This window comes from Bos indicus, chromosome 4, assembly GCF_029378745.1.
Source record: "Bos indicus isolate NIAB-ARS_2022 breed Sahiwal x Tharparkar chromosome 4, NIAB-ARS_B.indTharparkar_mat_pri_1.0, whole genome shotgun sequence".
Lineage (NCBI taxonomy): Eukaryota > Metazoa > Chordata > Mammalia > Artiodactyla > Bovidae > Bos > Bos indicus.
Window position 1 is genome coordinate 14,781,812 of NC_091763.1, and position 144,179 is coordinate 14,925,990.

At 39.4% G+C, this 144,179-nt stretch overlaps 2 protein-coding genes across 2 annotated transcripts; one reads left to right on the plus strand and one right to left on the minus strand.

The window, feature by feature from the left end:
- Positions 1-20,387: 20,387 nt before the first annotated feature.
- On the minus strand, positions 20,388-22,233 carry LOC109558233 (protein transport protein Sec24A-like). Its single transcript, XM_019959722.2, is given in 3 exon segments — positions 20,388-20,486; positions 20,819-21,221; positions 21,224-22,233. Coding segments are annotated over 3 exon segments (1,416 nt in total). The 5' UTR covers positions 22,232-22,233; the 3' UTR covers positions 20,388-20,481.
- A 9,842-nt stretch (positions 22,234-32,075) lies between these two features.
- On the plus strand, positions 32,076-118,329 carry SDHAF3 (succinate dehydrogenase complex assembly factor 3). Its single transcript, XM_019959723.2, has 2 exons — positions 32,076-32,325; positions 118,089-118,329. The coding sequence occupies exons 1-2, from the start codon at positions 32,152-32,154 to the stop codon at positions 118,290-118,292; spliced, it is 378 nt and encodes a 125-aa protein (XP_019815282.1). The 5' UTR covers positions 32,076-32,151; the 3' UTR covers positions 118,293-118,329.
- Positions 118,330-144,179: the final 25,850 nt, after the last annotated feature.

The window sequence follows — 144,179 nt, forward strand, 5'->3', positions numbered from 1 at the left end:
AATATGTGAAAAATGGATTGACTACAGAGTGTTTAGAGTAGGGATTTGGGTTCAGCTCTGGGTGCTCACAAGTTCGTATTTAGCGACCCGATTTAGCTGTAAAATGCTGGTGGCATTTACAGCTTGCCTAATTTCTTGCCATCGGAACGCACACCCAGAAAGATCCAGTTGCTGAGGTCGTGATGCTTGTTGGAAGGATTTAGTGGATTAGACTAGAGGAAACAGGATTTTGGTTTCTGGCTCTGTTAGTGATTGTCTGTGTTACTTCAGACAAGTTACTTAGCTGCTTTGTGTACCCCTTTCCCACGTTTCCCCCCAGCAATGAAACGGGCAGTGAAAAATCAAGGGGAAGAACACAATACTAACTTACATTTCAGGGCCAACAAAAGTAAATCTGAACTGATGCTTGGTGGTACCTTGTCTCTTTGTGATCAAAACAGAAAAAAGTGTGATTATTCAGACAAAATAAGAAGTCATCTTATGTAGGGTTTCCCAGGTGATGCAGTGGTAAAGAATCCACCTGCCAGTGTGGGAGATGCAGGAGACCCTGGGTTCGGTCCCTGGGTTGGGAAGATCCCCTGGAGGAGGGCATGGCAATCTGCTTCAGTATTCGTGCCTAGAGAATTACATAGACAGAGGAGCGAGGAGCCTGGCGGGCTACAGTCTATGGGGTCGCAAAGAGTGGGACACGACTGAGCACACATGCATCTTATGTAACACGGTCCTTTTGTTTACACTTTGAGAGAATTCTTTTATTATATGCTTCCCTGCATTGTTGAACAAATTCACGTCAGTCAGCTTCTCATGGTTTATATATATCTGAACCCCATAAGCTGGAAAGTGTATCTGTTTTCAAGAGATAAGTTTTCCATTATTATTTTTTACAAAGGTTTTTATTGTTCAATTTCATGCAAGACAAATTTCGCTCAGAGGAAAAGATAATAATGACTGGTGTGTCAAAGGAAGTTTGTCTGGGCATGCATTAAGGATACAACTTGATGTTTTCATAAAATACTGTGCACAATAGATCTAGTCCTGTGCCTGCTTTTAGCAGTTGCCTACTTCTAAAAGAGAGCATTAGTTTTTGTCTGTGGGCAGGAAAGCACTTGGTAATTGATCACCTGCAAGTATATTCTGCCTGTTATAAATGACCACTTTGTGATGATTTGCTCCTCAACCCCGTTTAGCCTAGGAGCATTTACCCAGTTGAAGGCATGGAAATACACGTATGCTATGTGCCATGAGGTCTAAAGTTAGGGACTGTGTGATTTTCCTTAGTCCAGCTCAGGGCTATGATGTTTGCTGCTCCCTGCTCAACTGGGTTGACTCCATCCCTTGGCATTAAGATTGGCACATGGTCCAGGCCTCACAGATGAAGGTGCCACTCTGTTCCTTACCCATGGTGACTGGCTCTGTCTGTCACCCTATCCAGGCCAGTGATGGTCAGTTTGGGAAAGAAAGGCTCTTCGAGCTGGCACTGCTCTGCTAGTAGGAGGTAAGCCTAAAGCTAATATTGCCCATCTTTGCCGTCATACTCTATTCATTTTTGTAAAGGGACATAAGTTTTTAAGGTAGAAATTTCAGTAATTTTTTTCATACCCAGGACTCATTTATTTTGTAACTGTAAATCTGTACCTCTTAATCTCCCTAATCTATTTTGTTCCCCTCCCCAGCTTCCTCCCCTCTGACCCACCTGTTTGTTCTCTTTATCTACGACTCTTATTCCTGTTTAGTTATGTAGATTTTACAGATAAGTGAAATCACACAGTATGTCTTTCTAAGACCTTACTTCACTGAACATAATACTCTCTCGGTCCATCCATGTAGTCACAAATGGCAGAATTTCATTCTTTTTTATGATTGCATAATATTCCATTGTGTGTGTATATATATATATATAACATCTTCTTTATCTATTCGTCTTTTGACGGACAATTATGTTGCTTCCACATTTTGACCATTGTAAATAATGCTGCAACAAACATAGGATGCGTATATATTTTTGAATTAGTGTTGTTACTTTCTTTGGATAAATACCTAGGAGTGAAATTGCTGAATCATATACTGTTTTCCATAATGCCTGTTGTAATGTTTTTTTGAAAACAATTGAAAATACTTATTAATATTCTTTGTCAGTATCATGTTCTTTGGGAACAGACAACTGGGAACCTATTCTAAAAAAATATTTCTAGATATTGAAGAATTTTGGGCACAAAACCACAAACAACTATTGTCCAAAAAGAAGAAAATATTAAGTAAATTAAAGTCGATACATTTGACATTTTAAGGTCAAGTGAAGAAAGCAGAATAAAAAAATGTACTCTCATAGTCCCTAAGTATCATTTATATTATAGTTATAATTGATTTGCTATAATATGATTTGAGATAGTATGATAATATGAGATGGTTAGAGAGCATCGCTGACTCAACGGACATGAATTTGAGTCAACTCCAGGAGGTAGTGGAGGACAGAGGAGGCTGGCATGCTACAGTCCATGGGACTGCAGAGTTGTACACAACTTAGCAACTGAACAAATAATATAATTTGTCTCTGATATTTTGCCTTAAAATATACATATTAAACAACAACTGCTGTACACTTTGAATATCTTTCCACACGTATTCCAAGCTCTAGTACGCTGTCTCAGCCAGTGGTACAGTGGAGTCTTAGGCCAAAGGCCTCCAGCCTCAGCTCGCCCACATTCAGCATATTGTGCGGGAGATGCTGTTTGTCCTTCCAGGGTCTCTCTTCTGCCATTCAGTGTGTACTTAGGGAAGAGTTTTGCCTTCAAATGGTTGACAAAAGTGTGTACTAGCAGTGGTGGAGCAACTGTTCCCAAGCGTCATATCTTAAAACTAAAGTTTTCTGGAAGCTCAAGGAGTCTTCATGGAGATGGGCAGAGGCAGTAATAAATAAAAATAAAGAGGATCAGGAGATTGGCGGTTGGTGGAAATCCTCCAACCTCTTGAAAGCATATACACGTCACTGCAAGTCAGCAAAATTTTTTAGGACAGCATTCCTCTCTCTCTGGGAAAACAGCTCTTTGTGGTTGTGTAACCTGTAATACATAATAAAAAAACAAAAACCTTCTACGTAATACATACGTAACACCCTACAGAATAAAAACTCTTTCAGACTGCATACTTTGCAAGATAAAAATGTGGAGCCCTTGTTTGGAAAGCAGGTGGAAAAGTGCTCTTCCAGGTATACAAGAAGTATTTTCCTTTTTACCATCATCTCTCTTGACCTTGCCATGGTGTTTTATTTATTTTTTTTAATGTCATTCTAAGTAGAGAAAAAATAGATATTAAATTAGATATTAAATGAGTATTCCCACTTGTCTTTATATTCAGTGAGTAAACTGGTCAGTCACGTCCCAGTCTTTGTGATCCCACGGACTGTAGCCTGCCAGGCTGCTCTGTCCATGGAATTCTCCAGGCACCTGTACCAGAGCAGGTTGCCATTTCCTTCTTCAGGGGATCTTCCTGACCCAGGGATGGAACCTGCGTCTCCCTCATTGCTGGCAGATTCTTTACCATCTGAGCCACTGGGGAATCCGTCTCTTTATATTGTGCCATGCCACTTTGAGATACAAATATCAGAGCACCATATAAAAATGAAGGGGAAATATTTCCTGGTTCTTAGCAGAGAAGGCAGTGGCACCCCACTCCAGTACTTTTGCCTAGAAAATCCCATGGACGGAGGAGCCTGGTGTGCTGCAGTCCATGGGGTCGCTAAGAGTCGGACACGACTGAGCGACTTCACTTTCACTTTTCACTTTCATGCATTGGAGAAGGAAATGGCAACCCACTCCAGTGTTCTTGCCTGGAGAATCCCAGGGACAGGAAACCTGGTGGGCTGCCGTCTACAGGGTCGCACAGAGTCGGACACGACTGAAGTGACTTAGCAGCAGCAGCAGCAGGGGCCAGAAGAGACAAATACCAGCGATACTCAGGCAGAGTGGAAGGAGGAAGAGAGGACCCCCAAACAGGAGCTGGGGGTACTTGTGGGATGAGTGCAGCCCCTCACAGCCTCCCAAGGCCCGACAGTTATCACCTTCTGCTCCTGACAGCTCAGGAGGCAGGCCAGCAGCTTCAGTGGGAGGCGGGGTCTTGGGCTTCCCTGGCGGCTCAGCTGGTAAAGAATCCACCTGCAATGTGGGAGACCTGGGTTCAATCCCTGGGTTGGGAAGATCCCGGGAAGAAGAGAACGGCTACCCACTCCAATATTCTGGCCTGGAGAGTCCATGGGTCGCAAAGAGTTGGACTGAGCAACTTTCACTTTCACGACGGTAGCTGGGGCTTCCCAGGTTGCGCTAGTAGTAAAGAACCTACATGCCAATGCGGAAGAGGTAAGAGACACAGGTTTGATCCCTGAGTCTGGAAGATCCCCTGGAGAAGGAAATGGCGACCCACCTCAGTATTCTTGTCTGGAGAATCCCATGGACAGAGGAGCCCAGCGGGGTACAGTCCATGGGGTTGCAAAGAGTCGAATATGACTGGAACAACTTAGCACGCTAGGGAAGTTGAGGCCAGAGCAGAAAGATGACCACCTGAGATCTTTAAAGCACAGGGCCGGCATGTGCCTCGGATCTGCATTGGAGTAGCAAAGAGGCTCGCCCGCGCCCAGACACGGCCTCTGGCGTGCTTGCTGCCCAGCAGATGCAATGCCCACCGTCATCACTTTAGTTCCCCTGCTGAGCCCAGGCTCCTGCCAGTGGCGAGGGTGGCAGCCGTCCTGGGGCACGAAGGGGGAGGTGGGACTGCCTAGTGTGGGGAGTGTGGCGGGGGGCAGCAGACCCCTGAGAACCCGTTCTGGGGAGATGCAGGGAGGCGGGGTCACACTGGAGCTGAGGCGCTAAGATCCTGGTGCATGCTCCGTTGCCCCACCGGACTTGACTCACAAAATCCACATCCAAAGATAACATTATTAAGACTTTCAAGACGGCAACCACAGAGTGTTAAACCCCAACTATGGGGCCCTTCCAGCACCTGGGCCTGTGTGACTGCGCTGGCTTTACAGCCCTGACTTTTTGCGGGAGGCACCTGGGCGAGGTAATCTTGCCGCAGCCTTCCAGTTTCAGGATATGTGGTCCCAGCCTGGGTCACGTTTCTGTCTCTGTACGCATATGGCATTCAAGATTCTATAACCTAATTCAGTACTTATTAAAAAAAATACAGCCCCAGTGAAACCACCTGGACACCAATCAGACCCTTAGGTGTTCAAGACAGTGTGGATATTACCTGTCATTTTCTTATACTGAGGGTTCTGTCTCCCCTGCTGGCTTGTTAACGCCTCGGAGGACAGAGACCTTGGTTTTTACTTCTGTAATCCCCTTGCCTGTCATCATCACCTCCTCATTGCCTAACATGTGACCTGAGTCTTCTATGTATAGTGGTGGCAAGATGGTGTGTTTGAAGTTTTCTCTCTCCAAAGGAGGTAGTTCCCTTCTTTAGAACAGCAAACTCAAACCTAGTCTTAGAGAAATATTTATGATTCCTTAAGAAAGAATATTGAGTCTTAGGATTTTAAAGTTGGAAGGAAGATGGGGGATCCCAGTGGATTTGCACTGCTGGTATAGAGTCACACAGCTTATTATTGACAGGTTAGGATGAGAAAACATCTCAAAATTCCAGCTCAGAACCTTTTTATAATATATGATACCTCTTCTGCTGCAAGTTAAATTAGGAACCTACTTTGAATCTTCATAAGCTCAGAGCTTGTTGTACTGTACACAGTGGGGAGATGACTTATGGGTATCTGAGAAAGAAGAACAGATTATGAGAGTTATTTGTTTTAGAATGTGATTTATGAACAATTATTGAGAAGGATAATGAGAAAAAGGAATGGCTTGTTCACATAATATAAGTAATACTGCTGTCTGTATTTTTTCTGTTAAATCTCTGTGGCCTCCATGAAGTATATTCTTTGTGGTATAGAAATGGAAAATGTAAATTCCAGATCAGCTTCCTCCATCATTCTCCCATCTGGCTAGCAGCCTTCCTTCACCATTTATAATGCTAATGTTAACATTAATTTGCTGCTCCTCGAAGATATCTCAGTTTATATCCCCCAATTATCCTGTGAATGAAACTGAACATATTTTTGCTGAAAAACTGTACTGTGTTAGATACGTGGCAGGATATAAAAATAATTAAACAAACAAATCAAAACAACCCCAGGGACTTCCCTGGTGGTCCAGTGGTTAAGAGTCCGCCTTCCAAAGCAGAGGACATGGGTTCGATCCCTGGTCAGGGAACTAAGATTCCACGTCCGTGGGGCAACTAACCTGGCACACCACAACTAGAGAAGCACCCCCCATGCAGTAACCAGAGAAAGCATGAACCACAGTAAAGACCCCGTGTAGCCAAAAAAAAGTTTGAAGAAGCCCAGGAACAAGGAAAAGGAACACCGAGTTGATTTGCTGTTTTGTTTAATCCAGGTCACCTCTTACTAGGACTAATCAAAAGTTGAGATGTAATGGAAAAAACAAACAGCAGATGGGGAAGCTGGAGACATGGAATCTAGTTCTTACTCAACTTCTAATTAGCTATGTGACCTTGGGCAGGTCACTTAATCACAATGGACCTCAGTATTTTTTTCATCTCTAAAATGACAGGTTTAGATAGGAAATAATTTCAAAGCTCCCTTCAAAGTCCAAAGTCTCAATTTATGATTACAATATATTTATGTGAACCAAGCAATCATCTAATTTATTCCAGATTATGTCAAAATTAACTTATAATTAACCGATGTTACCCTCACTTTAATTCAAGGGCTCTGAATAAAACTGAAATTACAAATTGAAATCAAAATGAAACAAAGCTTTTAGTGTTAGTGATGTTGGCAAGAAAGTTGATACTTAAGGTTCAATATTCTTTTTGTTTAGCTTTTGCCCAATCCATAGTTGCTGAGTGGGAAAGCCTTACTGTCTGATGTCTTTTTATTCTTCTTTAAGGTATGAAGCACATGCACACGCGCGCACACACACACACACACAGATACAAGCCCTATTTAAGGAAGAGAAAGGTGAAAGAAGGCATTTGGACCCAGGGCTCACAATTCACCTATTCTTTGCACCAAGTGAGGGTTCCTCTCAGCTGTGGTTGATCATGCTTTCTGTGTGGAGCCTTGGGCAGGCTGGTACAGATGCATATACAACTTTGCCACAGATCGTGCCCTCACAGCTAAAAGCTGTGCATTGGTGGTCTTGACCCTTAGGAGCCCTTTTTGACAGGGTACAGTATAGGAGAACTCACATTCTTGCTGGTGTGCTCAAAAAAAAAAATTTTTTTTTTAACATTTCAGCATATCTTTGCTTTCCTTTGATTCTTCTGAGGTTTAAGGGTGGTCATTGGCAGAATTACACAAATAGAGTGTTCACAGCTCAGCAGTCCTTGGAGCCACATTTGGAGTTCTACGTGGGTGGCACAAGAATAAATGCCAATAAGAAGCCAGGACAGATCTGTTAACAGAAATTAAGTGACTCAGGCTACAGCTCTGAAAGCTTCCATTAAAAAGCCCGAAACACTTAAGAATTATCATCGTAGGAAAAAGGCTGATTAAAAATTGCTTTGAATCCATTAATCTTTTCAAAAACATGAATCTTTTCATATGTCCAACAATTAGTATTTTTAATACTTTGAAAAATGAGAGGCAAAGTAGCCTTTAGCATCGAGTTTTGCTTCACATTAGATTTTTAAAAATTGAAGCCAGAAACAAAATTTCTTTGTGTTCCTACTCTGGCAAAAAAAAAATGGGTTTGTGGAAAGTGATTTTAAAAATGAGGAAAATGTTACTCAAAATATAGCCTATGAAATACAGCATGTTTTTCTACCTTTATATCTTTCTATGGGATGTTATCAGTTATATTCATGCAATCAAAATCATTTTCTCTGATTCAACATAAGTTTTTAATTAACTTCCCAGAATCCTAATTAGTGCAGTATCAATGATCTGTGCTCATCTTTCCTTTTTCAAAAATATTGAGCTTGGCTGGCCTTACTGTTAATAAATAGCTTGTTCAAAAATTTTACTCAAAAATTATAAGGATTGAATGATGCATTTTGCATATGTGTAGAAGTATAGACATATATCTTTCAGAAAGTAGTCTCAATTTTAGCAGTTAGGGTAGCAGCTATTTCTGGTTCTGCTTCTGTCTGGGTATGGGCAGGATAAATGTTGAAATATACAGTGAAAATAATTAATTTTCAATATTTTCCTTTAACCATTGAACATTAGAAGCAACCTACGTTGAGAACTGTCCCCGCAGTTGCTGCCCACCTGGTTGGCTGGCCACCCATGCTGGGAAGCCACAGACCCTGATTTCTATATCAAAGCACTATTTTCCTTCAGTAGTCCCCATACCACGCTGCTGCTGCTGCTAAGTCGCTTCAGTCGTGTTCGATTCTGTGCGACCCCATAGACGGAAGCCCACCAGGCCCCACCGTCCCTGGGATTCTCCAGGCAAGAACAGTGGAGTGGGTTGCCATTTCCTCCTCCAATGCATGAAAGTGAAAAGTGAAAAGTGAAAGAACGATGGCCTCAGACAAGGCTTTCCTGGGACACTGTAATGTGTCCTTCCCTTCCTCCTTGGCAGGGTGATTGTTCTCAGTGGAAAAGAACTATTTCCAGAGGGATTATCAGAGACTTGCTGGCTGCCCAAAGAGGAATTTTGAAAAGAAGTGTGATGCTGGAAGAAATGATCCTAACCGTGTGTGTTCCCTGATAATCTCACAGAGAGCAAAGCCGAGAAAAAGAGGTCCTTTAGAGAGAAGACTTATTCTCCTGTTTCACCCATTGAAAACCCCCGGGGCCTGCTGCTGTAGAGTCTGTTGTTGTTTAGTGACTTCAGTTGTGTCTGACTCTTTGCAACTCCATGGACTGTAGCCCGCCAGACTCCTCTGTCCATGGGATTCTCCAGGCAAGAATACTGGAATGGGTTTCCATTTCCTTCTCCAAGGGGTCTTCCCAACCCAGGGATTGAACCCATATCTCCTGCATTGGCAGGATTCTTCACCACAGAGCCACCGGGGAAGCCCCACTTTGGAGTTGCAGAATAGAGATTTAGGATGGGAAGCAGCCTTTAGGATGTGAAGAGCTTGTGCCGTCCATCTGTAATCAGAAGGTAAATGACATTGAGTTGAACTGGGGTCCATTGACTCTATTTGAGTCTCTGGAGATGCGCTACAGGAAGTTGGCTCATCAAACTGTTGTTTGACGAGGTAAGTGGACATGAGGATATGAAGCCACAGTGGCATTTACTGAACACTTGCCTTGGGAGTATTGTTCCTCCTCTGTCCTGTTGATCGTCACAACCTTCCTAAAAGCTCCTTAGGCTCTTTGTAGATGTGGAATCAAAAAACTCAGGTGAATTGCTTAAATCCATCCTCTTTAGGCAAGTTGGAGCAAAAAAAGGTAAAGACTAAGCATCTTACCTCCAAACCCTGTGGTCTGTATGTGAAAATTCTCAGGCAGCAAGGCTTCTGGCCAGAAAATCTCTTTCCCTCAGGGCCCCAGCAGAATTAGGTAGTGAGCTCTGTGCTTTTGATGACTGTTCTAGTTATCTGTGCTGTGTAACAAACTACCCCAAAAGTTGGTGGCTTAAAATAACAACATATCTTATAATATTTTGTGGGTTTTGTGGGATAGCAATTCAAGAAGGGCTCAGCTAGGTAGTTTCTGGCTCAGAATTTCTCATCTGATTATAGTTAGACAGTGGTTGGAGCTGGAATAGTAGAAGATTAGAACGTCTGGAAGCTAACCAGTCATCTGTCCCTTGCTATAGTCCTGGAGGCCTTTCCCTGTGGACTCACTGTGTAGGTTTAGTTTGGGCTTCTTTACAGCATGGCAGCCCCAAGGTAGAACCTCTTCACATGGCATCCCAGGGCTTCAGCGCAAATGTTTGAGCAATCTGGGTGGGCACTGTCTCTGAAATTGTATCCTAGCTGGAATCTAGGCATGGGCCTCTCCCTAAGTGTAAGGAGAACTGGACACTATGATGTCAGCTTGGCAACTCGGTGTTCAGTTAAAATGTGAGATTTCTAAAAGGGAGAAGGGAGGATAGAATTAGGGGCAATAAATAGTCTCTGCCACAAAATTATCATGGAGTTGCAGAGTCCACGTAGAAATGCTGGTAGCAGGTATGCTTACAATGAAGACACTGTGCCTTCTTCATTCTCACCTGACCCGCTGCAACCATGTATAATTTGAGTGTATTGAGACTGTAAAAGGGGTCTGGCTGGCTGAGGGTCCGAAAGGAGTGAAGCTGGATAGCTGATCAGCTCCAGATTTACAAGGGATTTTTTTTTTACTTTATGGTATTTCTTTTTTAAAAAACTGTATTGAAGTATAATTGATTTACAATGTTGTGTTTAATTTCTGCTGTGCAGCAAAGTGATTCAGTTAAACACACACACACACATATTCTTTTCTATTATGGCTTATCATAGGATATCGAATATAGTTCCCTGTACTGCACAGTAGAACCTTGTTGTTTATTCATTCTGTGTATAATACTTTGCATCTGCTAATCCCCAACTCCCCATCCTTCCCTCCCCGACCCTAACCGTCTTGGCAACTGGAAGCCTGTTTTCCATATATATGAGTCTGTTTTGTTTTATATATATGTTCATTTGTGTCATATTTTAGGTTCAGCATATAAGGGATACATGGTATTTGTCTTTCTCTTTCTGACTTACTTAGATTAGTATGATAAATCTCTAGGTCTATCCATTTTGCTGCAACTGGCATGATTTCATTATTTTTAATGGCTGAGTAATATTCTAGTATACACCCCCCCACACACACACATATATATACACCACATCTTCTTTATCTATTCATCTGTTGATAGACATTTAGATTGTTTCTATGCCTTGTCTATTGTAAATAATGCTGGTGTGAGCATAAAAGTGCATACATCTTTTAGAATTATAGTTTTGTCTGGATATACGCCCCACTGGTTTCCATAGTAGCTCCACCAGTTGACATTCCTACCAGTAGTGTGAGATGGCTCCCTTTTCTTCACACACTCTTCAGCATTTATTAGACTTTTTGATGATGGCCATTCTGACAGGTGTGAGGTGATACCTCATTGTAGTTTTGATTTGCATTTCTCTAATGATTAGCAGTGATGAGCACCTTTTCCTACTGGCCATCTGTGTGTCTTCTTTGGAGAAATGTCTGTTTAGGTCTTCTGCTCACTTTTTGATTGTTTTTTTTTTTTTCCTGGTTATTGAATTGTTTGCGCTGTTTGTGTATTTTGGACATTAAGCCCTTGTTGATCACACTGTTTGCAAATATTTCCTCCCATTCTGTAGGTTGTCTTTTCATTTTGTTTTTGATCTCCTTTGCTATGCAAAAGCTTATAAGTTTGATTATGTCACATTTGTTTATTTTTGTTTTTATTTCTATTGCTTTGGGAGACTGACCTAAGAAAACATTGGTACGATTTATGTCACAGAATGTTTTGCCTTTTGTCTCTTCTTGGAGTTTTATGGAATCGTGTCTTATATGTAAATCTTTAAGCCATTTTGCATTTACTTTTCTGTATGATGTGAGGAAGTGTTCTATCCTCATTGATTCACATGTGGCACTCCAGCTTTCCCAACATCACTTGCTAAAGACACTGTCTTTTCTTCATTAAATATTCTTGCCTCCTTTGTCAAGATTGATTGTTCACAGGTGTGTGAGTTTATTTTTGGTCTCTATATTCTGATCCATTGATCCATGTGTCTGTTTTTGTGCCAATACCACACTGTTTTCACTGCTGTAACTTTGTAGTATTGTCTGAAGTTTGGGAGAGTTATGCCTCCTGCTTTGTTCTTTTTCCTCAGAATGGCTTTGGCAATTCTGAGTCTTTCATCAATTCAGTCATTCAGTCGTATCTGTCTCTTTGCAACCTCATGGACTGCAGCATGCCAGGCCTCCCTGTCCATCACCAACTCCCGGAGCCTGCTCAAACTCATGTCCATCAAGTTGATGAGGCCATTCAACCAGCTCATCCTCTGTCGTCCCCATATCCTCCTGCCTTCAACTTTTCCCAGCATCAGGGTCTTTTCCAATGAGTCAGTCTTTGCATCAGGTGGCCAAAGTATTGGAACTTCAATTTCAGCGTCAGTCCTTCCAATGAATATTCAGGACTGATTTCCTTTAGGATGGACTGGTTGGATCTCCCTGCAGTCCAAGGGACTCTCAAGAGTCTTCTCCAACACCACAGTTCAAAAGCATCAATTCTTCAGTGCTCAGATTTCTTTATAGTCCAACTCTCACATCCATACATAACTACTGGAAAAACCATAGCTTTGGCTAGATGGACTTTTGTTGGCAAGGTAATGTCTCTGCTTTTTAATATGCTGTCTAGGTTGTTCATAGCTTTTCTTTCAAGGAGGCTGCTGCTGCTAAGTCACTTCAGTTGTGTCTGACTCTGTGCGACCCCATAGACGGCAGCCCACCAGGCCCTGCCGTCCCTGGGATTGTCCAGGCAAGAACACTGGAGTGGGTTGCCATTTCCTCCTCCAATGCATGAAAGTGAAAAGTGAAAGTGAAGTCGCTCAGTCGTGTCCGACTCTTTGAGACCCCATGGACTGCAGCCTACCAGGCTCCTCTGTCCATGGGACTTTCCAGGCAAGAGTACTGGAGTGGGGTGCCATTGCCTTCTGGCTTCAGTCACCATCTGCAGTGATTTTGGAGCCCCCAAAAATAAAGTCTGTCACAGTTTTCATTGTTTCCCCATCTATTTGCCATGAAGTGATGGGACCAAATGCCATGATCTTAGTTTTCCGAATGTTGAGTTTTAAGCCAACTTTTTCACTCTCCTCTTTCACTTTCATCAAGAGGTTCTTTAGTTCTTCTTCACTTTCTGCCATAAGGGCAGTGTCATCTGCATATCTGAGGTTATTGGTATTTCTCCCAGAAGTCTTGATTCCAGCTTGTGCTTCATCCAGCCTGGCATTTCACATAATGTACTCTCCATATAAGTTAAATAACCAGGGTGAAAATAACAGCCTTGACATATTCCTTTCCTAATTTGGAACCAGTCTGTTGTTCCATGCCCAGTTCTAACTGTTGCTTCCTAACCTGCATACAGATTTCTCAGGAGGCAGGTCAGGTGGTCTGGTATTCCCATCTCTTTCAGAGTTTTCCACAGTTTGTTGCAATCCACACAGTCAAAGGCTTTGGCATGGTCAATAAAGCAGAAGTAGATTTTTTCTGGAACTTTCTTGCTTTTTTGATGATTCAGTAGATGTTGGCAATTTGATCTCTGGTTCCTCTACCTTTTCTAAATCCAGCTTGAATATCTGGAAGTTCACGGTTCATGTACTGTTGAAGCCTGGCTTGGAGAATTTTGACCATTACTTTGCTAGCATGTGAGATGAGTGCAATTGTGCAGTAGTTTGAACATTCTTTGGCATTGCCTTTCTTTGGGATTGGAATGAAAACTGACCTTTTCCAGTCCCATGGCCACTGCTGAGTTTTCCAAATTTGCTGGCATATTGAGTGCAATCCTTTCACAGCATCATCTTTTAGGATTTGAAATAGCTCAACTGGAACTCCATCACCTCCACTAGCTTTGTTCGTAGTGATGCTTCCTAAGGCCCCCTTGACTTTGCATTCCAGGATGTCTGGTTCTAGGTGAGTGATCACACCATCATCGTTATCTGGGTCATTAAGATGTTTTTTGTATAGTTCTATGTATTCTTGCCACCTCTTCTTAATATCTTCTGCTTCTGTTAGGTCCATACCATTTCTGTCCTTTATTGAGCCTATCTTTGCATGAAATGTTCCCTTGGTATCTCTAATTTTCTTGAAGAGATCTCTAGTCTGTCCCATCCTATTGTTTCATCATTCCATATAAACGTAGTCTTTCATGGTTCCATATAAACTTTAGGATTAGTTGCTCTAGTTCTGTGAAAGCTGTCATGAGTATTTCTATGGAACAACTTTTTCACTGATAGTATTGAATAAAAACATCAAGAAGCACTAATCTGTTGAGCACCGAAAATATGCAGAGTGTTGCCTTGGGAACCTGAGAGATAAAAGGAGTATGAGATGATAGTTGTCTCCAAAGAACACGAAGTCTACTTGGATGGGTAGACTCAGTGTTGAAAAGTTAAAGAGGCATGAGTTTATAAAATGATTACTGAACATTTCTTTGGTTACTCGTCACATGCTCTGTAACACAAAAGGACCCTACATCCCATTGAAGATCCATCTAAGCTCTCTATTAGATGGGCTGTCTTATGCAGGCTAAAGATAAGCAAAACCAAAACAGCAGTACTGAGTGGTAAGGAGCTGGAGAGAGAAGATGCTCTGAGAGTGTGTGGACTGGGGACTGACCTGACCGTCTCACCCAATCCCAGCCATTTACCCCTTAGTCCCACTCATGGCCTCATGAGCTCTATAGAGAGAAGCATAGTGGAGTCCAAGGATAGGGGGCAATCTGGAGGTTCAAGTCCTCTTAGGGAGTTTCTCATTAAGAAATAAATGTCCCCTGAAGAATGGATAGAATGGAGAAAAGAAATCTTTTGAGATTAAGAGACAAGGGGAACATATTTTAATTAAATATGTTTAAATTAAAAACATATTTTAATTAAAAAAAAAGAGAGACAAGGGGAAGAGAGAGGCATATTCTAGGCCTTGCTAGTTATGCCGATTGACTGGAGTGAAAGGTCTTGCAGACACAGAGTGTGAGGAACAAGAGTTGTCATCAGTATATGAAGGACCATGAATGCCCGTTCAAGAAATTTTTTCATATGCTGTCTGTTGTGGAAAGCAGCAGGGTGGGCTTGGCAGCAGATGTTTTTAAATAACACGCTACACCTAGACAGTGAAGGCACACCACTTAGCTACATTAGACTTTAAATGTTAGCTGGAAGTTGTTAATCACAGTGGTTTCTTCTGGAACCTGGGGCATACACAAAAGTTCCATTTTGAAGATCTGTATTTAACTAGCTAAGCATCTTTTCCAGACTTTGGTCTTTGAGCGTTTAATCAGTTTTTGTTTATCCTGTTTGATGAGCCTGGTCTCACAGAGCCTTCGTTGGGGGCTTCCTAAATATGAGTGTCTTCAGAAGGGAGAGGAGCAGGGGGTCCACAGGCCGTCTCTTCAAGCGTGTCCCTACCTAAAGGGGTGTGGGGACTGCTGTACCATTACTGCTCCTTGGCACAGAGCCACAGAAAGATGGACACGAGGCCTGTACATTTGTGTTTTCCCATGGCTAAAGGCAGTTACGTTGGCAGGATCAAGGGACATTACTTTCACTAAAGATCAGAACAAAGTGATAAAGTTTCCTTAGAGTGAGTCTGCTCTCAGTGACATTAAGAAAAGGTGGAGAGGGAGGCTTTAGAGCAAGGGGATATATATATACAGACACACACATACATATGGCTGATTTGCATTGTTGTACAGGAGAAACCAACATAATGATTGTAAAGAATTATCCTCCAATTAAAAATTTAAAAAATAAAGAATGGTGGAGAACAAGGAGAAATTTATTAGAGGATCAGATGTAAGTTGGAGCCTACATTTCTAACACCTTTCCGTAGGTTAGTGAAGAGCATTTGGCTAATACTTGTTTGATAAAAACATGTATGTATAATAGTGCATTCTCATGCCAAGCACAGCGCCTGGGACATAGGAGAGTCCTAATAAATTGTGTTGAATGACTGAATTAAGTAATCTATATAAAATAGTTGTGGAACAAGTATCAATAAGAGAAATCATTAATCATGCTTCTGCTTGTGGAATAGTCTTTTATGTTTGCTTGCTTTGGTTTTAAATGGCTCTGCATACAGATTTCAGAAATTTAGGGGGAGAGGAGAAGAGACACATAATGAAAAGAATCACCTTTAATTTTACCTTTCAAAGGTAATCACCTTTATCATGTAAGTATATTTCTTCCATGGGCTTCCCTGGTGGCTCAGATGGTAAAGTATCTGCCTGCAATTCAGGAGACCCGGGTTTGATCCCTGGATTGGGAAGATCCCCTGGAAAAGGAAATGGCTACCCACTCCGGTATTCTTGCCTGGAGAATTCCATGGACAGAGGAGCCTGGTGGGCTACACAGTCCATGGGATCGCAAAGAGTTGGACATGACTGAGTGACTAACACTTTCATATTTCTTGTCATCTTCTTTTCTATATACATCTATGTTCATGTATAAATTCTAATTTGTTTAAACCAAGTGCATAACCTGAAGAACAGAAGCATAAATTAAAGAATACTGTATAGATTTATGGGCTTCCCAAGAGGCACTAATGGTAAAGAACTCACTTGCCAATGCAGGAGATGTAAGAGACATGGGTTCAATCCCTTGGTTGGGAAGATCTTCTGGAGGAGGGCATGGCAGTCCACTCCAGTATTCTTGCCTGGAGAATTCCGTGGACAGAGGAGCCTAGCGGGCTACGGTCTGTGGGGTCACAGAGAGTTTGACACTACTGGAGTGATTTAGCATGCACACATGCATATAGATTTATTAAGTCTTCTTCTCTGCTGTAGCCTTAAGACACAAACATGGTATGTAAACATATACCTATATTTTATATGAGTCACCATTCACTTAATCACACATTTGGAGCCTGCTATATCAACACACAACTCATATTATACACATGTTCATTTTTGCTCTCTGTTTTAGCAGTGTGCAGGTCTAATGTGAAAACTCAAAACCAAATCCACAACAAAAATGCAAAAACTCAGGACGTTTTGAGGCCATTCAGCCTTCTGGTAATAATCCGACAGCTGTTCAGCGCGTGACCATTTGTCAGACCTTGCCTTCCTGGCTGAGACTTGAATAAAAGAAGTCAGAGTCCTGTGCATTTGCTGAGATGTGATTACCACCTCTGAAATTGGCCTGCAGAGGAGCCTCCAGGCCAGGGATCTATGGTGAAGATAGCACGGGGCCCAGTGAAATATTCTAGTACATTGGCACTAGAAAATTGGACACTGTCCTTGTTTTCTATAAGCCTTAGAAGGCTGGCCATGTACTCAATGTTAAGGGTTTTGAGTGTCTCCCATTCTGTCAATAGGGTTGGAAAATAATGGGCTTTTCTTAGGTGAAATAAGGGGGGTTCCGTGAAGGGCATGTATTGCACAGCTGGGAGGTTTTGCCCTCTTTTTTCTCTTGCTTTCTCATTGAGCTCTACAGGAGGAAGGGCCATACGAGGAGGCTGGTATGTGCTCTCCTAACCCTTCACCACAAACCCGGCTGCCTAAGCTGAAGCAGCCACACAGAGAGCTAAGGAAACTTTAAAAACTTAATTAAGGGAAAAAAGCAAACAAAATAATGCTGTAGTGGATTTACTTAGGGCTGTAGCCTTGCCAGGAAAACCACAGAGTCTGCATGTATATGTTTCTTATATAAGACATATCTAATTAAAACGGGAGACGGGACAGCAAGCTTTCTTCTAAGTTCATTTAAATACATGTTTATGTTGTATTTAAATTCCCTGTGGGGTAATGTAATGCTGATCCAAAGACATAAGAGCAATTTGATTAGGCAACTGCAGGCCTCTGTGAATACTTTGAGCCTGAAGTACTTAAGACTTAATCTCCCCCGTACCCTATACCCCATACCAAGGTTACCCACGGAGGCTGGGCCAGCCCCACCCCTGACGGCAGTACCTCTGAGGCTGGACTGATTCATCTTCCCTTTGTAACGCCTTTTACTCTCCTGCCGTGGTTCTTTAACTCAAGGTTATCCTACTCAAGCCTTCTTTTTGCTTTTCTCTGCTCTCGATGATTTATGTTATCCTTTCAGATGACATTTTAACTTAAAAAAAATTTAAAGAAAAGAGTAATTCTTCTTTCTCTTTGCTTCTCATGCCACTTCTTTTTGAGGGCAATGAAAATATTCTAAATAGAACTTCAGTTTGCAGAAATGTAAAATGTTTCCAAGTCCGCCAAAATCTCCACTTGTATATGTCTAAACAAGAAGATGACGTTTGGGGAAGTAAAATGTCATTGTCTGTTTGCTTGTGATGTGGATTACGGTTTAGGACTTCGCTTCTTAAAGCGGGCATCGTCAGCATCATTCCCTGCAAGCTTGCGGGAGACGCAGAATCTCAGGGCCACCCCCAGGCTGACTGAATCAGAGTCTGCACTTTAATAAGAGACCCAGGTGATTAGTGAGCACGTTATTAATTAGGTACCAATTTAGGCACCGCTTTAAACACCGATTTAGGATAAATTTGCCTGCTGGACACATCATTTTTTCCTCAGGCCCATCTTCTTGAAATTTTATATAGGTTCTCCAACAGGAAGACTACGGAAAATGTTCTGTGCGCTCAGATTAGATTCTGCCTTGGGCGTCTTGAATAGCCTTTTTATGGACTTATTAGAAATGTGCTACATGGAATAAAAGTGAAGAATCACTGCCCAAGGTTTGAGGTCCCCCCCTTTAATTACGTCTGAATTTAATTTATAATAGTTCTGGACTGAAATTAGTATATTAAAAATTGATTTACTATGCATTTATGAATATATTTAAATAGAGTACTTGTGAGCAAAATATTTTATTTAGGATAATATACCTGTATATACCAAAGTAGATTCTCTGTAGAATATTTATTCTGCATAGTTCTTGAAAAAGACTATAATTCCATCATATATCCATAAAGGAAGGCTAGTGTTATGTTCTTTTTTTTAATCCTTTCCCTCTTCATATTTTCCCCTTTATTTCATTTTTTTGTTTGTTTTTCTACTTTTTTATTGAAGTATAATTGCTTTACAATGTTATTTAGTTTTTGCTGTACAACAAAGTAAATCAGCTATATATGTATACATTTTTCCTATCTTTTTTATTTTAAATTCATTTTTAATTGGAGGAGAATTGCTTTACCATATTGTGTTAGTTTCTGACCTGCAACAACTTGAATCAACTTTAAGGACATACAACCCCCTCTCTTCTGAGCCTCCCTCCTACCCCCACACCCAATCCCACCTGTCCAGGTCATCACAGAGCAGCGAGCTGAGCTCCCTGTGCTACACAGCCTCCGCCCACTAGCTCTCTATTTTACACATGCTGGTGCATCTATGTCCATGCTAGTCTCTTCATTCGTCCCGCTCTCTCCCGCCACCTTCCCATGTCCACAAGGCCATTTTCTGTGTCTACGTTTTTATTCCTGCCCTGAAAATAGGTTCTCACATTTTAAAGTTGGATCTTTCCTGCCTCTGTTAATCTGATTATGTCCCACCAACCGTGAGTTTTGGAAGCTCCGATTCCAGGCCCAGTTATTTTAAGCCACTTTCTTATTAGGTCCAAGGACTGAGATCCGTTTTCCACAACACTTACTGTCGTACTTTCTTTCATCTCGAGTTGACTTGGGGGGTGTGTCCTCTCATTTCTCCTTACCAGTCCCCTCTTCCTTCATAGCGTCTCTTAAACTTGCCTCCTTGAGCTTTCCACACCCTCAGGTTTTCAGCAGCAGTAGGACCTCAGTTGGAATACGGTGTTGATACCTGCTGTGGTTGTTATTGGTTTTTAAAATTTATTTATTTTTAATTGAAGGATAATTGCTTTACAATATCATGCTTTTGGCCGTACATCAGCATGAATCAGCCATAGGTACACACATGTCCCCTCCCTATGTTCTTTTTCTTCTTAAAACTTGTGTTAATATAGACCCTATCAGACCTAACTGAAATGGATATGTCATTACTGACTGCATGTGGTATCACCTTCTTGAAAGAGGCTATAATTCCAGCATATGTCCATTTTAAAATAATCTCATCTGCTTAAAAACATTATTATACTATCTGAAAGGCCATTTGGGGTTCAGTTAAACAAGTGACTAAAATAAATTTATGATTTCTTCTAAAGCTTGAGTTGAATTCTAACACCTATATAATATTTGCTGTTACATTTTAAAGAAATACAGTAACCACTCACTGCCGAAGTCTGGTTTTATGGAGGAAGAACACATGCTTCCTTGTTTAGCCATTCTTGCTGCAATCTTGAAATTAAGTTTTTTTTTTTTTTTTTATGAAAGTGACTTCAACTTTTATTACAATTTAACTTCATATACCAAAACACATATACATAAGATTTTAAAGGTATACTAAACACTATACATACATATATTTTCTGAATTATTACAGAGTAAAAAGAATGCTTTTTTTCTACCCTCATTTTCATCTACTCTAAAAACACAAACAGTAAACGTGGTTTTCAAAAATCTCAGAAGCTCCTCTATTTCCCAATGCTTAATGAAATCTCCTTCTAAACAGATTTTTAGAAAAATTGAAAACTTAATTTTCAATGTGGATATCAGAATGCCCTTTTTCCTTCTCTAATCCTAATAGAATGTTGTTAGGTGATATTTCTTAATATATAAATAGTGAAACAGTTACTGAAGGATATCTCCTTCTCATCAATTACTGAAAAAACTACATTCAACTAACCTTCTAGCACTGCCCACCTCCCTTCATACAGCAGTGAATGAAGCTAATGGCAGCTATTCTGTGGACTTATTTTCTTTCACCCTAGAGAAAAGGCATGGGACAATTTCTAAATAAAAATATTTCTTAAATTATAGGCTTAAATAATAATGCCATTTGTTATATGCCCAATATAGTAAATGTAAAAAAATGGTATCAAAGTAATATTACCATATTTTTTGCTTAAGAAATATGTAATCATTTATATATAAGTATAAATGCCTGAAAAAAAAGTGAAAAGAAGTTATATATGAGTGGAAGGATTACACATAAATAAGACAGGAGGTTTTTAAAATTTTTTTTGCTTTTTTAACTTTACATTTATATTATCCGATTTCCCTACAATGAATACAATAATATTAATTTAAAAAACATACCATCATTAACTCGGTAACATAAGTTACATTTCCATCTCCTTTGATCAAGAAAGCTGACAAAAGGGTTGATGTATGTCCTGCATGAACGGCATCTCACAATTGTACTAGAGGTAACCACAGGCAATTGCACTAGGTCTTTAAAAGGATGAAGCAGCAGTCCCAGAGGAAGTTTGGCTTTATTCAGTAAGGCCTGAGTCTGAGGAATGCTGGTCAGTGTGCAGCGAAATAACTCTGGGTTACAATTCAGCTTCTGGATATCTTCATGCAAATTTGGAACTGGAGGCTGCAAAGGTGTCGATGGAAGCATGTTTCTTTCTTGAAGAAGATTGATAACTCTTAGCCCCTCTGGATGTAGGCTTAATCCACTCATACTTGAAGTTAAATGATTAGCACCTAAAGGAGTCTAAAGAAATATAACTGAGTAAAAGCCTGTGGACCACTTGGGTAATTCAAGGAAGAGGGTGGTAGTCCTGCTCCTGTTGTACTAGGTGGTGCTGTGTTCTGATAACCGGGTGGTAAGGAGGGATATGAATATCCAACACTTCGGCTCATTGTGGGATTCTTAGTAGTAGGCTGTGATGTTGCCAAGAAGCCACCGCCTTCAATTTCATCATAATTATTGTGAACCACCATAGATCCATTATTGGTATTTGATATAATACCTTCTTGGTTGCTAGTTGAATTAAATGAGGGCTGGGGCACAGTTCTAGGTGTCAATTTCTGAGGAGTAAGGGCCCTCACTGGAGGTGGTCCTCCAGTTGGAGGGGGGCCAAGAGGAGCTCCTGGTTGAAAAGTAGTAGGCAGAGGTGGATTCGCTAAGGGCAGTGCAGACCCTGATTTTATGATGTTGTTTTGAAGTGAAGAATCTCCAGAAGAAACATATTGAGGACTCATCAAATTTGTATTCCCAGTCATGGTTGGTTGGGATGACGCACGAGGACAATGGTTTGTCTGTGACAAATAGTTATACTGCCAATTCGAAGGTGATGATACACTGGCTCCAGGAAGAAAGCTACCGGAAGGCATTGGTGTAGCAGCTGGGTTCTGAGAAGTAGGTAGTGGCATTTGGGGACTAGGACCACTACGGAGTGAAGGTGTCACTGGATGAGAGGCCACAGGTGGTCCATAAAGAGCTTGTCCAGGTCCCTGATAATTACTTAATGGAGAAACAGTCTGGGAACCACCAGAGTTAGACTGTCCGGAGACTGGATTCAAGGTCTTTGCTGGTATTAGATGAGGGTAGGATCCTGGAAGCTGAGAATTATACCCTTGGCTCACTGACACTTGTGAAGACATCAGGGCATTCTGGACAGGACCATTCGTGTAGGGAGACCCCGAGGCCGAGGCGGCCCCGTTCTGGGCCTGGAGGCCGGTGGAGGAGCCGCCAGAGGCGGGTATCCCGGGCTGGGACATGATGACGAAATTAAGTTTTAAGAAGTTATTGGTTCAGAATTATGTGGTTTCCAGAATTATCCAGCCCCTCACTCTATTCTATAAGTGACCCTCGTTCCTTATCCTTACGGCTACAAAGTCGTAGACAGAGACTAAACACTATTTTTTGTTTCATTTGTCAGAAAAATAATAGCCATCATGAATAATAGCAATTCAAGTGATTTCAAAACACAAGATTGAACAGTCCTGTTCCCATTGTTGATGCTGAGGGTCTGTCAGATACTCATAACATTGTACAGGAGGTGGTGACCTAAACCATCTCAAAGAAAAAGAAATCAAGAAGGCAAAGTGGTTGTCTGAGGAAGCCTTGCAAATAACCGAAAAGAAGACAAGTGAAAGGCAAAGGAGAAAGGAAAAGATATACCCAAATGAATGCAGAGTTCCAGAGAATAGCAAGGAGAGATAAGAAAGCCTTCTTAGATGAACAATGCAAAGAAATAGAGGAAAACAATAGAATGGGAAAGACTAGAGCCCTCTTCAAGAAAATGGAAGATACGAAGGGAACATTTCATGCAAGGATGGGCACAATAAAGGACAAATGGCAAGGATCTAACAGAAGCAGAAGATATTAAGAAGAGGTGGCAAGAATACATAGAACTATGCAAAAAAGGTCTTAATGACCCAGATAACCAGGATGATGTGGTCACTTACCTAGAGCCAGACATCCTGGACTGTGAAGTCAAGTGGGCCTTAGAAGCATTACTACAAATCAAGCTAGTGGAGGTGATGGAATTCCAGTTGAGCTATTTTAAATCCTAAAAGATGATGCTGTTAAAGTGCTGCACTCAATATGCCAGCAAATTTGGAAAACTCAGCAATTGCCACAGGACTGGAAAAAAGTCAGTTTTCATTCCAATCCCAAAGAAAGGCAATGCCAAAGAATGCTCAAACTACCATACAGTTGTGCTCATTTCACATGCTAGCAAGGTAGTGCTCAAAATTCTCCAAGCCAGGCTTCAGCAGTATGTGAACCAATAACTTCCAGATGTTCAAGCTGGATTTAGAAAAGGCAGAGGAACCAGAGATCAAACTGCCAACATCCATTGGATCATAGAGAAAGCAAAATTCCAGAAAAATCTACTTCTGCTTCAATGACTATGCTAAAGTCTTTGACTGTGTGGATCACAGTAAACTGTGGAAAATTCTTAAAGAGATGGGAATACCAGACCACCTGACCTGCCTCCTGAGAAACCTGTATGCAGGCCAAGAAGCAACAGTTAGAACCAGACATGGAACAACAGACTGGTTCCAAATTGGGAAAGGAGTACATTAAGGCTGTATATTGTCACTATGCTTATTTAACTTATATGCAGAGTACATCATGTGAAATTCCGGGCTACATGAACTACAAGCTGGAATCAAGATTGCTGGGAAAAATATCAGCAACCTCAGATACACAGATGATACCACTGTAATGGCATAAAGTGAAGAGGAACTCAAGAGCCTCTTGAAGAAGGTGAAAGGAGAGTGAAAAACTAGCTTAAAACTCAACATTCAGAAAACTAAGATCATGGCAAATAGATGGGGGAAAAGTGGAAACAGTGGCAGGTTTTATTTTCTTGGTCTGCGAAATCACGGTGGATAGTGGCTGCAGCCATGAAATTAAAAGACACTTGCTCCTTGGAAGGAAAGGTATGATGAACCTAGACAGCACAGTAAAAAGCAGAGAAATCACTTTGCCGACAGAGGTCCATATAGTCAAACCTATGGTTTTTCCAGTAGTCGTGTATGGATGTGAGAGTTGGACCATAAAGAAGGCTTAGAGCTGAAGAATTGATGCTTTTTAACTGTGGTGCTGGAGAAGACTCTGAAGAGTCTCTTGGACAGCAAGGAGATCAAACCAGTCAACCCTAAAGGAAATCAACCCTGAATATTCATTGGAAGGACTGATCCTGAAGCTCCAATACTTTGGCCACCTGATGTGAAGAGCTCACTCATTTGAAAAGACCTTGATGCTGGGAACATTGAGGATAGGAGAAGGGGGCAACAGAAGATGAGATAGTTGGATGGCATCATGGACTCAACAGACATGAGTTTGAGCAAACTCCAGGAGATAGTGAAGGACAGAGAAACCTGCCATGCTGCAGTTCATGGAGTGGCAAAGAGTCAGACACGACTTAGTGACTGAACAACAACAGGTACTCGGAATTTATCTTGCATCAGTAAACACTGTCCAGATTTACAGGAGGTGCTCACCCCAAGAACAATTGTTATTGTTGCTCAACGAAAGCCATCATGCTTGTAGGAGCTCAGGCACAAACTCGGGTTCAGAATTTTAGATGTCACAGTATAATTGCATTATATCATTTCAGTTCCATATCGCTAAGACTGTTACATTCTGAAGCAGCAAACAGTTTAAAAACCTTACTTTTAAAACTAAGATTCACGGTTTTTACTGGCTGTCATTTTATGTCACCATCATTATTCGTGACACCTTTTGCACTTTCTATGTGCTGTAGACAAGCTAGTCTAAATCCCTTTTCCATATCAAATCACTAAAACACGTAGGATTTTTAGAGACATGATATTATTCTCATTTTAAAAGAGGGAAACTTGAGACCCAGAGAGCTTAAGCCTCTAGTTCCAGGTCACATAGTTAAGAAACAATAAAGCTGGAACCTAACTGTATATGAATATAGAGTTTATTCCTCTTAAATTTGTGAGCATGAAAAACACATATTGTGAAATTATTCCAGTTTGGGGTGGTGGAGAATGCCTTGTCTTGGAGGACAGTTATTTTTCGCATTTGTTTATATACTTTACTTTTGCTTTCTTCAGGTTAAAAATATAACGGCATTATAAAGTTGAAATCTCTGTCTGAATTTATCATTTAAAAATTTTTCCTTCAGTTTTAAGAAAATTGGATAATATACAATATTATAATGAAAAATGTACTTTTATACATGTATAATATAATGAAACAGTGGATTAATAATAGCTACTAGCCTTGCCTTTGGTTGCAATGTGATTTTTAAAATCCAGTTTTATATCCTAGGAACATATATTTTACCCCAGAAAAGGACAATGGAAAATCTTTCAAAGATTTTGAACAAAGGAAATCCAATTAGAAGACTGTTAGAATCTTTTAAACAAGGGATAGAGTCTGGAAAGGTGGGAAAATGACATGGGAAAAAGTGACTGATTTAAAAAAAAGTCTCAACAGAGGTTCCTCAGTAACAAGATATATGAAAAGGGTGAAAGATATTACAGATCCTTTGTAAGCCTTGAGTCTAGGTCAATTTAAGAATGGTGGATAGAGAAACATCTTTGAAGAAAAATGACGAGTATAATTTGGGACACGGACTCTGAAAGGTTGACAGAGCATCCAGTTTGAACTTATTCAGTGGTTAGAAAAGGAAGGTTGAACCTGGAGATGTCAGGTTAAGATGCCCTGGCATTTTTCCAGCTAAGGGTCCTACGAGGGCCTCCGGAATGGTGAAAATGGGCTTGGCCGGGTGGGGGCAGCAGAGCCTCACCGATTACTGAGGACAGCTGGCTGGGACACGGGCACAGACCGTGGATGTTTGGACCGAGCCTTTGGATGTGCTCTCACTCAGAGGCAGGTGGCAGAGGACACTGAGGCCATGGGGCCTTAGAAGTGACCTGCACAATATAAACCACGGAAGCTGAAAGATGGACGGTTTCTAGACGGTCAGGGGAGAGTAGATGCGCCGTCAGAAGCAAATAACCAGGGACTCTGGAGAAAGTGATTTTAAAAGAGTAGAGCGGCCAATAATAGATTGAAAGGGGTTCAGCAGGGAATGAGAATGGAGATGGAGAAATATTTTTTTCAAGTTTGCAATGAAGGAAGCAGGGTGATAGGATGGTGGTTTGAAGGGGAAGGAGTATAGATGGAGTGTTTTTTTGTTGTTGAGGTATTCTTGTGAATGTTTATGAGCTGAATGGACTACTCTGATGAAGGGAATAGTTGAGGATTCCAGTGAGAGGAAGAATGAGGGATAATTATGAAGCTCCCTCTCAGAGGAGTTGGGGATACAATCAGGAGTTCTAGTGGAACGCTTGGGCTGGAGGAGAGTACAGAGAACAGAGGTTTTGTGCATCTTTATTAAGAGCACCAACTGTGGGTAAGAAAGCTGTGTTTCGAATGTTCATTTGGAAAGCTTAAACCATTTCCTTGGGGGAAATACGGTAGTGTTGTGGATGTGGCATGGGGGACGTGGGATGACTCTGCCATGAGCTCTTCAGACGGCCCTTAAGGTATTAATCCCCTCCTGTCAATAAATGTGCATACAGCCTGGAGTTACAGCATTTCTTTTTTCACTCTTACACTCTCTTTCTCACAGGCGTTTAGTTTTTTTCCTTTCTCTCGCCTTCCCCCCCACCCTACCCCCCAAGAGAGAGTCTGATGACTTTAGTTTTTTAAAATGTATTTATTTTAATTAAAGGATAACTGTGTCAATATCGTGTTGGTTTCTGCCATACATCAACACAAATCAGCCATAGGTATACATATGTCCCCTCCCTCTTTCTCTTTTTGATTATATTTTTAAACTTTTTTATTGGAGTATAGTTCCTTTACAATGTTGTGTTAGTTTCAGGTGTATAGCAAAGTGAATCACTTATACATAGATTCACTCTTTTTTAGATTCTTTTCTCATATAGGTTATTACAGAGTATTGAGTTCCCTGTGCTATATAGGGGGTTCTTATTATTAACAGTTATTTATTTTATATATAGTAATGTGTATGTATCAATTCTAGTTTCCAAGTTTCTCGCTTCCTCCATTTTATTTTTAGGATATTTTTAGCTGTGTCAAAATCTTTATCCCCATTATTGCAGGAACACTTTAGTATTAAAGCACTAGATGTTTAGTAACCAATTTTTAACAGTGTCTTAATATCCTGAATACTCTTCCTAGAACCCAAATGTCTCCAAGTTGGAAATTTAGACCACCGGTTCTCAATCCTGGCTGCACATTAGACTCACTTGGAGGGGCATCTAAGCAAAAGCAATGCCGCTCCCCACTCGCAGAGATTCTGATTCAAGTGGTTTGTAGTGGGGCCCTATTATCAGTCTTTTTAAAACCATTTTCCCCTAGTAATTGTAATATACAGTCAAAGGTAAAACCACTGACGTAGACAAATGGCAAATTGTTTGTCTGTGCTTAGTTGCTAAGTGGTGTCTGACTCTTTGCGCCCCCTTGGACAGTAGCCTGCCAGGCTCCTTTGTCCATGGGATTTTCCAGGAAAGAATACTGGAGTGGGTTGCCATTTCCTACTGCAGAGGATCTTCCCCACCTAGGGTTTGAACCCACATCTCCTGCATTGGTAGGCAAAGTCTTTACCACTGAGCCACCTGGGAAGCCCTAATAGCAAATTACACTGTTACTATCAATGGCACCCCACTCCAGTACTCTTGCCTGGAAAATCGCATGGACGGAGGAGCCTGGTAGGCTGTAGTCCATGGGGTCGAGAAGAGTCAGACATGACTGAGAGACTTCACTTTCACTTTTCACTTTCATGCATTGGAGAAGGAAATAGCAACCCACGCCAGTATTCTTGCCTGGAGAGTCCCAGGGACGGGGGAGCCTGGTGGGCTGCCGTCTCTGGGGTTGCACAGAGTCGGACAGGACTGAAGCGACTTAGCAGCAGCAGCAGCATTAGGTAATTTGTTCAATGCATCTTTTAACATAGGCTGTCCCTGCAAACTCAGTAGGACTAAAGTAAAATGTGTTTCCAAAAGCAATTTCCCCTTCTGATTTTTCTTTGTCAATTACACCTCCATAAAGGAAAATATGGAAACCTCTTTGATTCAAGTTTTGAGGAATTTTCCCTTTGTTTTTAAATAAAAATCTTTTCAACACAGTTATTTCAGAGTGGGTTACATATCTGCTTCTGTGTGCTGAATCGCTCAGTCATGTCCGACTCTTTGTGACCCCATGGACTGTAGCCCACCAGGCTCTTCTGTCCATGGGGATTCTCCAGGCAAGAATACTGGAGTGGGTTGCCATGCCTTCCTCCAGGGGATCTTCCGACCCAAGGATCGAACCCAGGTCTCCCCAATTGCAGGCAGATTCTTTACCATCTGAGCCACCAGGGAAGCCCTATCTGCTTCTACTTTTGCAAAAAAATTTGGAGGGGAGTGGGTACAAAACATGATTAGACTAGCAGTTGAAACCTGAGAATTAACCTAACCCCACTTTGACACATGAGAAAATCTAGGCCCAGAGTGATTGAGTGACTTGCCGAGTAATACAGAGGAAAATAGACTACATGGAGGAAGGATAGGGAAAGGTTTGCATGAAGTGTACTTATCTGGATTAGTGGCCAGGAACAGAACTCAGATCTTAGTTTTAGTTCATGGCTATTTTGACCACAAAAGGAAAACTGGTCAGCCTAAACTGGAAGGTGAAAGAAACAGAAAATTTTGTCCTCAAAACATAACTCCCTGTCCAGCCCACCATAAAAAATAAAGGTCATATACCATTATTCTCACCGTTATTCTGGATTTTTCTCAAGTCCTAACCACACCATTATGTCTTGGCTTCTCTCTTACCCATCATTTGCCATTTTTGAGCGTTGATTGCCCAAAGCTTTCTGGACCTTTTCTGCTTCCTTTATGCTGAATTAATTCTTTTATTGTTATTTTTTATTAATTTATTGGCAGAATTTTCCCCACATTTTTATAAGAGCTTTGGCTCTGATAGAAGTATTTATTATACATGTACTTTAACCCCAAAGGAAACCAGAAAAAAAGTAACCTGGAACAATAAATTAATTTTTAATTTACAGGGATATTAGGAGATGAAGTATGGTTAGAAAAAATTTCCTGAAGTAAAATAACCATGCTGCCATTCAATCCTTGCCATGAATGTGGTTTGTCAAAAAACCAAATTAAATCCATTAAAAAAATTTTTCTGTGCTCTTTTAAATAAATATTTTTCCAAAATTTAAGCAAAAGGAAAAAGTCCATTCAAGGTAATAAATGTTAGAGTGCTCACTATTCGTAAGGCACTGCTGCCGTGGGGCCTGAAAAGAATACTAAAATGACTACAGCCTTGCCTTTGGGAGAGAGATGTGCGTCTTTTTGTCTTTCAAAAGTCTTTGCATAAACAAACCTCTGGAATCTGGGAGGGAATCACAGAAATTTCCCCCTACTCTTGCCCCTTCATCACCAGCAGGTCATTTAAGTCACTGACACACACAGAGTCACAAAATCCCTGCCCTCCTGGAATTTGTAATCTAGTGGGGGCAAGGGGGAGGGCAGGCAATAAACAAACAAGTAAAATATGTAAGTGTTATAGAGAAAAATAGGGCTTCCCTGGTGGCTCAGTGGTAAGAATCTGCCTGCAATGCAGGAGACTGGGGTTCGATCCCTGGGTTGGGAAGATCCCCTGGAGGGGAGGGCATGGCAACCCGCTCCAGTATCCTTGCCTGGAGAATCCCCAGGACAGAGGAACCTGATGGGCTACAGTCAGACATGACTGAGGTGACTTAGCAGCAGCAGCAGCATAAAGAAAAATAAAGCCGAGAGGGACTTAGAGACTTTTTTGCATGATGTGGTAGCAATATTAAATATGGTTGCCAGGGAGGGTCTCATCAGAACCAGACCTGAAGTAATGAGCTTGTTAGCGGAAGACTATAGAGACCATTTCTCCTGTGGACCTCACGTCTTGGTAGGGACGCAAAGAAGAATCTAAGGTCTTACCTGTTGCAAGGAAGTTTATTAACCATAAGGAAAGAAAGATCAGGTGGCAAAGAGTTGGATACGACTGAGCTACTTGAGCACACCCAAAGGAGAGAACAACTCAAGAGAGAAGGGGCCACACCAAGGGAGGCAAATGGCCCCAGAGGTCTGGAGTCCAGTTTTTAAGGCAGAGTCATTTGCATAATCCAGAAGGGGTCGTTGATTGACAGCCTTGATTGACAACTGCAGGTTATATAAAAAGATGTGCTAGCTACCATGCACATCCCATAAAGGTCATAATTAGATGTATGAATTCATGGACTACTTATGAGCAGTAAAAGAGTCCAGTGGCCGCCAAAGGTTACTTTAGTACAGGATAGTGTGAGGTGAGCGCATGTGCCAGAGTAGGGAAAGTCCTGGCAGTCTCTGGTGAGTTTTTTTTTTCCCCCACTGGGCCCCTTATGTGGCAAGAGTGGTAAAGAACCTGCCTGCCCATGCAGGAGAGGTAAGAGACACAGGTTCAATCCCTGGGTGGGGAAGATCCCCTGAAGGAGGGCATAGCAACCCACTCCAGTATTCTTGCCTGGAGAATCCCATGGACAAAGGAGCCTGGTATGCTACAGTTCATGGGGTCACAAAGAATGGGACACGACTGAAGCTACTTAGGATGCATGGACTATTTTTGGAGTCCTGGTGGGGGCCTAGAAGGGGCCAGGCTGGTAAATGGCTTGGTGAGATTAGGCGGCTGCTGCTGCTGTGAAGTTGCTTCAGTTGTGTCCGACTCTGTGTGACCTCATAGACTCATTGGAATTGACTCATTGGAAAAGACCCTGATGCTGGGAAAGATTGAAAGCAGGAGGAGAAGGGGACGACAGAGGATGAGATAGTTGGATGGCATCACGGACTTGATGGACATGAGTTTGAGCAAGCTCCAGGAGTTGGTCATGGACAGGGAAGCCTGGAATGCTGCAGTCCATGGGGTCACAAAGAGTCAGAATGACTGAGCAACTGAACTGAACTGACTGAGGACCAAAGTTGATCATGGCAGAAGCAGAAACACAAAAAGTTACTACCACATCCAATAAACAGACGATAGTGGTGGAGGGACTAGTGAGAAGTGATCAAATTCTGCATATATTTTGTTGGGGGAGCCATCAGAGTTTGTTGAAGGACCAAACGTGATGGGACAGAAAGAACGAGGCCAAGTTGCTGCCAGCTTTCATTGGTCACACTCTATAGCCTTTGTAAAAGGTGAAGATTTGTGTACCTCCCGATTCTACATTTTCCTCTCAGACTATTTAATCATAATCTCCAGTATCATGGCCTTGGAAACAATACATTTAAAAGGTTCCCTAATGATTCTTCTTCAGCCAACCCGACTTCAGCTAAGGGTTGCTACCTGCTGGCTCAGGTCTCACTTGAGTTACAGGAAAGAATCCACTCCTTTGGGGCACAAATTAGGAGCACAACACTGCAAGGTACGTAGGTGGTTGGGCTTGTGGATGAAGAGATTCATCTCATTGCTTGAAGGCAGGAACACTCTGCTGCTAAGTCGCTTCAGTCGTCTCCGACTCTGTGCGACACCATAGACGGCAGCCCACCAGGCTCCGCCGTCCCTGGGATTGTCCAGGCAAGAACACTGGAGTGGGTTGCCATTTTCTTCTCCACTGCATGAAAGTGAAAAGTGGAAGTGAAGTCCGACCCTTAGCGACGCCATGGACTGCAGCCTAGCAGGCTCCTCCGTCCATGGGATTTTCCAGCAAGAGTACTGGAGTGGGGTGCCATTGCCTTCTCCGGAGGAACACTCTAAGACATCTTAAATGGCTTGAATTAAGGCATGGGAGGCTTCCTGGAGGAGCCCGATTTTGACGACGGCTTTTAGAGAAAGGGGTAAGATTAATGGACAAGATGATGGGGTGTGAATGAGGGGTGACAAGAGGTCCAGGTCAGACTCTTGGTGGAGGACCCCCTCGGCCCAGGACTCAGTCCTTGAGTGGTAGCATCCCAAGCTCTCCACGAAAGCCACGCCCCTTTGGAAGGAGGACGGGCCCGTATCCCGCCTGCTGCTCCCGCTCGTGTTTCAGGAAGGTCCTCATATTAGAACGTACCAAACCGGATGAAGGTCGCGTGCCCTCTTCCGCTTGTGTTCGGGTTACTTATATCCGGCTTGGAAAGAGAGGCAAGCGGGCGCTGACCTTCTGCGCAGGCGCGGCCTGGGGTCCACGCGCGGCATTATGTCTGCTCTGCACGTCTCGCGTGTCCGGGCCTTGTATCGGCGCATTTTGCTGCTACACCGGGTTCTGCCCCCAGACCTCAAAGACCTTGGCGACCGGTACGTGAAGGACGAATTTAGGAGACACAAGACCGCTGGTTCTAAAGAGGCCGAACGATTCCTGCAGGAATGGGAGGCAAGTAACTGGTTTTCATCGCCCCAGACCTTTGGGGTCTCTCGGAGATGTCCCGGTTTGTAGTTAGGAGAGACCGCCTGACCTGGCTGGTTTCCCGGGCCCCACACAAGCTCGGACGGAGCGGCAGCCTGTTCCGTTTGAATTGAACAGCGCAGAGCCGTTTAAACAATACCTCCCAAAGTTACATCCCAAGCCAGTCTCTGTCCCACGGGTCCTCGCTGCAGCACATCTCATACACCAGCGCTTCAAATTCAGTTGACTTTTGCCTGGCGCTGGAGGAGTGAGGATGGAGGTTACAAAATTGACTAAGTCACCTGGTCAAGTTTTTAAAGAGCTTCCCGTTTGGCAGCTTTTTGTCCCCTCCAGTGCCTTGCACTTAGCAAGCGCCTGTTGATAATAGTTTTCTCCTTACTGGTTTTCAGAATTTTAGAGGCTTGTTTCTATAATCACCATTTTTAAATCCCAGTGCTCTTTGTTGGGTCTTAATATTCTCATTTTATATCATGACTGATAACAGAAATGGGAAAAGCCTGGGGTTTATTACAAGCGGTGGGCAAAAATGCTGGTCAGAGTTAAGTTAGGTGAAAGTTGGTTTCTTCGTAATCATCTACTTCGTTTCACGTAGTCACGTTACTTTTTAATTTGTATCATTGCACTAGATCTTAAGCAGGCAGAGGCATTGGCTCCTTTGATTTCCCTTCCTTTTTCTGAGTGAAGTCAGAAGATATTCAGAGTATATATTTTTAAATAACTTTATTTATTTTTTTGCCATGCTGGGTCTTGGCTGCTGCGCGAGTGTTTCTGTAGTTGTGGCCAGCGAGGACTACTCTCTGGTTGCAGTGCGTGGGCTTGATTGCCGTGGCTTCTCTCATTGCGGAGCTCGGGCTCTAGGCACGCGGGCTTGGTAGTTGTCCGCAGGTGGGCTCAATAGTTCCGGCTCCTGGGCTCTAGAGCACAGGCTCAGTAGTTGTGGCCCACGGGCTTAGATGCTCCCTGGCATGTGGGATCTTACCCAATCAGAGATTGAACCGTGCCTCCTGTATTAGCTGGCGGATTCTTTACCACTCAGCCACCAGGAAAGCCCCCAGAATAGAGTATTTCGTGGGGTTAGGAGCCATGCAGGATTACCCCTAGATATGCTTTGCAAATAGCAAGAAAGGAATGGAATTGACTATTAAAGGGACAGGCATTTGAAAGCACGTAGTAGTGCTTGTTGGTTGAAGAACCTAGTTAAGCAATTTCTTACCCTAAAAAGTTGATGACTACAGAAACTACTGAAGGCTGTTTAAAAAAAAAAAAAAAAAAAAGCCAAAAGAGTGAACATTAGGGTGAACACAGAACTTTTTAACTGAGTCACAGGATTTTTTATTGTACAAGCCTCATTGACGCTTTCAAAAGGGACATTTAGGACGAGGGTGAAATGTAGAATTTGCCTAAAAATTATATGTATTAGATGCAATAAGGTTGCCTAGAGCCAGGGAAGTTGAATCTTTTTAAATGCAGACTGCTTTCTTTTAATATGGTAACTTGATCTTGAAGTCAGAAGAACTGGATTCAAATTAAAGTACTGGCATTTATAAATGTTATATCGCTTTTCCTAATTTTATTATCTCATCTGCAAAATAATAACAGTAATTACAATATGCACCTCTAAATTAGGGCCTCCCAAGTGGCTCAGTGGTTAAAAAAACAAACAAACAAACAAACAAAAACCCACCTGCCAGTGCAGGCAATGCATGAGAGATGAACTGGATACCTGGGTGGGGAGGATCCCCTAGAGGAGGAAATAGCAGCCCACTCCAGTATTCTTGCCTGGAGAACGCCGTGGACAGAGGAGCCTGGTGGGCTACAGTACATTGTGTTGTAAAGACTGGCACCCGACTGAGCACACACACACACAGCTCTAAATTAGTGTATGTAAATATAAGTGACATCTTTTAAACCAGATCAGTTTGTGGCAGGAGCAGGAGTTTAGCTTTATATTGGGAAGAAATAAGGGCATTTTGGGAGGTCCTAAAACTGGGAAACTTTTTAGGGAAAGAATAGGAACCCAGAATACCAGTAGGCTGAAAGTTGCTCAGAAGTGTCCGACTCTTTGCGACCCCATGAACTATACAGTCTGTGGAATTCTCCAGGCCAGTGCACTGGAGTAGATAGCCTTTCCCTTCTCCAGCAGATCTTCCCAACCCAGGGATCAAACCAGGGTCTCCTGCATTGCAGGTGTATGTTTTTTTGTTTTAACCAACTGAGCTATCAGGGAAGCCCGATAATAGGCTAGAGACAGTAATAAGAATATACATTAAAAAAAAACTAGAGTAAAAAAAAAAAAACACTGTTGATCAACCCATTAGAATTGGTGTCAGGAATTCAGCTTAAAAAAAAAATTATTCCAGTGCTGTGTGGCTTGGTCTTTGGGATTCTTTCACACACTTCTAAAATTAGTTGTGAACTTGAATTTGTTTTACTTTAAGGAGCAAAGTTGTGTGTGGGTACTACTGGAGAAGAGAAAGGGGAAGGATCAGGAATGCTAGGGGGCTCAGTATTGGGAGGAGGGTTCTCTATTCCCTTCTCTGATCCCAGAAAACTGTTATAAATCTTAGAGCGAGTTCAACTGGGCAAATTTCTCTTCACGGACCATTTGAGGGATGGTAAAAGGAAAGTATTTCATTTTATCTTAAGGATAGAAATGTAAATGCGTATTTGCAAAGTAGTGAACCAATGTTAATTTCTTATGATAAAAGAAAAAAAAGTTAAGTTCAGGAAAATATGTTGGGATTCTATGGAGAATGATAACTGGTTAGTAAAATACCCATTGTAATCTTACTCCCAAGTCTTTTAAGAGACAACTCTATAAAGAGTGGAATTGGGGTTGGGTGGATCGGGTGGGGTTCTTACTTATTATAGAACTTTAAAAATTCTAATTATGCTCAGTTTTGAAGAATAGCTGATTTAGGTAATACTTCCCATTTTTCTTTCTGTGCTGACCCAGTTGCAGAGAGAACAACTTTTTACCATTTATTTTCTTGGAAATCAGAATAAGCACTGAAAATTAAATAGCAAGTATGACACGTTTGTGTTAGAACGTGAGACGTTTCTCAGAAACAACTTTGAAAAGTATATTTAATTTTTCATTTTTTGGGCCCCACTTACTGCTTTCTTGCCTGGTTTCAGTTGTTTTCCTTAAGTAGCTGCTTTGTTCTGTGTCTCTGGGCAAGGCTGATAGTGAAAGTTTCTGGAAAAAGCAAAAATTCTTCAACATTCTTTAGTTATTGATCACTTATTGCGAGGCAGAGTGCTAGCATTGTGGGACACAAAAATGAATAATATATGTATTTCACTTATATGGTGTCCAAGTTTCAAGTTAGTAAACATTTGTAGTATGGAAGGATGTCTGTTAAAATGCTGTGGGACCAAAGAAGGAATGGAAGTCGAGGCCACGTGTGGTGAATGAGAGGACGTTTGGGCGAATCAGAGTTGCCTTGTCAAGAAAAAGACCCTGGTAAAGTGGAAATAAAGCATCTGCAGAGGTATTGAGGTAAGAAACAGTCCAAGTTTTTCCAGGATCTGCAGTGACCAGAATTTAGTGTATTATATGGGAGATTAGAAAGAGATTAAAGATAAAGAGGTGACAAGAAACAGGATATTCTTCTAAGGATTTTAGGTCTTTATTTTGAGTCATTGAAAGATTTTAAGCAGTGGTGATGAAAATGATTCAAATTATATTCTAGAAAGATCATTTCAACATGAGTAGAAAGGAATGATTGAAGAATTAAGCCAGATTGAAGGCAGGGAGAGCTTTTAGGAGAGATGTAGTAATCCCAAATATGAGTTGGAAAAAAGTTCACCTGAGTTTTTCTGTAAGATTTAAAAAAAAAGGTTTTACAGAACTTTATATATATATATATATATAAATATATATATAAACCCTAATATATATAACATGTATTAATGTAACTATGTATAAACTATTCATTTATATTTTATATAGATAATATGTTATATAAATATACAACATATTTATAAACATCTGATATATATTAATAAATATAAATACAATATAAATATTAATATAATATATTCAAATATATTTTATATGTGATGTATAAATATTTTATATTGATAAAATAATATAAATATTAACATATTAATTTATGTGTATAATTTGTATATATATAAATATATATGTTTATGTATATAAGATATATATAAAATGTAACCAACAGCCCTAATATATTTATGTAATTGAACCAAGACAGAGCTGTTGAGCATGGAGAGTATGGATTTTTGTGTTACTCTTTTTACAGTAGACTAGAACTTGAGTTGGTGACCAATACAAGATTAGTTAGAGGGGAGGAAATAGAATGGATAACTCTTAAGTTTTGGAATATGATACCAATAACCAGAATAGGTGTGTGTGTGTGTGTGTGTGTGTGTGTGTGTGTGTACAGAGGGAACAGTGGCAGATGAGTTCATTATCGTTCATTTTTGTGTTAAAAATTCTGATGGGACAGTCAAGTGACAATGTTCTGAAATACATATTCCTCTGATACTCAGGTGACAGATTGTGACTGGAGACAGGGAGTTAAAATTTATTACTTGTAGTCGGTCGGTAGGCCAAAGATGTGAATGGAAGTGCCCAGGCTGGAAGGTGGTCACAGACAGACCACTAACCTTGAAGAGAATGAAGGTGGTAGTGTAGTGCTGGAACGCTCTCTCCTTTCCTTTTCCTGTGTTCTGTTGTTCTAGCTACTTCTGCAAAGCAACGTACTCTTTCCTTTCCTGATGATGTTTAAGTCTTTAGGCTTGTATGATTGTCCTTATTATAATACTTGCTTTTTTTATTTTGTTGTACTCATTTTTGAGGCAAGAAAATGCTTCAGATTCATGTAATTGTCCATTTGTAACTCCTATATCTTTTTCTTATTTATAACTTTGATTATCAGATTTAACAGTGTATGATGAAGTTGCATGTCATCTATGTTCAGAGTTTCCTTAACTTCATATAATTAGGGTTAGGTGGGTATTTTGCAGTTTTTATAATTGTACACCTCTCTTACCTAATTTGAAGACCTCATTGCTTTTTTGCTTTTGGACATCCTGATTTGTACTTTGTACTTTAGTTTGTGGGAGAAAGGGAATGAATCACCTCTGTTGATGGATTATACATGTGGGGGATCATCTACCAAGTGTGAGGGAGTCATCTGGGAGCCTCTTGGTTGCACCGTTTGCTGTGCGTGTTCCTCTGTTTTTGTGATGGTTTACTGGATGATGATGGTTGATTGGATGGTGATGTGTTACACATGTGTTTTCTACAGTAAGCTTTACCATTTAAAAATTTTTAGCTGGGCTGTGGTTCTTAACTAATGGTTGAAAAAGGGTTGCTGCTGCTGCTGCTGCTGCTAAGTCGCTTCAGTCGTGTCCGACTCTGTGCGACCCCATGGACGGCAGCCCACTAGGATCCTCTGTCCCTGGGATTCTCCAGGCAAGAGCACTGGAGTGGGTTGCCATTGCCCAGTCGTACCCGACTCTTAGCGAGCCCATGGACTGCAGCCCACCAGGCTCCTCCGTCCATGGGACTTTCCAAGCAAGAGTACCGGAGTGGGGTGCCATTGCCGTCTCCAGAAAAAGGGTTAAAGGAAAGGATTTGAAACAGTATATCCTTGGAATATAAAATGTTGCTGTTTTAAATTTCTGAACCATTTGAAAGTTTTTAAGATACTGTTTGTTTAGAGAAATACTTTTAATTGGTGTCATGAGATGTGTTAGAACAGTGCTTATCTTTGAAGTAGCTAAAGATGTTTTTAAAAAATAATAGTTTGATCAACATTGCATGTATTATCGACTTTATACTATGTTACTGGAACATAGGGGTATGTCTTTTTATTTAAATGATTTTAAATGTATTTGAATTTATAGATTTAAAATAATGATAATAGCATGATAATATGCTAGTGGTTATGGTTCTAAAACAAGACTGTATGTGTTTGTAGAGGTGTGTGTATCTGTATAGCACACAGAGTTAAGAATTTGAAAGTTTTGCGTTGAATTTAAAGATTTTGTATGCATAGTATTAATCTTACTGGTTTACTTATTTTATGACATAATTATGTGTTACAGTTGCTTAATAAGAGCAAATGTCTGAAATTTTACATAGGGAGAGTATTAGAATTGATTGAAAGGACTTCAGTAAACTTTTTTTTCAGTTAATGCACTTAAGCTTTTTTGAAAAACCAAAGTATGTATGCATGTGGTTAAAAAAACTAAATTGTGTAGAAGGGCTTATAATAAGGGCCAATATTCTTTTTTATTCCTTAATTTCTCTCCTGGGGACAGTTTTTATTTTACTTTGGTGTCTTTTTTTCAGTTTTCCAGTATCTTGTGAATTTTGGTTATCTGTCTAAATTTATAAGTAAAGCAATAATAAACTAAGAACTCTGCATATAGTGAGGTGTGTGGATTAGAAAGTTAGCATTTATTTGTTTGTTTTTAGAGAATTACTTTTTGAATTAGAGTCTCAGTTAGTCTCCCTTGCATTTGCTTCCGCCTCCCCCTCCTCCTTACCTCCCTGGTGTGCGCGTTCAGTTGATTCTAGCAGTTTGGCTTTGTCCTCAGATCTTTTCTGTTTTGAAGCTGTGACTGCTTTTATCGAGGCTATTTTATTCATTACATTCCTCCACCTGCTTTCCATCTTGAGAAATTTATTGAACTCTGTCTTCTAATGGCTCCTTTCCTTAATTATTATGGATTGCTCCTTTAAAAGTGTCTTTATTATCAGATCACTGGAATTTTGGAAGGGTGAAGAAGTAGGAAATAAGCTGCTGTGATTTCTCTAATCTGCTGTCTCAAACTGGGGCTCCTTAGATTTTTCGTTTTAAAGCTGAAGAAACTAAGGCTTGTAGAAGTGAAATGCCTTGTGTGGTGTAACACAAGTAGTTGCAGTGAAAACCTTGTGCTCTTACCTCATGATCATCAGTTATTTTTGAAATGTTTCCCAAAAACGATTCAACTTTTGTTTAATATAGAATGATTACATATTTTTTTCTTACTACAGTTTATTTGTATATTTGGTTTGTTTTCCATTTTGGATATTTTTCTTAAGGGACAGGGAAATTTTTTAAAGTCATATTTCTATCAAATACACCTCTAGCTTAATAGGGAAATGTTTAGGTGTTGTTTAGGTAATTTAATGTTTATTAACCCAAGATGCTAATTGGGATACATTTCTCTCTCAAAGATTGTTTTCCTTAACGAAATGAGAATGGAAGTTACTGCAGTGTCAGACAAATGTGTCCTGTGTGATTACTGGGAATTTTCTTTGGACCTTATTTTTGTCTTTGTAGGGGAAGTAATATTTTACCCTTGAGATTAAGGATGGACTGAGTTCTCTTTTACCTAAGATATGGTTATATTAGGAGATGAGTTAAAACTGTATCAAATGGCCTAACCTACTTTACACTTTTCATTGGCACCACTGATTTTTCTCTTTAATCTTCTCTTTTAGTTTCAGGGCTTTGTATTACTATAGTGATAGAATGGATAATAAAAACAAAATATATTTTATTTGTCTTTGTAATAGTTACCATTAACATAAAATTAATAATTCCTGAATTAAAAATAATAGAAAGGCAAATGAAATACATTTGGGATTAATGTGGTAGATGATTGATAGCATTAGTATAAGAAGAGCTTGGATTAGGAAAACACTGGTAGCTTTAATAAAGGAACGGGCAAAAGGGACTCTAATAAGAGGTCATTCTGATTTATATACAAATTTAACTGCTGTGCTTAATGTATATGATAATAGTGAAAACTTTAAAGCAGTGTGGATATCCAGTGATGGGAGAAGAATGAAATTATAACATAGCCATATGATGGATGGGTTAGTATGGAGCTCTTAGTAATGGTGCTTCAGAAAAATTAATGCTGTAGAAAACTGCTCATGATACAATTAAACATAAACAGTGTTTATCTTTGGGTGATAAGATTAAGGATAATTATTATTTTCTTCCTTGTATCTCAAAATTCCAGATCATGTGCTACTTTAGTAATTATAGGAAAGCCAATAAATGTGATTTTTTAAAAAATGCAGTTGAATATGCTCAGTATTTCTGTTTCTGATTATATCACAAAGCATAGGCAATCTCATTCAGTGAGTCAACTAGCACATTATAAATATATTTTGTAATTTTACCCTTTAAATTATTTAGGGTAAACTTAGACTTCTTCATGTTTAATGAATCTCAGTGATATATTTTATTATTTCTTGCTGAGCTTTGTAAAATTAAAACAATCTAAATGTGTAGACTTTTAGTATTATAAATAACCACTGAAATAAGACAAGAGAAGAAATAAAAGGCATCCAGATTGAAAAGAAAAAAATAAAACTGCCTTTATTTACAGGTGATAAGATTATGTAGACAATTTGATGTAATCTACAAAGAATCTTCTGGAATTTAGTAAGTCAGTTTAGCAATGTTGTATGATACATGACTAATATATAAGAATTAACTGTACTTTTTTATACTAGCAGTGAAAACTTGGAAAATAAAATTTTAAAATACCATTTGCCATAAAAAACTATGAAATACGAAGGGAAACTTCAGATAAAGGATGTACAAACCTGTACACTGAAAACTATAAACTCTTGCTGGAAAAGAATAAATATGTGTGGATTAAAAATGAAACTTTAGTTATTACTCTTTTTCCCTATATAATTCTTAATATATTTAAGAATTTAGAACCTTTAGAGCTGTAAATTGAGATTAGAAAAGAGTCAGCAGGACTATCCACCTGGTATAGTTTTAAGTCTTTTTAAGCAAGGTGAAGAATCTTCTCATGTTAATTTCTTAGAGATCATGTTTAAATAGTGATAATTCTCCAATAATTTAATTTGATCAAAATTGTTACTTAACTTAGAAATCCATTTTAATTTTTTACCTTTTCTTTTTCTAACTATTGTAGAAGGTTGCAGGAAGGCTGACAGTGAATTATAACTGGCAGAGGAGATTGCTTAACTGTTAGTTTGTCTTCTGGAAGGTCAGACAGAGGATGGAAGGTGGCTTGGAAGACAGTAGGCTTAGGATGGAGATTCTAGACAGATTTGTGCCACCTGGGCTTGTCAGCATAAGCCCTGGTAATTGTTTTTGTAGATTTGGAATTGGACTTTTATCAGTATACCTAGAGATGATAACATATTCACACTAACTTCAGTTCAGTCGCTCATTCGTGTCTGACTCTTTGTTACCCCATGGACTGCAGCATGTCCGGCCTCCCTGTCCATCACCAACTCCCAGAGTAAAGTCGGTGAGGCCATCCAACCATCTCATCCTCTGTCAACCCCTTCTCCTCTTGCCTTCAATCTTTCCCAGGATCAGGGTCTTTTCCAATGAATCAGTTTTTCGCATTAGGTGGCCAAAGTATTGGAGTTTCAGCATCAGTCCTTCCAAAGAATATTCAGGACTGATTTCCTTTCGGATGGACTGGTTGGATCTCCTTGCAGTCCAAGGGACTCTCAAGAGTCTTCTCGAACACCACAGTTCAAAAGCATCAATCCTTCGGCACTCAGCTTTCTTTACAGTCCAACTCTCACATCCTTAAATGACTACTGGAAAAACCATAGCTTTGACTAGACAGACCTTTGTTGACAAAGTAATGTCTCTGCTTTTTAATATGCTGTCTAGGTTGGTCATAACTTGTCTTCCAAGGAGTGAGTGTCTCTTAATTTCATGGCTGCAGTCACCATCTGCACTGATTTTGGAGCCCCAAAAAATAGTCTGTCACTGTTTCCATTGTTTCCCCATCTATTTGCCATGAAGTAACGGGACCAGATGTCATGATCTTAGTTTTCTGAATGTTGAGTTTTAAGCCAACTTTTCCACTCTCCTCTTTCATCAAGGGGCTCTTTAGTTCTTCTTTGCTTTCTGCCATAAAGGTGATGTCATTTGCATATCTGAGGTTATTGATATTTCTCCTGGCAGTCTTGATTCCAGCTTGTGCTTCATTCAGCCCAGAGTTTCTCGTGATGTACTCTGCATATAAGTCAAATAAGCAGGGTGACAATATACAGCCTTGACGTACTCCTTTTCCTATTTGGAACCAGTCTGTTGTTCCATGTCCAATTCTAACTGTTGCTTCCTGACCTGCATACAGATTTCTCGGGAGGCAGGTTAGATGGTCTAGTATTCCCATCTCTTTAAGGATTTTCCATAGTTTGTTATGATCCACACAGCCAAAGGCTTTGGCATAGTCAATAAAGCAGAAATAGATGTTTTTCAGGAACTCTCTTGCTTTCTCTATGATCCAACGGATGTTGGCAGTTTGATCTCTGGTTCCTCTGCCTTTTCTAAATCCAGCTTGAACATGTAGAAGTTCATGGTTCAGGTACTGTTGAAGCCTGGCTTGGAGAATTTTGACTATTACTTTACTAGCGTGTGAGATGAGTGCAACTGTGCGGTAGTTTGAGCATTCTTTGGCATTGCCTTTCTTTGGGGTTGGAATGAAAACTGACCTTTTCCAGTCCCGTGGCTACTGCTGAGTTTTCCAAATTTGCTGGCATATTGAGTGCAGCACTTTCACGGCATCATCTTCCAGGATTTGAAATAGCTCATCTGGGATTCCATCACCTCCACTAGTTTTTTTCGCAGTGATGCTTTCTAAGGCCCACTTGACTTCGCATTCCAGGATGTCTGGCTCTAGGTGAGTGATCACACCATCGTGATTATCTTGGTTGTGATTCTGTATAGTTCTTCTGTGTATTCTTGCCACCTCTTCTTAATATCTTCTGCTTCTGTTAGGTCCATACCATTTCTGTCCTTTATCACACTAACTAAATTTATATAATACTGAACTATATGGATCATAGAAAAAGCAAGAGAGTTCCAGAAAAACATCTATTTCTGCTTTATTGACTATGCGAAAGCCTTTGACTGTGTGGATCACAATAAACTGTGGAAAATTCTGAAAGAGATGGGAATACCAGACCACCTGATCTGCCTCTTGAGAAATTTGTATGCAGGTCAGGAAGCAACAGTTAGAACTGGACATGGAACAACAGACTGGTTCCAAATAGGAAAAGGAGTTCATCAAGGCTGTATATTGTCACCCTGTTTATTTAACTTATATGCATATAAGTTAAATACATCACGAAAAATGCTGGACTAGAAGAAACGCAAGCTGGAATCAAGATTGCCGGGAGAAATATCAATAACCTCAGATATGCACATGACACCACCCTTAAGGCAGAAAGTGAAGAGGGACTAAAACGCCTCTTGATGAAAGTGAAAGTGGAGAGTGAAAAAGTTGGTTAAAGCTCAACATTCAGAAAATGAAGATCATGGCATCCGGTCCCACCACTTCATGGGAAGTAGATGGGGAAACAGTGGAAACAGTGTCCGACTTTATTTTTCTGGGCTCCAAAATCACTACAGATGGTGACCGCAGCCATGAAATTACAAGACACTTACTCCTTGGAAGGAAAGTTATGACCAACCTAGATAGCATATTCAAAAGCAGAGACATTACTTTGCCAACAATGGTTCGTCTAGTCAAGGCTATGGTTTTTCCTGTGGTCATGTATGGATGTGAGAGTTGGACTGTGAAGAAGGCTGAGCACTGAAGAATTGATGCTTTTGAACTGTGGTGTTGGAGAAGACTCTCGAGAGTCCCTTGGACTGCAAGGAGATCCAACCAGTCCATTCTGAAGGAGATCAGCCCTGGGATTTCTTTGGAAGGAATGATGCTAAAGCTGAAACTCCAGTACTTTGGCCACCTCATGTGAAGAGTTGACTCATTGGAAAAGACCTTGATGCTGGGAGGGATTGGGGGTAGGAGGAGAAGGGGATGGCAGAGGATGAGATGGCTGGATGGCATCACTGACTCGATGGATGCGAGTCTGAGTGAACTCCCAGAGTTGGTGATGGACAGGGAGGCCTGGTGTGCTGCAATTCATGGGGTCGAAAAAAGTCGGACATGACTGAGCGACTGATCTGATCTGATCTGAACTATATGGTAGAATGCTGATTTCTCTGGGTAGGGGAATGGGGCTGGTGAAGCCCAGGAGTCAGAATATTTATATTTAGATCCAGGGACACTTCTTTCAGAGGTGCCTTAGAATTTAGAATTTTTAGATTTTAGAAAGGTAAGGAGTGTGATTGGATTGTAAGAAACCCTCCAGTGGGATCTGGAGTGGCACCCTATAATCAAGTAGATTCATATTTCTGCAGCAAAGCTTTCAACTTTTCATATTAAGTGGAGTAAATAAAAGCTGCATGGCCATTTAGGTCAGGATTTGCCACCAGATGAGTTCTAAAAGGAGCTTTTGTTTTTTGAAACTTCTTTGACTTCAGAATTGTGAGTCAGGGATGGTGGACCTCTGTTAAGCTTTCTGGGAAAGTGAATTAGTGTTTAGAAGGTTGCCTGGTAAACATGGAATTAAAATAATGGGAAGCAAGTCCGCATGAGAGATTGCTCACCAGGGCTCACTGTGCTCGTAGAAGAAAACATCCATTTAGTTAACAGTGGAAAACATCATGGGGCCTCCTGCGTCTCTACCCTTTTCTCCTGGATGGTGCAGAACACGTATTTAGGGAGTTTGCCCCCTCTTGTTACTTTATTTTTTTTTTTTTCTTGTTACTTTATTTTAAGCACCTTTTTCTTCTGTCAAAGCATTATTATTATTATTAGTGTGTGTTAATAGATTAAGCTACCTGATCTGTCTTCTGGGCCTGAGAGAATTCAGGTATTTCCCATTGCATGTTGATTTAATTAGCTCAGTTCCCAAGGGCTGCTGCTGCTGCTGCTAAGTTGCTTCAGTCCTGTCCGACTCTGTGCGACCCCATAGACGACAGCCCACCAGGCTCCCCTGTCCCTAGGATTCTCCGGGCAAGAACACTGGAGTGGGTTGCCATTTCCTTCTCCAATGCATGAAAGTGAAAAGTGAAGGTGAAGTCGATCAGCTGTGTCCGACCCTTAGTGACCCCATGGACTGCAGCCTACCAGGCTCCTCTGTCCATGGGATTTTGCAGGCAAGAGTACTGGAGTGGGGTGCCATTTCCTTCTCCGGTTCCCAGGGGAGGATCGTATTTATCTTATTTACAAGTCTTTGGTCTTCTTTGGTCTTGAATCAGTAGAACTTGAAGCATTTCTAAAATAAATTGAATTTTGGCTTTCAGGCACTGAAATATTTTTGCTTTATCTGAATAGATTTTAAACATGTACACAGTCTTTTTTTTTTCCCCCCAAAAAAACATTATAAACATACAAAAAAGTAGACTGCTGTTTGCTGTATGGTTAAGTTGCAAAGGATTCTGGACTTTGCTTTAGTCATGCTTTGGTGAAGATGAAGCTGTCCACAGTTTGTTTAAAACTATCCCATTGAATGAAAAAAATCATGCACTTCTGATAGGAACTTCTCCCTTTTCAAACTAAGGTTGGCAGCTTATCACACAGCAAATACATACATGTATATATATGTTTATGTATGTATATATAAACAACTACAGCCACATCAGCACACAGCATCCGTGGGTGCAGCTTCACAGCACATGCCCAAAGCTCTGACACCTCCCAAAGGCACCGTGTTCACTGCCTCACGCTTCCCAGCCTGGCTGTCTGAGTTAGTTATTCTGTAAGGTACAGATATGTGCAATTGATAATGCAGGATTTCTAGCCAGTAACCATATTTAACACCATTCAAAAACACCATGAGGCTTCCCAAGTGGCGCTAGTGGTAAAGAACTCACCTGCCAATGCAGGAGACAGAAGAGGCACGATTCATTCCCTGGGTTGGGAAGATTCCCTGGAGGAGGGCATGGCAACCCACTCCAGTATTCTTGCCTGGAGAATTCCATGGACAGAGGCGCCTCGTGGCCTACAGTCCATAGGGTTGCAAAGAGTTGAACAAAAGTGTGGTAATGTAGCACACATGCAGAAATACCACAGGCATTTAAATGCCTTTACAAAGCTAGTATAAGCAAGATGCACAGAGTGAGCAAAGCTTCTTATTTTAAAATGTTTGGAAATATGTACAATTTTGATATAGTTTCAGAGTGTTCATAACACCCTTGGCTACTTCATGTAAACTGCTTAAAATTCCCAGTGCACTTTTAGAAACTGCAATAGGATCATAATCTAATTCAGTCTAATGCAGGCAGAGCCACCTCAGAGAGGTTTGTTATGGGGTTTTCTCTGCTCTGGGATTCATATGGCGTTAGATGCTCAATTTTATTTCTCTGGCCTTTTTGGCCCTCTCCCCCTCTTGTCCTCCGGTCCTCCTCTTCATCTTCCTTTTTTTCAGGCAGCAGCTGTCTCTTTTGCACCAGATTTCCTCAGCTGGCTAAGTGTTTCTCCTCCAGCCTCACTGCCTTATTATTGGAAGGCTGCTTTTTTGCTGTCCAGTTACTCCGTGTGTGTCTGGTCTTTGGTGGAGGTGCGGGGCTCGTGGGCGTGGTCCCAGGGTGGAGCATGGAACAGGGAATACACCCAGTAGTTGCCCACTTGGGAACGTTAGGAGTCCTTCCTGCTTCCTTCAGTTGTTCCAAAATGCTCCATGTCTAGATCATCAGATTTGGATTTCCTTTTCCCAGACGTTGTCGTCTGTATCTCAGAGCACTTCTTCAGTTCAGTTCAGTCGCTCAGTCATGTCCGACTCTGCGACCCCGTGAATTGCAGCACGCCAGGGCTCCCTGTCCATCACCAACTCCCGGAGTTCACTCAAACTCACGTCCGTTGAGTCGGTGATGCCATCCAGCCATCTCATCCTCTGTCGGCCCCTTCTCCTCCTGCCCCCAATCCCTCCCAGCATCAGAGACTTTTCCAGTGAGTCAACTCTTCGCATGAGGTGGTCAAAGTACTGGAGTTTCAGCTTTAGCATCATTACTTCCAAAGAACACCCAGGGCTGATCTCCTTTAGAATGGACTGGTTGGATCTCTTTGCAGTCCAAGGGACTCTCACGAGTCTTCTCAGAACACTGCAGAAGCAAAGCAACAGCTGCAGTGCTGATGGGATTCCTGGCTATTTCTTCTTTTTGTACCTCTGGCTTGCCTACACAATGAAGGCAGAGAAGCCCCGTTGCTCTTTGGTTTCTTAGGTTACTTTTAGCCATATTTACTCATTGTTTGCTAGCCTCTGGATAAAATTTTAAAGAAGAATTGGGTAGTTTCTTGATGATTAGGATAGTCATGCACGTATGCATTTAAAAACTATAGTAAATACACCTTTCTGTGCCATTTTAAGCAGTTGTATTTAATCTTTTTGTGTCCCAGGCTAGATTAGTCAAGCAGTTGAGACAGTTTGTAATAATAACATATTGGAAGCTTAATACTTTTGTAACTACTTTTATGCTATGAGTACATTTCTGAAAAGTTGTTTATAAGTTGATTTTTAAAAATTTTAACTGTATTTTAAGTATACTGGCAGGATTAACTATTTAAAGAAATTCTTTTGTTAATCCTTTTGTAAAATGAATAATCAGCCCATAATTTCTTTCTCTGTGTAAACCTGCATTTGCATACATCAAATTTGTTTTAAAGAGGGTATGTCTACAAATGTCAAGACATGTGTCTAAAAAGAAGAAAATTTAATTTCTGTTTGATGTGAAGAACAAAATTCAGATATGGCACCTTTGATAAGTGAGACATACTGGATTCTTTTAGTTCTTTTCTTTTCAACTAAATGCTATCAAAATATGCTCTACACCTTTAATTAAGAGGTGGCAAGAAGTTCATATATTAAGATTGAACTGCAGTATGTTTTTAAACTATATTTTCTTAAATAGTAATAGGGCTAGTATGAAGTTATATAAAGTTTAAAAAGTTATTTAGTAGTTTTATCTTTTTTTAAAGCATAACTGGAATCTCACATCTTAATGATTCTTTTCCTTTAAAAATTTTGCTTTGCCTTAGTTATAGAAGTAAATGTATTTGTTGGTTTTAATTATATTTGTTAGCTTTCTACTTAAGTGTAGTTTGGTGATAATACTCAGAAGTTTATTGCTCTGCTTAATACCTGGATGGTAATTCATCCTTTTTTTAGTATGGATACTGAAGTCTTATTAACCAGTATTAACCATAAACAGCTATTTATTTAGTCCACAATATAGCATAAATACAGTAGATTTATCATGAAAAAAATAATGTAGTTGCCATTGTGTAATACTTTAACTGCGCTGTGGTTAAATAGATTTTTTCTGCAGGGCTGTCTGGAAGCCTAATTACCAGTTGTTACACTGTTTCTCTGGGAAAGTATATACAAATTAAACCCTAGAGTATTGGAAACTTGACCCCATCTCTCAGACCCTCTGCACAGCCTATTGGATAGTCAGTCAAAAGAGAATCCTCTCCTGATTTCAGATGGGTACCGTTTGATTCCATGGAAAGTAAAGCCTTCCCTCCATAACTGAGGAAGAACACAGTGGGTTAGAGAACCGTTGGAAATGTTCTGGGATCCCGTACAGACATCTCCCAGTATACCAATAAATAAGGCCAGGCATTTGTTTGTTCATGGCTTTAACAATTTGAGTGTCGGGTAATCTAGAAGACATTGGTAAGGACAAAAACTGGAAAGCAGAGAAGCAGGAGCAGAGGTTTCAGCAACGAGTTCATGGAGAAATTGTTCCAAACGTAGGTCTTGAATTGTGTGAGGATGTTGGTCACACTCTGCCAGGGAGAACTAGACAGAAGGAATTCAACTGAGTTTATTTGTTCCCTCATTCATTCAGTACCTACTGTTTTTCAGGGGATACAGAAGATATATGTGGTCAGTATATTTAAGGGGTTTTTAAGTCTGGTACAGGTCTGTATAAGACTAAGACTCATCGTATTCTAAAGAATCGTAGTTTAGAATGTTGGTCTTTTGGCATCGGGGCAAACTGGTATGAGTACAGGAGGAAACTTCTCTTTCCCTTAGCCATCCAGTTTATGATTATTAGATTGTTTTCTGCTCACTGTATCTACCCTGCCATTTGCTGTTCCTTCATCTGACTCTCTCCTGTTAGATTTTGAAGATCTTTTTATCTTTGAGTTTCTTTTTAAAATATAACTGTCCTGTGAGAAATTTCATTTTAAATTATTGTCAACTAATACTTTAATGATTAACAGTGACATTGATTAACATCTAACTGTTTACTATGTGGCTCAGAGGTAAAGCCTTTGTCTGCAGTGCGGGAGACCCAGGTTTGACCCCTGGGTCAGGAAGATCCCCTGGAGAAGGAAATGGCAACCCACTCCACTACTCTTGCCTGGAAGATTCCGTGGGCTACAATCTTTGGGGTCGCAAAGAGTCGGACACAACTGAGCGACTTCACTTTCACTTTCACTTACTGTGTGAACTTGGATAGTGAAGCCTCAGTTTCCTCATCAGTAAAATGAGAATACCAACAGTACTTACTTCAGAAACTAAGGATTGAATAGGATAATAAATACATGCACAGTAGTTGCCTTGCACATAGTAAGTTCTCAGTAAATGTTAGCTGTTTCAGCTCTAGTGTATGGTAGGAAGGAGATTGCTAGGAAGAAATCTCAAAGGTACTGAAAACGAAGTTTGTAATTTCATTTTTCTTACTTCTTCCTTCTCTCCTGTCTCCCATACCCAGTTTGTTGTCAAACCTGTTGATTCCTTTTACAATATCCGAACTCTGAGCTGTTGCCTCCATTTCCATTGCCTCTGGATGTTTGTAGTAATTTCATGAATAATTTTGCCTTTAGTCCCTTTTAACTAGCAGCTTGTAAAACACAACTTTGATCACATTATTGCCCTTGTGAAAAGCCATCGCTGTTTTCCTGTTGACGTCTCTTTAACGTGGAGTTCAAAACTATTCAAAATCTGACTTAAGTATGTTTTTCCTGCCTTACATCTCAAAATTCTTTGTCAAGTCTCCTCAGTTTCAGTCATATTCAACTGAGCGTTGTCTCTAAATGTGGCCTAATGTTGTCTTGGCCTCACTATTCGTTCGGCCTAAAGGTTTTCCTGTCTTTTTCTGTATAGCCAAATCCAAAATGTCTTTCCAAACAGCTCTAGTCCTTTGCTATCAACTCTTTCTTGATTAATTCTCCCAATTAAAAGCAAAATTCTATATTTTTTCTTTTTGATTTTTTACTGAATGCTGTTTACAGTGTATTATAGTTATTTGCTGTACATCTTTTTCTTGTGTTCAGATCAGATCAGTCACTCAGTTGTGTCCGACTCTTTGCGACCCCATGAATCGCAGCACACCAGGCCTCCCTGTCCATCACCAACTCCCGGACTTCACTCAGACTCACGTCCATCGAGTCAGTGATGCCATCCAGCTATCTCATCCTCTGTCGTCCCCTTCTCCTCTTGTCCCCAATCTCTCCCAGCATCAGAATCTTTTCCAATGAGTCAACTCTTCACATGAGGTGGCCAAAGTACTGGAGTTTCAGCTTTAGCATCATTCCTTCCAAAGAAATCCCAGGGCTGATCTCCTTCAGAATGGACTGGTTGGATCTCCTTGCAGTCCAGGGGACTGTCAAGAGTCCTTCTCCACCACCACAGTTCAAAAGCATCAATTCTTCGGCGCTCAGCCTTCTTCACAGTCCAACTCTCACATCCATACATGACCACAGGAAAAACCATAGCCTTGACTAGCCGGACCTTTGTTGGCAAAGTAATGTCTCTGCTTTTGAATATGCTATCTAGGTTGGTCATAACTTTCCTTCCAAGGAGTAAGCGTCTTGTAATTTTATGGCTGCAGTCACCATCTGCAGTGATTTTGGAGCCCAGAAAAATAAAGTCTGACACTGTTTCCACTGTTTCCCCATCTATTTCCCATGAAGTGATGGGACCAGATGCCGTGATCTTTGTCTTCTGAATGTTGAGCTTTAAGCCAACGTTTTCACTCTCCACTTTCACTTTCATCAAGAGGCGTTTTAGTTCCTCTTCACTTTCTGCCATAAGGGTGGTGTTATCTGCATATCTGAGGTTATTGATATTTCTCCCGGCAATCTTGATTCCAGCTTGTGTTTCTTCCAGTCCAGCATTTCTTGTGTTAGTAGAGGGTAAATTCCTTGGGAACAAAAATGATGTTTTACCTATCTTTGTGTGCTTTAAAGCTCTTAGGACAGTATTTTGCTTATAATAGATGCTCAGTAGATCTTGTTTTTTTTTCCTCCAAAAGAAAAAATGTAATTTTTCAGGTGAAGACCAACAACATGTTGGATTAAAAACTTAACCATTCGAATATGTGAATTATAGTTTGTAAAAATTAATAATTTAAGGAAAGGCTTTTATCCTGATTATGGGAATTCTTAAATTATATTTTGTAAATAAATGAGAATTCAGTGTTATATTTCATAGCATACTAAGCTTATTGCAAGCACTTTAATCCGTGTGTTTAATCTAGATATACTTTCAAGTCATCAGGCATATGAATGTATGAATAGCTGGTTCCTTTTTAAATATGTATATATATGGTTGTTTTTTTTGCTATGTGTGAAACTTTTATCAAGCATCTGTGGTTCCTAATGATTCAAGATAAAGTAGCTTACTCTGATTTTTTTTTTTCCCTTTTTAATATAGTGTTTTACGTGCGTTAGGTTGGGGAAAGATAAGTAAAGAGTAAGAAATTTACGATCACAAACTGGGAGAGTCCTAGGATGGCCGGAACTGCAGAGTCTTGGAAACAAAGAGGCGGCGTGTCAGGCATGCAGTTTCCATAAGCTACAGTGAACATCATCTTCCCTCCGGAAGAAGAGAGAAGATAGTAACAGCTGTGCCTGGTTATTTTCACTAAATTTTTCTAAGAATACTTACCTTGTTTACAAGTGGAGTCATTCTTGCTAGTATTGACTGGAATACTCCAGTCAGATAAAGGAATTTTTTGTGTAACTGTAATTTCAAAAATTTCCACATGATGGCAGAAGATCCTTTTATCTAGAAACACATTATTGAGTGAAAGTCAGAAAACTTTGTATTTCAACTTTATCTAAAATAGTATGTGTCTTTTCATATCTCTACTAGTAATTTTCATACTTGTTTTATCTGATAGTTATGTTATTGCCATTTAAAACATTTTAAATGTCTTCACTGATTTAAAATTTTAAAAAGAATTTTTTTTTCTGATTTCTTGTGTATAATTTTATTTTTGAAGGTTTCATGGGTTTCCCCTGAATAGTGTTTTAAATACTTGTTTTTGTAAATGTCTTTTTTTTTTTTTAGTAAGACAGTTTGAGAAAATTGAGTGCAGTTATTTACTCTTTATAAATAAATGTATGAAACTGAATACGTGTACTTTTATTTGACTTTATTTTAGAAATTAAGGAACTGACTCAACATACATTCTTTTGTGTGAATGGCCACCTAATGCTGTCTTAACTGTTTTGTTTTTTGGCTCCCTTCTCTATCACCGTCAGGTCTTCTCTAAAATCATCCCTGTCTTAATTTAAGAAATTCATTCATTCTGGGAATGAATGGGTCCAGTGGTGAAGACTCTGCGCTTGAACTGCAGGGTTTGGCTGGCTTCCCTAGTGGCTCAGACGGTAAAGAATCTGCCTGCAGTGCAGGAAACCCAGGTTCAGTCCCTGGGTTGGGAAGATCCCCCGGAGAAGGGAATGGCAACCCACTCCAGTGTCATTTCATTCTTTCATCATTTTCTCTCACTTTCTCTCTCATCCCCTGGAGAAGGGAATGACAGCCCACTCCAGTGTCATTTTTTCCTGGAGAAAACCATGGACGGAGGAGCCTGGCAGGCTGCAGTTCATGCAGTCACAGAGAGTCAGACGGGACTGAGCGACTAACACTTTCAGTTTCACGTTGGGAACTAAGATCCTGTACATTGCATGGTGTGGCTAAAAGAAAAAAGAAAGAAATTCATTCATTCTGTAAATGTTTATTAAATATTTGGTTTTTCATATACTGCCCTCAACATTAATAATTCGTAGTATTAGAAAAAGTCACCAGATATAATCCTCATTTTTTGGAGTTCACATCTTACAAGGCAGATAACTACCAATTAGATGATTGTGGTTGAGTTAATTTTTGTGATTCTTAGTAAAACAGTATTTTTTTTTTGTTTGTTTAGTTGCTAAGTTGTGTCTGATTCTTTGTGGGCCCATGGACTGTAGCCCATCAGGCTTCTCTGTCCGTGGGATTCTCCAGGCAAAAATACTGGAGTGGGTTGCCGTGCCCTCCCCCAGGGTATCTTCCTGACTCGGGGATTGAACCCACGTCTTCTGCTGCTTCTGCATTGCAGGCGGATTCTGTACCTGTTGAGCCAGCTGGGTAGCCACCTAAAATAATATACTTTGCTTAAAATTTTAAGGAGTATGCATCTTTTACATAGGTATGGTAGATTAATTGTGAAAGCATGAGTTAGATGAATGATGACATGAGAAAGATCAAAGTAAAGATTTGGAAATTTTGTGCAAGCTTAGACCAAAGTATTTTTGTTTATTTTTTGAACACTAGATGATAGATTATCTAGTTTAAAAAGTGAAGGGCGTTTACATGGCATTTTTTGTTTTGGTTAGTAATAGTCTGCCCCCCCCTCCCCTTTTTTGTAAATGATGTATATCAAGAAACTTCTATTTTTATTTTTTGATGTTCATTAAACTTTATTTTTTATTGTAGTTGATCTGACCTTTTCAATGTGCAGATGTTTTATATGTGAATTTGATTGTGTAATTTGTTAAAATTAGGACACTTGAGAGTTCAGAAATACTAAAATGAAATCATAAACATATCTGAAATGTTTATTTACTTATAAATTTGGTTTATTGATGGAACTATAAAATAGTTTTTTATGAAAACTGTTCTCAAAAATAAGTTTTTAAAATGTAAAAACTATATATATATCTATCTATATATCTGTTTAAGGCTAAAAATAATTGCCTTTTATAATGACTATATAAGCACTACAAAAAAGTACATAAATAGAACAGTTATTCTTGGGATATATTACTTTCTTTTTAGCTGTTTTTCCCCATAATATTGTCAGTTTTTCCTGATTTTGCAATATGGTTTTATTTAAATTTTTTTCTTAAAATTGCCTGCCAGCTTTATCAGCGTTACATTTTATAATGAATACAATTGAATTGTTGACTTCTTTAATTGAGAAAACCATCTTTCTGTAAGTGTTGAAATATCAAAGGAACTCAGGGCAAATTCTTCTTGATGGAGGATATTTTAAAATCAATATTTTTTGTATTGGAATTATGTAAATATTTAAGCCCCAGTATTTTGACAAGTACTTTTCAGTCTTCGTTTATGGTAGCTTTCAGATTTCTCAGGTGGTCCAGTTGTTAAGACTCTGCACTTGCACTGCAGTGGACATGGGCTTGATCCCTGGTCAAGGAATTGAGATCCCATATGCTGTGCAGCCTGGCCAAAAAAAAAAAAATAGAGATTGTTGTATGTAGTAGCTTTCTTTCACAACAAAAAAAGTTTTTTGGCTGTGCCACACAGCTTAACGGGATCTTAGTTCCCTGACAAGGAATTGAACCCATGCCCTCTGCAGTGGGAGCTCAGAGCCTTAACTACTGGACTGCCAGGGAAGTCAGGACAAGTAGTATTATGAGACAAAACTTGTCAGGTAAATTGTCTTTTTTATTGGTTGTTTTGAATGTTTTATCAAATTCAGATGATCCAAAATCACATGCCTTTTAAATTTTCATCCATTTTTGTATGAATATTATTGTTGTTCAGTTGCTAAGTTGTGTCCAACTCCTTGTGATCCCATGCAGCATGCCAGGCTCCTCTGTTCTGCACTATCTCCTCGAGTTTGCTCAAATTCATGTCCATCAAGTCAGTGATGCTATCTTAACCATCTCATTCTCTGCTGCCCCCTTCTCCCTCCAGTCTTTCCCAGCATCAGGGTCTTTTCCTATGAGTGGGTTCTTCACATCAGGTGACCAGGGTATTGGAGTTTCAGCTTCAGCATCAGTCCTTCCAATGATTATTCAGGGTTGATTTCCTTGAGGATTGTCTGGTTTGATCTCCTTGCAGTCCAAGGGACTCTCAAGAGTCTTTTCCAACACCACAGTTCAAAAGTGTCAGTTCTTTGGCGCTCAGCCTTCTTTCTGGTCTGACTCTCACATCTGTACATGACTGTTGGAAAAACTATAGCTTTGACTGTATGAACCTTGGTCAGCAAAGTGATGTCTCTGCTTTTTCAAATGGTATGAATATAAATACATCCAACTATAAATATTGGCACTCCTTTAAAAGGTTGTTCCTGTAAGTTGAGATAAATAGGCAATGATAAAATTTCAAAGTTAAATCTTGTATACCATTTGTGTTCTTAAAATTTAATTATATTGTTTCTTGTTTTTTAAATTTATTTTAATTGGAGGATAATTACTTTACAATATGGTGATGGATACATCAACATGAATTGGCCACAGGTATACATGTGTCCCCCCCATCTTAAACCCCCTCTCACCTCCCTCCCCACCCTATCCCTCTGGGTTGTCCCAGACAACTGGCTTTGGGTGTCCTGCTTCTTGCACTGAACTTGCATTGGTCATCTGTTTTACATATGGTAATGTACATGTTTCAATGCTGCTCTCTCAAATCATCCCACCCTCCCCTTCTCCCACTGAGACCAAAAGTCCGTTCTTTTTTAAAAAAAAATAATTTATTTAAATGAAACAAAGATGAATAGTTTTAACGATAAAAGGTACAATTCACAAAGAAGATAGACATCATAAACCACTAGACACTTCAACAACAAAGAAACAAAGATACATAAAGCAAAAATCAGAAGAAATATAAGGAAAAGAAAAATATATAATCATAGACATATTAACATTTCTCTGAGAATATTTTATCAAGGGCAGAAAAAAAGAATAGCGTCTTGAATTTTGTCATTAATAATTTAAATATAATAGGTTTATACTTAATTTTATATTAATCATATCCTACATAAATGTATGTAAAATTTTGTATCTCATACATTGTTATTAGATGTCCATAGGACATTTGGAAAAACTGGCAAAAAGCTAAACATTACTAAATTTCAAAAAGTAGAATTCTTTTTTGTGTGTGTGATTCAGTTATACTCATGTTATTTTTGAAACTATTTTCCATTAAAAGTTATTACAAGATATTGACTGTAGTTCCCTGTTCTATACAGTAAACCTTTGTTGCTTGTTGCATATCTATTTTTTTAAGTTAGAAATCTAGCATTCTGTTCATACTAAGTCACATAAAATTAAAATGTCATAAATTTTTTAGTTAGGCAAAAATTTGTAAGTTTTCTAAAATATATTTTATATGTATATATATGTATACAAAAGCTTTTCTACTATGCTTGCTAAAAGTTTGAGAAAGAACATTTAAAAAAAAGAGATGGAGAAATTGGAAAACATAAACTAGATGAATTGGGAGCACTGAATATGAAATAGAAAAAGTGAAACAAACTAGATAAAAGTAGAAGATCCTCATATAGTCCAGTTGTTTTTAAACATGGATGCTCATTAGAAATATATCTGGAGCTTTGGCAAAAAAAAAAAAAAAAGCAGTACTTGGGCATTTGTATTTTTAAAAAAATTCTGAGATAATTCTGATATGCATCTGGATTTTAAAAAGTGATTACAGGTTTTTCTATTAAATGGTAGTTTTAGTGATACAGAGGGCTTCCCTGATAGCTCAGTTGGTAAAGAATTCACCTGCAATGGAGGAGACCCTGGTTCAATTACTGGGTCGGGAAGATCCTGTGGAGAAGGGATAGGCTACCCACTCCAGTATTCTTGGGGTTCCCTGTTACTCAGCTGGTAAAGAATCACCTGCAATGCAGGAGACCTGGGTTCAATCCCTGGGTTGGGAAGATCTGTAGAGAAGGGAAAGGCTACCCACTCCAGTATTCTGGCCTGGAGAATTCCATGGACTGTATAGTCCATGGGGTTGCAAAGAGTCAGACATGACTGAGCAACTTTTACTTTCACTTTCAACTTGGTGATACAGAATTCTATAATTTTTCTATTGACCAATCATGATACAGTGGTATTGAGTAATAGTTACATAATCACAATAGTAAAAAAGATGTTTATCAGTTTTCACAATCAATAACCAGATGAAAAATAAAAGTAATTACAATTGCAGGTGATAATGGGAACACGATTAACCAAACAATATAAAATAATTACAATTTGAGGGGTCAAGCAGAGTGATGAGGTAAGTGGAAGTGCATACATGCACGTGTTTTTAGCTAGTCTGTGTCTTTTTAGTTGGTGCATTTAATCCATTTACATTTAAGGAAACTATATAATATATATGTCCAAGATATGTATGATGCTGTTACCATTTTCTTAATTGTTTTGGGTAGGGCTTTTCATTTTCTTGTTTTCTGCCTAGAGAAGTTCCTTTTGCATTTGTTGTAAAGCTGGTATGGTGGTGCTGAATTCTCTTAACTTTTGATTTTCCATCAAATCTGAAGGAGAGTTTTGCCAGCTAGAATCTTCTTGGTTGTAGGTTCTTCCCTTTCAGCACTTAAAATATGTCATGCCATTCCCTTCTGGCATATAGAGTTGCTGTTGAGAAATCAGCTGATAGCCTGATGGAATTTCCCTTGTGTGTTACTTGTCATTTTCCCCTTGTTGTTTTTAATTTTATCTCTGTCTTTAATTTTTGTCAGTTTGATTTCTGTGTGTCTTAGTGTGTTCCTCCTTGGGTTTATCCTTCCTGGGATTTTCTGGGCTTCCTGAACTTGGTTGACTGTTTCCTTTCCCATGTTTTCAGCTATTATCTCTTCAAATATTTTCTCAGTTTCTTTTTCTCTCTCTTCTCCTGGGGTCCCTATAATGCAAATATTCGTATGTTTAATGTTGTTCCAGAGATCTCTTGGGCTGTCTTCATTTCTTTTCATTCTTTTTTCTGTATTCTGTTCTGCAACAGTGATTTCCACCATTCTGTCCTCCAGGTCCGTGTTTCTGCCTCAGTTATTCTGTGGCAGAATTCAGTTAATCACTGTGGATTCCTTCTAGTGAACTATTCATCTCTGTTTGTTCTTTAGTTCTTGTAGGTCTCTGGTAAACATTTCTTACATTTTCTCAGTCTTTGCCTTCATTCTTTTTCTGAGATCCTGAATCATATTCACTATCATTATTCTGATTTCTTTTTCTGGAAGATTGCTTATCTCCACTTCATTTAGTTGTTTTTCTGGGGTTTTATGTTGTCCCTTTTTCTGGGATGTAACTTTCTGCTTTTTCATGCTGATTAATTTTCTGTAATGTGGTTTTGTTTTAGTTGGTGTGGGATTGTGGTTCTTGCTGCTTCTGTCTGCCCTCTGATGGAGGAAGCTAAGAGGCTCCTGTAAGCTTCCTGATGGGAGGGAGTGGTGGTAGAAAAAACTGGGTGTTGGCTCTGGTGGGCAGGGTCTTGCTCAGTAAAGCTTTAATCCAATTATCTGCTGATTGGTGGGGTTGTACTCTCTCCCTGGTATTTTTTTGGCCTGAGGTGGCTCATTGCTGTGGTTGGGTTAATGGCGACCCATGGTGCTGCAGTCCATGGGTTTGCAAAGAGTTGGACAGGATTGAGTGACTGAACAAGAAGAAGAGTGTTTACACCAAGGGTAAGTTTCTTAGACACCTGCCGCCAGGCGCCCCCACCGCCCCTCCCCGTGGAAGTCTTGTAATCAAATCCCTCTGGGCTTCAAGGTCAGATTTCCTGGAGGTTCCCATTTGATTTTATCATGATTGTGGCCCTCCTGCCATCTCCCTTTGGCTTCTTCTTTGTCTCTGGACGTGGGATACTTTTTTTTGGTAGGTTCCAGTGTCCTGTCAGTGGTTGTTCAACAGCTAGTTGTGATTTTGGTCTCGCAGGAGAAGATGAGTGCACATCCTTCTACTCCACCATCTTGAACTGGAAGGAAAACCCCCAAATCTGTTCTTTACATCTATGTCTCCTTTGCGTGTAGAATCGTCGGTACCATTTATATGCATTAATACACCATATTCGTCTTTCTGACTTACTTCACTCTGTATAATAGGGTCCAGGTTCATCCACCTCATTAGAACTGACTCAAATGCATTCCTTTTTATAGGTGAGTAATATTCCATTGTGTATATTTACCACAACTTCCTTATCCATTCATCTGCCAATGGACATCTAGGTTGCTTCCATGTCCTAGCTATTGTAAATAGTGCTGCAGTGAACGTTGGGGTGCGTGTTTCTCTTTCAGTTCTGGTTTACTCAGGGTATATGCCCAGCAGTGGGATTGCTGGGTTGTATGGCATTTCTATTCTCAGTTTTTCAAGGAGTCTCCACACCATTCTCCGTAGTGGGTGTACCAGTTTGCATTTCCACCAACAGTGTAAGAGGGTTCCCTTTTCTCCACACCCTTTCCAGCATTTACTGTTTATAGAGTTTTTGATGGCGGCCGTTCTGACCATTGTGAGAAGATACCTCATTGTGGTTTTGATTTGCAGTTCTCTAATAATAAGTGGTGTTGAGCATCTTTCATGTGTTTATTAGCCATCTGTATGTGTTCTTTGGAGAAATACCTGTTTAGGTCTTTTGCCCACTTTTTGATTGGGTTCTTCATTTTTCTGATATTGAGCTGCGTGTATATTTTGGATTTTAATTCTTTGTCAGTTGTTTCATTTGCCGTTATTTTCTCCCATTCCGAGGGCTGTCTTTTCACCTTGCTTATAGTTTGCTTCATTGTGCAAAAGCTTCTTTCTTGTTTTTGTAGCAGTAAATTTCAGTTTTTCTGTTTATAAGCTTTACTTTTAAAAAATGCCATTTAAGAGTTAAGAGCTTAAGCTTTTTGCCTGTATCTCATATTTTAAGAATTCCTACTGATTTGAACAAATGCAACCAAAACATAAGAAATTCCTTTGCAAAAATTCAGTATCACTGTGGGGACACTTAGGTTAATTTACAAATTAGTTTTTTAAAAGCTCCAGTGTTTCTAAAATTTGTTCATGGTAGGCAGCACAAAGAGAAAGTTCCACAGCCATGCTGAATAATTGTGTTCAGTGTCAGCCATGTCATAAAGTTTTGTAGATTATTCTTTCTGTATAAAAAGAATTTTATTTTTTTAAGTATCAGTTTTGACAACAGATTTTTTTTTTTTTGAGTATTAGAATGCATAAATTTGGCGTAGCTATAAATTAGGTACACAACACAGTCAATGCCAAGTGCCTTCCTTCTCTAGGGGTCTTTAAATTTAATAATAATATTTCTTCTTGGCATTCTGTTCTACCAAGATTTATATTCCTGTTATCACTTTAAAAACAAATAATTTTGCCTTTCATGCTGAACTTTGAAACAGAATTTATAGTAGCACTCAATAATGTCAGATGTGTCACCTTTAAGGATGAATTTCTAATAGCTTTACTTTGATTCCATGAACTGGATAAAAAAAATAAAGCTGTTATTCGATTCAGTGTAATTGGTTTTCTATTTGAAGCATCTGGTATCACTGATACCAAGCTGATATCGTTTAACTTTTTGCAAAGTTGTTTTGCAAACAGTTTCACGATTGCTTTATATTTAAGCATAAGATAATCTAAGATAAAAAAGAGTAAAATTAATTTAGATGATTAGGGATTTGAGCTAATTGAGACAAATGCTATTAGTATAATGTATAAACATTCTGTCTGTAGCTATGTGTGTTAGATTGTTTCCATGTACAGCCTTCTTAAAATAATTTAAAATATCTTTAAACTAGATACTGGTGCTGAATCAGTGAATTTGTATCATCTGCTTTTCATGTGGTCAGTGATACTACAGTAGTGTCCATGTTGCATATTTATTATCAAATTATTTTAGGAATGGAAATTCCATACTTAATTTTTTATTTAAGATGCATTTTTAAACACTGATGTCAAAAGTTTATGACAAAATGAAAAAGCATTCAGTTCAGTCGCTCAGTTGTGTCCAACTCTTTGCGACCCCATGAACCGCAGCACACCAGGCCTCCCTGTCCATCACCAAGTCCCGGAGTTCATTCAGACTCACGTCCATCGAGTCAGTGATGCCATACAGCCATCTTGTCCTCTGTCGTCCCTTTCTCCTCTTGCCCTCAATCTTTCCCAGCATCAGGGTCTTTTCAAATGAGTCAGCTCTTTGCATCAGGTGGCCAAAATATTGGAGTTTCGGCTTCAACATCAATCCTTCCAATGAACACCCAGGACTGATCTCCTTTAGGGTGGACTGGTTGGATCTCCTTGCAGTTCAAGGGACTTTTAAGAGTCTTCTCCAATACCACAGTTCAAAAGCATCAATTCTTCAGCGCTCAGCTTTCTTTATGGTCCAACTCTCACATCCATACATGACCACTGGAAAAACCATAGCCTTGATTAGACAGACCTTTATTGACAAAGTAATGTCTCTGCTTTTTAATATGCTGTCTAGGTTGGTCACTTTCCTGCCAAGGAGTAAGTGTCTTTTAATTTCATGGCTGCAGTTGCCATCTGCAGTGATCTTGGAGCCCAGAAAAATAAAGTCAGCCACTGTTTCCATTGTTTCTCCATCTATTTGCCATGAAGTGATGGGACTGGATGCCATGATCTTCATTTTCTGAATGTTGAGCTTTAAGCCAACGTTTTCACTCTCCTCTTTCACTTTCATCAAGAGGCTTGTTAGTTCTTCTTCACTTTCTGCCATAAGGGTGGTGTCACCTGCATATCTGAGGTTATTGATATTTCTCCTGGCAATCTTGATTCCAGCTTGCGCTTCCTTTAGCCCAGTGTTTCTCATGATGTACTCTGCATGTAAGTTAAATGAGCAGGGTGACAATATACAGCCTTGATGTATTCCTTTCCCAATTTGGAACCAGTCTGTTGTTCCATGTCCAGTTTTAACTGTTGCTTCCTGACCTGCATACAGGTTTCTCAAGAGGCAGATTAGGTGGCCTGGTATTCCCATCTCTTTCAGAATTTTCCACAGTTTATTGTGATCCACACAGTCAAAGGCTTTGGCATAGTCAATAAAGCAGAAATAGATGTTTTTCTGGAACTCTCTTGCTTTTTTGATGATTCAGTAGATGTTGGCAATTTGATCTCTGGTTCCTCTGCCTTTTCTAAAACCAGCTTGAACATCAGGAATTTCACGGTTCATGTATTGCTGAAGCCTGGCTTGGAGAATTTCGATCACTACTTTACTAGTGTGTGAGATGAGTGCAATTGTGCGGTAGTTTGAGCATTCTTTGGCATTGCCTTTCTTTGGGGTTGGAATGAAAACTGACCTTTTCCAGTCCTGTGGCTACTGTTGAGTTTTCCAAATTTGCTGGCATATTGAGTGCAGCACTTTCACAGCATCATCTTTCAGGATTGAAATAGTTCAACTGGAATTCCATCACCTCCACTAGCTTTGTCCATAGTGATGCTTCCTAAGGCCCACTTAACTTCAGATTCCAGGATGTCTGGCTCTCGGTGAGTGTGAGTGACCACACCATCGTGATTATCTGGGTCGTGAAGATCTTTTTTGTACAGTTCTTCTGTGTATTCTTGCCACCTCTTCTTCATATCTTCTGCTTCTGTTAGGTCCATTCCATTTCTGTCCTTTATTACCAGAAAAAGCATTACCAGGCAATATACATAAATAGTTGTAAACAGAGATTCGTGCTGTATGTTAAATGACAGAACTGCTCTGGTAGGATGGAACTCTCGTATACTGAGTTTGTTCCCTTGCATATTTCACAGGTATCTAACCTGTAATGTCCCATATTTCCCGCTGAGCCTGCGGAATGGCCGCTCTGTATTTGACTGAAGCACAGACCGGAGCAGAACCGCCTTGTAGATTAAGTATCTGGTGAGGAAAGTAGAGTCAAAAACTTATTTGACTGTTCTAGTCCAGAACAGAAGGAGTTGTATCTCTGGACCAGTGTACTTGCTTTTACTTGTTACGTAGCTGGCCAAAGCTATACGCTCAGGTCTTGTTAAAAATTGTTTACATATTTTTTATTTGACATATAATTGATTTAAGGTAACTGATTTTATCAGTTCTTTAACTTTTGAGAGGAATCTTACCAAAATCACTGTTTACTAAATATATCTCTCCAGATTTTCTGTTATCTGTAAAGTACTTTTTTACAGGCCTGGGACCAGTCAGGAGGGGAAACCACACAGGAGATGGGAATAACAGAGAGATTGGCCAGCAAGAAGTGAAGAGACTAGGATCAACATAAACGGAACCACCACTCCCTTCAGAACTGAGAAAGAGTGGACACAGCTGAGATCCAGACCTTGTTGGAGGGGGCACAGCCATGGTTGTCGGGATAGCAGAGAAGTTGCTGTGGTACCATGCTGGTGGAACTTGCCAGAAATGAACACCTAAGCATGCTAGGAAAGCGTTTACAGGGACGTGTCTCACTGCGGACATCTGAGGGGGTGACTAGAGGAGTGTGGGCTGCTGGTTGCTCTTGGCCACTGGGTACTGCAGGAGATGCGAGTCCCACAGGAGAGGGTCTGGAGAAAACTGTGCACGCTCCAGTGCTCCAGATAAGGAGCGAAATCTTCCCCCTGCGCTCTCAGCTGTGCCCCCTCCTGACTAAGCTTTATGTCAAGCCTGCTGGTAAAGGAAACATAGTCAGAGGGCCCAAATTCATTTCACAGAGCTGGCTTTGGGTGAATTTGGAGCTGTGGCTATAAATTAATAACTGGCACAAAAACGAGCACCCTTCTCATTTTGTTGTGCTCTAGTAAATTTTAGTTTCAAATTTCAATGTGAAGTTTGTAATACCTTCTGTTTTTGTTTTTTTTTTAATATTTTGGTCATAGTACTAGATTTTGTATCTGCTCGATTCTGCATCAACATGTCTATTAAATTTAAAAAGTTGTGCATACTATTTTTTAAGCTTAAAAATTATATTTTAACTTTACAACTATTTTGACTTAATTACCAATTAATAGATATCATTGTCATTCTGTCTTGCATCAAATATTCTAATATACCTTACATTGTTGCCTATGAAAATACCACTTGAGCTGAACCAGTCCACTCACGCTAACTGGTTTGGAGGTATGCTTGTGTGTAATACTAGAAGTCATGGTTGTATTCCCCTCTCCTTAGTATAATACAATAGCGATATCTTACACAAAGCAACTGTTACACTGAAATCAAAACAAAGTTGTATTTACTGGAAGATATTTTATGCAGGTTGTTTTTTCTAAAAACTTTATTTTGAATTCAGTATAGATTCATAGGACATTGCAAAGAAGTGTACAGGGGCCTTGACTTGATTTTGCCCAGTGTTAACATTATGTATAACTTGCAGTACCATATCAAAACCAAGTCACTGGCATTGTTTACAATCCAGAGAACTTACTCACATTTCCCTAGTTACAAATGCCCTTGTGTGTGTGTAGATCTGCGCGATTTTAAACGGGTAGGTGAGCATCACCACAGTGAAGATACAGATCTGTGCCATCGCTTAGGGCTTTTAGTACTATCCCTGTGTAGCCACGTTTACCCCATCCCTGATTTCTGGCCACCAATCTGATCTCCATTTTCATAATTTTGTTATTCAAAAATGTTATATAGATGGAATCCTGTAACTTTTTGAGGTTTATCTTTTTACTTAGTACAGTTCTCTTGAGGTTCATCCAAACTGCTTTGTGTATCGCCAGTTCTTCTTTATTGCTGAGTAATACTCCATGGTGTAGCTGTACCACAGTTGGTTTAATAAACCACTGTTCATTGAAAGACATTTAGGTACTTTGCAGTTTTTAGCTATTCTGAATAAAACTGTTACGAACACTTGTATGTAAGCTCCTATATGAAATGTCTTGATTTTTCTGAGCTAAATCCCCAAGAGCACAATTGTTGGGATGTATGGTAAGTCTATTTGAAAGAAATTTCCAGGCTATATTCCAGAGTGACTACCATTTTATATATCTACCTGCAATATATAATTGTCCAATTTCTCTATATCCTCATTAGTGTCTGTTGTCACTATTTTTAATTTTAGCCATTTTGGTAGGTGTGCAGTGATATCTCATTGTGTTTTAATTTGCAATTTCCTAGAGACTAAGGCGATGGCACCCCACTCCAGTACTCTTGCCTGGAAAATCCCAGGGACGGGGGAGCCTGGTGGGCTGCCGTCTCTGGGGTTGCACAGAGTTGGACACGACTGAAGCAACTTAGCAGCAGCAACAGAGACTAAGGTGGTGAATATCTTTTCATGTGCTTATTTGCCATTTGGTAAAATGTCTGTTCATGCCTTTTGCCCATTTTCTTTCTCTTGAGTTTTGAGAATTCTTTTTTTTTTTTTTTCTTTTTTTTATTCTTCCAATTTTATTTTATTTTTAAACTTTACATAATTGTATTAGTTTTGCCAAATATCAAAATGAATCCACCACAGGTATACATGTGTTCCCCATCCCGAACCCTCCTCCCTCCTCCCTCCCCATACCATCCCTCTGGGCCATCCCAGTGTACCAGCCCCAAGCATCCAGCATCGTGCATCGAACCTGGACTGGCAACTCGTTTCCTACATGATATTTTACATGTTTCATTGCCATTCTCCCAAATCTTCCCACCCTCTCCCTCTCCCACAGAGTCCATAAGACTGTTCTATACATCAGTGTCTCTTTTGCTGTCTCGTACACAGGGTTATTGTTACCATCTTTCTAAATTCCATATATATGCGTTAGTATACTGTATTTATGTTTTTCCTTCTGGCTTACTTCACTCTGTATAATAGGCTCCAGTTTCATCCACCTCATTAGAACTGATTCAAATGTATTCTTTTTAATGGCTGAGTAATACTTCATTGTGTATATGTACCACAGCTTTCTTATCCATTCATCTGCTGATGGACGTCTAGGTTGCTTCCATGTCTTGGCTATTATAAACAGTGCTGCGATGAACATTGGGGTACACGTGTCTCTTTCCCTTCTGGTTTCCTCAGTGTGTATGCCCAGCAGTGGGGTTGCTGGATCATAAGGCAGTTCTATTTCCAGTTTTTTAAGGAATCTCCACACTGTTCTCCATAGTGGCTGTACTAGTTTGCATTCCCACCAACAGTGTAAGAGGGTTCCCTTTTCTTTTTATATTCTAGTTCTAGGCTTTTGTCAGATACATGAGTTGTACATATTTCTTCTGTAGTATCTTTTTAAAAAATCGGGATATAGTTGCTTTACAAAATTTGTTAGTTTTTGCTGTACAATGAAGTGAACCAGCTGTATATGTACATTTGTCCCCTCACTCTTAGACCTCCCTCCCACCCCCACTTCCATCCCACCCCTCTAGATGGTCACAGAGCATGGAGCTGAGCTCCCTGTGCTGTGCAGCAGGTTCATACTAGCTGTCTGCTTTATCCATTGCAGTGTATCTGTGTCAATCCCAATTCATGCCACCCCCTTCCCCCTCACCTCCCAAGTCTACACATCTGTTCTCTACATCTGCATCTCTGTTCCTGCCCTGCAGATAGGTTCAACTGTAACATTTTTCTAGATTCCACATATATGCGTTCATGTAGAATACTTGTTTTTCTCTTTCTGACTTCACTCTGTATGACACACATCACGTTCATCCACCTCACTACAACTCACCCAATTTTGTTTTAATGGCTGAAGAATAATCCATTGTGGCTATGTACCACATCTTTATCCATTCCTCTAATCAGTGGACACTTAGAGTGCCTTCATGTCCTGGCTGTTGTAAATAGTGCTGCGGTGAACATTGGGATGCGTGTCTTTTTGAATTATGGTTGTCTCTGGGTGTATACCAGCAGTGGGATTGCTGTATCATATAGAGTTCTGTTTTTAGTTTTTTGAGGACCCTCCATACAGTTTTCCATAGTGGCTGTATCAATTTACATTCCCAGCAATGGTGCAAATACTGCTGTGCTGAGTCACTTCATTCGTGTCCAACTCTTTGTGACCCTATGGACTGTAGCCCACCAGGCTCCTCTGTCCATGGGATTCTCCAGGCAAGCATACTGGAGTGGGTTGTCATGCCCTCCTCCAGGGGATCTTCCCAATCCAGGGATCGAACCGGCATCTCTTATGTCTCCTGCATTGGCAAGCGGGTTCTTTACCACTGGCCCCACCTGGGAAGCCCAGTAGTGCAAGAGTTCCCTATTTCCCTCTCCCTCTCCAGCATTTATTCATAAAACTTCTTTTCTAAACTATCCTCCAAAGTGGAGGATAAGTACTTCACAGTGTTGTGTTGGTTTCTCTGTGCATCGTCGTGAATCAGCTGTGAGTGTACACGTATGTCCTCTCTCTCAAGCCTCCCTCCCTCCCTCCTGTCCCACCTTTCTAGGTTATCACAGAGCACCAAGCTGAGCTCCCTCGTGATACAGCAGCTTCCTGCTTGCTGTCTGTTTACACATGGCAGTGTTTATGTGTCAGTGCTACTCGCTGTATCTGTCCCACCCTCTCCTTCCCCTGCTGCATCCGTGAGTCTTCTCTATGTCTGCATCTCTGTGCCTGTCCTGCAAGTAGGTTCATCAGTGCTGTTTTTCTAGATTCTACATATATGCGTTAATACAAGGTTTTTTTTTTTTTTCTCTTTCTGACTTCACTCTGTATGACACACACTACATTCATCTACCTCATTCCACCTGGCTCAATTTTGTTCTTTTTATGACTAATATTCCGTTGTATATATGTACCCCGACTTCTTTATCCATTCATCTGTTGATGGACGTGTAGGTTGCTTCCGTGTCCTGGCTCTTGTAAATGGTGCTGCATTGAGCACTGGGGTACATGTCTTTTTATGTTTTTTTCAGGGTATACGCTCAGAAGTGGGGTTGCTGGGTCATATGGTAACTTTATTCCTGTTTTTTAAAAGAATCTCCATACTCTTCTCCATAGTTGCTGTATCAATTTACATTCCTACCAGCAGTGCAAGAGGGTTCTCTTTTCTCCATATCCTCTCCAGCATTTATTGTTTGTAGATTTTAAAAAATAATTTAATTTATTTGGCTGTGCTAGGTTTTCGTTGCTTTAAGGCCATTCCCTAGTTGCGGCGAGCAGGGGCCATAATATCCGTTTAGGCTTCCTGTTGCGGTAGCCTCTTTGTTGCAGAACACAGGTTCTAGAGCATTTGGACTTCAATATCTGTGGGTCCCGGGCTCGGGAGCACAGGCTCAGTAGTTGTGGCACACAGCTAAGCATACAGGCTTAGTGCCCTGGGGCCTGTGGGGTCTTCCAGGGATTGAATCTGTGTCTCCTTCAGTGGCAGGCAGGTTCTCTATCTCTGAGCCACCAGGGAAGCCCTATTTGTAGATTTTTTGATAATGGCCATTCTTTCCAGTTGTAGTGACTCCTCATTGAGGTTTTGATTTGCACTTCTCTAATGATGAGTGATGGTGAGCATCTTTGCATGTTTGTTGGCTGTATCTGTTTGTCCTCTTTGGAGAAATATCTGTTTAGGTCTTCCACCCATGTTTTGATTTGGGTTGTTTGTTTTTCTGATATTGAGCTGCATGAACTGCTTGTATATTTTGGAGAGTAATCCTTTGTCAGTTGCAATTATTTTCTTCCATTCTGAGGGTTGTCTTTTCATCTTGTTTATGGTTTCCTTTGCTTTGCTAAAGCTTTCAAGTTTAATTAGATCCTGTTTGTTTTTATTCTCTTTAGGAGATAGGTCAAAAAAGGTCTTGCTGTGATTTATGTCAGAGTTTTCTGCCTGTGTTTTCCTGTAAGAGTTTTATAGTGTCCAGTTTTACATTTAGGTCCTTAATCCATTTTGAGTTTATTTTTGTGTATGGTGTTAGAGAATGTTCTAATTTCATTCTTCTGCACAGAGCTGTCCAGTTTTACCAGCAGCACTTATTGAAGAGACTGCTTTTTTTCTCCACCGTATATTATTGCTTCTTTTGCCATAGATTAGGTGACCATAGTTGTATGGGTTCATCTGTGGGCTTTCTGTCCGGTTCCATTGATCCTGTATAGATTCTATATAGATCCTGTTCCATTGATCTATATTTCTGTTTTTGTGCCAGTATAATACTGTCTTGATTGCTGTAGCTTTGTTTGTAATACAGTCTGAAATCCGAAGCCTGATTCCTCCAGCTCCATTTTTCTTTCTCAAGATTGCTTTGGCTATTTGAGGCCTTTTGTGTTTCCATAGAAACTTTAAAAATGTTTTGTCCTAATTTTGTGAAAAATGCCATTGGTAATTTGATAGGGATTCCATTCATTGAGTCTGTAGATCGCTTTGGGTGGTATAGTCATTCTCACAGTTTTGATCCTGCCAATCCAAGAACATGGTTTATCTCTTCATGTAGTTGTGTGTTGATTTCTGTCATCAGTATCTTAAAGTTCTCTCTCTGGGTATAGGTCTTTTGGACCTATACACCTTAGGTAGGTGTATTCCTACCTATTTTTTTTTGTTTTTGTTGTGATGGTAAATGAGATTGTTTCCTTAATTTCTTTTCCTGATCTTTCATTGTTAATGTATAGGAATATAAGAGATTTCTGTGCAGTAATTTTTGTATCTTGTAACTCTACCAAATTCATTGATTAACTCTAGTAGTTTTCTGGTGGTGCTTTTAGGATTTTCAGTGTGTAGTACCATGTCATCTGCAAACAGCGACAGTTTTACTTCTTTTCCAATTTGGATTCCTTTTATTTCTTTTTCTGCTCTGATTGCCATGGCTAGGACTTTCAAAACTATATTGAATGGTGGCAAGCATGGACATCCTTGTCTTGTTCTTGATCTTAAATGCTTTCTGTTTTTCTTTATTCAGAATGATGTTTGCTGTGGGTTTGTCTTACATGGCTTTTACTATGTTGAGATAGGTTCCTTTTAAACTAACTTTCTGGAGGAGAAGGCGATGGCACCCCACTCCAGTACTCTTGCCTGGAAAACCCCATGGACGGAGGAGCCTGATGGGCTGCAGTCCATGGGGTCACTGAGGGTCGGACACGACTGAGCGACTTCACTTTCACTTTTCACTTTTCACTTTCATGCATTGGAGAAGGAAATGGCAACCCACTCCAGTGATCTTGCCTGGAGAATCCCAGGGATGGGGGAGCCTGGTGGGCTGCTGTCTATGGGGTCGCACAGAGTCGGACACGACTGAAGCGACTTAGCAGCAGCAAACTAACTTTCTGGAGAACTTTTGTCATACATTGGTGTTGAGTTTTTGTCAAAAGCTTTTTCTGCATCTATTGAGATGATCATATGGTTTTTATTCTTCAGTTGGTTAGTATATCACATTGATTTACATATATTGAATCCCGCTTGATCATGGTGTATGATTCTTTTAATGTGCTGTTGGATTCTATTTGCTAGTATTTTGTTGAGGATTTTTGCATTATGTTCATCAGTGATATTGGCCTGTAGTTTTCTTTTTGTGTGATATCTTTGTTTGGTTTTGGTATCAAGGTGATGTTGGCTTCATAGAATGAACCTGGGAGCATTCCTTACTCTGCAGTTGTTTGGAAGCATTTGAGAAGGATGGGTGTTGGCTCTTCTCTAAATGTTTAATAGAATTTGCCATCTGGTCCTGGATTTTTGTTCATTGGAAGATTTTTCATCACAGTTTTAATTTCACTACTTGTGGTTGGTCTGCTTATGTTTTCTTTTTCTTCCCAGTTCAGTCTTAGAAGGTTGCACTTTTCTAAGAATTTGTCCATTTCTTCTAGGTTGTCCATTTTATTGGCATATAGTTGATTGCAGTAGTCTCTTACGATCCTTTGTATTTCTGTGGCATCTGTTGTAATACCTCTTGTTTCATTTCTAATATTATTGACTTGAATCCTCATTTTCTTGATGAGTCTGGCTAAAGGTTTATCAATTTTGTTTATCTTAAAGAACCAGCTTTTAGTTTCATTAATTTTTGCTATTGTTTTCTTCATTTTTATTTCATCTGTTTCTGCTCTGATTTTTATTATTTCTTTCCTTCTACTAACTTTGGGTTTTCTTTTTTCTTTCTCTAGTTGTTTTAGGTGTAAGGTTAGGTTGTTTATTTGAGATTTTCCTTATTTCTTAAGGTGGGATCACACTGTTGTATAAACGTCCCTGCTTTTGCCGCATCCCATAGATTTTGGGTTGTCATGTTTTTGTTGTCATTTCTTTTTATGTATTTTTTAATTTCCTCTGATTTCTTCAGTGATCTCTAATTAGAGTTTCTGTCTCTTGAGCTTTGAGAATCCTTTGTATATTCTAATACTAGTCTTCTGTCAGGTATGTGGTTTGTACATATTTCTGCTAGTCTGTAGTTTGTTTTTCATCTTCTTAACAGAGTTTTTCTTAGAGCAGAAGTTTTACATTTTGATGAAGTCCAATTTATTGTTTTCTTTACTTTTATGGGTCATGTGTTTGATGTCAAGTCTAAGAACTGCTAATTTACTCACAGGTCTGAAGATTTGTTCCCATTTTTTTTAATGTAAAGTTTTATAGTTTAAAACTATAGTTTTATAGCTTCAGGCAGTGAATCCTTTTGAACTAACTTTTGCATATGATGTGAGGTTTAACTCAGTGTTCATTTTTTGACCTATGGGTGTCCAGTAGCTTCAGCACCATTGGAATTAACTTCCATTGAAGTACTTTTGCGCCTGAAAAATCAAGTAGGTATGTTTAAGTGAGTCTGTTTCTGGGTTCTCTGTGTAACGTTGATCTTTGTGTATATGCTTTGTGTATATACTGTCTTGTTTGCTGTGGCTGTAGAGTGAGCCATAACATCAGGAAGTGTGATTCCTCTCACTTTTGCAAAACTGTTTTGGCCATTCCAGGACCTTTCCTTTTCCATATACATTTTAAGATAAGTTTGTCTGTCTAAAAGAAAAATAATTTGTAGGCTTTTAACAGCAATCTTGTTAAACTTTGGAAACTCGTCATTTGGAGCGTTGAAATCTTTACCACGCTGAATTACTTCAGTTTTTAAATTTAAATGAGATAAAATTAAGAATTCAGATTCTCAGTAATCCTGTTTCAGGTACTCAGTAAGTCATGTTGGCTTATGGCTGCTCTGTTAGACAGTGTAGTTCCAGACTCTTCCCTGTTTCTGGAACACCCTTCTCCTGTTCAAGAAGCGTTAATCAACTTCTTACTCTTTTAGACTCAGCTTAGATGGCACCTTGTCCTAGACATGTTCTCTGTCCCATGTCTCACTTCTTAGCCCAGGTCTTCCCATCGAACTCCATGTTCATTTCTATTTATGGTGATTATTATGTACTCACTCCTGTTCAGGGTTGCATTGTATGCTGATTACCTTTTTACTTGTCTGCTCCATCACTAAATTATAAGCTACTTTGAATCAAATTGTGTGATTATCCTTGTATCTCTAGTACCTCACATATAAATAATTGGGGAGATATGAATAGTTGTATCACATCTAGTTAATTTGCTTACCATTTTCTAGAATTGTGGCCCCTCAGCTTTTGGAGCATGTATTACCTATGGTATATATATTTATTATAAAATCTGAACCTGTGTTATGATTAGCTAATATCTGCAGCATATTATAGTTTAGAGTGGAGCATTTATCATTAACAACAGTGGCTGTAAATTTGTGTTTCAAATAGTCTTGATACTTTTGAAAATTTGTGGCTGAGTTTTTCTTTTTTAGATCTGATTATATTTCCATTTTTAAAAAGTATGGTACCTCTGTCACAACGAATGAACCAGTATTGAAATACTGTTACTTACTGAAGTCCATTCTTTATGATTATTTGCTTAGATTTTACCTAAGGACCTCTTTCTGATTTAGGATCCCATTCAGGTGACCATATTACATTTAGTTGTCATATCTCTTTAGCCTTTTCTAGCCTTTTCTCACCCTGTTGTTGATTAACTTAACAGTTTGAGAAGTCAGAGTATTTTGTGCGATGTCCTCCAAATGGAATTTAATGTTTTTCTTCATGAATAAACTGGAAGTACAGATTTTGGGGGGAAGATCACAGAAGAAGTAAATGCCATTATTGCCATTGTTTTTGCCTCATTAATGTGACTGTTAATGTACTAGTCATTGGAAGTGTCCATTCTCCATCGTCTTCTTTGCTTGTGCTTGCATTACTAATACCGTATTGAATGAGAAGTTTCTCTGTAGACATCTTTTAAAGCCATTGTTCATTTTGTGTTAGTTTACTTAAACTTGGTAGTATAAGCTATAAATCCTTTTAACTTGCCTGTCACAGTAGAGCACATCCAAATACAGCACGCCAGGAGCAGATGCACCGGTTGTATGGTGAGGTCTCTATCAGTCTGGTGACTTGGAGGTACTGGAGAACTAACCTCACGTTATTTTTTTGTCTGAATTTTACATGACTTTGAATATATTATACAGTTATGAGGATGCCAGTGACAGCCTGTAATTTAAATACCACAAAAATAAAATTTCTCTTATATTTTAAATGAGAAACTTAAATAGAAGTTCTGATGTTTTCTTCCCTTAATCCCAGTGGATTGCCTTGCTGTAATCCCTGTATCCCTGAAGTGCTCACATCTGACTCTGGAGACAAGTGATCTAGAGAACTGGAAGAATTTCAAAGGTCATTTTACTGCCTCCTTAAATTGATTCTTCTCTGCATCCTCCAGACTTCCTCACATTATTATTCCTTTGTGCACCATATCCTTGTTATGACATTCCTTCTGTTTTCTGCTAACAAGACTGGATATACATTACTACATTCCAGTTACTTAGAACCTGGAATCCATATAGAAATCCCAGCCATAGCTAGATTACTTGTCTTAAAATTTTTCTTTTGGGGAGTGGGTTAATTAGGAGGGCATTTCTAGGAGGCTGACATTTTTATATTCTCTGCTGCTACTAAGTCACTTCAGTCATGTCCGACTCTGTGCGACCCCATAGACGGCAGCCCAGCAGGCTCCGCCATCCCTGGGATTCTCCAGGCAAGAACTAGGAATATAGAATTTGAATGATTTCACTCTTTCGTCTTTTAAGTCTTCAGTGCTTTTCATCTTATAAACACCTTCCTATTTCCCCAATGGTTGTGAATAATTCTTTGAAATGGGAAGATGCATGTGTATAACACTGGGAAAAATTAGAAAATAATACAGACCAGGATCATTTTAAGGACATGCAGTATACAGCATATGAACCTAAATCATGATGAATTAGGACTGATTATTTATCTCCAAAGGGATTTTTTAACATTAACAAAGTATTTAGGAGAGAAACCCATTCATTCCATTTATTGTATATAGTTCATTTAATATAATTCAACTTGTCAAAATTTGTTTCATGAAACTTTTTCAGAATTTTCCACTATACAGTGAGGCATATATCTCTAGGCATTTATGACTGATTCCTGTTGTTACTGAAAATCGCTCAGTTGTGTCTGACTCTTTGCAACCCCGTGGACTGTAGCCTGCCAGGCTCCTCTGTCCATGGCATTCTCCAGGCAGGAATACCAGAGTGGGTAGCCTTTCCCTTCTCCAGGGAATCTTCCCAACCCAGGACTCGAACCCAGGTCTCCCACATTGTAGGCAGATTCTTTACCAGCTGAGCCACCAGGGAAGCCCTGTTGTTAAGAGTTTCCAGTTAATGGATGCTATATAAGGCAGTACTTGGACAATCGATACTACTGTATGTTATTATACTTAACAAATGTAATATCAGAAGTTAATGATACACATTTTATTGGGGGGTCTTGATTATCTATAATCTTTTTAAGAAAACTATAATGTATTCTGTTTTACTTCATATAATATTATATATATTATATAATATTTCTATGTGACTTTTACTTATTTCAGCATTTGTGGCCTATGTAATAATCAGAAAATTCAGCTTAACACTAACTACATAATACTAAAATCAAAGTCTCTAAATATGATAGATAAATTACAAAATTTAGAAACTGGCATTTTGATGCAACAGTAAGGGAAAGAAATTCATGATACTTTCTAAGTATGGTGTATGGCAGCATGCTCAAGGAAGTTAGTATTTTATGTCTGTTTGACATTTTTTGGGATGCTGCTTCCTGAATTCTTTTTTTTTAGTGCATGTGTGTACGTTTTAACAAATTTTGTGACACTTGTTAAATTTTTTGTTTAAAAATATTTATTCAAGTTAAATGCAGATTTTGGTCATTCCTGGCAAACTGTTAACAATTGCATGTTTTTTCATTTGTTACTTTGCCTTCCCATTGTTTCAAATGATTCTCTTTTTATTATTGAGAGCTATTCTATTCTCTTGTCATATGTTCCTCATCTGAAGCATTATTATTCAGAAGAATAATTGAATGAATTTGAATACACTCTGAATAGATTTGTGTTGACTGTGTTATCTACAACTTTAGCTCAGAACTAGTCATGGTTATTATTTTCAGTTATTTCTCCCAGTTGCTAATACTAAAACTCTGACTCACATGAAACTTTCCTTATAAGATAGATTCTAGCAAAGTTAACTTGAGCATATATAATTCCATTTACCTAGTGATTTATATTACAAAATATAAGATTGGTGGCAGTGGCCAACATACACTGCTCTAACTTACTGAAAAGTATATCTATATACACATTTAAACTGCGGGTTTTTTTTGTTGTTTTTTCCTTTTGATGTTTTTGTTAGTGAGTCAACAATATAAATAAAATCTAATTGCTGAGAGCCTAAATAAACAGCAACATAGTATAAAGAATCAGTCATTTTTCTTTAAGCAGGTTCTTTTCTTTTACAACAGTATAGCATGTATATCTTCCAGGTTCTTTAGATTCTAGGTCTGTATTACTCATGTAATTAACACCAACTTGTGAAGCACATAATCCCCAGATCTTAGTGGCTTAATATAAAAATTTTTGTCTTGGTCTTGAGAAGTGTATGTAGATGTTTCTGTTTAGACAGCTTTCCCAGAAGGATCTCCTCTAAGCAGTGACTCTGGAGTCTAAACTCCTTCAGCATTTTACACTGTGGCCAATTGTGTGACCTTTTAAAGTCTCAGAAATATGTGGGTGTTTTTCAAAACTCTTATTTTTTTTGAACATGGAAACATTTTGTATTTGGGTATAGTCAATTAACAATGTTGTGATGGTTTCAGGTGAACTGTGAAGGGACTCAGCCGTACATATACCTGTATCCACTCTCCCCCGAACTTCTCTACCATCCAGGCTGGCACATAACATTGAGCAGAGTTCCATGTGCTATACAGTAGGTTTTTGTTGGTTATCCATTTTAAATATACCAGTATGTACATGACTTTCCCAAAGTCCCTTCCCTGCGGCAACTGTGAGTTTGCTTTCTCAGTCTGTGAATCTCTTTCTGTTTTGAAAGTAAGTTCATTTGTATCATTTCTTTTTAGATTCCAGATATAAGGGATGTCATATGATATTTCTCTTTCTCTGACTTACTTCACTCAGGATGACACTCTCTGGGTCCATCCATGTTGCTGAAAATGGCCTTATTTCCTTCTCTTTACTGGCTGGGTAATAGTTCATTGTGAATCCCCAAGGCATCTCATTCAACAGCCATTCCTTCCTGGGCTTTCGGTTACCCTGTTGTTTGCCTCAGCTGTTATCCCTTGCCCCAGGTATCAGTGTGCATTTACCTTACATGTTTCTGACAAATGTGTCTTGGAGGTCCCCCAGCACTGGGCAGGTTCCAAGTAGGAGGAGATAAAGGAATGCTGCTCCTCCAGGAGTGGAGAAGGCAATGGCACCCCACTCCAGTACTCTTGCCTGGAAAATCCCATGGACGGAGGAGCCTGGTGGGCTGCAGTCCATGGGGTCGCTAGGAGTCGGACACAACTGAGCAACTTCACTTTGACTTTTCACTTTCATGCACTGGAGAAGGAAATGGCAATCCACTCCAGTGTTTTTGCCTGGAGAATCCCAGGGATGGGGGAGCCTGGTGGGCTGCTGTCTGTGCGGTTGCACAGAGTCGGACATGACTGACATGACTTAGCAGCAGCAGCAGCAGCTCCTCCAGGGAGTCACCAAACAGGTCACAGCAATCCCAGTTGTTCAAGGATAAGGTTTGTTCTATTCTGTCTGATACTGGGTACCTGTGCTGGGACCAGGAGCTGTTGTCTTCAAGACCAGCCCCTCATCTGGAGAGCATGGGACAGAACCAGACTTAGTTAAAATACACAGAGGTCTCTGACTGGGATTCAACTTTTTTCCCTTGAGTTTCCATAACATTTACCTGATTATCACAAACTTATTAGTTTCTAGGGTTCTGAAAAAATTGGTTTTGACAGTTTTTGCCAGTGTATCTGTTACTTTTGTGGAGGAGTTAATTATTGGGGAATTCCCATTCCACCATTTTTGCTGACATCTGGTTCTACAATTTTTAATGTTCAAGAATGGTTCTATCCTAGGACATTAGGAAACAAGAGGTGATAATGACAAGGAGATGTTACACATTGGATACTAATGGAAGAGTACCCAAATGGAGATACACTGTTCAGTTCAGTTCAGTCGCTCAGTCGTGTCTGACTCTTTGCGGCCCCATGAATTGCAGCACGCCAGGCTTCCATGTCCATCACCAACTCCCGGAGTTCACTCAGACTCACGTCCATCGAGTCAGTGATGCCATCCAGCCATCTCATCCTCTGTCGTCCCCTTCTCCTCCCGCCCCCAATCCCTCCCAGCATCAGAGTCTTTTCCAGTGAGTCAAGTCTTCACATGAGGTGGCCAAAGTACTGGAGTTTCAGCTTCAGCATCATTCCCTCCAAAGAAATCCCAGGGCTGATCTCCTTCAGAATGGACTGGTTGAATCTCCTTGCAGTCCAAGGGACTCTCAAGAGTCTTCTCCAACACCACAGTTCAAAAGCATCAATTCTTTGGCGCTCAGCCTTCTTCACAGTCCAACTCTCACATCCATACGTGACTACTGGAAAAATCATAGCCTTGACTAGACGGACCTTTGTTGGCAAAGTAATGTCTCTGCTTTTGAATATGCTGTCTAGGTTGATCATAACTTTTCTTCCAAGGAGTAAGCGTCTTTTAGCCAAATTCAGATACACTGTAGGCAGTTGTAAATGTGGGACTGTAGTGAAAGGCAGAGGTGTCAGGGTTTGAGGTCAGACTTTGGATTTGGTGATGTTGACCCTTGGAACTTGGAAGTGAATTCGTAGAAAGAATAGTAAAGGGCTGCTGAGGCCTTAGATTTGGAGAATGGCCTACAGTATAGTTGTGTAAAAGGAAATAAATTAGTGTGGTGCAGTAGAACTTCTTTTTCAAAAATTATTTTTGGAATTCGATGTAAACTAGCACATCACTTTCTAATTGAGTCAATTTCGGTCATTTCTGAAAAAGATAGCGTACATAGTCTTTGGGACTCCACAATTAACTGTTATCGGTTGGGATTGGAAGAAGGAATTATTCCAATTGTAGTATATCTCTGCTTAGTTTTGAATCAGAGGACTGCTGATTTGTCATTTTTCTTTCACTTTGTCAATTCCTTACCCCTTTTCAAGCTCAGGTAGATTATTTGTAGTTACCATTAATGCCAGAACTTTTAAAATCTCTGCTGAATCATTTTGAACAACCAATTTAGTGAAACTAACAATGGAAATCCACTCCAGTATTCTTGCTGGGAAAATCCCACAGACAGAAGAGCCTAGCGTTGGGTCTCAAAAAGTCAGACACAACTGAGCATACACACACAACTTTCTGTTATCTAGCCAGTCCTTCAAGTATTCAAACCAATCTTACCCTGTTTTCCATTTCTTCATATTCTCCTTTCCCTTCCAGTCTTTGTTTCTCTCATATTTAATTACAGGCATTTATGAAAAGGCAATGAGATGAAATTTATAAAAATTCCAGTATACTTCACCAATTTCCAGAATAAAATACTGGAGGCTTTAATTATTTGCAATTGCCAAAAATCCCATTAAATTTCAAGATTGTAGTTCATAAATATAATATAGACTGAATCATAACCTCTTGGGAATTTCAAAAGTAATTTCTCTCTAGTGACTTGTAAGTTATTTGTCTTTTAAAAATCAATCCATAATTAGACTGTAAGAGAAAGGATATGATCAGGGAAGTTTTAATTGCTCCCTATGTGTATTTTACCAAAGTAGTAACATTTTGGAAAAATTGGAATAGGACAGTATACTATATAGACTGGGTTTTAGAAACACCAAAAGCATTTCCCCTTGCGTATTGGTTTAGATCATGTTAACAATTTGTAAATGGACTAATAAAGTATACAGGTTTTAAGGAAAATTCTGTTTATAACTGAATATTCGCTTTTGTGAATATGTATTCTTTATTCCTACACTGTCTGTAGGAGTACTATAAAAACTTATGTTGTCTCTATGCACTGGAGGTCATGTGCGCGCCTTGGAAGCTGGTCTCATAAGGCCAGGGCCTAGCTCAATGAAATGGGGAAACTTGTAAAGGGACATAAGGACAAGAATCCTGTGGCCTGCAACTGCAGCATCTCCACTTCCCTGTGTTTTCTTACTGTCTTAATATGACCTTACAAAACTGGGGAATGAGGACGGTGACAATTAGAGCATGCTGGCGGGGTTCCCCTTTACTCACTTGGCAGCGTGGGAGACGGGTCCCACCTACTCAGTCATTGTCTCATTCTTCTTGGAATGTGTAGGGACTGAGATTTTTAGTAGCTCTAGTGATTCTATCTCAGCTTGTTTAAAACTGGGGTCTAGCAGGGCAGACCACCTTTGGAAAAAGATCCTAAGAGAAGTGACCATCGAACTTAGTGGAGTGTACATCAGTTTAACCCTGTGTGATCTGTATGTCTCTTCAGTACTATGATAATTGAGAATTGCTTGTTATGGAAATTAATAATGTTTACATTTTACTGGGATTTTGTAGTTAAGTTATATTTGAGTCTTTTAAAAGATAAGTTCTGAATTCTGTTTAAGTATTTTTTTTAAAAAATTGGATAAGACTGTATGAAATGGCATATTTGTTTTGTGAAAGAATTATTTTTCTTAAGCTGATTTTATTACAGTACATAAGCCAGAACTTACAGTTGAACTTAGAGTAGGCAAATGCATTATAAATGATCAGAAACATTTTCATGTTTTTCATTTTGAGTCATTGTAATGATTGACCATCATGCAAACATGTCTAGTTTCTCCTTATGATTTAAGTCTAGAATTTTTACTTAATAACTGTGGGATTATTTGGTATATGTAACATAATCTGCACCACTTAGTTTCTCATAAGTCTAGGCTAATGTGTTTATGTCCATGAATATCCCAGAAGCTTTCCTGTGCAAAATGATATATAGAAAGCTGTATATTGTAGAATATTTTTCTTAGGTTAATAATGAATTATAAGTCTCTTACTTTCATCCTGAGATCATATTGAATATGTTAAATTTCCATTTTAATATATTGAATAAAGATTTTATTGAAGAAAGTAACCCCCCCTCTAAGCCCTTGATAGCATCCGAATGTTAATATTTTTGTGTTTGTTTAAAATTTGAAATTTAGGATGTACCAGAGTAGAATAAAATTACAAAAAAATCTTACTAAGTAAAACTCTGGCCTTAATAGTCACTGTAATTTTATACTGATAAACTAAAACTAGTGAAAAATTACGATTTTAGTACCTCTATTGAAACTTACTTTGGTACTAAGTTAAACTCCATTTAACTCTATTACTTTCTTTTCCAACACACATTCAGTTGTTTCAGTAACATTCCAGGGTCCACGTTAGCTTTTTATCTTGATTTTTCCAAGTATTTATTGGTGTGACGTATTTAAGACACGTGATGTGACTTTAAGAATAGTAGTATTTTTATTTGGATAAGCTTTGCTATTATAAAGTTTTTGAAGTTTAAAAATATTCCTTAGAAGCTATGTCTTGATTTATTAGCATTTACGAACATATGCTACAGAATATGTTCTGTGGTTTTATTTGATTATAAGAATTAGAAGATAAGTCAAAGTGGTAAAAGTGTGATGTTTAAAGTAAACCCACTTTTTTAGTGTATTTAGAGTATTGATAGTTGTCTTTGTACCTTATGGTTAAGGAGGGTACTTTTATTTGGTGAAAAGATCTCTAAGGCATCCTTTTTGTACTAATTCTTTTCGTTAAACACTTAAAGACATTTCAGATTTGTGACTAAATACCTGTCAGTTCCTGGATATTAAAGGGCAGAATAAAGAGCGGTATTTATCACAATTGGTGCCTTCTCCCTAGGTATTTATGTTAAGAGAACTGAGCTTCTGTGTGGACTGTGCACTTATGTATATGGTTGTGTGGAAATTGACAGGACGCAGCCTTTGTGAAGGAAGGAGTCAGGAAAAGAGAGTGTCAAGCCATCAGAGTAGCTGTTCTCAAACTTTAGGGTACCTAAGAATCGTCTGGAGGGCTTCTTAAACACACGTTGCTGGATCCCAGTTGAAGTTTCTGATTTTGAAGATCTGGGATGAGATATGAATATTTGTGTATTTAACAAGTTCTCGGGTGATGCCAACACTGTTTTTTGTTTCAGAAACAAGACGGATAAGGTTGACAGGGAAATCAGAAGGAAGACTTCACTTTAAAAATGAAGGCAGGTTAGAAATCTAAGAGGCGGTTAGGTAACAGGGTTATGGAAAAATTGGTTCTAATTCACAAACACCTATCCTACCTGCCAGAGAGACAATGTTATCAAATGTTCTCTTAAATTTTTTTAAAGGTTTTAGGCTTGCATAGTTTCAGAAGTCAATTTTATAAAAACCTTTGTTTAATAAGTTAAAACATATATAATTAAAAAAAATCATTACCCTATCCTCTCCTTTTTCATTCCTGCATTTTTGCCTCTTAAAGGCAATCACATTTCATTCTTAAATCCTAAGTCACATTATTAATGTTCAGCTGATAGATCTCACTCGTGAACACTAAAATGCCTTTTTACTATATGTATGTTACCTATACTGAAGAATTGATAAGCATATGGTTGAAATACAGAAAAGGGAAAGCATAAACATTTCTAATATTACAAATAAATAGAATTGAGTGAATAATACTGATTTAATATGTATAAAATATCATTGATACTGACCTTACTTTGCTGTCTACGATTGTTGTTCTTTTTATAATATGAACCCCAAAATATGAAGGGCTTTTATAGCTATAGTTTCAGCCTTGGTCTCCCTATCATCCCTATAAAGTTTTAGATTAATAAACAAGAAAAAAAGGGCATTTTAGGTGGAGAGAATGGCTAGAGTAGAAGTTTAGAGGCAGGATAAAGCAGGTAGAGAGATTGCTCCAATGAGAAAGGTGATTTGGTATTTATTTGCTTGCTTAGTTCATTCATTGATGGTTCATTGTCTATTATGTGAATAAAAAAACATTTTTCCTTCCAAGGAGGAGATTTAGGCTCAATAGCTGTGATAGATATAGAAATGAAAAATGAATAAAACTGTGATAAAAGCCAGAGTAGAGTTGGATACATATATATATATATATATATATATATATGTATGTATGTATTACATTACTGTGGGCATAGATAATACCAATTAAATTTAAGTTGAAAATAATTTTGGATTGGTTGTCTAGGGTTGGTTGATAGAATTTAAATTTGATCCAGTGGGAACTGGAACACCATTGTGGTTTCTAACATAAAAGAATGACTGTGTTAATGTCATTGTTTCTGAATGTGTTGTGGCAAAGTAATAATTACCGGCAAAGTAATAATTACCTCCAAACTAAACACAAAGTGATTGATGGTTCTTTTACATTGCTCTGACTGTTAACGCCATCAGCCATCTTGATGAATTGTTTGAGTTGTTCACAGTGAATCACTAGGGGTGAAGTTTCAGAGTGAAACTAGCTTATAATTTGGGGAAGAAGAGAGGATAGGATAGACTAACATAATTTCTCATAATTTTGCTGCATACTGAAGCCAATATATCATCATCATATAATAACTATATAGTGAACTTAAACTATAGGAAAGACAGCAAAATAAGTTTATTAGGAACATAGTTTAAAGTGATGCATCATGGCTATGAAGAAATTCTAGTGGAAAGCAGTAGCTTGGAGTTCCTTGATCAGTGGAGTAACTCACTTTTTAAAAGATTAAATAGTAGCTGTGAAAAGCAAAGAGAGTGTCTTTATGAGAATCACGTCTGAAAACAATGGTTTTTGTTAAGCAGTCAAGGATTTATCATCAATTGAAAAATTTACACGTAAATAAAGTAGCTACATTGATAAAAGTGAAATCGCTCAGTCTTGTCTGACTCTTTGCAACCCCATGGTCTGTATTGCCTGCCAGGCTTCGTGTCCATGGAATTCTCTAGGCAAGAATACTGGAGTGGAGATCCTTCTCCGGGGGATCTTCCCGACCCAGGGATGAAACCTGGGTCTCCCGCATTGCAGGCAGATTCTTTACTGTCTGAGCCAAAAGGGAGGCCTCACTGATGCTAACTATCCTTTACATAAAAATAAAACAAAAGCTAAAGGAAACTGATGTGATAAATTATTTACTACAGAGACCATTATTTTTAGTGATGCAGGTTTCACATGTATAGAGAGAAAAGAGAAAGGCATGGACATTCTTAGAACTGTTTTGAGGTTGAATTTTTAAGAGGTCAAGCTACAATTGTACTTTTACAACTGTATAAATGTATATACAGTTAAGTTTTGCTGTATATACAGCAAAATTAATTTCTTGACTTCAAATTAGAATACGAAACTTTTTTCCTGTTTTTGTTTTGTAGCTTGTTTTGCTTTTATTTTGGTTGATGTTTAGTATTTTATTAATATGTTTTTTTAAGTATTTTATTTATTTGAAAGTTAACAGTTGACTTTCAAATATAGGATTAAAGAGACCTTTCTGTCTCTTTAATAATATTTTTTGATTAAAAAATAAAGTGATCTTAGCGGAGATATTGTAAAACAGTATAAAGGGAAATTTAAAACCACCCTCAAATAATCATGTTTATAGTAATCTTCAATGAATAGCCTTTTTATTAGGATAAATCAGAGTCTGAAGTCTAATTTTAAATTTGCAAGTTTATTCAGATTGATGTGTCAAGTTCCCTGTGTTCTTGTGGTAATTTAGACTACAGTGCTGAATTGGCAATTTCCTTTGTGAAGCCTTCAAAGTCTGACACAAACAACATAATAACATAAATAAACTGCCTACCTTAAGATGAGTGCTGTAAGAAATATGTACAGAGTGCCCACAGAGCACTAGAAGCAAACCTAAGGTGAGGGTACAGTCATCACAGAAAAGAAAGTGACATTTGAGCTGAGTCTCGAAGTTTTCTGCCATGAAGTATAAGGACAGTCCACACAGGGGGAATATGTGGCTGCTGATGCATGAATGAGCCGGAACGTATCTAGGAACTACAGGCAATTTGTTATGAGGCTGGTGATGTCGGCAGGAGCCAGATGATGAAGGGTCTTATTAGTAGATTAGTAGAAAGAATTGTTACCATCATCGAAGTTTGAAGAATCAAATGCATATCTGAAAGTTATTCATTAAGCATACTCATTTTCTTGGGGTCCAGAATCAATGCAGATGGTGACAGCAGCCCTGAAATTAAAAGATGCTTGCTCCTTCGAAGAATAGCTATGTCAAACCTAGACAGTGTTTTAAAAAGCAGAGATATCACTTTGCCAACAAAGGTCCCTATAGTCAAAGCTATGGTTTTTCCAGTAGTCATGTGCAGATGTGAGAGTTGGACCAGAAAGAAGGCTGAGTGCCGAAGAATTGATGCTTTTTAACTGTGGTGCTGGAGAAGACTCTTGAGAGTCCCTTGGGCAACAAGGAGATCAAACCAGTCAATCCTAAAGGAAATCAACCTTGAATATTCATTGGAAGGACTGATGCTAAAGCTGAAGCTCCAATACTTTGGCCACCTGAGGCAAAGAACTAACTCATTTGAAAAAACTCTGATGCTGGGAAAAATTGAGGGCAGGAGGAGAAGGGAGTGACAGAGAATGAGATGGTTGAAGGGCGTCACTGACTCAATGGACATGAGTTTTGAGGAAACTTGGGGAGATAGTGAAGGACAAAGAAGTCTGGCATGCTGCAGTTCATTGGGTTTCAAAGAGTCAGACACGACTTGGTGACTGAACAACGGCAGCAGCAACTATGTAAGGGCTTTTACAACTAAGCTTTTACAGTGATATGCCTTTTCTACTCTAAGGTTGTGCTCAAGGATCGAAACACTCATTTCTAGCCTCTCACTTGAAAATGCTTGATAACATCTTAAAACTTTAAGTGCCTTTTTTCACGCCAGGGCAGTGAAAGAGGGCTGTATTCAGATGGATTTACACTTGGGCTTTTTGTTTTCCTCATGCCTTTTACTAGTTTTAAAAGCATTGCTCTATAAACGGATTTTTGTTTCCTCATCCTGTTATTTTTCTTTTTAAACCTATGAAGAAATATCCTAAAGTTCATTTTTTGTATGCTTCATCATGCAGTCCTCTTTAGTGATTGAGTTATTTTTTGTTTGCTTGTTTCTGTTTTAGTTATAGATATGTGTTTTCTGGGTAGCTTGCATAACATAATTGTTGTGATGATAATGCTACATTCCCTCATCTGGTTCATTCAAATAATATTTAAGTGTAGAAAAATAACTTAAGACATAGTATATTTTAATTTTCTGTTAAAATTTGTCTTTCAGAAACAAAGTAGTATTTAATGTAATAATAGTCTGTTTTGGATCATGGCATACAACCCAACATTGAAGTGGGAAATTACTGCCAATTTCATGTGATCTTTAAAATACATTTTTAATTTGATAAAGTAACTCACTTGATCTTGTAATAGATATCTTTGGAGAGTGTCTGAGAATTTTGTAGGTTAATATGGGTTTTTTTCATGTACCTCAGAATATTAAACAGTAATTATTTAGAAAACATACTGCTCATTGTATTTTCTTGATAAAATCTTGAAGATTTTCTAAAAAAAGATTACATGAAAGTATGATTTGAATGCATCATTTTTCTTAGTTTATGTAATAATTTTATTTATTCTTTTTTAAAATACAGAATTATCCTGTGTTGTAGATAAACAGGTAACAGTAAAAAAAAATTCTCTATTGGTAAATGAAACAAATAGAGTTTAGGAAAATATGCAGAATTTATAAACTTTTCATCTACAAAATATGTGGCTGTAGAGTGAAAAAGAAAAAGTGAATTATAAAAATTTTACCATTTTATTTCTTGTATGTTTTTGTGATTTTTTTTTTTTCCCCTTGTATAAATGAAATAACGGCGGGGGTGGGGGGCGGTGGTGTGTGGTGGTTATATCAACTTGAAAAGAAAAATCAAAGTATAATGTTGAATTCTGTGTAGTATTATCTTCCCATTTACCCCCCCATTTTCTTGTTTATTATTAAACATTGTTTTTGATGCTTTAAAATTCTAATGGTTAATACGTATTTGATAAGGAAAGAGGATTTTTTTAAATGCCTTTTGAATTTTGTCTTTGATCAGTGTATCAGCAATGAAAGCTAATTTATTACATCAGTTACGTATATGCATTCTTATTTCATTGTATTCTTGCCATCTTTAGCTATTATAGCTAATTTCATTTCCTAGCTAATTTTCTGTCCTCTCCTCCCCTTCAGTGGCATCAAGTTGTGAATAGGGAGTAGGTAAGGAGGGAGTTGGCTAGTTCCTTTTTCTTAAGCTTTATTGTGGTACCATTGATGTACAGTGAGTTGCACATATTAAAAGTGTAAAATGGGGTGAATTTTGGCCTGTGTAGACACCCATGAAACCATCATGGGTTACCACAGTAACAATATAGCATCACTCCAAAAAGATTCCATGAGCCTTACTTTATTCTGTTCTCTATTGCACCCCTCCCCTTACTCACGGGCCCAAGACAGCACTGTTTGTTTCTCTCTTTTTTTTTGGTCACTATAGATAAGTTTATATTTTTTTAAATTTTATATAAATAGTACTATTCAGTAAGTACTTGTTTTTTTCTGACTTTCACTCATTATACTTATTTTGGGGATTTGTCAGTGTTGCCAGAGAAGGCAATGGCAACCCACTCCAATATTCTTGCCTGGAGAGTCCCAGGGACGGGGCAGCCTGGTGGTCTGCCATCTACAGGGTTGCACGGAGTCAGACACGACTGAAGCGATTTAGCAGCAGCAGCAGCAGCAGCAGTGTTTGTAGCTGACTAATGTGCTGTGTGTGCTCAGTTATGTCTGACTCTCTGAAACCCCATGGACTATAGCTTGCCAGGCTCCTCTGTCCATGGAATTTTCCAGGCAAGAATACTGGAGCAAATTGACATTTCTTACTCCAAGGGATCTTCCTGACCTAGGGATTGAACCCCCAGCTGAGTAATAATGCACTGTATGGCCCTAACAGGATTTCTTTATTCATTTATCCCTTGTTGAACAATTTGGGTTTTTTATAATTTTGGTTATTATAAAGAAATCTGCTATGAGCATATGTGATCAGGTCTTTGTATGGTCATATGCTTTTATTTCTCTTGAGTAAATATCTAAGACTGAAATAGCTTGGTCATTTTTTTCTTTCACATTTTAAGAAACTACCCTACTGTTTTCCAAAGTGGCTGTACCATTTTACATTGCCACCAGCAGTGTTTGAGAGTTCTAGTTGCTCTGCATCCTTACTAACACTTCATATGGTAAGTCCTTTTAATTTTAGCCATTCTAATAGGTGTGTGAATACGGCTCACTGTGGTTTTAATTTGCATTTCTTTAAATTTTTTTTTTTAGTAATTTGTGGCTGCAGTGGGTCTCTGGTACTGCACCCAGGCTTTCTCCAGTTGTGGTGCAGTGGGGCTTGCTGTGGTGCGTGTGGGCTTCTCATTGCAGTGGCTTCTTTTGTTGCAGAGTACAGGCTCCAGGGCTTGTGGTCTTCAGCAGTTGTGGCGCATAGGCTTAGTCGCTCTGACCACTGGACTACCAAGGAAGTTCTGCATCTTCTTGATAACTACTGATTTTGAGCATCTTTTCATGTGTTTATTGTGATCCCTATATTTTTGGTGAAGTATCTGTTCAAATTTTTTGCCTTCTTCCAGTCCTTTTAAAATTGAAGTATAGTTGACTTACAGTATTGTGTTAGTTTCAGGTGTATAGCACAGTGATTCCGTTATATATATTCTTTTTTAGATTATTTTCCATTGTAGGTTATTACAACATCTTGAATGTCATTGCCTGTGTTAACAGCAGTAAATCCTTGCTGCTTATCTGTTTTGTATAGAATACTGTATATCTATTAATCCCATACTCCTATTTATCCCTCCCCACCATCCGCTTTGGTAACCATACATTTGTTTTCTATGTCTGTGAGTCTGTTTGTGTTTTGTAAATAGATTGATTTGTATTAATTTTTTTAGATTTCACATGTAAATGACATCGTAACAATACTTGTCTTTGTCTAACTTCACTCAGGATATACACTAGGTTTATCCATGTTGCTGAAAATGGCGATCTTCTTTTTTATGGCTAATATTCTATTGTATATATGTACCACGTCGTCTTTATTCATTCATCTATTGATGGACACTTCATTTGCTTCCATGTCTTGGCTGTTATAAATAGTGCTGCTATGAACACTGGAGTACATGTATCTTTTCAAGTTAGAGTTTTTATCTTTTCAGGATATATGCCTAGGGGTGGAATTGCTAGATTATCAGTTCAGTTCAGTTGCTCAGTCATGTACTACTCTTTGCGACCCCATGAATCACAGCACGCCAGGCCTCCTTGTCCATCACCAACTCTCGGAGTTCACTCAAACTCACGTCCATCAAGTTGGTGATGCCATCCAGCCATCTCATCCTCTGTCGTCTCCTTTTCCTCCTGCACCCAATCCCTCCCAGCAACAGAGTCTTTTCCAATGAGTCAACTCTTCGCATGAGGTGGCCAAATCATATGGTAGCTCAATTTTTAGTTTTTTAAGGAACCTCCATGCTGTTCTCCATAGGGACTGTACCAATTTACATTCCCACCAGCTGTCGCAGGGAGTTGCTTTCCTGCACACCCTCTCCAGCATTTATTGTTTGTAGATTCTTTGATGATGAGCATTCTGATCTGTGTGAAGTAATACCTCATTGTGGTTTTGATTTTCATTTCTCTAATAATTATCGATGTTGAGCATCTTTTCATGTGCCTATTGGCCGGCTTCTTTGGTGAAATGTCTATTTAGGTCTTTTGTCCATTTTTTGACTGGATGGTCTGTTTTTTTGGTACAGAGTTGTATGAGCTATTTGTAAATTAACCCTTGTCAGTCTCAAGGTTTTATTTGAATTGGTTGCCTCTTTATTGAATTGGTTGTCTCTTTATTTTTGAGTTATTAGTATAAGTCCTTTGTCAGATATGCTTTGATAAATATGTTAATCCAATCTATGCCTTGCCTTTTCATTTTTCTAACAGTGTCTTTAGAAAAGCAAATGCTTAAAATGTTTACTAAACCCAGTTTACCATTTTTTTTCTATATGGATTTTCTAGTGTCATGTTTAAGAAAGTTTTGTATACCTGAAGGTCACAAAAATCTTTCCTTGATTTTTTTTACCCTAGAGGTTTTAACTTTTGGATATGTGATCAATTTTGAGTTAATTTTTCTTAATTGTGTACTGTATGGATTGAGTTTCACTTTTTTGCATATGAATCTCCAGTTGTCCTAGTACATTTTATTGGAAAGATGATCCTTTTTCCATTGAGTTGTTTTTGTACCTTACAAAAAGTCATTTGGCTGTGGGGGCTAGACCTGGCTTCTCCATTTCATTTTGTTCTTTGTGTCTGCCTTGTTTTGCCAGTACCACACTATCTGGATTATTGTAGTTTTACAGTAAAATCTTTAAATCAAGTAAGCAAATCTTTCAACTTTGTTGTTGTTTTCCAAAACTGTACTCTTCTAGTTCCTTTGGCTTTACTACATAGATGTTTTAGAATCAACATGTCAGTTCCTGTACAAACATCATAGTGTCATTCTGATTGTGACTACATTGAATCTGTGAATCAGTTTGGGCAGAATTGACATAGAAATGTTTTAATTTTGCTGTGCATTTTGATACTGACTCCTTTTTCCTGAGTGCCTGTATTTATCCTAATAATTTTAGTCAATTTTTTAAAGTTTCATTAATAACTATGTTATATGCAATAATTTTCCTCTTTTCCAGGAGTTTTATCTCACTTATTTTATATCTTACTGAGTTGCCCATACATCTCATTTTGACTTGTGTTTTCTCCTAAATAGAAGTCAAAAAGATTTGTGTTTTTTAATAGATTGTATTTTTGTTAAATCCTTACATCAGATAGATAATTGACAACTGAAGTAAGCATTTAATGAAAGAGAAATGCAGACTCCGGAAAGAATAGTGGCTCTTCTCTGAGGCAAGGTGGAATCTTAGTTTTAGAGTTTCTAATCATAGTGATATGTTTGCAGGTGTGTTCTTTGAGATCTTTTTAATCTCCTCATTAAAGAGGTTCTGTAGACATGTTTTTGGGACATTGTATTAATCAATTTTATAGTTTTTATTATTATTATTTTTTTTTACTTTGGTACTTTTCAAACCCGTAATAATGGCATGTAATGTGCAGCATTTTCCAGATACATCTAAACAGAGAATTCTGTTTTCTAAGGAAGAGTGGTATTAGAGATCCATGGAAGACACTTTGGGAAAGAGTGTAATTGATGGTGCAAAACCAGTGTTAGGTAGAACTACTGGCACCTGAGCAGAAATTGAGGCATGGCACAGGTAGTATTCTGTTCATCTCTGCCTTGCACTTGCACTTTTTAAAAGCCAATTTTAATACTTGCCTTAACAAAACAGTAAACATTAACAATTTTATTAAACCCTGACCTTTGAGTACATGTCTTTTTAATTTTCTCTGTAAAGAAATGGGAAGCACTCATGAAGCAGTTCGGTTTTGTTGGGTAGTTAGAATAGGAAAAAGGAGCCCAGAATGGCGGTGGCTAAAAGACAAGGAAGGGAAAAGCCCATGAAAATAGAACAAAGGAAGGTCCGAGGACCAGAGTGAGGACCTCAGGTAGAACAAACAGCATTCCTGTCTAGCCCAATTTACACAGGGCAGGCCCAGGGAGGGAGGAAAATCACATAAAAAGAGGAGCCAAAGGGCTGGGGCGCTCTCTCTCTCTTCTCTTTGGGTTGGCATGCCCTTGCGCCTCAAGGATATATTTTTCTGCTATTTTCTAAATAAAACTGAGCTGTAATACGGAGCTGTAACAGTGATCTAAGAGCTGTAACACGGTCTGTTCAAGACCCCAGAGCTATAACACCGTCTGTCTTAGAGCTGTGACACGCCGAGGGCTTTAATGTCCATCACTTCAAATTTTTGTTGAGACGAGACAGAACTGAGGAGATTACACTTGCCTGACAGTTTCATACCAAAGTATCATGATTGTCATGAGTAAAAGCATTTGTGCATATATTTGAGTTGCATGTCAGTCACTTTTTAACTTGTGCAACATTTTTATCTAAAAAATACAACTGGCAAATAATCATTATTCAAACTTAGGTATTTGCATTTTATCAAAAATTAGTGGAATGAGCTTGTCACTTCACGGAAAATAACTGACATTCACTGCCAAAGATAAAATTTGAGCTTTCAAGAAAAAAAATTAGGATTTTTTTGCTTATATTTACCACTGTAAGCTTGACAGTTCCCACACTTAAATATTTCTCTCATTTTTATCAGTGGTGATATTAACAAGTACATATTATATTGTATAATGTCAGGATTTGGGAGATCAGCATAACCCAGTAAGCCAATGGTTTTCAAATGACCAATGCATGATATTAGAGAATTATGTATGGATCAAAAAATTTATTTAGAAGGTGAAATACAGCAATGAATTTTTATGCAATAGAGTAAAAAATGTTCATTGATATGATATATTGCAACTAACATTTCAGAAACTGGCATTGTCCAGTTTTCTTGTAGTGTCAAGAAATTCTATCTACAGTTATCAGAAAAAAGTATTAAAATACTCCCTTTTCCAACTCTTATTATGTCAGTGTGAGGCTTTCTTTATATATACTTCAACCAAAATTATATATATCCCAGCACATAAGCGAATCCAGCTGTCTTTTAATAAGCCAGACATTATATTTGCAGAACTAGAAAACAGTGCCATTCTTCTAAGAAGTTTTTTCTTTCTGAAAAATCTTTTTTAATAAAAATGTGCTGTTACTTTGGGATTATATTTGTCAAGCTTATGAAGTCATGGGTAATACCTATATTATTTTTAATGAATTTTTAAAAATCTGTTTTAATTTCTAAGATAAATATCGATAAATGTTTAGATAAAATAGGTAAAATCCACATAACAAAAACTCTTTTCTTTTTTAGAAGAGTACAAAGGAATTCTGAGACCAAAACATTTGAGAACCACTGAGCGGAGAAGGCAACCTTTGAAAATGTCATCAGTAAGAAATAGGATATTAAGGGCAGTATCACTGTTTCCATAAAGTAAAAATATAAAAATCTTGTATTATGAATTCTTTTAAAAAACTAGAGTGTATTTGAAGATTAGACATTTGACATTGTGCCTGGAAGAGTAGTTTCTAGTAGATGTTTGGACAGCATTCATTTATTCATCTTTAAGATGATAATTACTGAACAGTTTTTTTTTTTTAATCCAGGCACCATGTGAGATCAAAGAAATTCAGTAGTGAGAAAGACATATGTGTTCCTATCTTGTGTGGATTTTTTCATTCCAGTGAGGGAATTAAAATAATATATTAGGGTAAAAGCCAAGCAGGAAATTTAGGGTACTGAGAAAGAGAGTAATGGTTACATAAGGTGAATAAGGAAGCCCTTTCTGAGGAAGTGATATTTAAGCTGTGACCTGAGGGAGAAGCAGCAGCCAGCTACAAGAAGAGCGTTTCAAGTAAGTGTACTCCCAAGACATATAACCACCAAGAGGATTCTATAGTATTTTGCAGCCTAGATACAAACACCTTTTAAAATAGTTTGTCATTTAATCTCACAAAAGTATTGTACAGTACACATTTGGTGGGTCTAATAAGAATGTCCAGTTAATTGGAATGCTTGGTAACATTTTAAAATCATTTTTCAATATCCTGTGTTAATAGGTCACAGTATTATTGCTTGATTCTATTATCTATAACATAATTGAATATTGTAAAGCTTGGTTGTTGTTCAGTTGCTAAGTTGTGTCTGACTCTGCGACCCCATGGACTATATCCCTCCAGGCTCCTCTGTCCATGGCATTTCCCAGGCAAGAATACTGGAGTGGGTTGCCATTTCCTTCTCCAGGGGATCTTCCCGACCCAGGGACAGAACCACATCTCCTGCGTTAACCAGAGGATTCTTTAGTGCTGAACCACCAGGGAAGCCCCTATTGTAAAACTTAGGCAAATTATATAAATTACAGAAAGAATACAGTTATTATATAAAGCATAAAATGTACACATAATCCATTTAATTTCATAGTTCTCTAAGTGATCAGTATAATGATCATCAAATTACTTTTCTGAATATATTTTTAGGTGGTGGGGGGCTTCCCTAGTGTCTCAGAAAGTAAAGAATCTATCTGCCTGCAATGCAGGAGACCTGGGTTTGATCATCATCAAAGTACTTTTATGAATATATTTTTAGGTGGCGAAGAGTTGCCTTTAAGTAAAATGCTACATAGTAATATTCACCTTAAGTACAGTCTGTTGTTAATAGGCTTCTAGGAACTTTTAGCAGAGAAGGCAATGGCACCCCACTCCAGTACTCTTGCCTGGAAAATCCCATGGAGGAGCCTGGTAGGCTGCAGTCCATGGGGTCGCTAAGAGTCAGACACGACTGAGCGACTTCACTTTCACTTTTCACTTTCATGTATTAGAGAAGGAAATGGCAACCCACTCCAGTGTTCTTGCCTGGAGAATCCCAGGGACGGGGCAGCCTGGTGGGCTGCCGTCTATGGGGTCGCACAGAGTTGGACACAACTGAAGCGACTTAGCAGCAGCAGGAACTTTTAGATGAATTTCATAAATAGGAATGTGCTTATTTGTTTGTGCTGACTTCCCCTTTCTGCCATCATGACATATTTGATTTGTATATGTCTATAGAATTCATAGTAAACAAGTGTACAGAGCATTTGTGAACTAGATGGTCTACATTTCCTTACTATTTCCCTAACCAAGAACTCTCCATGCTCTGGTTTTTAGTCTTTTTTTTCCCCTGCTTTAAGTACAGCTGCAACTAATACCCTTTTTTGTTCGTCTCGAGTCACAAGGTGAGTCCTTAGTCTGATTTACTGCGCTGGGCAGGTGAACCTGGGGAACTCACTTCCAGAGGGGCCCAGTGTCATGGCCACCTGAGAAATACTCTGGTGACGCCAGTGCTACTTTCTGTTCTTGTTTGTGTTCTGTGATGCGTAAAAGTGTTTAGGGCCTATGAGATTGCATGGGTGGTGTTTGATCTGTGTGTGTGTGTGTGGTGTGAAAATGGATAATCTGTCATCTTTGACTTGAAAATCATAAAACCTAAATAAAGAGAGCCAGGAAATCAAATTTATTATCATGGTCAACATAGATTCCTTTTTCCTGTAATGTAAAATACTCTGTATTAATGACTTGGGCAGCTGTGCCTCAAATCCCCACGGTGTCTTTGAATTTAGTCATTGTAATTCAGGTAACTTCAAGGTTTCTTACAGGGTGGGTGTTTTTGTTGCTTTGTTCTGTGAGGAGGAGGCATGGCATTTTTAATCAGTTCTCTGGGGGAAAGCTTGACTACATGCTCCAAACTTAAGTTTGTTGATTCAGTGTTGCTAAATAAAATTTTAAAATAATTGAATAACTTGGGCAGAAAGATCTTTGTCCTTTTAGATCTAATAGCTGTCATCCAGTTTGTGAGTTTACATTAAGGAATATAAATAGTTTAGTTCTCCAAAACTGAAAAATTATTGTCATTTTAGCCTTTCAGGAAATTGTGAGTATGGCAGCACTATATATGTCTTACAATGGAACTAATAATAATGATTTATGTAGTTCAAAAGCAAAACAGGTACCTTAAACCATTTGGTTTCATTAAAGGGGTCTATGATAAATACATTTCTAAGTATGAATATTTTGGGGGGATACAATTGTCCTTTTATTTACTGAGTTTGACAGTTTCAATTTTCATGTGTCATGGTTTCTTACAGGATCCAAAGTGTCTCTGACTGTACTTTTGGGATAGTTAGTTGTAATTTTCTTCAAGGAACAAAGAAGGACAAATGTGATTAAACACAATAATGAAATTTGAGTTTCCTTTTGTTAATCTTTATCGCTGAGTTAATTAAGTACAACAGGCAACTTGTACAAGTGATGCAAAAGCACTTATAAACTTCCTCCATTATAAAATTTCTCCTATAAGCTTCTCTCCTCTTTGCTTTCTTTCCTTCCCATTTAACTACTTAAATAATGTTAACTATTGAGATAATGTTCACTTGTAAAAGATCAAAATGATACAGAGATGAAATGTTCAGAAAAAATGTGAAAGACCACGCCCCAAACTTTGGTGGGCATTCTGTCAGCTTCTCTATTTACATAAATATATAAACATCTAGCACTTAAATTTGTACATATTTAAAAATAAACATAAATGGCATGGTGTTTACATAGTATTCTGCAAGTTGCCTTTTTCGCTTGTCTTGGGAAACTGTGTCAGTACATTTTTTACTTTATTCTTTTTAACTGTTGCATACTATTCTATAGTATAGTTGTACCATAGTTAATTTGACCAATCCTTATATCTTTTTCTACATACGTATATTTCTTCAAGATACGAATATGTCAGTAGCTTTTCTGCCCTAATTCTCCTGTTGTTGTTGTTGCTTAGTGGCTAAGTCTTGTCTGACTCTTTTGCAAACCCAAAGACTATATAGCCCACTAGGCTCCTCTGTCTGTGGGGTTTCTCAGGCAAGAATATTGGACTGAGTTGCCGTTTTCTTCTCCAGAGGATCTTCCTGACCCAGGGATTGAACCTGGGTCTCCTGCATTGCAGGAGGATTCTTACTACTCGGCCACCAGGGAAGCCAGTCTTCCTATTGCTTGCACTTAAAGTCTCTGTTCTCTGAAATCTGTAGATTATTGGCATTCTGAGACTCCGTCACCATCTCATATTCAATTTCATTCTCTTCTCTTCTTGCCAGTGGTGTTTTTATTGGCATCTTAGAAAGTCGTGGCCCAGATATGTTTGTAAGAACCAGTCAGTCTCAAGTTTTATATGTCAGGTGTATAAGGAATTTTATTGCACTTTGGTGCTAGCCTGTGGGATCAGGTAGCACAAATCCAGTGATTCACATTAATTATAAATACAGATGGTAATTAAATGGTGCACACAGTGAATTTATTCAGCAGTCAAAAGTGTGTGTCAAAGTAACTATTAAAAATTCTGTTCTTTTGGTGAGGAAATTGTTGTGAAATCTATTTTTAAATGATTTTGATATGTTTTACTTAGATTTAAAAATGACTGTCTTAAAAAATAATATTTCTAAGCTATTTAAGAATATTTCCAGAAACAAAAAATAGAAAAACTGATGGTAAGTGTAGGGTTTTTCTGAACTAAAGAACTGTAGTGTGCTCTCTAATGAACACTTAAGAGACAGGAAGGACAAGCCTAAAGAAATGGTGAATTGGCAGCAGGAGAGAATGAGGCTCATGTAGGAGTAACAGCAAGAACTAAAAGGGATTGAACTTTGTTACCCAGGGGATCACTGTGGCTTCACTGCAAACCGAGTTCTCAAGATTGAGAAAAGATACCCTCAAAGCTAAGTAGCTTTCTTATTTGAACCCTGACGAATTCACAAACAAACCAAAAAACCCTGAAGAGTTTTAGAAGTTGAGATAGCAAAGAACAAATAATATTTGTATCTGAATAAAAGTTTGCCTTTTTTCTGTGCTGCTTCATAAAAATTAACTTAAATTTAGCATTGAAGACACTTAGTCTCTCTCACTCATTGAAAGAAGAATTGAGGGCTATGATTTTCGGTTTGAGAAGTTAAAGCAGTGTGAGAGAACTCTCTAGAGTTTTGGGGTTAGATTAGGCCAAAGGTGGCATTTCAGTGTTTGGGAAGCTCTGTTAGGCAAGTTAAATTTCAAACTCATAGTTTAAATTTACAAGTGATTGAAACAGTTTTAGTTGATTGCTATTTACACATTGTTAATTCTATTTATGTGTTGTGTGTGTATACACACATAGTTAATTCTGTTTAAGGTATGTGTTGTGTGTGTGTATACATACACACACTTTTTTTTAGTTAATGGAAAAATTTTCAGACATGGACAAGTGTAGAGAGAATATCATGAACCACCGTCATGTACCTATCACTCGGTTTCCATCATTTATCAATTTAAGGCCAATCTTGTCTCCTCTGTACTCCCACCTACTGTTCCTCTCAACCCTAGGTTATTTTAAAACAAATGACAAGCATATAATTTTAATCACAAATATTTAAGTATTTCTCTAGCAGACTTTAATGGCCATAATACCATGGTCATTAATAATAATGACCATAATACCTCCAAAACTAGAAATAATTCCTAATAACATGTATCATCAAACATCTAATCAGTTTTTAAAATTTCCTGGTTGTCTTTTTGTCATGTTTGACTCTTTGCAACCCCATGGACTGTAGCCTGCCAGGCTCCTCTGTCCATGGGATTTCCCAGGCAGGGATGCTAGAGTGGGTTGCCATTTCCTTCTCCAGGGGATCTTCCCAACCCGGGGATTGAACCTGTGCCTCCTGCCAAGGCAGGCAGATTCTTTATCACTGCACCACCTGGGAATCCTTGTTTCAATAAGAACCCAAATAAACTGATGCACTGTAATTTGTTAATATATCCATTAAATCTCTTTTTGAAAAAAAAATTTTTTAGCTTTATATTTTCAGTTACTGTTTTGCGGGTTTTTTTATTTTGGCCATGTTGCTTGGCATGAGGGATCTCAGTTTCCCAGGCAGAGATTGAACCTGTGCCCCTTACAGTGGAAGCATGGAGTCCTAATCATGGACCGTCAGGGAATTCCCTTGAGTTAATTTTACAGAAGGGTTGTAAAAATAGTACAGCTTCCCTACCTGTTAACATCTTACATAGTTATAGTACAGTTATCGGAACTAAGAAATTAACATTGGTGCAATATTAGTTACTAAGTGTATTATATTTCCCGTTTTTACACTGATGCTCCTTTCCTGTTCCAGGACCTAATCTAGTGTTCCATGTTGCATTTGGTTGTCGTGCTGCCTTAGTTTCTTCTAATCTGATAGTTCTGTAGTTCTTTCTTATCTTTGGGACATTAAAACTTTTGAAGGCTCCTGGTCTGTTATTTTGTCGAGTGTCTATTTTGATTAGATTGAGGTTGTACATTATTGTGAAGAATATTACAGAGTCAATATACACGTCTCAGTGTGTACCCATCTGAGGGAATGTGTTATTACCACCTGTTGTTTTTTATTTTTCTTTATTGAGGTAGCATTGGTTTATAACTTTGTTTTACATATACCTTATAATTTTACTTCTGTATACAGAACAGTGTGCTGACCGCTGAAAGTTTAATGTCCGCTGTCAGCATTCAGTCCATCCTCTTTACTTGTTTCACTCTGCCCTGCACACCCTTCCCTCTCCGGCAACTACTACTCTGTTCTCTGTGCCTATGTGTTTATTTCTATTTTTTTGTTTGGTTTGTCTTCTTCACTTAGTTTTTTATATTCCACACGAGTGAATCATATGGTGTTCATCTTTCTGTCTGACTTATTTCGCTTAGAATAATACCCTCAAGGTTTATCTCTTTTGTCACAAGGCAAGATTTCATCTCTTTTGTGACCGAGTGGTTATAGACACACACACATATACACACCCCGTTTCTTCTTTAGCTATTCATCTGATAATGGGCATTCGGTTTTTTCCATCTTTTGGCTGTTGTATAATATGCTGCCATTAATATAGGGAAGCACATATCTTTTTGAATTAGCGTTTTCATATTCTTTGGATAAATTTCCAGAAGAGGAATAGCTGGATTGTTTGTCATTATTCAGTTGCTGAGTCCTGCCTGACTCTTTGTGACCCCACGGACGGCAGCGTGCCAGGCTTTCCTGTCCTCTACTGTCATCCAGAGTTTGCTCAAATTCACATCCATTGAGTCAGTGGTGCTATCTAACCATTACATTTATGCTGCTCCCTTCTCCTGTTGCCTTCAGTCATTCCCAGCATCAGGGTCTTTTCCAGTGAGTGGACTCTTCACGTCAGGTGGCCAAAGTATTGGAGCTTCAGTTTCAGCAGCAATCCTTTCAGTGAATATTCAGGGTTGATTTCCTTTAGGATTGACTGGTTTGATCTCTTTGCAGTCCAAGGGACTCTCAGGAATCTTCTCCAACACCACAATTCAAAAGCATCAATTCTTTGGCTTTCAGCCTTCTTTATGGTCCAGTTCTCACATCCATACATGACTGCTGGAAAAACCATAGCTTTATGGGCCTTTGTCAGCAAAGTGATGTCTCTGCTTTTAAATACCCTGTCTAGGTTTGTCATAGCTCTTCTTCCAAGGAGCAAGCCTCTTTTAATTTCATGGCTGCAGTCACTATCTGCAGTGATTTTGGAACCCCGGAAAATAAAATCTGTCACTGCTTCCACTTTTTCCCCTTCTGTTTGCCATGAAGTGATGGGACCAGATGCCATGATCTTAGTTTTTTGAATATTGAGTTTTAAGCCAGCTTTTTCACTCTCCTCTTCAGCTGGATTATATTGTAGTTCTGTTTTTGTTTTTGTTTTTGTTTTTGCCTAGTGGTTCTGCCTTTATTTTTTTTTTTAATTTAATTTTTAAACTTTACACAATTGTGTTAGTTTCACCAAACATCAAAATGAATCCATCACAGGCACACATGTGCTCCCCACCCTGAACCCTCCTCCCTCCTCCCTCTCCACACCGTCCCTCTGGGTCGTCCCAGTGCACTAGCCCCAAGCATCCAGTATCATGCATTGAACCTGGACTGGCATCTCGTTTCATACATGATATTTTACATGTTTCAATGCCAGGAGTCTCCATACTGTTTTCCAAAGTGACTGTACCAATTTACTTATTGCCAGCAGTGTAGTGTTTTCTCCAGATCCTTGCCAATGCTTGTTTTTGACAATAGCCATTCTGACGTGTAAGAGGTAATGTCTCATTGTGGGTTTGATTTGCCTATCCCTAATAGTGATGTTGAACATCTTTTCATATGTCTTTTGGCCATCTGTACGTCTTCTTTGGAAAAATGTCTGTTCAGTTCCTCTGCCTATTATTTAATCAGGTGGTTTGAGTTGTATGCATTCTTTATGTATTTTGAATATTGATCCTTTATCAAATATATGATTTGCAAATATCTTCTTCCATTTGATAGATTGTGTTTTATTTTGCTGGCGGTTTTCTTTGCTGTGCAGAAACTTTTTAGTTTGATGTCCCATTCCGTCATTTTTACTTTTGTTGCTTCTTGCTTGAGGACACATATCCAGAAATATATTACTAAGACTGATGTCAGAGTGTACTGCCTATAGTTTTTGTCTAGGAGTTTTATGGTTTCAGGTCTTACATTCAAGTCCTTAATCCATTTTGAGTTAATTTTGTGTATGGTATAAGATGAGGGTCTAGTTTCATTCTTTTGCATGTGACTATCCAGTTTTGCCAACACCATCTGTTGAAGAGACCGTCCTATTTCTGTTGTATAGTTTTGACTCCTTTGTCATAAATGAGTTGACCACATTAAGTGTGTTTACCTCTGGGCTCTCATTTCTGTTCCATTGATCTATGTATCTGTGTGTTTTGTTTTGTTTTTTTTTTCTCGGTTTCCATTTTTTTTTTCCCCTGTAGTTTTTGCTTCTGCTCTGGATTTGTGTTTTATAGTTACGATGAGGTTTGTATAGAATGTCTCATAAGTTAAAATAGTCCTTTCTCTGATGCTAGCTTCTTGTCTTCGTTTGCCTATATGGGTTCTGGCCTTTTCCTCTCCTCTGCCACCCTTGTTTTTGTTGTCTCAAATTATCCTTTTTTATGTTGTGAGTTTATTACCAAATCGAAGTAGCTATAGTTACTGTTACTGCTTTTTTTTCCTCTTTAACATTTATGCTTTAATGTTTTTTTATTTTGTGGAAAAACCTATTTTGAGGCTTGAAAGTTCTAATGCAGTTCTGAGAATATAAAGAAGTATTGTTTAAAAAAAAAGCAAACAGGAAAGTAATGTGTAATATAGTATTATTAACTAAAGTATAGATTTTTTCAGATTTCACAAAATTTTATGCTTGTGTCCATTATTTGTTTTCATACCTTATTCAAAATTCTGCACTCTGGTTAGTTGCATAGAGCAACTCAGTTGCATGCCACAAGTTCTGATAAATTCTCTTTTCACTTTCATTCTGTTACAGGTATTTTCTAATTTTACTTGTTATAGCTTCTTAGATACACCCATCATTTAAAAATGGACATTTATTTTCCAAATACATGGGATTTTTAAAGTATCTTTACTAAATTTTCATTTAAGTGCATTCTTCTTGGCAATCACCTACTGTGTTTTTTCAGTCTTTTAACTTTATCGAGGCTTCCAGTGGCTAAGTCAAAGATCTCTCTTAATAAGTGTCACACTGCACTTGAAAATATGTAAGTTACTTTTGAGTATCTTTTGATACTGATTTCTAACATAATTCAGTGATAAGAGAACAGACTCAATATGATTTCAGTACCTTTAGACCATGAAATTTTTGCATCTTGTGTTACATCCCTGAATGTGTTCCAGTATCTCCTGATTTGTAGTCTCTTGAATACAATTTATATCATGCTGTTGTGTGAAAATTGTATAAATCTTAATTGTGTTGAATTAGTTCATAGTACTTTTCAGGTTTATATCCTTCTACTTCTCTGTATGTTCATTCTATTAGTTTTTTAAAGTTTGATACTGAAACTCCCAACTAAAAATCTTAATTTTCTACTTAAAAAATAATTATAATATATTGTAGAACTATATGTAATTTTGCTCTGTATTTTCCAAGTCTCCTATAAATGTGTTATCATACTTTCATAATTTAAAAGAGAAAAAAAAAAACACCTGATATAGAGTTGAAATCTTTTATTTCTGCCTACTCATCACTTTATTCAGAGTCCTCTGTACTCTTGCCTTTTGTTTCTTGTAGAAGAGCTCCTTTCTACATTTCTTGTAAGGCAGGTCTGATGTTGAACTCCTTCAGCTTTTGTTTGACGGGAAAGTATTTGTCCTGCGTACCTGCATAACTTTGCTGGCTAGAGGGTCTTTGGCTGACAGTGCTTGTCTTTGAGAATTTTGAGCTTTTCATTTCACTGTCGCCTGGGCTGCGGCATCTGCTCATTTCCTAGTGGTGGTGCCTGTGTCGGTTACCATATGTTTTTTTCCTGGCTGCCTCTAAATTTCATTATTGACTTTGACAGTTTTAATATAGTGTGTCTTGGAGATGTATTTTTGCACTGAGGTGATTATGTGTTCTTGTAGGTTCATGGACTTGTATATCCAATTCCTTTTGGGGATTGGGAAGTTCTCAGCTATTATTTCTTCAGACAAACTATGCTTCCTTCTCAGGTTCTTGTTATCCTAATGTTGCCTTTCCTAAAAGAGTCAGATAGTTCTTACAGAATTTCTTCTTTTTAAAAAATATTTTACTTATTTATTATTGAAGAGTATTTGATTTACAGTATTAGTTTCTGCTGTACAGCATTGTGAATCAGCTATACATATGTCCACACTTTTTCTGATTATTTCCTCTTATTAGGTCATTACAGAGTATCAAGTACAGTTCCCTGTGCTGTATATTACAGTCGGGTCCTTATTAGTGATCTGTTTCATATGTAGTGGTGTATATATGTCAGTCCCAATCTCCCAGCTTATCCCTGCCCTCCCACTTTCTCTCTCAGTAAACCATAGGTTTGTTTTTTACATCTGTGACTCTCTTTCTGTTTTGTGAATAAGTTCATTAATACTTCTTTTTTAGATTCCACGTATAAGCAACATCATGATATCTGCTTTCCCTGACCTCACTCAGTGTGACAGTCTCTAGGTCCATCCATGTTGCTGCAAAGGGCATGATTTCTTTTTTCTCTTTTTGATGACCTATTCCTCTGCTGGTTCATTTGAAGTAGCAAACGTCTTTCTTCTTTAGGTAGTTTTTGGTTTGGGTTTTTTGTTTTTGTTTTGGTTCTAATGAGTCAACAGTTTAGAAATTAGAGTCTTTTTTTGCCAGTGGGTGGTACTATAACACAAACTTTTTGTTTTTCTTAACCTTAGCTGCCTCTGGTTATGTTTGAGCCTTGGCACGGTGCACCTCTGTCACAGGTGTTGCCCATTGACATTGTTGGTGTGTTGCTGCTGTGGCATTGCTGGCATTGCCACCTGGGACACTGGGATGGTGACTGCTTCTGCTGTGTCCAGGATCTCTCAAGCCGCAGGCCCTGCCACAGGTGGGGAGGAGCTGGGGCAAGGTTGCCCTTGCTGTGTCTGGGATTGTTGTCTTTGCAGGCAGCACTGCTCTGGGCAAGGGGTCAGAGTTGTGGGTGCCTCTGTACCTGAAGGAATGGTGTCATAGGCCCCTCTGCCACTGCTGTCCAGTTATTTGTGACCATGAGAGCCACTGTGGCCAGGAGGCTGGAGTCACATGTGCTACCTCCTCTGCTGCTACTGGCTTCCCTAGGGCTGTGGGCTCAGCTGCTGCGACCAAGTAGCTGGAATGGCAGGCACTGCCTTTGTATTCTGGAGAAGGCAATGGCACCCCACTCCAGTACTCCTGCCTGGAAAATCCCATGGACGGAGGAGCCTGGTGGGCTGCAGTTCATGGGGCTGCTAGAGTCGGACACGACTGAGCGACTTCACTGTCACTTTTCACTTGCATGCATTGGAGAAAGAAATGGCAACCCACTCCAGTGTTCTTGCCTGGAGAATCCCAGGGACGGGGGAGCCTGGTGGGCTGCCATCTATGGGGTTGCGCAGAGTCGGACACGACTGAAGTGACTTAGCAGCAGCAGCCTTTGTATTCCTCTGGTCTGTTTCCTCTGTGTGTTCCAGTCTACCCACCTTTAGGTGTTCCGATGTGTGAAACTCTGGCATCACAGCGTGTTGGGCAGAGGTACCTTTGTTGAGTGCAGATGTTTAGTGGTTGCAGATTAAAGGGGAGAGACAAAGGTAGCATCTCACTTCATCACGATGCTTTCAGTATCACTCATTACTGGTGGTGTTAATCGTGATCATTTGCTCAGTCTTCTAGATTTCTCCACTGTTAAGTTGATGTTTTTTCTTTATTGATTCTAAGACTGGGGTTGTTTGTTTTTGTCTTTTCAGAGTCTCCATTTCTCTAATGGAATTTCCAGAGTGATATTTCACATATTCTGTAAGTTGTCTTAAAAGTAGAGGCTTATTCCGTACAGACTGATTTTCAGTGTAGGTGGTTAAGTACTTCCATCAGGTGGTGGTGGTTTGGTCGCTAAGTTGTGTCCTACTCTTGTGACCCCATGGACTATAGCCTGCCAAGCTCCCCTGTCCATGGAATTTTCCAGGCAAGAATACTGGAGTGCATTCCCATTTCCTTCTCCAGGGGATCTTCCCAACCCACGGATCAAACTCAGGTCTCTTGCATTGCAGGCAGATTCTTTACTGACTGAGCCACCAGGGAAGGTACTTCTATCAGGAGGCCATGATACCTGATTGTTTCTCTTGTGTTATTCCTTTAGTTTTTTAGGTCTCAAATCTGGTTTAAAAGAAAATCAATACAGTTTATTTGTAAAAAAATCTTTGCCAGCATTTTGCTGATACTTTGATGTAATTTTATTACACTGATAGCTTATTTTTAAATCTTTTTAAGTCATATTATAAAAGATTCTGTCTAGTTTGTTCCCAGTAATTCAGTGGTATCAGTTGATTTCAGACTATAGACAAGTTGAATTCATAGGTAGAGAATAAAAGTACAATGAAGTCATAACTAATCTCTCAAAATATTTGTAATTATTATCCCTATAAGACTAGGTACCCTGGTACTCTAGGTCCTCTGCTTTTTCAAAAACTCTAGTGAGAAGCAGAATTAGCAAGCCACACTTAATTTGCCTTTTTGGTAACAATTTGTTATCATAGCATGAAGGGTAGTTTTTCTCGTTACAAAAGTTCCCTGACGTGTTTCTGTAGTTTACTGCTGTATTAGTTTCCTGGGACTGCTGTGACAAATTAGCACAACTTGGTGACTTAACAACGGAATTTTATTCTCTCACACAGTTCTGGAGGCTGTATGTCCTAATTAAGACGTTGGGGGTTCTCAGCGAGAATCTGCTTTGCTGCTCTTGGCTTCTAGAGGCTGGGGGCATTCCTTGACTTGTGGCGACACCATCCTGTGTTCACGACACCTGCTCCTCTGGCGTATCTAATTTCTCTCAGCCTCCCTCCTTTAAGAACATGTGTGATGATATTTAGAGCACACCAGGATAATCTCCTCGGTGCAGAGATTCTTAATTTAAATACATCTGCAGACTGTGTGCTGTATAAAGTAACACTCACTGGTTTCAAGACTTGTTATCTTTGGAGGACACCATTCAGCCCACTACATCTTCTCTCACTATACTCAAAGACTCTTTCTTTGTTTGACGGCTTTCCTTATGTCTTTTTTGTCTTAAAATCTGTCTTATCTGATATATAGCTACCCTAGCTTTGTTTTGGTTTCCACTTGCATGGAATATCTTTTTCCACGTGTCTTTGTGTGTCCTTAAAGCTGAATTGAGTTTCTTATAGGCAGCATATAGTTAGGTCCATTTTTTAATCCATTCAGCCCTCTGTATCTTTTGATTGAGTAATTCAGTTTATTTACATTTAAAATAACTATTGATAGATATGGACTTACTATTGACATTTTGTTAATTGTTTTCTGTTTTGTGATTCTTTGGTTACTTTTCATTCTCTCTCCCTTTGTAATCTGAGGATTTTCTGTAGTGGTATTGTTAGATTTCCTTTGTCTTTTGTGAATCTCATAGATTTTTGCTTTGTGTTTACTGTGAAGCTTATATGAAACATTTCAGGTTATTTTAAGCTGATAACATCAAATGCACACTAAAACTCCACGCTTTTCACTCTTCTACTCCATGTTTTCTATTTTTGATTTCACAATTTGCACCATTTTACCATCTGTATCCATTAATAATTTTAAAATACTTTTGTGTTTCAACTTCATACTAGATTTATAACTGATTTATCCACCATCATTATAACATTAGAGTATTCTCAGTTTGGTGGCACTAATGGTAAAGAATCCACCTGCCAATGCAGGAGACACAAGACATGCAGTTCCAATCCCTAGGTTGGGAAGAGCCCCAGGAGAAGGAAATGGCAACATGCTCCAGGAAAATTCCATGGACAGAGGAACCTGGCGGGCTACAGTCCATGGGGCTGCAAGGAGTTGGACACAACTGAGCACCCTATACTACTACACTACTTACCTTCACCAGTGACATTTGTGTTTCTGTGTTTTCCTGTTATTTATTAGCATCCTTTTGTTTCAGCTGGATAGGTCTTTTATCAATTCTTGTGAGGCTGATCTAATACTCATGAACTCTTTCAGCTTTCATGTCTCTGGAAAACTTTTTCTCTCTCCTTCAATTCTGAGCTGGGTAGAATATTATGAATTGACTTTTTTTTTTTCTTTTTTCTTTTAGCACTTTGCAGGCAAGAAGAAAGTAACACAATGTAGTCAAAGTACCTACTGAAAAATCTGCTTAAGTCTTATGGGTGGTGTACATAACATAACAAGTTTTTGTTGTTGTTGTTGCTCTTAAGATTCTGTCCTTTAATTTTTTATAATGCTGACTTTGAAAAATACATAATGTGAGAGTTATGAGTTAAGTTTTACTGGCAATATGAGGACTATAGCCCAGGAGATAGCGTTTCAGATAGCTCTGAGAAACTGCTCCAAAGAGATAAGGGGAAGGTCAGTATGTATGTGATCTTGGTGAAGAGGGAATACTTGTAATCAAGCACATATTTTTTGCAGAAGAGATTTCTCCTAGTCACGAGGAGCAAACATCATCATGAAGGAATTTAGTGCTTTTCTGGATATGAGGAGATGCAAGAATTGGGCTCCTGAATATATCTTTGTGAAGACCTGTTCTGCCAGTTTTCCAGAGCACAGAGTGCCTCATTTCTGCCTCCACCCTGAACTCCCCTCAGGGGTGTTGAAGGTCAGCAGCTGCAGTGGCCATGACTTAGTCTTGTAGAGGTAGGTGGCAAGTGCCCATGGCAGGTGCCGGTTTGTAGTTGACAATAAGTTAATCATAGTGTGTCTTTGTCTTATGGAATTTTCTGGGATTCCTGGCTCTGGACATTTGTTTTCTTTTCCATGTTAGGGAAGTTTTCGGGCATTATTTCTTTAAATATGCTTTCTCCCTCTTTTCTGTCTTTTCTCCTTCCATTATCCCTGGTAATGCAAATATTGATTCAAAGATATTGTACCAGAAGCCCCTTAACCTGTCTTCACTATTTTTCATTTTGTTCCTCTGAGTGGATGAATTTCACTGTCCTCTTGTGGAGTTCACTCATCTTTTTCCCTCCCTATATCATCTAATCTGTTTCTGAACCTCTCTGTGGAGCTTTTCATTTGTTATTGTATTCTTCAGCTCTGTGATTTCTGTTTAGTATTTTCTTATATTTTTCTCTTTGTTGAAATTCACTTTATTCATGCATCATTCTCCTGACCTTGATAAGCATCTTTATTGTCATCATTTTGAGCTCTTTATAAGGTAAATCACTTATCTCCATTTTATTAATAAGGCTTTTCCCCTGGGGTTTTATCTTGTTTTTTATTTGGAACATATTTATTCATTTTCTTGGACTCCATGTTGATTTCTGTGCATTAGATAAAACAGTTAATTTCCTCCATTCCTGAATGAGTGGCCTTGTTTAGGAGATGAAGCTTATCATTCAACCTTCCCTGTCTTTTGTCTCCGAAACTTTTGCGATTGTCTAAGGAGCCCTCTGTGTCTTAATGGCTCTGGGTACTTGGGGTGTGCCAACTCATATCAGTGTCCCGAAGTGGGATCTCAGTCAGTACCTCGATGCACACTGTTTAGAATTTGGGCCATCAGGCAAGGGCTTTAGAGTATGCAGATAGATCTCTTTCAGGGGAAGATTGGGAGGTGGGCGTTTCTGCCTACTCTGTCTGCACGGAAGCCCTGGATGGTGGTTACCGATTGTTCCCTCTTTTACTAATGTCCTTCTGAAACAGTGAAAGCAAGCCTAAGTGGCCACCAGAACCAGGCTGTCAAGAGAGGTGTCCTCTTGGCAGCAGCTATGAAGATTGGGACAGCAGACCTGTGCGCAGGCTGCTTTTATAGTTACTGACAACCTGGGAGCATGGGACAAGCTGGGAGTATACCAGGATGGTGCCCGCCTATTTGCAGATCCTCAGGGCTGAGATGGGGTTTATGGGGAGAATGTCTCAGCCTCTTACCTGTTTCAGTGTGAATTTTTTTTTCTTATTTATCCAGTATGTAAGAGTCATGCAGCTAGTTTCTGCATTGTTTTTCAGAGGGAATTGTTCCATATGTAGTTGTGGATTTGGTGTGTTTGTGGGAAGAGAGGCATTCAGGAGCCTTCTTTTGTTACCTATCATCTTTAACTGGGACCACCTCTTCACACTTCTTTGTGAAATGCATTTCTAGTTTTCTCAAGAAACATAGAGTTGCACTGAAACATATGCATTACCATGTGTAATATAGGTAGTGGGGATTTGCTGTATGACACAGGGAGCTCAACCCGGTGCGCTGTGACAACCTAGAGGGGCGGGATTGGGGGAGTGTGGGGATAGGGAAGATGGGGGAAGGAGGTTCAAGACGGAGGGGACATACTTATGGCAGGGCAGAGCCGCAGGAGACATGGGTTAGATCCCTGGGTCCGGAAGATCCCCTGGAGGAGGGATGGCAACCTACCCCAGAATGCCATGGACAGAGGAGCCTGCTGGGCTACAGTCCATAGGGTCACAGAGAGTGGGACATGACCGAAGTAACTTAGCATGCACACATGGCTGCTTCATGTTGTAATGCAGAAACCAACACAAGGATGTTAAACAATTATCCACCAGTTAAAAATAAAATTTAAAAAATTTAGATAAGCATTAGTTTGTTACCTTATTATAAATTATACCCCAGTGAAAATATTCTGGTATTTTACATTTTTAAACTTATAAGTGTAAAATTAGAAAAAATTCCAAAATATACAGGAAGAAGAAAATTATATACATGTGTGTATCCACCACCCACATTTAATACTGACATTTTACAGTATTTGCTTTAGGTTAGCCTTTTAAAAAGCAAATTGAATACTAAAAGTACAGCTAAAACTTTATCCCAGTCTTTGCCTCTGCAGAATAAGGAAGGAGGAAATCAGTGTCCTGACATTGGTATCTCTTTCCATACTTGTTTTCATTTATTTTGAGTATATGTATATATCTACAAAGAATATATATTTTCTATACATGTGGTCATACTGTTTATAAATTTCTTTATGATTTTAATTTATGGATCCTTTTCAACAATCTGACTACTATATGCCTAGGTGTGTCTTCATTTGAATCTATCTTGTTAGGGGCTTGCTAAGCTTTATGAACCTATATACATATTTTTCAGATATTGATTTTCCAAAAATATTTTTGCCTCATTTTCCTGTGGGATTCCACCGAAACATGTTTTTGACACTGTCCCACAGATATTTGATCTTAAGTTCATTTTTAATAGCTTTCCAGATTGGACAACTTCTCTGTTATACTTTCAAGTTCATTGGATCTTTTCTCAATGCCAGTATGCTATTAACATTCAGTGATAATGTATAACATTTAGTGTATAAACACCCACAGGAGACTTGCCTGTGGGTGTCCGGGAGTCTCTGGTGAAGGTGTGGGTCGGTGGTGGCCTGCTGCAGGGCTGGGGGCATGGACTGTAGCAGTACATGCATAGGATCTTTTGAGGGAAGTCACCATTATCTTCATTACCTCCACCATAGTTTGGCCCCAGGTAAATAGCAGAGAGGGAACACAGCTCCACCCATCAACAGAAAATTGGATTTAAGATTTACTGAGCATGGCCCCGCCCATCAGAACAAGACCCAGTTTCCCTCTCAGTCTATCCCATCATAAGCCTCTTACCCTTCTCCATCAGAGGGCAGAGAGACTGAAGCCACAATCACAGAAAACTAACCAGTCTAATCACATGGACCACAGTCTTGTCTAACTCAGTGAAACTATGAGCCATGCCATGTAGAGCCACCCAAGATGGCCAGGTCATGGTGGAGAGTTCTGACAGAATGTGGTCCACTGGAGAAGGGAATGGCAAACCACTTCGGTATTCCTGCCTTGAGAACCCCATGAACAGTATGAAAAGGCAAAAACATACGACACTGAAAGATGAACTCCCAGGTCAGTAGGTGCCCAATATGTTACTGAAGATCAGTAGAGAAATAACTTCAGAAAGAATGAAGAGACGGAACCAAAGCAAAAACAACACACAGTTGTGGATGTGACTGGTTATTGAAAGCAAGGTTTGACACTGTAAAGAGCAATATTTCATAGGAACCTGGAATGTTAGGTCCATGAATCAAGGCAAATTGGAAGTGGTCAAATAGGAGATGGCAAGAGTGAACATCAACATTTTAGGAATCAATGAACTAAAATGGACTGGAATTGGTGAGTTTAACTCAGATGACCATTATATCTACTACTGCGGGCAGGAATCCCTTAGAAGAAATGGAGTAGCCATCGTGGTCAACAAAAGAGTCCGAAATGCAGTACTTGGATGCGATCTCAAAAACGACAGAATGATCTCTGTTCGTCTCCAAGACAAACCACTCAATATCACAGTAATCCAAGTCTATGCCCTAACCAGTAATGCTGAAGAAGCTGAAGTTGAATGGTTCTATGAAGACCTACAAGACCTTTTAGAACTAACACCCAAAAAAGATGTCCTTTTCATTATTGGGGACTGGAATGCAAAAGTAGGAAGTCAAGAAACACCGGAGTAACAGGCAAATTTGGCCTTGAAGTACAGAATGAAGCAGGGCAAAGGCTAATAGAGTTCTGCAAAGAGAACACACTGGTCATAGCAAACACCCTCTTCCAACACACAAGAGAAGACTCTCTACATGGACATCACCAGATGGTCAACACCGAAATCAGATTGATTATATTCTTTGCAGCCAAAGATGGAGAAGCTCTATACAGTCCTCAAAAACAAGACCGGGAGCTGACTGTGGCTCAGATCATGAACTCCTTATTGTAAAATTCAGACTTAAATTGAAGAAAGTAGAGAAAACTACTAGACTATTCAGGTATGACCTAAATCAAATCCCTAACGAATGTGGGATTATACAGCGGAAGTGAGAAATAGATTTAAGGGACTAGATCTGATAGAGTGCCTGATGAATTATGGACAGAGGTTTGTACATTGTACAGGAGACAGGGAGCAAGACCATCCCCAAGAAAAAGAAATGCAAAAAGGCAAAATGGTTGTCTGAGGAGGCCTTACAAATAGCTGTGAAAAGAAGAGAAGTGAAAAGCAAAGGAGAAAAAGAAAGATATACCCATTTGAATGCAGAGTTCCAGAGAATAGCAAAGAGAGATAAGAAAGCCTTCCTCAATGATCAGTGCAAAGAAATAGAGGAAAACAATAGAATGGGAAAGACTAGAGATGTCTTCAAGAAATTAGTTGCTGAGGGAACATTTCACACAAAGATGGGCTCAATAAAGGACAGAAATGGTAGGGACCTAACAGAAGCAGAAGATATTAAGAAGAGGTGGCGAGAACACACAGAAGAACTATACAAAAAAGATCTTCACGACCCAGATAATCATGATAGTGTGATCACTCACACTCACCTAGAACCAGACATCCTGGAATGTGAAGTCAAGTGGGTCTTAGGAAGCATCCCTATGAACGAAGCTAGTGGAAGTGATGGAATTCCAATTGAGCTATTTCAAATCCTGGAAGATGATGCTGTGAAAATGCTGCACTCAATATGCCAGCAAATTTGGAAAACTCAGCAGTGGCCACAGAACTGGAAAAGGTCAGTTTTCATTCCAATCCCTAAGAAAAGCAATGCCAAAGAATGCTCAAACTACCACACAATTGCACTCATCTCACACACTACCAAGGTAATGCTCAAAATTCTCCAAGCCAGACTTCAACAATATGTGACCCGTGAACTTCCAGATGATCAAGCTGGTTTTAGAAAAGGCAGAGTAACCAGAGATCAAATTGCCAACATCTGCTGGATCATCAAAAAAGCAAGAGAGTTCCAGTAAAACATCTGCTTTATTGACTATGCCAAAGCCTTTGTGTGGATCACAATAAACTATGGAAAATTCTGAAAGAGATGGGAATACCAGACCACCTGACCTGCCTCTTGAGAAATCTGTATGCAGGTCAGGAAACAACAGTTAGAACCAGACGTGGAGCAACAGACTGGTTCCAAATAGGCAAAGGAGTATGTCAAGGCTGTATATTGTCACCCTGCTTATTTAACTTATATGCAGAATACATCATGAGAAACGCTGGGCTGGAAGAAGCACAAGCTGGAATCAAGATTGCTGGGAGAAATATCAATAACTTCAGATATGCAGATGACACGACTGTTACGGCAGAAAGTGAAGAGGAACTAAAAAGCCTCTTGATGAAAGTGAAAGAGGAGAGTGAAAAAGTTGGCTTAAAGCTCAACATTCAGAAAACGAAGATCATGGCATCTGGTTCCATTACTTCATGGCAAATAGATGGAGAAACAGTGGAAACAGTGTCCGACTTTATTTTTCTGGGCTCCAGAATCACTGCAGATGGTGACTGCAGCCATGAAATTAAAAGATGCTTACTCCTTGGATAAATAGTTGTGACCAACCTAGACAGCATATTAAAAAGCAGAGACATTACTTTGCCAACAAAGGTCTGTCTAGTAAAGGCTATGGTGTTTCCAGTAGTCACGTATGGATGTGAGAGTTGGACTATAAAGAGAGCTGAGCACCAAAGAATTGATGGTTTTGAACTGTGGTGTTGGAGAAGTCCTTGGACTGCAAGGAGATCCAACCAGTCCGTCCTAAAGGAAATCGGTCCTGAATGTTCATTGATGTTGAAGCTGAAACTCCAGTACTTTGGCCACCTGATGCGAAGAACTGACTCATTTGAAAAGACTGAAAAGACCCTGATGTTGGGAAAGATTGAAGGTGAGAGGAGAAGGGAACGACAGAGGATGAGATGGTTGGATGGCATCACCGACTCAATGAACTTGAGTCTGAGTAATCTCCAGGAGTTGGTGATGGACAGGGAGGCCTGGCCTGCTGCAGTCCATGGGGTCACAAAGAGTCGGACACGACTGAGCGACTGAACTGAACTGAACAGTCAGTGAAGATTTTTAAGTTTCCAACAGTGCATTTAAGAGTTCTAGAGTTTTTATTTGGTTCTTACAGTTTTTTACTTGTGCTGAGATTTCTCATTTGTGCATTTATTATGACCATATTTTATTTTATGTATTTAAACATACTCAGCTACTTTAGAATCCTTTGCTGCTAATTTTAATGTCTGAGTCATTTCAGGCATTGTTTTTTCTCTTGATTATCAGTCACATTTTCTGTTTCTTCATGTTTCTTGTGATTTTAGATTTTTTTTCTGGACACTGTGATGATATATAAATTGTAGAGACATTCTTCCACTATATTCTTTCAAAGTGTATTGAATGTTGTTTCATCAAGCAGTTAACTTGGTGTAACTTGTTCTCTAAATTCTTATTTATTTATTTATTTTATTTTATTTTATTTTTAAACTTTACAAATTGTGTTAGTTTTGCCAAATATCAAAATGAATCTGCCACAGGTATACATGTGTTCCCCATCCTGAACCCTCCTCCCTCCTCCCTCCCCATACGATCCCTCTGGGTTGTCCCAGTGCACCAGCCCCAAGCATCCAGTATCGTGCATCGAACCTGGACTGGCGACTCGTTTCATATATGATATTATACGTATTTCAGTGCCGTTCTCTAAATTCTGTGTTCACCTTGACAAGAACCACCGGAAGAATTATCTATTAGTTCTTTTTGCCTTAGCTGACCTTTGTCCTGGGCATACATAGTTAAGGGGTCAACTAGAGATTTTGTCAGAGTTTATTTACAGAATTTGGGGATCCTCTTTTGCAGATCTTTTTCTGAGATTTCCCTTTCTTATTTTTCAACTCCTCCTGTTCTCCCACACTGCTGTGAGTCCTCAGTCACCTTGCAGTACCAACTGGCATCTTCCCTCAGGAAAAAAGTCATAAAAATGGCAACCTGACCCAGTGTTCTCTGCCATTCTCCATTCTCTCAAATCCTTTCTACTTTCTGACTGGTTGCTCTCCAGCGTCTTTGGATTGCTGTTGGATTATGTTTTGTCTGGACTTCATGTTACCTGTAGAAGGGTTGGTCTGAGAGAAGGCACTCCTCACATACCTTTTCTTTTTAGTGTGGTAGAAATATAGTTAAAGTTTGCCTTTTAGCCTTTTAAGTGTACATTCAGGGGCGTTAATTGCATTTACAGTCTTGTTCATCAGTTCCCACTGTCTTTACCCCAAACATTTTCTTATCCAAATAGAGACTGTGTCCCAAAAGCAGTGCATCTCCGCCCGCTCTCCCCTACCCTCTGATAACCTCTAATATACTTTCTGTCTCATTAAAATTGCCTGTTCAACATGTTTCTCATGAGTGGAATCCTACAATATTTGTTCTTTTATGTCTGGCTTATTTCAGTTTTAGCATGATGTTTTCAAGTTTCATCCATGTTGTAGACTGTATCAGAACTCTTTTTAAGCCTGAATACTGTTCCATCGTACAGATAGGTTTTATGTATCCATTGGTCTGTTAATATCCATTTGGGTTGTTGCCACATACTTGCTGTGGTAAATAATGGATGCTGTAATGAATATGGATGTAAAAGTGTCTGTTTGAGTTCCTGCTTTCATTTATTTAGGGTATATATCTATTAGTAGAGTTGGATTATATGGTAATTCTTTAACTTCTTGAGGAACTAACTGCCAAACTGTTTTCCACAGTGGCTATACTATTTTATATTCCTACTAGTAATTATAAGTTTGCAGTTTCTTCAGATTCTCGCCCACATGTATTTTCCTTTTATTTATTTATTATTATAGTCATCCTAGTGGGTATAAAGTGGTGTCTTATTGTGATTTTGATTTTTGTGTCTCTAATGAGTGACTTGGAGAAGGCAATGGCACCCCACTCCAGTACTCTTGCCTGGAAAATCCCATGGACAGAGGAGCCTGGTAGGCTGCAGACCATTGGGGTATCGAAGAGTCGGACACAACTGAGTGACTTCACTTTCCCTTTTCCCTTTCATGCATTGGAGAAGGAAATGGCAACCCACTCCACTGTTCTTGCCTGGAGAATCCCAGGGACGGGGGAGCCTGGTGGGCCACCGTCTATGGGGTCACACAGAGCCGGACACGACTGAAGCGACTTAGCAGCAGCAGCAATGACTGACTGTGTTGAGTGTCTTTTCATGTTCTTGTTGATGGTTTATATATGTTTGGAGAAATGTCTATTCAAGTTTTCTGCCCATTTTTTGAATGGTCTTTTTTATTGTTAACTTGTCAGAATTCTTTATATATTCTGGTTATTAAATGCTTATCAGACATGGTTTGCAAATATTTTTTCCCATTCTGTAGTTTTTCCACTTTGAGTGTCTTCTGATGCACAAAAGTTTTTAATTTTGATGAATCCAATTTATCTAGTTTTTCTTTTCTTGTTTATACTTTTGCTATATTTTAGACTCCACTGCCAAATCCGAGGTCATGAAAATTCACTCATTTTTTTCTAGGAGTTTTATGATTTTAGCTTGTTCGTTTATGTTTTTCATCCATCTCACAGCATTAATTTCTATATATTGTGGGAGGTAGGGATGCAGCTTTCCATGTGGAAATCCAGTTTTCCCAGCAGTATCTATTGAAGAGATATTCTTTCCCCTCATTGATGGACTTGATTGCCTTTATCAAAAATCAGTTTGCCATATGTGTAAGGGTTTATTTCTGAACTCTCAGTTCTATTCCATTGGTGTATATATCTACCCTAAAGCCAGTATCACACTATTTTGATTATTTAGTGTAACTTTGTAGTAAGTTTTAAAATTGAGAACTGAATACTCCAACAGATTGTCTTGGCTATTCAAGGCTTCACATTTTCATATGAATTTGAGTTTTGGTTTTTCCATTTCTATAAATGAATAACTTCTTAAAAAACTTGCTCTTTGGATTCTGATTACTTTAGAGATTTAATCAGGTCAATACATACATTTAATTCACATAATGGCTTATAAAGAAGTGTCTAAACACTTGTCCTTTCTTCTGTTGAAGTACAATTGAATAGTTTCCAGTGTTTTGCTTTTATAAACAATGCCATAATGAACATTCTCTGCTTGATACTTGTCCATGTGTTGGAAAGTTTTGTTAGGACAGTAGTTCTCAACCTGGGCAGTTTTGTCTGCAAGAGAACATTGGCAGTGTTTGGAGACGTTTTTGACTATCAAGACTGAGGAGGAGTGCTACAGGCACGTAGCAGGTGGAGAGACCAGAAAGTGAAAGTGAAGTCGCTCAGTCGTGTCCGACTCTTTGTGACCCCATGGCCTGCAGCCTGCCAGGCTTCTCTGTTCATGGGATTTTCCAGGCAAGAATACTGGAGTGGGCTGCTATTTCCTTCTCCAGGAGATCTTCCCAACCAGGGATGGAACCCAGGTCTCCCGCATTGTAGGCAGGTGCTTTTACCGTCTGAGCCACCAGGGAGAGACCGGAGGTGCTGCTAAACATGCCACAGCGGTGGAGCAGATTCCCACCCACCCGACTACAAAGCATGATCCAAATTATACAATTTGTAAATAGTACCGAGGTTGAGAAACTCTGCTCTGGGGCATATACTTAGAAGTGGGATTTATAAAGCCCTAGAATGCTTCCCTGGTGGCTCAGGTGGTAAAGGATCTGCCTGCAAAGTTTGAGACCCAGGTTCGATCCCTGGGTTGGGAAGATCCCCTGGAGAAGGAAATGACAACCCACTCTAGTGTTCTTGCCTGGAGAATCCCATGGACAAGGGAGCCTGGTGGGCTGTGGTCCATGGGGTCACAAAGAGTTAGACACAACTGAATGACTAACACTTTGACTTTCAAGATGTGTAGTTTTTCTGTTATTATATTAATGGATTTCTATAAAACATGAAGAAGATATTATTTCCAATTCAAGTAAAGGTTTTATTTGGAATACCTGGAATTAAAATGAAGGTTTCTTTGGTGATGCTGGTAATCCAGCAGTTATAAGCAATTTAATTGTCTTAAACCAGATGAAATAGCAGCATTATCCAGAGTTCACTTAATTTGTTTACTTGCCCAGAGGGGGCACATAATTTTTTAACTTTGTGAACTGTACTTCCTGCCTGATTACAATGTTGATTTTAGAGTAAGAATATGCTGCTAATTAATCTGTGCTGAACAACGGTTGACTGAATGAGAAAAAAATTACAGTGTGAAAAATGTAGAATTTTTTTTTCTGACAAAGATGTTTGTTAAATATTGAAAGCTTAAAGTTTGAAAAGTTTCTCTCTGTGATTTAAATTGGTTTTTAAATTGAAGACAGAGGAATGAACCTTAAGAATTTCGAGACTCACTTTTAAGCCTGTAAGACCCATAGTTCTGCATCTGAAAATGTGATGGGATTTATGCCTGGGAACTGTGTGCTTTTGTGTACGTGCCATTTTGCATATGATTTGGGGTGGTTTATGTGTGTTCCCGAAGCCTGTTTGTGGACCACTCCTACTCCCTTTGAAACTTCCAGATTTTCAGATTCAGGACTTTGGTAAAATCCTTAAAATGCTAATAATAAGATACAGGGTATTTGAAATTATCACTGAGTAGTGAAGACACAGCTATATATTGTTCATGTCTGATTTGCCAAATGCATAAGACTCCGTGGTAGAATTAAGTCCTTCAATGTTAAATGAATGAATACAGATCTTATTTTAACATCTATAACCTTCATTTTGTTGTTGTTGTTCTTTTTACTAGGCATATGCAGCAGTGCTGTGGCAACAAGCTAATGAAAGCAGACAAAATTCAACTGAAAAAGCGTGTTTTGGAATCTCCCTGCCAGAAGAAAAACTTAATGACTTTCGTGATGAACAGATTGGACAATTGCAGGAACTGATGCAAGAGGCCACTAAACCCAACAGGCAATTTAATATCACTGAGTCTAGGAAACCAAAGCTTTAGTCTATATAATAAAGTTTAAAAAAGCATTTCAAGTTCAGAGCCCTCTAATTGGTTTTTAAAATTTGTTTCTTAAGCATTTAGGTTTTGAGAATGCCTGGTGTTAATGAAATATTCTTTTATTTGGGGATATTTTGAATGTTGTAATATACAAATCAGGATCATGAGTGGATGAAACTACATTTATTGAAGTAGTAACAGTTGCTGGATAGGATTTGTGTTTTGGACTACATAAGAAAGAATGGTTGTAAACTGGACAAGCTTGTGAAATTTTCCCCAAAATTTTATATGTAAATTTGTTTTAATGCTATTCATGTTTAAGCATTAATCTTGTGGCTCTAGCTGTATCAGATAAGTATATCATAATCATGATAGATACAGAATTCCATGTTCATTATTTAATTCCTATTTGCATGGAATACCTTTTTCTACCCTCTCACTTTCAGTATCCCTAGATCTGAAGTGGGTCTCTTATAAACAGCATTTATAGGGATCTTGTTTTTGTGTCCATTCAGCCAGTCTGTTTTTTGGTTGGAGCATTTAATCCATTAAGATTTAACGTAATTATCAATATATATGTTCTTACTGCCATTTTATTAATTATTTTGAATTTGTTTTTGTAGGTCTTTTTTTTTTTTTTTTTTTTGGTTTATGGTTGCCATGAAGTTTTAATATAGCAGTCTATATTTTAAGTTGCTGGTCTCAAATGCATTTCCAGTGTCCTGCATTTGTACTCTCTTCTCTTCTCACAGTCACTGGTTTTGATAGATTTGTGTGTGGATGATTGCCTACTTTTACTGTATGTTTGCCTTTATGGGTAAGCTTTCCTGTTTGTAATTTTCTTATTTCTAGTTTTAGCCTTTTTCTTTTCTGTCTATAGAGTTCTTTAGCATTTGTTATAAAATTGGTTTAGTGGTGCTGAATTCTCTTAGCTCTTGATTGTCTATAAAACTTCTGATTTCTCTGTCAAATCTGAATGAGAGCTTTGCTGGGTAGACTATTATTGTGTAATGTGAAATCGCTCAGTTGTGTCTGACTCTTTGTGACCCCAGAGACACTAGCCTGCACCAGGCTCCTACATCCATGGAATTTTCTAGGCAAGAGTACTGGAGTGGGTTGCCATTTCCTTTTCCAGGGAATCTTGACCCAGGGATTGAACCCAGGTCTCCTGCATTGATAGACAGACACTTTACTGTCTGAGCCACCAGGGAATCAAAAGAATATCTGGAGGTTGTGAAGACCTCACTAGACCTACTCCCATAATTTACATTTTAAGATTACAGGACTAGCCAGAAGGTTCTTTCCAGAGACTGTCCTCAAGCAGGATACATTATTGTTATATATCCTAAGAAATGTAGAGGGAAAAAAAGTTAGTCCTTTCTGCCTCCTTGAGAATTCCAGACCCCAGAGTATTATTAGTTGTAGGTTTTTCCCTTTCATTACTTTAAATAAATAAATCATGCCACTCCCTTCTGGCCTGCAGAGTTTCCACTGAAAAACTGCTAACATATAAGGAATCCCCATAAAGTTAATTGTTGCTTTCCCCTTGTTGCTGTTCATGTTCTCGCTTTGTCTTTAATTTTAATCAGATATTAATATGTGTCTTGGTGTGTTCCTCCTTGTGTTTATCCCTTTGGGTGGGGCCAGGTCTCAGTGTCAGAATGACGGCCTCCAGGAGAGCTCACACCAACAGGCATTTCCTGGGGCCCCCACCACCTGAGCCGCAAGAGACCCTCCAAGAGCGGCAGGTGGGTCTGGCCCGGGCTCCTGTGGAGCCACTGCTTTGTCCCGGGCCCCAGCGCATGTGAAGCCTTGTGTGTGCCCTTCCAGAGTGGAGGCTGTTTCGTGTAGTCCTGTGGAGCTCCTGCACTCGAGCCCTGCTGCCCTTCAGAACTCCGGGGGCTCCTCGCCCCCAGTGACAGACCCCGAAGGCTGGGGAGCCTGCCGTGGGGCCAGAAGCCTCACTCCTGTGGAAGAACATCTGTGATGTAATTACTTTCCAGATGCCCGTTGCCCACCAGCAGGTCTGGGATTTGATGATGATGTGAAAGTGCCCCTCCCCCTCTCACTGTGACTTCTTCGTCTGTGGGTATAGAAAGTCTTTGGGGGTGGATTCAAGTCTAGTTTGTCAATGGTTGTTCCGCAGTCAGTTGTGATTTTGGTGTTTTCATGAGAGGTGGTGACCTGAAGTCCTGCAAGGTTATTATTTAAATACATTGTTATCCTGAAAACTTCATCAATTCTGCTTTTAATAGTACATAAGATTACTCTTTTAAGTATTCCTTCTTCCTAAGTCATTGTTTATTTACAATGAAAGGTTAAAAAGTAGCTTTAGAATTCAGATTTATACATGTTATCATTTGTCTAATAGATTATACAATGTATAATACATTTCTATGGTGTTTGTTAGTAACAGATGACCCCTTAAATAATTTGTAGTTACCTGGAGAATCTCATGGCCTAGTTCATGGTGAGATAAAAACACTTTCATTATTTTTTTTCTTATACTTGATTTATAAACTGAAAAAATCAAATGAAAATACCATTCATATTCTAAAATGCTTAGGAGTTTTAAAAATATATTACACACTAAAATGACTTGGATATTAATTATGTATGTTTACTCTGAGATTAAGTGATCATTTTCAGATGCAGTTGTTTATATCAGCTTTTTAAAAAATTAATTCATATTTGCTCTGTTTTGCTGTCTTGCCCTTGTTAGTCCAAACTCTCACCTCTCTTACTTGGAATATTAAGAACTTACTGCTAATCATTTTCTCTGCATCCTCTGTGACCACATACAATCCATCTCATACAAATATCAGAGTAATATTTTTAAAATGTACATGTATGGCCGCCAGGTCCCTCAGTCCTTTCTTCCATCTATCTTGGAATCAGTCTGTAGATGGATGGGTGAGGCTTTCTGCATAAGCTAAGTGGTCAGTAATTAGTCTTTACATTATAACAGGCTCTAGGAATAGACAGTGAACAATATAAAACTCTTACCCTGAAGTTTAAAATCTCAACTACTTGCAGGAATGCTGTTTCATCATAAACAGATACACTACTTCCTCAAAACTGTATAGTACTATTTTCAATTTGGTTATAATTTGTTTTTCTTGTTCTTTGGTTCCAGACTCCTATCTCTTCATCTCATGTCTGCCATCATTTTAGTGACCTTAGTATTAATCCACGTGGCCGACTTACCTAGTAAGCAGATGATTCTCTGTTGGTTTCACTAATGCAGCCACCCGTTTTCTTGGTTACACTTAAAACTGCTTTATTCAAAACTGAATAAAGCTTCAATTTTGAAATTATTAATTGCAGCATTCCATGCTTTTGTCATTGCTTTTTAATGTGATTAGATTTTCACTCCTGCTGTACCTGGTCATTCTTTCATCAAATCCCTGTTGTCCTGGTGAACCTATCCGCAGAGCAGCAATGGAGACAGACACTGAGCACAGACTTCTGGACGTGGTTGGCAGGGAGGAGGGAGAGGGTGAGAGGCTCGGAGAAAGTAACCAGGAAACATTCATTACCACATGTAAAATAGACAGCCAGTGGGAACTCGCTGTGTGACTCAGGGAACTCAAGCTGCGGCTCGGTAACAATAGAGGGGTGGGATGGGGAGGGATGTTCACGTGGGAGGGGACATGGGTAGACCTATGACTGATCCATGTTGATGTTTGGTGGAAACCAACACAATACTGTAAAGCAGTGATCCTTCAATTAAAAATAAATAAATAAAATACCTGCTGAGAACCTTCATATGCCAGGCATCATTTTAGAGATGAATACAATACTTGTCAAAGACCAAATGTCTGTCCCTACAGAATTTACATCCTAAAGGAGAGGAACGAAATGCACAAAATAGGTAGGTGGTAAGAATCATGAAGAAAAATAAAGCAGGGGTGGGGGCCAGAGCCGTGGTTCCCACATTATGAACGCTGACCCCCAGGGCACCACAGAGGCCCTGCAGTGGTGGTACCACGTATGCCAGGTTTTTCAGGAAACCACAGCTCTGTTGATTGGATGTCACACAGTACTTGCTTGAGGTAGTTCATAGTTTACTGTTTATTGCAACCTTCTTTTGGATGACGTATCTTTGTCAACCTGGGCTTTAGCAATTGATGTGAGAAAAGCAAATAGCACACAAAAATTAGTGACAGAAAATGTTCAGTATGATTACAATATTTGAAGCTGTGGTGTCCAACAGGTGCTAAATTGTTAGGCCTTTAATACTTCTGAGTTGTTTGAACTGTGTTCTGAAACTGTTGTGGAATTCCGTTTCATGGAGGTGTACCGTGCAAACTGGTGGAATCAGCAGTGTTGGAGAATGGTGTGTAACTGAACTCATTAGTCTTCTTACCACTCAGTTTGTTCCCTATTATTCCTTTATTACCTTCCTTTCCATCCCAATCTGCCCTCATTTCTGTGATCTTTCACTTCGGCCATGTAGCAATACCCTTGATGTCACTGCTTTTCCCTCATCTGCTGCTCCACCAAGGTAACCGCTCACTTGCCAAAATTAATAGTGTATTCATCAGTATAAGATCGATATGTTACCCTGTGAGACTTGAGAATGTTGTTTACTCTCTCCTGCTTTTAAATCACTACTGCCTGGTTTGTATACTGCCTAACTCTCCTTTAGGTTATAGTTTTTCTTTTAAAATAGTGGTATTCTCTGGGATTTCATGTTTAGGACTCCCACTTTATACATCCATTACTTCAGATATTAGCTGTACTCAAATCTATAGCACCAACCTAAACCTCATTTCTGAGCTCCAGATCTGTGTTTGAAATTCTGTTTGGCATTTCCAACTCATATTTAAAACTAAACTTATTTTTCTTCCCTCCTCAGGGAATGAATGATATTAACATATACTCAGTCCAGAATTCTGTAACTTAGCCTAGATCTTCACGATTTGCCTTGAGGCCGCCTCATCATTATTCAGTTCTAACAACTCCAGGTGGTGGATTGCAAAATAACTGTAGTTCTCCATCATTCCTGGTACCTATGGCCTTTGCCCTATGACTGTGCAGCTCCTCCCATTGGCAATGCCATCCATTTTACAATTCCCTAAACCTGGAACTGGTCTTGTTTCTTGATTTGCTAGAAAGAATGTGGGCAGTGTGACATTAGGAAAGCTTAGGCGCTAGGTTGTGGAGCTGTGTCCTTTCACACCTGTGCTGCTGCAAACCTGCCCGGCTGCCGTGTGAACAAACCCAGCCCTGTGGAGAATGTGGAGCAGAGGCAAAGCCATCCTGCACCAGCCAGCTCACAGCCAAGTGCAGACGCACCAAGGACCCAGCCAAGCTCTGAAGGACCGCCTGGCTGATCCCACCAGCCCAGACTGCCAAGTGTAAGTTAAGTAAAGGAGAGTTCTTTTAAATCCCTATGTTTTGTTATATAGAAAAAATAACTAAGTTTAAAATCATTACTTTTTCTCTACCTGAGATTTTAGACTTAGAATTTTTTTTCCCCTATAGTAACTTACATGTGGTTTCCTTGTCTTTGGCATACTTCTTAATATATTCTCTAGGTGGCTGTAAACGTTGCCTTATTGACATGCACATCTGATCTGGAAATGTACAGTTAGCATCCTACCATGGTGGTGATAGTTTAGGGGAAGTAACACAGGTTCAGTTCAGTTCAGTCGCTCAGTTGTGTCCAACTCATTGCGACCCCACAAACCGCAGCACACCAGGCCTCCCTGTCCATCCCCAACTCCCGGAGTCTACCCAAACATGTCCATTGAGTCGGTGATGCCATCCAACCATCTCATCCTCTGTCGTCCCCTTCTCCTCCTGCCCTCCATCTTCCCCAGCATCAGGGTCTTTTCAAATGAGTCAGCTCTTCGCATCAGATGGCCCAAGTATTGGAATTTTAGCTTCAAAATCAGTCCTTCCAATGAACACCCAATGAACATCCTTTAGGATGGGCTGGTTGGATCTCCTTGCAGTCCAAGGGACTCTCAACAGCCTTCTCCACCACCACAGTTCAACAGCATCAATTCTTCAGTGCTCAGCTTTCTTTATAGTCCAACTCTCACATCCATACATGACCACTTGAAAAACCATAGCCTTGACAAGACAGACCTTTGCTGACAAAGTAATTAATGTCTCTGCTTTTTATTATGCCGTCTAGGTTGGTCATAACTTTCCTTCCAAGGTGTAAGTGTCTTTTAATTTCATGGCTGTAATCACCATCTGCACTGATTTTGGAGCCCAGAAAAATAAAGTCTGACACTGTTTCCACCGTTTCCCCATCTATTTGCCATGAAGTGATGGGACTGGATGCCATGATCTTCGTTTTCTGAATGTTGAGCTTTAAGCCAACTTTTCACTCTCCTCTTACACTTTCATCAAGAGGCTCCTTAGTTCTTCTTCACTTTCTGCCATAAGGGTGGTGTCATCTGCATATCTGAGGTTATTGATATTTCTCCCAGCAATCTTGATTCCAGTTTGTGCTTCCTCCAGCCCAGCATTTCTCATGATGTACTCTGCATATAATTTAAATAAGCAGGGTGACAATACACAGCCTTGACGTACTCCTTTTCCTATTTGGAACCAGTCTGTTGTTCCATGTCCAGTTCTAACTGTTGCTTCCTGACCTGCATACAGGTTTCTCAAGAGGCAGGTCAGGTGGTCTGGTATTCCCATCTCTTTCAGAATTTTCCACAGTTTATTGTGATCCACACAGTCAAAGGCTTTGGCATAGTCAATAAAGCAGAAATAGATGTTTTTCTGGAAATCTCTTGCTTTTTCAATGATTCAGCGGATGTTGGAAATTTGTTCTTTGGTTCCTCTGCCTTTCCTAAAACCAGCTTGAACATCTGGAAGTTCACGGTTCCCATATTGCTGAAGCCTGGCTTGGAGAATTTTGAGCATTACTTTACTAGCGTGTGACATGAGTACAATTGTGCGGTAGTTTGAGCATTCTTTGGCATTGCCTTTCTTTGGGACTGGAATGAAAACTGACCTTTTCCAGTCCTGTGGCCACTGCTGAGCTTTCCAAATTTGCTGCCATATTGAGTGCAGCACTTTCACAGCATCATCTTTCAGGATTTGAAATAGGTCAGCTGGAATTCCATCACCTCCACTAGCTTTGTCCATAGTGATGATTTCTAAGGCCCACTTGACTTCACATTCCAGGATGTCTGGCTCTAGGTGAGTGATCACACCATCATGATTATCTTGGTTGTGAAGATCTTTTTCATATAGTTCTTCTGTGTATTCTTGCCACCTCTTCTTAATATCTTCTGCTTCTGTTAGGTCCCTGCCATTTCTGTCCTTTATTGAGCCCATCTTTGCATGAAGTGTTTCCTTCATATCTCTAATTATCTTGAAGAGATCTCTAGTCTTTCCCATTCTGTTGTTTTCCTCTATTTCTTTGCATTGATCACAGAGGAAGGCTTTCTTATCTCTCCTTGCTATTCTTTGGAACTCTGCATTCAAATGGGCATATCTTTCCTTTTCTCCTTTTCTTTTCACTTCCCTTCTTTTCACAGCTATTTGTACGGCCTTCACAGATGGTCATTTTGCTTTTTTGCAATTTTTCTTGGGAATGATCTTGATTCCTGTCTCCTGTGCAATGTCATGAACCTCTGGCCATAGTTCATCAGGCACTCTGTCTATCAGATCCAGTCCCTTAAATCTATTTCTCACTTCCACTGTATAGTCAAAAAGGATTTGATTTAGGTCATATCTGAATGGTCTAGTGGTTTTCTCCAATTTAAGTCTGAATTTGGCAATAAGGAGTTCATGATCTGAGCCACAGTCAGCTTCTGGTCTTGTTTTTGCTGACTGCATAGAGCTTCTCCATCTTTGGCAAAGAATATAATCAGTCTGATTTCGGTGTTGACCATCTGGTGATATCCATGTGTAGAGACTTGTCTTATGTTGTTGGAAGAGGATATTTGCTATGACCAGTGCATTCTCTTGGCAGAAGTCTATCAGCCTTTGCCCTGCTTTATTCTGTACTCCAAGGCCAGATTTGCTTGTTACTCCAGGTGTTTCTTGACTTCCTGCTTTTGCATTCCAGTCCCCTATAATGATTCGACATTTTTTTAGCGTGTTAGTTCTAGAAGGTCTTGTACGTCTTCATAGAACTGTTCAACTTCAGCTTCTTCAGCATTACTGTTCAGGATTACCTGGATTACTGTAATATGAATGGTTTGCCTTGGAAATGAACAGAGATCATTTTGTCATTTTTGAGATTGCACCCAAGTACTGCATTTTGGACTCTCTTGTTGACAATGATGGCTGCTTCATTTCTTTAAGGGATTCCTGCCCACAGTAGGAGATATAATGGTCATCTGAGTTAAATTCACCCATTCCAGTCCATCTTAGTTCGCTGATCCCTAGAATGTCGACATTCACTCTTGCCATCTCCTGTTTGACCACTTCCAATTTGCCTTGATTCATGGACCTGACATTCCACGTTCCTATGCAATATTGCTCTTTACAGCATCGGACCTTGCTTCTATCACCAGTCCCATCCACAACTGGATGTTGTTTTTGCTTTGGCTCCATCCCTTCATTCTTTCTGGAGTTATTTCTCCACCGATCTCCAGTAGCATATTGGGCACCTACTGACCTAGGGAGTTTCTCTTTCAGTATCCTATCATTTTGCCTTTTCATGATGTTCATGGGGTTCTCAAGGCAAGCATACTGAAGTGGTTTGCCATTCCCTTCTTCAGTGGACCACATTCTGTCAGATCTCTCCACCATGACCCGCCCATCTTGGGTGGCCCCACATGGCATGGCTTAGTTTCATTGAGTTAGACAAGGCTGTGGTCCGTATGATCAGATTGGCTAATTTCCTGTGATTGTGGTTTCAATGTGTCTGCCCTCTGATGCCCTCTCACAACACCTACCGTCTTACTTGGGTTTCTCTTACCTTAGATGTGGGGTATCTCTTCACAGCTGCTCCAGCAAAGCACAGCTGCCCCTTCTTACCTTGTACGTGGGGTAGCTCCTTTCCACCGTGGAAATCAGTTGGCAATGTGTATTGATAACTTTAAAAATTATCATACCTTTTTGGACCTAGTAACTCTTTCTAGAATCCTATCCTAAAGGGAAAAAATTAGAAGTGTGGACAAAGCCTTTGATATAAACATGTTATTAGAATTGGTGTTTAAAAGAGTCAAAATTTGAGAACAAAAATTTCCCATATGTCAGAAAGATTGAGTTGTAATTACTTGATAATCGAAAAATTTTAATTTAGGTTTACAAACGGTTTTTAAGGACATGGGAAATTTCTTGACATTAATAAGCATGGAAAGGATGCTATGAAGTAGACAACATTCTCAACAAAGATGTTAGATTTCCTTTTCAGTACTCTGGCAGACTTTGTTAACAGTTCTCATGAAAATGAACTTTTAGGCAGAATTTAAAAGCATTTTTGAGAAGCATTTAGAGTTGGCAATATCCTAAGAGAGTATGTAATTATAAGGCCAATATCTCAGTGAAACTGCTGAAGCCTCTTTTGCCCCAGGGGTAAATTTCAGCTTTGGTTTTGACGGTCCTTTTGAACCCAGTAGGCAGAAGACAAAAGGTACAGCCCAGCAGAGGTGGGGAAAGCCAGCCCCTAAGGACTACACCCTCAAGGTAAGAGTGAGCCAGAAGTAAACCAGCTCCAGTGTTGCTGCAGAATTGGTCACCCCAAATTCAAATTGTCTGGGTGCTAAAACAACTTAAGTTGTGAATTTAGTGGCCCCAGAATGAATACCTGGCAGATGTGGACAAACCTTTGGAGGATGCTAGGTTCACAAACAGTTTTCCTAGGAAATGAATGCCTTTTAAGTTTAAATTAACAAAGTCCGTAAGGAAGAGACTAGCATCATGAATGAAAGGCAGCAAAGACCACAAGAGAACAACTTTGAAATTAGCACATGTATAGTACAGAACATCTGTGTTCATATGTTTAAAAAATAAAAATCAAGTTTTAAAATATCTACAGGGAACAAGGTATTATGAAAACTGACTTAGCATATGTGAAAAAGAACCAAGTAGAAATTCTAGAAATGGAAAATAGAAGAATTAAAATTAAAAATAAGCCAATGAGGAGGTTTAACTCAGGATTCGACGGGCCTGAAAAGAGAACCAGTGAATACAGAACAGAACAGGATGTAACACTGAAGGGAAACTTGAAAATGAGAGTGGAGCCAGAAAATTACTAGAAATAATCAATGACTATAGTAAAGTTGCAGGATATAAAATCAACACACAGAAATCCTTTGCATTCCTATACACTAATAATGAGAAAACAGAAAGAGAAATTAAGGAAACAATTCCATTCACCATTGCAACGGAAAGAATAAAATACTTAGGAATATATCTACCTAAAGAAACTAAAGACCTATATATAGAAAACTATAAAACACTGGTGAAAGAAATCAAAGAGGGACACTAATAGATGGAGAAATATACCATGTTCATGGATTGGAAGAATCAATATAGTGAAAATGAGTATACTACCCAAAGCAATTTGTAGATTCAATGCAATCCCTATCAAGCTACCAACGGTATTCTTCACGGAGCTAGAACAAATAATTTCACAATTTGTATGGAAATACAAAAAACCTCGAATAGCCAAAGCGATCTTGAGAAAGAAAAATGGAACTGGAGGAATCAACCTACCTGACTTCAGGCTCTACTACAAAGCCACAGTTATCAAGACAGTATGGTACTGGCACAAAGACAGAAATATAGATTAATGGAACAAAATAGAAAGCCCAGAGATAAATCCACGCACATATGGACACCTTATCTTTGACAAAGGAGGCAAGAATATACAATGGATTAAAGACAATCTCTTTAACAAGTGGTGCTGGGAAATCTGGTCAACCACTTGTAAAAGAATGAAACTAGACCACTTTCTAACACCATACACAAAAATAAACTCAAAATGGATTAAAGATCTAAATGTAAGACCAGAAACTATAAAACTCCTAGAGGAGAACATAGGCAAAACACTCTGACATATATCACAGCAGGATCCTCTATGACCCACCTCCCAGAATATTGGAAATAAAAGCAAAAATAAACAAATGGGACCTAATTAACCTTAAAAGCTTCTGCACATCAAAGGAAACTATTAGCAAGGTGAAAAGACAGCCTTCAGAATGGGAGAAAATAATAGCAAATGAAGCAACTGACAAACAACTAATCTCAAAAATATACAAGCAACTCCTACAGCTCAACTCCAGAAAAATAAATGACCCAATCAAAAAATGGGCCAAAGAACTAAATAGACATTTCTCCAAAGAAGACATACAGATGGCTAACAAACACATGAAAAGATGCTCAACATTACTCATTATCAGAGAAATGCAAATCAAAACCACTATGAGGTACCATTTCACACCAGTCAGAATGGCTGCGATCCAAAAGTCTACAAATAATAAATGCCGGAGAGGGTGTGGAGAAAAGGGAACCCTCTTACACTGTTGGTGGGAATGCAAACTAGTACAGCTGCTATGGAGAACAGTGTGGAGATTCCTTAAAAAACTGGAAATAGAACTGCCTTATGATCCAGCAATCCCACTGCTAGGCATACACACTGAGAAAACCAGAAGGGAAAGAGACACATGTACCCCAATGTTCATTGCAGCACTGTTTATAATAGCCAGGACATGGAAGCAACCTAGATGTCCATCAGCAGATGAATGGATAAGAAAGCAGTGGTACATATACACAATGGAGTATTACTCAGCCATTAAAAAGAATACATTTGAATCAGTTCTAATGAGGTGGATGAAACTGGAGCCTATTATACAGAGTGAAGTAAGCCAGAAGGAAAAACATCAATACAGTATACTAACGCATATATATGGAATTTAGAAAGATGGTAACAATAACCTGGTGAACGAGACAGCAAAAGAGACACTGATGTATAGAACAGTCTTATGGACTCTGTGGGAGAGGGAGAGGGTGGGAAGATTTGGGAGAATGACATTGAAACATGTAAAATATCATGTAAGAAATGAGTTGCCAGTCCAGGTTCAATGCACGATACTGGATGCTTGGGGCTAGTGCACTGGGACGACCCAGAGGGATGGTATGTGGAGGGAGGAGGGTTCAGGATGGGGAACACATGTATACCTGTGGCAGATTCAGTTTGATATTTGGCAAAACTAATACAATTATGTAAAGTTTTAAAATAAAATTAAAAAAAAATGAGAGTGGAGAATGAAGCTAAAGGGTCTAATGTCTAGCTGATAATAGTCTCAGGTAGATAAATGAGGCAGAAGCAATATTTGAAGAAATAACTGATGAGAATTTTTAAATCAATGAAAAATATCAGTTCACAGATTTTATCCCAAGTAGGACAAGGATGAAATGCTCAGTTGGGTAAACAATAGTGAAACAGTAGGATGCTAAAGACAAAAAGCTGTGAAAGCAGCCAACAGAAGTCGTGTAATAACTTTCAGAGCAGAGCCAGCTAGACTTTTCTTTAGCTGACTTCTCAACAGCAGCAGTGGGAGCCAGAAACCAGTTGGATAACTGTCTACAATGTGTGAGAGAAAAATAATTTTCAACTTAAAATTCTACACTCAGCAAATTTATCTCAAGAATGATGGTTGAATACAGTTTCAGACGGCAAAGCATGAGCATGATTGCCCCCTGCAGGTTCATTCTTATTAAAGGAAATGCTTTATATGGTATATAGAAAGGTAATGAAAGAAGGAATAAAAGACCAAAACTGTTACTTAGATTAATCTAAAGGAACATTTACCATATGGAACAGTAATGATGTTTCCTGGGGTTAAGAAGTGAGGGATTTAAAAACACAAGAATAACATACAAGTTGGTAGAGTAGTGATTGGAACAAAATCCATTACTTTTTTTTCATTAAAAGGATTAAAGAGTACAAATGCAAGCCTCAGAGTATGAAGAAATGGTTGCACCTCAGATAATGGCCAAAGAAATAATACTCAGAACATCTAAATTTCTACATATCGGTGAGAAAGATGTAAAATCAAATAGAAAATAGGCAAAAAAACTTGAACAAGAAATTCACAAATAGGAAACCCACATGATCAGTAAACATGAAAGATATCCTTTGTCTCATTTGTAATAGAGAAATGAAAATATAAATCAGTGGTACTGCATCACTCAACTTCCAGATTAAAATAAGGAAGTTGACAAATAACAAATGCTGTCAAAGATAGGAAGTAATGGAAACTCTGTTATCCTACTAATGGGATTATAACCTCTTTGGAAAACATTTTGACATTCTCTTACAAATTTGAAGGTGTTATAGTAAACCCACTCAAGCACTCTTGCCTGGAAAATTCCATGGATGGAGGAGCCTGGTAGGCTACAGCCGAGGAAAAGAGTTGGACGTGACTGAGCGACTTCCCTTTCCTTTCCTTTCCATAGTCTGTGCTTACTGTTGCATTATGATGTGGTAATTGAGTACAGACTTTGCTGCCCACTATATGGACTTGATTCCCATCTTTCTAGTTCTATGACCTTGAGCATATGACTTTATACATAAAAAGAGTAAGATTTTGTCTCTCCTCCCCTAGCCCCTTCCTGCAAGAATCAGTTTTTGCCCTCTTAAGATTTTTGTGAGGGTTAAGTGAGTTAATCTATGTGAACTACTCAGAACAGTACCTGGAAAATAATAAACACTATAAAGTGTTTTTCTATCATTGTTACTTGCTAATCCTATTCTTATTAATATTACTTTACCACCAACAAAACCACTCCTGCGTATACTTGTGGAAGATTAGGGTGCTATACAAGAATGTTCATGTGAAATGAGAATTATTTTAGCAGCTACAAGTTGGAAACGGTCCTAATGTCCTTCATCAGTAGAATGGATAAGAAGTTATGGTATAGTCATGTAGAAATGAAACGGAACCGTATACCTTCTCATAATACTAATTGAAAGAAGTCAAATACATATAGTATGAATTCATTTGAAGAAGTTCAAAAACAGGCCAAATGAAACAAAAGTTGTAAGAGATGCAGATATTAATGGTAAACTTGTCAAGAAAAGCAAGTAAATAATAGTCATAAAAACTGGGAGGGTGGTTATTTGCATGGGAACAAGGTCGTGTGACTGGGAATGGACACATGGGGTCTTCTGTGGTCCTGGGAGGCAGTGTTGTATATTTTGGGTGATGTTCGTGTGAATATTTATCATTATTCTTTAATTATGTTTTATGCATTCTCCTGTATATGTGGTATACCTCACTGTTTCATTTTTTAAACTAGTAAAAACTTTGGAAGTGGGAAAGCTAGCTATTGTTCAAAATAACAGCAAAGGAAACAGAAATAATAAAAATCTCTAAATAAACTGTAAGATTTTTGGAGACATTTGCTTAAGGTCATAGAAAAAAGGTAAGATCGTTGAAGAAGATACCAATAACCTCCTGCCCTGCCCAATACCCAGCATAGTGGGCCTTGTTTAAAGAGCATTTCACCATTGACTATGGTGTTGGATTTTTAAAGCTACAAATTACTGGGTAATTATTTTCCTTCTTTATTGGTATGGGATAGATTACCAGTTTAGAGGGTTAGAGTTTTTAAAAGCTCTTTAGGAAATTTTGACGTATTTCTGAGATTGAGTTTTACTGCTTTACAAAAACAACAGTCCATCATTAAATAAAACCAATAAAGCAGGGAAATAATTATTTTATTTCAATTAAGGAGCAACCACAAGTTTTCTTTCCATCAGCTTAGTTAGCTCCCCTCTTTCTTTTAGCATAAACCAACCCCACAATTTTGATGTATTCATAACATTTCATGAAGTTGGTCAAAATGGTGATGTAAGAACTTACCCATTTGTGAGAGAAATAAAAGTGTTAGTTCTGTGTCTGCACTTGTTGCTTTAATTCATCTGTTATAAAAGTCTTTGCTTTCTAGCCCTGGCACCATTTTATATTGATATGTTTCAAATAAACTTGGCTTTGCAGTAAACACTTGGGGTTGTTTGCATTTTCTCTTTGGTTTGTAATTTTGTTCTTTCATTGAGAGACCTGGTAGAAAAAAGACTAGAGGATCTTTGTAATGTCAGTTAGATTCATACAAAATTATTGACTTTGAAGATGGGAAGTTTATATAGCCTAATGTTGTTTTTCATCCTTTGATTCTCAGAAATGATTTAGAAATGTGTTTTGACTCTCAAGATGAGTGAATTTGAAACGGAAATTCACTTGTTCCAACTAATTTTGTGTTCTGGATTTCTGACATAAACATACAGAAATGCTGGGTTCAGTTGGCAGTTATGAGCTTTAACAGATACGTCATTTCTGTACAAATTTTAAGATTAACTCGTTCTATTTTAGCAAAGAAATAATAGAATTCAGTGCTATATACCTGAAATAGTACACTCTTCAGAGTTTAAAACATATTAGTGCAAAAGCTGATAAAAGTTGAATAATTGTTGCTAAGCAACTTTGAAATAAATATCTACATAGTAATAGCATATCTAATGATACTGCCACTCACCCTAGATGACTGAAAGGGGAACCAACCACCAGGATAGAAAAGAATAGTAAAATTTTAAACTTAAAGATATATTATTAATGAACTTGTAAGACAAGCTCACTCAAAAGCATTTTGATTTTTAAATATGATTAAAAAGATTATGGTAAAAACAGTTGAATGAACTGGATTTGAATTCGTCAGTATTTTAAACCAACTTTTCTAAAGCATTTGGAGGAGATGAGTCTCCAGGTCAAATCTATTTTTCTTGAGCACTATATCTCAATCCAACCACCACCCCCCAATGTCTTAAGACCTAAAGACCACAGTTCAAAACTGAATTGATGGAACTGCCCTAAACCTGATTACCCTTCAGTGTTGGGGCTTCTTTTTCTGAACTGACTCACCAGAGTCTGCATATCATCCTCGATGGTGTCCTTTCTCACCTCCAAGTGAAATAAATTCCTTCTTCCTTCCCACTTTGGTGCCATTCATCACCAATTCCCATTCTAACGGCTCTTACATTCATTCATTTTTTTCTGTCAACACTTTCACTTCACTCAAGCCAGTATCTCATCTGTATTTCTGCCCTACCTGCTTAACTGTCTCTAGTCTTGACCCCTCCAACCTATTCTGAGTGCAGCCAGGACAATTTTTCTCAAATTCAAATCTGATTATGTCACTTTCCTGCATTAAAAACTCTTAAACCATTTTATTGAGGAGAAGTCCAAACTTCTTACCAGGTTTCGTAGGATGCTTTATGATCCATTTTGTGTCTTTTGAATCAGGGGTCATGCAGGAGACAGAAACCATACCAGACACTTTTACTGGGCTAATATAAAGACTTATTAAGTAGTTACTGAAGAACTGAGAAAGCAAAAAGAGAACACTAAGGTATCAGAGAGATTCCAGAAAGCAGCTCTCAGTTCTAGGGCTGGGAGTAAAAATGGAGAGGTTGAAAGGATTAAGCTTTAGAAGCTTAGAGATAGTGATTTGAGCAGCTGAAGCCCAGACCTTTGAGGAGAGGGCAGTGGACAGCTGGTGTTTGTGTCTCTGAGATGGGCTGATGAGGCTAGTTTGCAAATGTCAGAGAATGAGTTGCCACTTTTAAAGTGAATGGGGCGACATTGATAGGCAAGCCCACCCGTCCAGTAGTTTTCCTCTGGCGCCCCGTAGTGGCAGAGACTAATAAAGCCTTCTGGCAAAGCAAAGGGATCTGTAGAGTTCCAAACCCAACGTCACAAAACGGTGGGTTTAAAGCGAAGGGACAATTAATTACCCAATAACTGACAAACTCCATTCCTTCGACTACTCAGCACATATCCATATCCTTTATATGCCTATCTTTCTTCAAACAATGACAACAACATTTTCACTCAGAAATGCAACTATGCTTGGTTCAAATATATTCTCACCCTTTTCTGAAAATAAATGAATCTACCTTCATTGTTAGTCACAATATTTATCTCTGGACTGTATTAATTATTCCAGAACTTCAGTCCCAGTTCTGTCTGAATATTTGGTCACCTAAATTGTAAACTTGTATAAAATAATAAGTGGAAGGACATGAAAGAAAAATAAATTTGTATTTACAAATACACAGACATACACCCACTCATTGAAGAAGCAAAGAGGAAATAACGTAGAGCCATTTTACTCACTGTTTCTGCAGCTAGTCACAGGATGTAACTCCCTTCTTCCATTCCCATCTCATGTTTCCTGGCCTCTCAGCCATAACTTCAGAAGGTCACGGTTTCACGCCTGGTGGGGTGTTCTAAACCTTCATTCCTGAAGGGTCAGAATCTTCAGTGCACTTGCTTTGGAGGGGCGTAGACGAATTCTGGAATCCAAATAATCCTCTCTGTTCATGTAGAGCAGCAACCCAGTTTCTTTTCAGTAATCAGGGTCAGTCATCTCAGCACCGGACTCAGCCCACCTTTACCTAGAGGAGCAGTAGGAGCGTGAGCAGTCAGGTGCTGCCTTCTGCCTCCAAGTCACACGCGGCCAGACCCTTAATGCCTGGTCACCAGAGTGAGTTTCCCGTTTGGCTTGTTACCCAGACTGTCAGGGCACAGTAGGCTTACCCAGCTCAATGACTGGGCTTCTGAGGTGGTGCTAGTGGGGAAGCAGCAGCCTGCCAATACAGGAGGTGTAAGGGACCCGGGTTCGATCCCTGGGTCAGGACGATCCCCTGGGGGAGGAAACAGCAACCCACTCCAGTATTCTTGCATGGGGAATCCCATGAACAGAGGAGCCTGGCGGGCTGTGGCCCATAGGATTGGGCCACAAAGAGTCGGATATGATTGAAGTGCTTTAGCACACAGCACAGCACAGTGGTTACTTAGCTTTAAGAAAGGATCCAGGAGAGAGACTTTCATTCACATTCATAATCCTCAATTTTACAAATTTGAAATCTCTATTTTTAAATTATTCTGGATATTTAATTTATGGAAAAATATTTTTATGAACAAAATAGCACTACATAAAAAATTAGGTGGCATCAACTGTAGAGACAAAAGCAAAAGTACCTCCATTGAACCTAAATCCATAGTAGAGAGAAGTGTCAGATCATTATCTTCTAAGTTAAAATCTCAAAAGGCACTTCTGTGTACACATACACAAAGTGAAGTGACGTGAAAGTCACTCAGTCGTGTCCGACTCTTTGCGACCCCATGGACTATCCAGTCCATGGAATTCCCCAGGCCAGAATACTGGAGTGGGTAGCCTTTCCCTTCTCCAGGGGATCTTCCCAACCCAGGGATTGAACCCATGTCTCCTGCATTGCAAGTGGATTCTTTGCCAGCTGAGCCATAAGGGAAGCCCAAGAATACTGGAATGGGATCTTCCCAACCCAGGAATTGAACTGGGGTCTCCTGCATTGCAGGCAGATTCTTCACCAACTGAGCTATCAGGGAACACACACAAAATCACATTTTAATCAATGGTTGTGTATCCATGATGTCTATATGTGGCCATTTATTTATGCCTTGGGATTGAGAGGGTAACAGGCAGGAAGGCCAGGGGTCTCCAAATGGAGGAAATAGCCTTCAAGTGTCAGACATTTTTATCTCTCTTAAGCGGCAGGAGGAAACAAACTAGCAATATTTTTTCCTTCTCTATACAAATTTAAAGGGAGGTTTCTCTTAAAATACTGTGTTGCCGTAATGACACCTTGTTTCGCCTGAAGTTAGCTATTCTCGAGCCTAGAGATAACCAATGCCTTTTTCTTATGGAAACGTTCATCTTAAGCTATGCTAATGTACTATGCCTTTACCCCAAACTCTGTCTCCAAGTCAGTTCCGCCTCTTGGCCCAGAACCTACTTGACAAACCAGTATGGATATTGTTCCCCTAATCTATGTAAACGAAACTATTTGTATGGTGGTCTGCCCTTCAAGATTCAAGTTAATCGTTTTATGGCCCAGGATAAACCATTTGGTGCCAAGATTATCCCAAAATGCATCTTATGGGTGAGGGGCCTGGTGCCATTCTGAATTTTAAGACATTCCTTTCTTTCATTAACAGACTGCTAGTGACTATATAACATCCAGCTGAAGACTAGCAGGGGGGTACTCTTTCTGCCCCCTTCTGATGCCTATGTCAGAAGCTTTCTCTATCTCCTTTATACTTCAATAAAACTTTATTACACAAAAGCTCTGAGCGATCAAGCCTCGTCTCTGGCCCCAGATTGAATTCTTCTCCTCCGGGGGCCAAGAATCCTGGTGTATTCGCGTGATTCAACAACAACCTTTCAGGATCTTTCCATCTGACGTAGCTTTCCTCACAAATCTGCCTCTTAAGTGCTTTTGCCACAGGAATGGTAGAGGTCTATTCATTATCTTTTTAGAATGGTAAAACTTCTTAGTGAAAGGGCATAATGACTACAGAAGCAGAACTGATAGATAAGCTATGAATAAATTAGAAATGAAAAATCCTCTCACCGCAAGTGATAATGCACCTCACTGCACTGGTCACCAGACCACCTCTCTCTCCCCAAGTTGGTTATTTTTACAAGTTTAATGGACTGAAACCTAATGGTGTCCAGTCACTTAGTGTAGTAGGGATAACTAAGAAGATACGAAAAACATTAACATATTTTGGCAAATTCTTTTGAATACTTCTCAGGGGCATTATCTTTCACCTTTGAGGGTGTGACTGATTTTGGAAAATAGTCAAGTGTAGTAAATACAGTGGATGAGTTATCTGACGCTATACCTGGCGTATTATACAAAAAGTTAATGATAAACAAGGCTGATTTCCTGGGCAGGTGAGAACCAGTTCTGTTGAGGAATTGGACATACGGTTGATAAGGCTCCTACGTGGAGGATTTCGTGTTCCGGTATTCACTTGCACAGTTCTTCATGGTCCACCCTAATTCCCAACCCTCTCAGTTTTTAAACTCGGAGGCTAGGTTATAGGTCTTAAATTACTTACTTCTCAAAATGACCTCCAACTCTTTTGGCTTTTTCCTCCTAGTTTTACAGCAAGTCTATAATGGAAGAGACCAGAATGTGCTTTTACCTGAAAAGGTCTGAAATCCTTTATTGACTGGGGAATTTAGAGAGTGGGCAGGCCAAAAGAGCCGCTGGAAAGCTTAGCAACCTCTGAGGGAAATAAATATAAAATGAGTCCCTTCATTTGTCCATCTCTGTGACATAAGAACAAATCACCAGGACTTTGTGAGGTCTACACGTCTATCCCTTTTACACTCAAAGTGCTCAGAGATCCAGTTGCCATGGCTTCGTTAAGTTTAGAGTTGGGGAAAGATTTTCTATTTTATATCTTTGTCTTTAGAAATGTTTTCATCACATAAATAATCCTAATATATAAAAGAGCAAGCTTGTAACCACATACTATCCTGTCCCTAATAAAGAAAGGGGACACTTCAAAATTGGATCAAATAAAAAGAGTGGAGTGAGTAGCAACACATAAATGTGCCAAATAAAGTTGGGGAAAAAAGACTTTAAAGTGCAGCCTGAAAATACGAGGTTGCTCCTGGGAAGATGGTGTGGCCATGGAAGGATTCCTAGGAAGAACATTCCTTTACCAGTTTGTTTCAGGGTTGCCCTAATGTGTGCCTTGGCGACAGGGAAAAGACAGGAGTGGAAATTACTAGAGGTCTACTACTACTGTCACGTCAGAAGAATGTGACAGGACACTTCGTTTTTCAACTAGGACGTTAGAGTGGAAACGGGCACTGACTCAAGATAGTGGGTTCACTTGGGAGGGAACGCTGAGCAGGTTCAGTTCAGCTCAGTCGCTCAGTTGTGTCCGACTCTTTGCGACCCCATAGGACCTACCTGCTCAGTTTTCTGTGCTAGGTCCTAGCAAAAGATGAATCACAGTCTCTGAGAGGAGATGTGAGCAGGCAGGAAGGAATCTTAGAGGCAGTGCTGACAGATTTGATAACAAAATAAAGCATGCAACACAGGAACAAAAACAAACCGGACACTCAGTCACATTTGAATTTCAGAGAAAAAATTGTCGTCGTTTTTGTCAGTCCCAATAGACACACTAGATGATTAATCCAATGAATATACTCAGTTCAAATTTAACCGGGCATTTCTTTCATCTCAAAGGAACCCGAGACAGTCTCCTAGAGGAGAGCATGGGCGCAGGGCTGCTGCAGAGACGGGGCCTGACGCTGGTGCTGTTTTTGGCAGGGACGGGAAGGAAGCAGTGGCTGAAAGAGGGCTGCAAGAGGGGCCAGAACTGGCTGCCTTGGGAGCACGCTGGGTTTTCGGAAGTGTCCCGTCCTCTATCGTGGTTATCCCACCTGGCTGGAGGCATAAAGGACAAAGCCGCAGGACAGAGGAGTTCTCTACTGAGCATCTCAAACTCTCCGGACTGTACAGGTGACAAATGCACGTGAAGCTACGTGACACCCCTCTCATCTACTTTCTGGAAGCGTGAAGCTTTTTCCGGTCTTTTCATTTTCTTATGTTTGGTCTAGACATGAGTACCAAAAGCGTTTTTCTTTCATAAGAAAAATGACATAGCACACACATACGATCAATGGTAGATGTTGGGGAGGCAGAGGGTACAGTGAGGAGCACATCCACAGGATTGCCAACATCTGGGTCCTGTCTGAGAGGGCAGAATCCAAACCCAGGGAAGGTACAACCCGAAGACCGAACCCTAATGTGAACTGTGGCTTCAGTTAATAATAGCGCAGCAATATTGACTCCGCTGCACAGTGACCCACATTAATGCAAGATGTTAATAAAAGGGAATACTAAGCGTGCGTGTGGGTCTTCCCTGGTGGCTCACATGGTAAAGAATCTGCCTGCAATGCAGGAGACCCAGGTTCCATCCTTGGGTTGGGAAGGTCCCCCGGAGAAGGAAATGGCAACCCACTCCAGTATTCTTGCCTGGGAAATCCCATGGACAGAGGAGCCTGGTGGGCTCCATGGGGTGCTTTCCTGAAAGAATAGATCCCAATGCCAGCAAACAGCCTCACCTTGCTAGAGGGGGTGGGCGCTGACCAGCATCACCTGGAGCTCCTTAGAGTTGAGGCCTCCCAGGCCCCTCCTGAAGGGGGAGGAATCAGAATCTGCATTTGAACAAGAGCCTGGAGAGGTTTCCAGGCAGGATAAGCACCCCTAGCAGAGGTCAGAAACATGGGGTATGGTATCAGGTGGTCTTGGTTCTGAGTTCGATTTATCACATGCTTGCTTCTAAGTGGGCCCCTGTGGTTACCTGAACGTCTTTAAGCCTCAGTTTCTAAATTTCTAATACAAGGGGAGTGAGAGTACATATGTCAACGGGTTATAGGAGGATAAAATGAGGTCATGCTTGTAAAGCTCTTAGCACGGTGCTTAGCAACCCTCTCAAACAGTACAAACGAACATAGTCAGTGAAGGTTAAGGATTGGTATTGCTAGTAACGGCAATGATAGCAAATGTCGAGGAAGAATTTGAATTTCTTGTTAGAGTTTTGCCTTTTTAACTTCCAATATTGTCCCCCCTCCCCCCGCAACCAAGGAAAGAAGGAAGAAAGAGGGTGACTAAAGGAAAAAAGGAAGAAAAGTTATTTTTTAAAGGAATCATTATGTTAAAGTTACTCCTCAGATAATTGTCTGTGGACATGATGGGTCTGGTTCTCTTGATATTCTGCATAAAAAATGAATGAATCACTTAGTCCAAATGACTCCTTGCTAGCTACTCATCTGACTTTCTTTCACACAGAAAGAAATACAAGGGTCCCCTTCTAGTCCTGGGCTTCCTTGATGGCTTAGATGGCAAAGAATCTGCCTGCAATGCAGGAGACCTGGCTTCAATCCCTGGGTTGGTAAGATCCCCTGGAGAAGGTAATGGCAACCCACTCCAGTATTCTTGACTGGGAAATCCATGGACAGAGGAGCCTGGCAAGCTATAGACCTTGGGGACACAGAGAGTCAGACACGACTGAGCACTTAACACACACACATGTCCTAGCAAAAGTCCTAATGTGTCTCACCTAGAAGGCATATTCCCATGAGCTGCCACGCTGGGCCAGCACTGGGACCCGGAACCTGCCACTGGTGTTTGTTTTGGATCCTCCCATTTCAAAAAAAGGTGTTTAATGCTAAAATAATTTAAGGTGGGCAACTTAGGAAGTAGCATTGCATTTGATCTACACTGGACTCAGTGGTAGTAAAGGTGTTTGTCTTCATCACGCCTTTTTATCTTCTGCGTTTCAGATGCTTTGACTCTGGGTGCCTTGCTGACCCTAGAGGGTCTGTCCCTCCCAGGGCTGCCAAGTCCTGGAGGCAGTAAACTCGGTAAAGGCAGGAGCATAACCTTCATACACAAACTAACCAGCCCAGACATGGACACCATGTATCCTCTATCTGGCTCTCACACTCTGGACCGCTCTTCACCCACCCTGCTCACCCTGGCACCGGACAACCAGAGACAGCCCTCACACCCCAGAGACCTCTGAAATGATCCAAACCAGCCAGCCCCAGCCTGCTTACCTTGCTCCTCCTGTTCCTCCCCACAGAAACCACAACAAAGGTTATTATTGTCATGTTCTCCTCCAATTGCCTCTGCCTCCTGACTAATCCCACTGCTCCCCCCACGGCATGCATGGTATGCTGTGCCGTCTCGGGAAATGAAACAGACTTTGTGCGTGAAACAAAGGGATACCTTAGGGTAACTCCTCTCACTGTCAGAAGGTATACGGTTCGTTTGAATGAATAGGAGCAGGTCATCTCTGTGTTTGAACCGGACAGTGATTCAGCTATGAAGTGAAGTGTTAGTCGCTCGGTTGTGTCCGACTCTTTGTGATCCCATGGACTGTAGCCCGACACGGGGCTCCTCTGTCCACGGGATTCTCCAGGCACGAATACTGGAGTGGGTTGCCACGCACTTCTCCAAGGGATCTTCCCAACCCAGGGATTGAACCTGGGTCTCCTGCATTGCAGGCAGTTTCTGTGCTGTCTGAGCCACCAGGGAAGTCCCACAGTAAAATATTATTGTGGGGTCCTTTCCTAATACTATTCCATTTCAAAAGTCCTTGTTCCTTCCATTTCCTTACAATTCCTATGTGTTCCTTCCATCTGGCTTAAAAGCACCTCCTCTGTGAAGCCCTCCTCAGCTCCCTTGGGCACAGCTGACGTGTTTGCACTCACTGTCTTTGGTGCTCATTTCTGTCTCATTCTGGGCAACCCTCTGCTTAGTGTTGGCTTTTGGTGTGTCTGCCTCCCCAAGCCCTGCTCCCCTGGAAACGGGGCTCATGCCATTAATCTCTGGCACGTGGTGTAGAGAGACAGCAGTGGACACCCAAATACTCACTGACTAAGTGAAGTAGCAGCAGAGCTATTTCTTGGAAGGTGTATTAGTTTTCTAGGGCTGCTGTAATGAAGTGACACAAGCTGAGTGGCTTCAAACAATAGAAATCTATTCTCTCTCAGTTCTGAAGGCTGCACGTCTGGAATTATGTGTCATTGAGCCATACCTGCTACAAAACGTCCAGGAGAGACTCTGTTCTTGCCTCTGCCAGCTTCTGGAAGCCCCAGATGTTCCTTGGCTTGGACAGCACAACTCCAGTTTGCTTCAGCCTTCACATGACCCTCTTCCCTCTGTGTCTTTGTTCAAATCCCTCTCTTCTTATGTGGACACCAGTCATGTTGGATTAAAAGCCCACGCCACTCCAGCACAACCTCATCTTAACTACTGACATCTGCAACAACCCCATTCCCCAATAAAGTCACGTTGTGAAGTATGTGGGGGTTATGTATCTTTTGTGGGGATGCAATTCAAGCCATAACACATAGTAAGAATCTTATGGGAAACTCCTTGGAAGGCATGGTCTGTGTCTTCCTCACCATCTTTCACAGGCCAATCCTGATGCAGAATTAAGATCACAGGCTGCTGTAATAAATAGCATTGTGGAAATTGAATGTTAGAGAAAATCTGTTAAATGAATGAAAATTAATTTTTGATGGTCACAGGCCTGATCCAGGTATTAGAATCCTAAATATTCACTGTTATTTTATGCTAACCAAAATACATTTGACAATTTATCAAAGTGTTGGCAGCTTAGTTTGAATAACTTTAGACAATGACAAGAGAAAAGCAGGTGAATTTATTCTTGAGGACGGCATTAGGAATACTGAAAAGGACGTTGCGATGTTAAACGCCTTAGATGCTAGCAGCACAGGTGTTGGCACCAATGGCAGCTGGCACCCTGGGCAGGTGTCAGCACCTTTAACCTTCAGTCACTGGCAGCCTTGCCCTGAGGAGAAGCGACGGCGGGGACAACTTGCACACCCTGCCGCTGGGGTCCCAGCAGAGGCAGGAACCACCACCGTGCTGAGTTGGGACCACTGAGAAAGTGAATGGCAGGTGCCAACAGGCAGCAAAGAGGCCTTGACATAATACACATCAGGTGCCCTCTTCAGGTCCAAGAACCTTGGAGAGGAATTAGATCAAGCACTGAGCTCTAAGGTTCGGCAGGACACCGAGGCAGACAGCTATGGAGTGCTAACAGTCACAGTGATGTTGTTTTACTTCCAGACTTGTCTGGCTTTAAGCTCCAGATCTACAAAGAAAGCAAGTAACAAAGATCAGAGAGCCTGAGGGAGCAAAAAGAGCAGAGGGCAAGAGAGAGAGGTGACATGAAGGGAAGAAGATAGAATGAGAAAAGGGAGAGCAGCAAGGCCTGATAACTATCAGGCATGCTCTTAACTCAGAGCACACGCGTGGCAGGGCTTGAGGCTGGGAAGATGTCTCCAGGCTTTCTACCTAAGAGGCATGTTAGAGGGAGGGAAATGATGGGTGAGGAAGCTTTTCATGCAGAAGATGGCAAGGGCGTGGAGAGTATCTAGTGTGAGGGTACAGTGGTGGGGGAGTAACTGGGGGCCTGGGGCAACTGGTGTGTGGAGAAGGGAGCGACAAAAGCAGGTTGAAAGGACTCACGGAAGGGCTATTGACATGCTGTCCGATTGTCTGCACACACCGGG

Excerpts from the sequence above, each read along its gene's own strand:
- SDHAF3 (XM_019959723.2), top strand. The coding sequence starts at position 32,152 with ATGTCTGCTCTGCACGTCTCGCGTGTCCGGGCCTTGTATCGGCGCATT. Across the intron at positions 32,326-118,088 it reads GATTCCTGCAGGAATGGGAG|GCATATGCAGCAGTGCTGTG; the intron begins GCAAGTAACTGG and ends TCTTTTTACTAG.